Source organism: Salmo trutta, chromosome 1 (assembly GCF_901001165.1).
Source record: "Salmo trutta chromosome 1, fSalTru1.1, whole genome shotgun sequence".
Taxonomy (NCBI): Eukaryota; Metazoa; Chordata; class Actinopteri; order Salmoniformes; family Salmonidae; genus Salmo; species Salmo trutta.
In genome coordinates, this window is record NC_042957.1 from 33,680,541 (window position 1) to 33,824,719 (window position 144,179).

General features: G+C 42.3%; 3 protein-coding genes across 11 annotated transcripts; 2 read left to right on the forward strand and 1 right to left on the reverse strand.

Annotated features, from left to right (window-relative positions):
- The first annotated feature begins 12,116 nt into the window (after window positions 1-12,116).
- LOC115194490 (heterogeneous nuclear ribonucleoprotein Q) lies at window positions 12,117-24,955 on the forward strand. 4 transcript variants are annotated; one of them, XM_029754229.1, is made up of 12 exons: window positions 12,118-12,259; window positions 15,393-15,570; window positions 16,388-16,506; window positions 16,590-16,697; window positions 16,992-17,105; window positions 17,383-17,559; window positions 17,704-17,839; window positions 17,974-18,179; window positions 18,952-19,101; window positions 19,207-19,328; window positions 20,840-21,167; window positions 22,762-24,955. In XM_029754229.1, the coding sequence occupies exons 1-12, from the start codon at window positions 12,257-12,259 to the stop codon at window positions 22,801-22,803; spliced, it is 1,683 nt and encodes a 560-aa protein (XP_029610089.1). In that variant the 5' UTR covers window positions 12,118-12,256; the 3' UTR covers window positions 22,804-24,955. The 4 variants fall into 4 exon arrangements, with proteins under 4 accessions (XP_029610077.1, XP_029610089.1, XP_029610097.1 ...); XM_029754237.1 differs by having other exon boundaries at window positions 22,765-24,955; XM_029754217.1 differs by lacking the exon at window positions 22,762-24,955 and having other exon boundaries at window positions 12,117-12,259; window positions 20,840-21,930.
- A 942-nt stretch (window positions 24,956-25,897) lies between these two features.
- snx14 (sorting nexin 14) lies at window positions 25,898-56,391 on the forward strand. 6 transcript variants are annotated; one of them, XM_029754249.1, is made up of 30 exons: window positions 25,898-26,125; window positions 26,276-26,425; window positions 26,660-26,780; window positions 26,950-27,026; window positions 33,416-33,494; window positions 33,575-33,618; window positions 33,720-33,807; window positions 34,007-34,091; window positions 34,189-34,345; window positions 34,589-34,664; window positions 34,806-34,850; window positions 34,939-35,019; window positions 35,279-35,393; window positions 39,335-39,490; window positions 39,897-40,021; window positions 40,200-40,258; window positions 40,658-40,684; window positions 41,622-41,751; window positions 43,583-43,757; window positions 47,898-47,993; window positions 48,151-48,251; window positions 48,481-48,592; window positions 48,888-48,928; window positions 49,135-49,254; window positions 52,058-52,181; window positions 54,599-54,763; window positions 55,040-55,135; window positions 55,823-55,914; window positions 56,036-56,092; window positions 56,242-56,391. In XM_029754249.1, the coding sequence occupies exons 2-30, from the start codon at window positions 26,289-26,291 to the stop codon at window positions 56,284-56,286; spliced, it is 2,826 nt and encodes a 941-aa protein (XP_029610109.1). In that variant the 5' UTR covers window positions 25,898-26,125; window positions 26,276-26,288; the 3' UTR covers window positions 56,287-56,391. The 6 variants fall into 6 exon arrangements, with proteins under 6 accessions (XP_029610109.1, XP_029610125.1, XP_029610132.1 ...); XM_029754265.1 differs by having other exon boundaries at window positions 56,245-56,391; XM_029754272.1 differs by having other exon boundaries at window positions 47,910-47,993.
- Window positions 56,392-58,333: 1,942 nt separating this feature from the next.
- On the reverse strand, window positions 58,334-83,377 carry LOC115194538 (5'-nucleotidase). Its single transcript, XM_029754296.1, has 9 exons — window positions 81,198-83,377; window positions 71,548-71,770; window positions 70,873-71,061; window positions 69,514-69,711; window positions 64,453-64,607; window positions 64,253-64,361; window positions 63,889-64,038; window positions 59,239-59,439; window positions 58,334-58,812 (listed from the first exon to the last, which is right to left on the reverse strand). Exons 1-9 carry the CDS (start codon window positions 81,528-81,530, stop codon window positions 58,646-58,648), a joined length of 1,725 nt encoding a protein of 574 aa, XP_029610156.1. The 5' UTR covers window positions 81,531-83,377; the 3' UTR covers window positions 58,334-58,645.
- Between the last annotated feature and the right edge of the window lie 60,802 nt (window positions 83,378-144,179).

A 144,179-nucleotide genomic window follows, 5' to 3' on the forward strand; every position in this document is an offset into this window, starting at 1 on the left:
TGTAATATGTAACTTTTTGGGAGACTGACCAAATTCACATAGAAATGTGAGTTATAGATATATCTCTCATTGAAAGCAAGTCAAAGAAGCGGTAGAACTGTTCCATGTCAGCTATTTCTATGCATCCAGTTCTTACGTTTCATTTTTGCGTCTTTTACTTTCGGTTTTGTACACCAGCTTCAAACAGCTAAAAATACAATATTTCTGGTTATTGAAAATATATTTCACATTAGTTTATATGGTACAATGATTCTCTACACTATACATTGCTTGTTTTGTCATATAAATTGAAATTAGGCGAACTATTAGAATTTCACTTGGCGTCCTACCTTGTTGACCAGGGTGCCGGCGTTGGAACTCAGCGATGAGGCCTGGGTCCAGGATGTCCCTAGCAGGGATCCAGCACCTCTCCTCCGGGCCATAACCCTCCCAGTCAAGACACATGAAAAGTGGGATGTATACGGAGGGTACGGGGCAACAGAAGACGAACAGCAGAGGGGCTAATGATCTTGGAGATGGGGAAAGGGCCGATAAATGGGGGGAAAGTTTGCGGGACTCCACCCGGAGGGGCAGATCTCGGATGGACAGCCATACCCTCTGCCCGAGACGATACCGGGTAGCCAGGGTCCAGTGGCAGTCCACTTGTCGCTGATACCTGGAGGTAGTCTTGAGAAGAGCCGACTGGACTCTCATCCAGGTACGGCGACGGACAAACATCTGGGCCGAGGGTATGCCGACTGCTTCCTCTTGCTCCGGAAAGAGTGGGGGCTAATAGCCCAGGTAACCCTCGAAAAAATGAGAGCCCGGTGGCAGAGCAGGGGAGGGTGTTGCGGGCGTTTTCAAGCCTCACGAGTTGCTGGCTCCAGGTGGTGGGATTGGCAGAGACCAGGTAGCAAAGAGTCGTCTCCAGATCTTGATTGGCTCGCTCCGACCAGCTGTTGGACCGAGGGTGGAACCCGGAGGACAGGCTGGCCGACAACCCAATGAGTGTGCAGAACGCCTTCCAGAACTGGGACGAGAACTGAGGATCCCGGTTCCGACCATGAAGGAATGTGTCGAACAGGGATTCAAGGTTCCAGGCACTCTCGGCAGCCAATGTGTGGAAATCAACCACATAGTCCGCCACACTGTGGGAGTCTTGGCAAAGCTGGAGTAATTTACAGGCAGCCTCTCTCCCGGACAACAGAGAATCTAAAGCCTTTTTCACCTCAGCCACGAACTTCTCCAGGCTGAAACACACGGCAGATTGTTGTTCTCACACCACTGTAGCCCAGGCAAGAGCCCTCCCAGACATTAACGTTATGAGACACGCCATCTTCGAGCGGTCCGAGGGGAAGGACGAGGGCTGCAGCTCGAAGATAAGGGAACACTGGGAGAGAAATACCCAACAGGTTCCTGACTAGGGTTGCAAAGGGTCGGAAACTTTCCGGTAAATTTCCAGAATTTTTCCAAAAAATGTCCATGGGAAGTTCAGCCTGGGAATTTTGCTTAAATTCATAAAAAAAGTGAACTTTTAACAGTTAACCTTTGTGGGATACACAAGGCAATTCTAGGTCTTGTGGCATATTTTGGTTAAACTATCCCCAATTCAATGGAATCGCAACCCTCTGCATGCACAGTGCATTCTTCCATCACATGTACAGCTGATTCTCAAGATCTTGCACCCTAATGAGATGCTATTGAGCCCACACGGTTTCCATAAATGTTTTAAAATGAAACATGTATCTTACAAAGGAGTTGTTTAATCTAACTGATTAACTATTTATCTGTACATGGAATTGTATTTGTTTTTTTAAATCTATTTTTTCTAATCTTTAAAGGAAAATGCCACGGGCACTATCTGATGTGTGGAAACGTTTCACTGCAGCTAATATAGAAGGAGAAGCTGTGTACATTTGCAAATACTGTGCCAAATCATATGTGAAGAACATAAGACACAGAATCTGGCAAAGTGCATATAAAGTTCCCTCAGAGCTCACAACCTCTGACAAAAGTCCCTCTACTTCTAGTCGAGGTGAAAATGATGAATCAGACACCTTATCGATAGCAACAGCTCATGGTCCTCCTGGAATCAGACGTATTTGACTCAATGGAGGAACGTAGTCAGACAAATGCCGACGAATGTCTTGCTCGAGCTGTGTATGCAACTGGTTCACTTCTGGAGTCCTACCCTCATATCACACCCATTGGCTGTGCTGCTCATGCATTGAATTTACTCCAAGGACATGGCACTGAAAACAATGGATACACTCTACAAGAGAGCTAAGGAAATGGTTAGGTATGTGAAAGGTCATCAAGTTATAACAGCAATCTACCTCACCAAGCAAAGTGAGAAGAATAAGAGCACCACATTGAAACTGCCCATCAACACCTGTTGGGATGGCGTTGTCATCATGTTTGACAGTCTCCTGGAGGGGAAGGAGTCTCTCCAAGAAATGGCCATATCACAGTCTGCCAATATGGACAGCCCCATCAAGAGGATTCTCCTGGAGGATGTATTTTGGAAGAGAGTGGTAAGCAGCCTGAAACCTATAGCAGTAGCCATTGCACAAATTGAGGGAGACAATGCCATCCTGTCTGATGTTCAGACTCTGCTTGCAGATGTAAGAAAATAAATCTGTACTGCCCTGCCCACTTTACTGTTGCTCCAATCAGAGGAAACTGCAGTTCTGAAATACATTTTTAAAAAAGCGTGAAGACTTCTGCCTAAAGCCCATACGCAGCATACATATTGGACCCCAAGTATTCTGGCAAGAGCATCCTGTCTGGTGCAAAGATCAACAAGGCCTATGGTGTCATCACTACTGGGTCTCGCCACATTGGCCTGGACGAGGGCAAGGTTCTTGGTAGTCTGGTGAAGTACACTTCCAAGCAAGGGCTTTGGGATGGAGATGCAATATGGCAGTCGTGCCAACACATCTCATCAGCCACCTGGTGGAAGGGACTTTGTGGATCTGAGGCTCTTTCCCCTGTTGCCTCCATCATCCTCCAAATCCAACCAACATCAGCCGCCTCAGAGCGCAACTGATCCTTGTTTGGGAACACACACACCCCAAAGCACGCAACAGGCTGACCAGTACAAGGGTTGAAAAATTGGTGGCCAGTCGGGCAAATTTGAGGCGTTTTGAGCCTGACAACAAGCCATCCTCAACAAGGTTGGAAAGTGACAGTGTAGATAAGGCCTCAGAGTCTGATGTTCAAGAGGTGGTCCAGGGAGAAGACATGGAAGCCTGAGAGGAAGACAACTAAAGCCTTAGTTTCTAGACTGTCATTTTACAGATGTATGTTGAATAAGGTTTTTGGGAGATGCGATGGATCGTTGGGGATCATTCAATAGTCCCTTTCTTTTGTTGTTCAGTGAAATCTTCCCATGTGAAGAGTCAACTAATTTAATTAAAATTAAATTCGTAACTATTTTTTTTAATTTCTATTGGAAGGATTTAATCATTTGCAATTATGTATACTTATGATAAACATTTTACCTCATGTTTCTGTCTCCATATGATATGGTAAATATATCCAATGCAAAAAAACATCTTAATTTAAATGGTATTTATTTGCATATATTTCAGTTAATTCCCATATATTCCCGTTAATTCCCACAGAAAGTTTCCACCTCTGAATATTCCCCAAAAGGTGCAACCCTAATCCTGACCCTCCAGCGAAGCGTTCCGGAGGTGGTAAGAAGGTTCTCGGGAAGCAAGGGTGTCCTGGAGAGTCGCACTGCTGACAGCGGTGTTACTGGGGGGCTGATAGGTTACTGTGATGGCCGGCTGTCTCATAGGTAATTCGCGGAATTGCTCCAGCAATGTATTCAAGGCACAGTCATGGTGTTCTGCCAAGGTCTGGAATCCGTCCAGAAGACCTCAAAGTAACTCCTCGTCTCTCCCAATGGTGGCTCCTTGGGAAGAGATGGCTTGGCGGAGCTGGTCCGAGTCTGCAGGGTCAGTCATGGCCAGTTCGTACTTTCAGACCACAGGATAAGACCCAGATAGTTTGAAGTAACTCAAGTTTATTACAAAAACGGGGCAGGCAAATGACAGGTCAAGGGCAGACAGAGGTCAGTAATCCAGAGCAGAGTCCGAAAGGTACAGAACGACAGGCAGGCAGAGGCCAGTAACCCAGGGTAGTGTCACAAGGTACAGAACGGCAGGCAGGGTCAGGGCAGGCAGAGGAGTATGGGAAAACCACTGGTAGGCTTGATGAGACGAATTAGCAACAGACAAACAGAGAACACAGTTATAAATACACAGGGATAATGGGGAAATGGGCGACACCTGGAGGAGGGTGGAAACAAGCACAAAAACAGGAGAAACTGATCAGGGTGTGAGTAATGGAATGAAGAAATATAGAAATATTAGGATGAGCAATGTCAGAGTCCGGAGTATATATATATATATATATATATATATACCATATTTACATAAGTATTCAAACCATTTGCTATGAGACCCGATATTGAGCTCAGGTGTGTCCTGTTTCTATTTATCATCCTTGAGACGTATCTATAACTTGATTGGAGTCCACCTGTGGTAAATTCAATTGATTGGACATGATTTGGATAGGCACATACCTGTCTATATAAGGTCCCTCAGATGACAGTCTATGTCAGAGCAAAAACCAAGCCATGAGGTTGAAGGAATTGTGCGTAGAGCTCTGAGACAGGATTGTTGAGGCACAGATCTGGGGAAAGGTACCAAAACATTTCTGCAGTATTGAAGGTCCCCAAGAACACAGTGGCTCCATCATTCTTAAATGGAAGAAGTTGGAAACCACCAAGACTCTTTCTAGAGCTGGCCGCCCGGCTAAACTGAGCAATCGGGGGATCAGGGAGGTGACCAAGAACCCTATGGTCACTCTGAAAGAGCTCCAGAGTTCCTCTGTTGGGATGGTTGTCCTTCTGGAAGGTTTTCCCATCTCTGCAACACTCCACCAATCCGGCCTTTATGGTGGAGTGGCCAGATGGAAGCCACTGTTCAGTAAAAGGCACATGACAGCTCGCTTGGAGTTTACCAAAAGGCACCTAAAGAACTCTGACCATGAAAAACAAGATTCTCTGCTCTGATGAAACCAAGTTGAACTCTTTGGCCTGAATGCCAAGCGTCATGTCTGGAGGAAACCGGGCACCATTCCTACGGTGAAGCATGGTGGTGGCAGCATCTTGCTGTGGGGATGTTTTTCAGCGGCAGGGACTGGGAGACTAGTCAGGATCGAGGCAAAGATGAACAGAGCAAAGCACAGAGATCCTTAATGAAAACCAGCTCCAGAGTGCTCAGGACCTCAGACTTGGGCAAAGGTTCACCTTCCAACAGGACAACAACCTTAAGCACACAGCCAAATGAATGCAGGAGTGGCTTCGGGATAAGTCTCTGAATGTCCTTGAGTGGCCCAGCCAGAGCCCGGACTTGAACCCGATCGACCATCTCTGGAGAGACCTGAAAATGGTGGTGCAGCGACGCTCCCCATTCAACCTGACAGAGCTTGAGAGGATCTGCAGAGAAGATTGTGAGAAACTCCCCAAATACAAGTGTGCCAAGCTTGTAGCGTCATACCCAAGAAGACTGCCAAAGGTGCTTCAACAAAATACAGAGTTAAGGGTCAGAATTGTAATATTTTTTTAGTAATAAATTCGCAAACATTTCTAAATCTGTTTTTGCTGCTTTGTCATTATGGGGTATTCTGTTTTGGGGAAAACAATTGAATCAATTTTAGAATAAGGCTGCAACAAAATGTGGAAAAAGTCAATGGGCCTGAATACTTTCCGACTGCACTGTATGTATTAGTGATGGGCTGTCTAGACATTATGGATAGAATATATAGTGTATAGCTAAAGAATACATGGATAGAATAGTATATGTACATTAATAGTTGAATATGATGGCCTTGACTAGAATACAGTACATATGAAATGGGTAAAACAATATGTAAACCTAAAAGTGACCAGTGTTCCATGTCTATGTACAGGGATGAGGGATGAGTAACCGGGTGGTTGCCAGGTAGTGACAGTGATTAAGTTCAGGGCAGGGTACTGGGTGTAGGCCGGCTAGTGATGGCATTTGGGTTGACCACACCACCCTCTAGAGAGCCCTGCGGTTGCAGACGATGCAGTTGCCATACAAGGCAGTGTGATACAGGATGCTCTCAATGGTGCATCTGTAAAAGTTTGAGGGTATTAGGGGGCAAGCCAAATTTCTTCAGCCTCCTGTTATTGAAGAGGCGCTGTTTGTCCTTCTTTACTACACGGTCGGTGTGGGTGGACCATTTCAGATTGTCAGTGACGTGTACGACAACGAACTTCAAGCTTTGCACCTTCTCCACTGCGGCCCCGTTAATGTGGATAGGAGCGTGTTCCCTCTGCTGTCTCCTGAAGTCCAGGATCAGCTCCTTCGTTTTGTTGACATTGAGGGAGAGGTTATTTAACTGGCACCATGTAGCTAGGCCTGCCAGGCCTACTGGTTGTATGAATTTGGGATCTATCATCCCACAACTGTCCCAGAGTCTGTTTGTGCTATTTCTTTCTCTACAAGTTGACCAATAGAATAGGTCAACTTTTCTACTATGGGGGACTAACAAGTCAATTTAATTAAATGCCGAAATTGTATTTATTTTATTTAACTAGGCAAGTCAGTTAAGAACAAATTCTTATTTACAATGATGGCCTACCAAAAGGCATCCTATGGGGGCTGGGAATAAAATTTTAAAATTTAAAAAATATAGGACAAAACACACATCACGACAAGAGACACACCACTACATAAAGAGACCTAAGACAACATAGCATGGCAGCAACACAACATGACAACATGGTAGCAGCACAACATGGCAGCAGCACAAAACATGGTACAAACATTATTGGGCAAAGACATCAGCACAAAGGGCAAGAAGGTAGAGACTGTCCATGACTGAAGCTTTGAATGAAGATGGAGAAAAAAAAACTGTTCAGTGTGAGTGTTTTTTTGCAGCTCGTTCCAGTCGCTAGCTGCAGCGAACTGAAAAGAGGAGCGACCCAGGGATGTGTGTGCTTTGGAGACCTTTAACAGAACGTGACTGGCAGTATGTGTGTTGTGTGTGGAAGATGAGGGCTGCAGTAGGTATCTCAGGGGGGAGTGTGGTCTAAGAGGGTTTAAAATAAATAAGCATCAACCAGTGGGTCTTGCGAAGAGGTATAGCGAGATGACCAGTTTACAGAGGAGTAGGCTCATATAGCCTAATGAGCCTACTCCTGTCTATACAGAAATAAATAAGTCAACAGGGACTGAGTTGAAACAAAATCAACTTTATTATTTTCTTTTATTGACTATTTTCTTTGTGACTTTCAGGTTCTGATAATCAAAGGTTGATTATCTACAAGGTCATGGGTTGGATGACTGTTTGGATATTTCACCAACGAGGTAGTGGCAAACTATTTTGGTATTGGTTATTAAGGGTTACTAAGTGTGAGAAATACTTTGTTACCCCTTGTTGAATACTGTAAGTGGTTTTGAGAAACTTTCTTTTTGTGTTTCATGCTGATAGTTGGAGAAATCAGTCCACTGCTCTTTATTATTTCCATTGAGGGTTATCAGTCTAAAGCTACAGTATATCAGTGTTTGATTGTATACGCTGACTATTGAGGCACCATACTGGTGCTTTTGTTTTGGTGTGTTGACTATCAAGACTCTCGACTCTATACCACTGCTCCTAGTGGATGAACATTGTTTATGTGAAACATTCTATAATTCTAAAGGAAGAATAGAAGAGACTGATACACTTCATATGAATAGGTGGAATTAAACCAAAGAGTTCTAAACGTTTATCTGGACTCACTGCGTGGATTGATTAATGGAGGACATGCTATTGCACTCTTATTACACTCTTACTCTTAGATTGTTATGAGTTTACAGGATGTACACTGAGTATACAAAACATTAAGAACACCTGCTCTTTCCATGACAGACTAACCAGGTGAAAGCTATGATGCCTTATTGATGTTACTTGTTAAATCCACTTCAATCAGTGTAGATGAATGGGAGGAAGTGAGTTAAAGAAGGATTTTTAAGCCTTGAGACAATTGAGACATGGATTGTGTATGTGTGCCATTCAGAGGGTGAATGGGAAAGACAAAATATTTAATTGCCTTTGAACGGGTAATGGTAGTAGGTGCCAGGCGCACCAGTTTGTGTCAAGAACTGCAACGCTGCTGGGTTTTTCATGCTCAACAGTTTCCCGTGTGTATCAAGAATTGTCCACCACCCAAAGGTCATCTAGCCAACTTGACACAACTGCTGGAAGGATTGGTCAACATGGGCCAGCATCCCTGTGGAACGCTTTCGACACCTTGTATAGTCCATCCCCTGATGAATTGAGAATGTTCTGAGGGCAAAAGCAGGGGGGGGGGCTGAAACTCAATTTGAGGAAGGTGTTCCTAATGTTTGGTGTACTCAGTGTGTAACGACCATGACATTCTGGCAACTTTGAGAAAAACTATTTTATAGCGGAGTTGTGCCTGTTGTTCACACGTGCATCTGCCCTCTCATTTGCTAGAATATTCCCACATGATCTCGCCTCCTCCCACCTGCTTTTCCATCTTCTTTCATACTGGACGCAGAGACATAAAAATAGTATCCACGTGTTCATCTGACACTGGGGAAGTACAGTACCAGTCAAAGGTTTGGACACACTGACTCATTCAAGGGTTTTTCTTTATTATGGCTATTTTCTACATTGTAGAATAATAGTGAAGACATCAACACTTTGAAATAACACATCGAATCATGTTATTCACTCAGCTTCCCTTTATCTAATATTAGGTTTTAGTTGAAAAAAGTGTACAAAATGTGGGAGCCAGAAAGGGGCAAATACTTTTTTCACGGCAATGTACATTGTAGCAATAGGTTTCACATACAAACTTTATAGCCTGTCAGAACTCAGAATCAAATAGGCTTTGCAACAAAAAAAACATGGTCGCTGTGATAGAATGTTTATTTTGGTTGACGATTTTTCTGCATTTATTTAAGTTCCATGGCATCAGGTAGACTGATTTTAGATGTGTCCATGTAAACAGGATTATTAGGGAAATTGATCTTCTTGCAAAGCATGTAAATGTTTTAACTATTATATTATTCTGACTATCCACAATAATCGTATTATTGTGTGCATGTAACCATACTCATTGTGATCTGTATCAGAAACTGGGCTGACCATCACTGGCAATGTGGAGACTACAGCTTTGCTTTATTTTAATTTACAAAGCTAAAGGACTAAATTAGCGCTGAGTTTTTTCCTATTGACTGTAGTGTTTTGTGGATTAACTTTTCTTTTAATAAAGATAATTTAGCCAAGTGCATTCTGTCTTGAGTTTTTGTTTCACTGCTTCGGCGTTTGTCGCCTAAGCATCATTCTCCTTCGGCTGAGAACGATGGCTTGTGGAATCTAATGACCTCACCATGTCTGATCTTATAATGACAAAATGTGTCATTGTTTCAATTCTATAGAGCTAAGTCCTCTAAAGAATCATTATTGGGGATATGTAATTCCTAAGGAACACGCCATGTTCAATTTCATAGTGGTATGACACAGCTCTAATGAATTTGGCATAAGTGCCTCAAGGTGAGGGAGCAATTGTCATGAGAGAATGGAGAAAGACTATTCTGTAGAGGTAAGGTTTGACAACTGATATTTAAAATGCTTTGCACATGGCTTTCTCAACATGGACCTTATCAATCAAAACATGTTTCAAGGGTGAAAGTTTTCCACAGCATTGCTTATTATCCACAACGTGGAGATCTACAAGATATTAGACTAATAGTTCCAGTTGTAATGAGTACATTTGTCCTGTCCCCTCCCCCCTACCAAGGACCTTACCATAGACTTTAGAGGAGATGGTGTTGCACTTGGAGCAAGTCGTAATGACATGCATGAACCACGTGATGTTGGGTTTGAAGAGTCGCCCTGGCCCATGGAGCCAGAGGAGAGATGTAAGAAGGAAGGTAGTACCTTTGACAATTCATACTTCCTCAATTCTCCCCATCCTTCTCAAAAGCCATTGGAAAAGGTCATAGGGGAGGGCCTCCATCACTTTGCAATAATATACCTATGTTTTTCATTTTACTGTAGCAGCACAACTGAAGCAATGCAAATTGTGTTCCCTCCCCAGGTAGCTGTGGTCAGGCCCAAAAACTGAACAGTGGCAGGTGGAGAGCATGGGACTATAGTCCCCCAGAGGTCGCAAGTCCTCAGGCAGAACCTATCCAGGAACATCCTCCTGTTGACTTAATTCTCTGTTTTTAACCACAGCTACAAATTTAAAGTACATACATTTGAGCTTTATTTTATTTCAAGGGACAGTTTCCTGGACTATAATGCACTTTCAATGAAGATTCTGTGTCTGGGAAACCACCCCTAAAAATGTTTCTTAAATTGTGTACTTTAGGTGCTAGTAAAATGCAATAGATGACCTGAAGGGGTGAAAGTGGGGTACTGGTAATTTACCAGGTATCACTCTTGAAAGACAGGTGCCAGTTAATGAGCTGAACAGTACAGACCAAATTGTAGAGGAGGATGCACCTGAACATGCTTCCAGAACTGCTCTGGCTGAGTCAGAAGCCTCGAGCACCATAAGCCAACCAGTCAAGCAGAAGACAGTCCCCATCAAGGATCAGGATCTTTATCTGAGACAGTCCGAAAGCGATTCAGATATTAAATTGGATGCATCATCTGACTCTGACTTAATCTGAATGCAAGTCATCTGACCCCGAGACATAAACCTGAATGAGATTAAATTAGCTCTAAGGATCAGTACTGGCACTGCATAATGTAATATGAAGTGATGGTTGTCTTGTCCAGAATAATTTACATTTCTTTATGAAATTATGTGAAGCCTTGAAAAAATAATGCTTTTGAAATGCTTATTTGTCTGGCTGTTCTGAAGATTACATAACTTGGGTCCACCTACAGTGCCTTCAAAAAGTATTCACACCCCTTGACTTTTCCCACATTTTGTTGTATTACAAATTAATTGCAATTCTTGTTAATGATCTACACAAAATACTCTGTCAAAGTGGAAGATAAATTCCACTTTTATACAGTATATTGATTAGATAAGTATTCAGCCCCCTGAGTCAATACATGTTAGTATCACCTTGGCAGCAATTACAGCTATTTGCCTTTCTGGGTAAATCTGAAGAGCATTCCAAACCTGGATTGTACAACATTTGGCCAATATTCTTTAATCAAGCTCTGTTAAATTGGTTGTTGATCATTGCTAGACAACCATTTTCAGGTCTTGCCTAGATTGTCAGGCAGATTTAAGTCAAAACTAACTTGGTAAGCAACTCCAGTTTAGATTTGGCCTTCTGTTTTAGGTTATTGTCCTGTTGAAAGGTGAATTAATCTCCCAGTGTCTGGTGGAAAGCAGACTGTACTAGGTTAACCTTTAGGATTTTGCCTGGGGGGTGGTTACACCTAAATGTATTTAGGCTTGCCATAACAAAGGGGTTGAATATTGGATTTGAAACATCCCAGCGTTTAATTTAAGCAATGTCAAAAAAACGAATTCCACTTTGACTTCTTGGGGTAGTGTATAGGTCAGTAACAAAAAAATGTTGATCTAAATTTAATCAATTCAAAATTCAGGCTGTAGAACAAAACGTGGAAAAAGTCAAGGGGTGTGAATACTTTCTAAATGAATTGTACACTTTCATTTGGGTCCATATGTCCGATACCTTTTCTTGTGAGAAAAACTAATTCATGGGACATGAAGAGTGATGAAGATAGCTATGATGCCTTAAATATTTAACACATTTGTCTCCGTTTGTTCTGGACAAATAAAGTTACTATGCCATTGCTTCTGTTCTGTGCCAAAAGGTGCATGCTCCCACCCAAACTCTCAGTCCCGCGAAAATACACCAGCCCGTGGTTAGCAGTTGCTGAAACCCCATATATGTTGAAGCACTCGCAGGGCACGTCATTAGTTACCACAGCTACAAAGTCAGAAACCCCGCCTATTTATACTAAATCTGTTTTTAAAATCTGACTTTAAATCTAACCACACTGCTAACCGTAATCTTATTAAGATCAAAAAACTCATTTTTGTTTTCATTATTTATATTCAATTTTGACTCTGTGGCAACACTCACGGCGTCAGTCAACTAGCCGCCATTTCACATTATCCGGACAGGAGCATGACCTAACCTTATGCCGGGAATCGTAGTTTTTATTTTTTTAAACACCCTGAAATCAGACAAAATCAGCAACGTGCACCTTCGTGAACGCTCGAATGGTAAGTATTTACATGTGTTAACTGGTGAATTTACGCGGATAGGGGACTTGTTCTGGCTGCGTTTTTAAAAACGTGGAATGTAGTTAGCTAGCTAAGTAACGTTACTCCTAAGAGTCCTACTCGACATTTTGAAAGTGAATTCCAGAGTTAGCTAGTTACTTTGCGCCTGGAGACCAGGCCGGCGCCAATGGAGTAGTCCCAATAACGTTGCGGAAGTGGTGTGACATTTCAGACGTGATACGCATGACAAAGGTTAATTAACGTTAGCTAGCTAACTTGTTATTCGCTTTAGTTAGCAACCGGTTACGTAGAACTAACTATGGCTACGCGGCGTGGATGTCTCGAGTATGGGCTGGTTAACGGGAGTGCAAACATTTTAGTCTTGAAACATTGTTAGCTAAGTCGTTAACATTCAAGCATTTCTTGGCTAGTTAATTGTTTCCAAGTACGTTACAGTAACGTTTAACGTCGTTAAGCTGCACTGGCTGGCTTGTTTAGCAATGCATTGGAAGCTAATTATAAGTAGCAGACCGTAAGAGCTTCGCCAGAAAAAAATACCGGTGTGCACAAAAGCACGTGCAACGTTAACTACGGTAAGTAACTAGCTGGTTCTGCTCGAATTGGTAGTCAAACAACAAACCAAATGCTAGCTAACTGAATGTAGTTAACGGTTAGCCAATGACTACCAATTCAGTTAAGTAGAAATATGTTCAGTATATGCCTGGTGTCCTGACAAATTGTTCAGGCACTATAGTAGCTAGCTAAAACAAGACCATCGACGTAACATAACTGATGGCTTTTATCATGACGTTAGCTATGTCTTCATTGTAGTTTCGTGATTAGCATCAGCGGGTTGATTTGTCACCTGTGTACTAAACTTGCCAGGACAATTTAAATGCTTATTTGTATGCAATGTTGCCTGGAAACCCGACGTTGAATTACATTGAATTCCAAGTCGGACAGATTCTTTTGAATCAGACCCGAATGTTGAATAAAATTATATTTTAATATACTTTACCGGTTGGTCTTTTTGGCATTAGGAATGTATAATTACATCAACTTTTCAGCGCGCTGGTCATGCATTCAGATGCTAGAGGCGAAAGAACGCACACCTATTTATGCGAGGTGCTGGCTAGGGGAGTGGAACACTTAAAAAAATAAAGGAGAGCCGCACAATCTAGGCGCTCAGATGCAAAAATATTTATGTCCAATGTTTCGACATACAAGCTGTCTTCATCAGGGTATAATGACAAACACTGCGGGATGACTCATTTATATAGTGTCAAACGACACACAGGTGTCTAATCATGCCGGGTGTGGCCTGATATCATTGGTTAATTCTCATATTAAAATAGCATTAAAAAAAAAAAAAATGGATAGCGTACGATCATAGATACAATTTGGCTACATAAGCCTACAAACATTTACAGTAGCACAATCACAAGAATGGCTTCAGATCAAAGTCTACGTTGAGACCGAAGGGAGCAAGGGTCTTTAAATTAAAGAAAGAGCAGCCTCTCGTTTTAACAATAAATTGTCGAGTTCACCCCCGTTCCTAGGGAGGGTGACATGTTCAATGCCAATATAACGTAGAGACGAAATCAAGTGGTTTTCTTCCAAAAAGTGAGCCGCAACTGGGTAAGTCGAGTTTTTGCGCCTAATTGTGCTACGATGCTCCAAGATACGTACTTTTAATTCGCGCTTTGTTTTACCCACATATTTTTTTTATCACAAGGACAAGTTATAAGATAAATAACTGCCTTAGTGGAGCACGTGATAACACCTTAGATTGGGATCTGTTTCCCTGTTTGGGGGTGTTTGAAGGATCTACGTTTATAAGTGCCATTACATTGAGCACAGCCGTTATTACACTTGTAGTTTCCATCCAGTAGGGGAGCAAATACACGTTGTGCGGGGATATCTTGGGGTGGTAAATCAGAGTTTACCAGTTGATCTCTGAGGTTTCTGCCCCGCGAGAATACGACCAAGGGAAGGTCCGAAAACACATTACCGATACTATCGGATCTTAGAATGTGCCAATGTTTGTGAAAGATTCCGTTAATTTGTTCAAAGCACTTTGAATAGCGGGTAGTTAGAACGCAAGAATGCTTATTTTTGCAAGACTGACCTTGAAAAAGGTCATGTCTCGTTTTGTTTTGAATTTTCTCAATGGCAGTATTAATCTGACCATTTTTGTACCCCCTCCCCTTGAATTTTCTTTGGTCTCAGCCAATAACAGATAGTTTTTTACAAATTCTTTTGATTTGACAGAATTGGCTGTAGGGCAAACTGTTTTTCAAGGGAAGTGGGTGACAACTATCATCCCTCAACAAACTGTTACGATCAGTAGGTTTCCTGTAAAGATCAGTGTATAGAACATTATCTTCACACAAGATCAGTAGATCAAGAAAACTGATTTGACGTGTATCAGATTGCATTGTAAATCTCAGATGCTCAGAACAGGAGTTAAGAAAAGCATGGAACACCTGGAGCTGTTTTGCATCACCCCTCCACAGAACAAAAATATCATCAATATACCGTTTCCAAATACTGATGTTAGGCAAGAGAACATTTTTGAGAGAATTGAAAATAGACTGTTTCTCCATGTAACCCACATACAAATGAGCATAGTTAGGAACCATGGGGGATCCCATAGCAATACCATTCGTCTGAAATAAAGAAATCATTCACCTGAAGCATGCTCACAATATAAAAAATATATGCAGGAGATGCATGCATACTTGTCGAGCTCGTTTACATGCTTCTGTGCATGCTTCAGAGATCTGAACGCTACAAGCACTTTACAGAGTTGATGTAATTGTACTTTCCTGTGAATATATTGTCTCACATTGCTGCCGCCAAAAGGACCAACTGCACAGACAAACAGTAAAGTACGTTAAAATATAATTTTATTAAACACTCTGGCTTGTAGAGGGAGGAAACCTTCCTGATTCAAACACTCATTTCTGCCCAACATAGTATTCAATGCAATTCAACTTCGGATTTCCAGGCAAGCAATGATGATATGCCTGAAAGTTATGTTTTGCTTATTCGAATTGGCTAAGTGCAGTAGGTGCTTAACTGTTATTGGAACAGTCATTCAAATAATTTTACTCATCATTGCATTAAACAGATGGCGACCGATCAGATGACCGATCATGTAAATGGGAATGGTACAGAGGAACCAATAGGCATAACTGAAGTGGACACAGCTACAGCTGAAGTTATCCATTCAGACAATTTCCAGACTTTATTAGATGCTGGTTTACCACAGAAAGTTGCAGAAAAACTAGATGCAATTTACATAGCAGGTAAGTGCATGTTATGTATAACCTAACTGTTTTTTTGTTATTGTCATGTTCTTCCTTTTTAGTTTGTATTTCTATTAGAAACTTGTATTTATTTACCTAAGCAACTTTGTGTGATATATTTACAAACAAAGCTATCCCCACCATAACAAAGAACTGTGAATTTGAATGCATTGTTTCTGGGTGGAGTTGACAAGCTTTGCTATGGCTAACACTAATTCTGCTAATAGGTTATGCACGTATAAACTACACATTGACACATCCAGCCCAAAGCAGGAGCTTTAAAGTATTTAAAGCCAAAAGTAATTGCCAACCAAAGTTCCGGAGCATGTTTTTATTTAAGGATGGAACTCTGCAACGCTTGGGGGGGGGGTTGTGTTGTTGTCTTGATATGGTCTCCGGGGGAGCAAAAGAAAAGCGTAGTGGGGGTGTTCAGATGTCTGAATTGATTTGTGCATGTACAGCTGGCCTGGTTCATGCAGTAGGATTGATGCTTTTGGTTGTGGGTGCAGTTAGCGAGATACTTTTTCCCTCCTTTGATGAGCTTGTTCGTGTGCATTTCCTTGGTTTCTGTAAGCATAAATCATTATTCTTCATATTTTATAATGTACAACTAGCCTGGCTGGTTACTATTTCTAGCAACGGTGACAATTTTAGGGGGTTTTGGTTGTCCACATGATGATCTCTATACTCAAATACTGGAGCAACTCAACGTTGCTGTGATGGTTTACCGCTAAGATCTGATTGGACTTAATCCCATGAGTTCTTTGTGATTTCATTGGCAAACAGTGGTTATATTTGAAATGTCACCCTTCTACAGGCCTGGTAGCGCACAGTGACCTAGATGAAAGGGCTATTGAAGCATTGAAAGAATTTAACGAAGAAGGTGCTCTACAAGTCCTGCTTGAATTTAAGGAAAGTGATCTGTCGCATGTGCAAGTAAGTGGCCGCTGCGTTACACTTAGTTGAGGATGATTTAATGAAACGCGGGGAGTACTAAAAGCTTCAACTTTCCTTTTCAGAACAAAAGTGCCTTCCTCTGTGGAGTAATGAAGACTTATAGACAGAGGGAGAAGCAAGGGACCAAAGTTTCAGATTCCACGAAAGGACCAGATGAGGCGAAAATAAAAGTATGTCAACACCAGGAAGGAAGTTTACACTTTGTAGAGATGAAGGCATGCCTCTTTTCCAATATCTTGGCATAGCCAATTGTAAGAGTCTTGCTCATTTGTTGGCAGACTTGATCTTGACTTAGCTCGTCAGAGTATTATACCAATGTTACAAAAGTCTGTCAGTTTAGGCTACGCGGTCACGTTTTTTGCATAGCTGATTTACTGTGGTGATTTATTGTGGTTGTGTGAAAATCAAGTGGTGTCTGTGTGTGGTTACAGCAACATTAAATATTTTTATTTTGATAATGACAGGCTCTGCTTGATAGAACCATCTATACACTTGATGTGACAACGGGTCAGCGGAAGTATGGAGGCCCCCCCCCAGAGTCTGTGTATTCAGGTGCTCAACCCACTATTGGAACAGAGGTAAGGTCTTTTTATCTTTCAGGGAACAAACACTTTTGAATAAGACCATCAAATGTCGACAAATCTCTGTTTGGCCTTATGATGACGTTTGTAATTCTGGAGTGACTCTTGTTACACTGAGAGCTTACCGCTAAGATCTGACTGGGCCAAATTAAATGTTTTTTTCCCGCTCTCGTCTCCTTGATTCCCATAAATATTTTACATTTCCAGAACTGACCACTTTCTTAGCTGCTCACAAATGTTTTTTAATGACTTGTTTCATGACCTCCCTTTGCAGATATTTGTTGGGAAAATTCCTCGAGACTTGTTTGAGGATGAGCTGGTGCCCCTCTTTGAGAAGGCGGGACCTATCTGGGATCTACGTCTAATGATGGACCCCCTGAGTGGCTTGAACAGGGGCTACGCCTTTGTCACCTTCTGCACTAAAGAGGCTGCCTCGGAGGCTGTAAACCTGGTCAGTGTCTCCCCATGCTTCCAGTTATGGGCTGTCTCTTCAGCCTATCAGTCAGTTTGGAAGTATGAACTTTGGGATAGTCTGTGCCATGGCTGTTTCATATTTATCCTTGTCACACTGGTTGATGAGTTCCTCTTTCCCTAGTGTAATAATAACGAAATACGCCCCGGCAAACACATTGGAGTGTGTATATCTGTTGCCAATAACCGGCTGTTCGTCGGCTCCATCCCCAAGAGTAAAACGAAAGAACAGATTGTGGAGGAGTTTGCTAAAGTCACAGGTAAGAAAGATCTTTGTTGATGGGTGAGATGGGCACTTTTCATTTGATTAAGTCAACGACATGTCTTGTAGTTGTAACTAAATACATGATCACATTTTGCTCAAACCTCGCTTAACTTTTACTATTTCTAACAGAGGGTCTTAATGATGTCATACTGTACCATCAGCCAGATGACAAAAAGAAGAACAGAGGTTTTTGCTTTTTGGAATACGAGGACCATAAAACTGCTGCTCAGGCCAGACGCAGGCTAATGAGTGGCAAGGTGAAAGTGTGGGGGAACGTGGTTACTGTGGAATGGGCAGATCCCATAGAGGACCCAGATCCAGAGGTTATGGCCAAGGTAAGTGATCTGCTGACTACAAAGTGATGAAACACTGGAGAAGCAAGGTGTTATGTCCCAAAGGGCACCCTATTCCCTATATAGTGCACTGCTTTTGACCAGGGCCCATTGGACCTGCTCAAAAGTAGTGCACTATATACAGTGCCTTCAGAAAGTATTCATACCCCTCGACTTATTCCACATTTTGTTACAGCCTGAATTCAAAATGGATTAAATAGATTTCTCACCCATCTGCACACAATACCCCATAATGATAAAGTGAAAACGCGTTTTTAGAAATGTTTGCAAATTTATTGAAAATGAAAGCCATTATCACATTTACATATGTAGTTGCACCCATGTTAGAATCACATGTTAGAATCACATTTGGAACCGATTTACAGCTGAGTCTTTCTGGGTAAGTGTCTAAGAGCTTTGCACACCTGGATTGTACAATATTTGCACATTATTCTTTTTAATATTCTTCAAGCTCTGTCAAGTTGGTTGTTGATCATTGCTGGACAGCCATTTTCAAGTCTTGCCATAGATTTTCAAGCTGGTTTTAAGTCAAAACTGTAACTGTAAGCAACACTGGAGATTTTCATTGTTATATTTCCAACCTGAAGTCTTGCTTTATAGGCTTGTGGGTGATGCTTGATCAACCTTGGATGTCTTTCATTTAACAAAATACAACCACTAGTCTTTAAGTGGGTGCAGATCACACTGATGCCTGTGTGTAACCCATGTAGTTGAAGTTCTTAACACATTTCCCATTGTGCATTTCAACCCACAGGTCAAAGTTTTGTTTGTCCGAAACCTTGCGAACAGCGTTACGGAAGAAATACTTGAAAAATCCTTCGGCCAGTTTGGTAAACTGGAGCGAGTGAAAAAGCTGAAAGATTACGCCTTCGTTCACTTTGATGAGAGGGACGCTGCAGTTAAGGTACTTTATATTGAGTGATAATATAATGAGAATACATTGCGGTAAGTAAATGACATTGAGGGTGTTTAATTGTATGATGACTGTAGTTTGCCACTATCTCCACAGGCATTGGCTCAAATGAATGGCAAAGTTCTGGAAGGAGAGCACATTGACATAGTCTTTGCAAAGCCCCCCGATCAGAAGAGGAAGGAACGCAAAGCTCAGAGACAAGCAGCCAAAACAAACATGTAAGACATGTCTTGTACAAAATATATTTTTTGCGCTCCACTTTTCAAGGCCCAATTTGAAATTGGTGCATGACTGATTCTAAGGCCTTGTTTACACTGCAGGCCCTAATGTTCAAATCCGTTTTGTTTTGCAAATCCGTTTTGGAGTACTGACTGTCAAAATGGCAAGGTACAAGTGACCAAATCAGATTTGTGGGTGTTCAGATGGCAGTTATTTGCTGACATGGCTATGCTAGTTGTCATAGTAATGATGGGTGTGTGTGCAGTGGTGTAGGCTGATTTGGTGGTGCTTGTGCCTTCTATCAATCAGAAGTTATGTAGCAAGCTAAGGTAACAACAATGTCTGCCATGGATGTTTCCCAGTTGCTTTGAAAGTTCAAAGAGTGTCATAGTGTAACAACACTTAAAGCCTTTTAAAATGAGTCCTTTTTGGCTAGCCACAGTAGTCAACTATCTAGCAAGGTAGCTGTTTGTCTTTCTAGCACATTCACTCATTTGTTTGTAAACAATTAACAAGGTAGTTACCTACAGTTTGTTCTTGTCAAACTGTCAACAGAGCAGCTAACAGACAACAAGATATGCCTAATAAAAGTCTAAAAAAAGACTGCGCAAATAGATCATATTTTACCATTCAGAAAAGTTGCATGGCTAGGAATCAGATTTGTATCTGATTTCAAACCACCTAAGAAGGTGGTTTCAAATCAACGTTTATTTGTCACGTGCGCCGAATACAACGGGTGTAGACCTTACAGTGAACTGCTTACTTACAGGCTCTAACCAACAGTGAAAAAAGGTATAAGGTGAACAATAGTTAAGTAAAGAAATAAAAACAACAGTAAAAAGACAGTGAAAAATAACAGTAGCGAGGCTATACACAGAAGCAAGGCTTTAACAGTAGCGAGGCTACATACAGACACCGGTTAGTCAGGCTGATTTGAGGTGGTATGTACATGTAGATATGGTTAAAGTGACTATGCATATATAATAAACAGAGAGTAGCAGTAGCGTAAAAGAGGGGTTGGCGTGTGGCGGGACACAATGCAGATAGCCCGGTTAGCCAATGTGTGGGGGCACTGGTTGGTCGGGCCAGTTGAGGTAGTATGTACATGAATGTATATGTGAAGGTTTGAAATGTGTGTTGAATTATCTGATTCCATGTGATTTTGGGCTGTTCAGACTGCAGGAAAAGTAACAGATTGTAATGGGATATGTATGAAAATTGGATTTGAGTCACTTTAAACTGCCAGTGTGAACAAGGCTTTAGTCATCAAATCAGAACAATGAGTCCATGTGTGGCTCAGTTGGTAGAGCATGGTGTTTGCAACGCCAGGGTTGTGGGTTTGATTCCCACGGGGGACCAGTACGGGGAAAAAATGGATGAAATGTATGCATTCACTACTGTAAGTCGCTCTGTACAAGAGCGTCTGCTAAATAACTAAAATGTAATGTAAATGTAATGTGTGTTCAGTGCCTTGAACGTTTTTGCCAGGTTCTGCTTGTTTCTTCCATAGGTATGATGATGATTATTATTACAACTACGGCCCCCCTCAGTTGGCCCCTCCCACAAGAGGCGGCCGGGGTAGGGGAGGTTATTCTTACCCACCCGACTATTATGGCTACGATGATTACTACGATTATTATGGTTATGATTACCCCAACTACCGCGGGGGATACGACTACGACTACTATGGCTATGAAGACTTTCAGGCTCCCGCTAGAGGAAGAGGGGGCAGAGGTGCACGGGGGGCATCCCCAGCCAGCGGCAGGCCAGGCGCTCCCAGGGGCAGAGGTGGTCCAGGATCAAGCAGAGGAGGTGTGCAACAGAGAGGCCGCGGCGGGGTACGTGGTGGGAGGGGTGACCGCGGTGGAAATGTAGGAGGAAAGCGCAAAGCTGATGAGTACAACCAGCCAGATTCCAAGCGGCGCCAAACCAATAATCAGAACTGGGGCTCTCAACCCATTGCTCAGCAACCGCTCCAAGGTGGTGATCATTCTGGTAACTATGGTTACAAATCTGACAACCAGGAGTTTTATCAGGATTATTTTGGGCAACAGTGGAAGTAGAACATTAGGGCTTTAATTCCAAATCCTTTTTTAGAGACTTGATCTGATTGGCTCTAAATCCATATGGTTGCCTCACTTTTTTTTCCAATTTGGTGACATCTGGCAAGATTTATCTTGTATATATTTTAATAATCCGCTTGGACTTGAACAGTAGTCACACTTCTAACTGTTTTTGGCTAACTGGTTTTTGTTTTTTCAAAGTTGATTAATGCGATTTCCATTATCAGGTTTAAACATTTAAAAATGTGCAATCATGTGATCCAGCTGTTTTATTTGGCTGTAGTTTTATGTATGTTTTTAGTGATTCCATGTTTTAAGTAGCTAACAGCAACTAAACGTATGTCTCCTAAACATGTACCTACTTAAAACAAATGAAACCACAATTTGTATTTTACAGAAGATAATGCTAGGAAATGGCGTGTCTTGTAAAAAAGAAAAAAGACTAGTCCTATTTATTGGGCTTTACATTTTGGCTTGTATTTTTTTGCTATTTGTCTGCTTTAATAAACATACACGCAGAAGTGTACAAAACCTAAAATTGTGTTTCAAATTCATGTTTCGGAAAATTCTCTCTTCAAATTGCCTTCAAATTTAAGGCTCCTTGTGGAAGAAAATAACTAAATGTTTGCCTATGTTTCCCACATGCTGCAACTTCACATTTGCATGGCATAAAAAATGTTATCACTTATTTCAGTAGTCGGCATATTCCACAATTCAAGTGTTACGTATGTGTAGAGACATACACCATTTGAGTTAAGTTTTTTAATTCGAGACCGTATCTCAAACATTCTCGATTTAGATTTCACAATTTCATAGCCCAAATGAAATGGATTCCCGTTTTAAAGAAATGCCATGAAAGTGGAGTCTTTCTCTGATGGCCAGTTCAAATATATCCCTTTGGCTATTAAGAAATTAGTCTGTGAAGATGTTCTTGTCCCCGAAGGCTCTACATAGTCATTGGTAACCTTAACACTGATCTTACATGTTTCTCAATCTCAAATTGAGTAACGATGGGAATAATTGGCATGCATGAACTGTCTGTACGTAGTGCTTGTAGTTTGGACATAACCCCCAATCTTTCCATATCCCAACCACTTGACTCTGGTCACCTTTAAAATAACACAGCATGGCCACAGTTCTGCTCTACCTTTTCCTGAAGGCATAGCCTTGTTGCATGTGAAGTTGAAGGGTGTAGAAGTCTTGGTGAATGACTAGAAACCCCTTTGCTTTTTCCTTACTCAAGTTCATTTGTTTGTCTTTAATGTGCATTGGACTGTGTTCTGTAGTTACTTGTAGGTAGCTAGCTGGATGTTATGTGGTCATCTGTTGTGATCTATCTTCTAATTGCGTCCTTTTGTTACCTGACTAGCAGGGAAAAGTGGTCGAGGCCGGTCCTGACCTGTCACTATGAAGACTGACCTGCTATGTGAGGTTATACTGGAAGCTGCCAATTGAAGTGATGGTAAGGTCAACTCAATGGTCCAATGATATTCCAACTTTACAGGAGCATATCTGCCAGATTAGAAGATAATCAAAAGGGCAAACTCAAGACACTTGTTGCTTGGACTTTTTAGACCGTTGCTGCAAATAGTTTACACACCTCTGAAAACCTTTCTCAAAGCTAAGGATCCGGATCATATTCTGCGCATGCGCATGTTATTTTACGCACACTAGCTGCTGCTCACACTCCCCTCAAGTTTCTCTTTTTACTCACCCTCTTCTGGACCATGCTGATGAAGCATATGTCTTTGGGGTTATTTCAGCCGTTAAGAAATTTGACAAAGTGATTTGATCTAACGTTCCCCCAACCATCGTCTGTAACAGATATTGCAGTTGCACAAGCAGGACGCAGCCCTTACACATTTATTCCATTGGAGAGAAAACAATCAGGTTTTTGTGTGAAGTAGGCTAATGCTTTATAGTCATATCGTAGCCACTAGCCAGAGTTCCTGGGGGAAAAAAGAACACTACTACTTTGACTGCCTGTCTGCCTCCTGCTTAGCCAATGCTTGTAATGATGAGAAAATAACATTAAATCGCTAATTAGACTGCGTCTCTGTGTCTTGCTTGTGTTTGATATGCTTCCTAAATAGCTGCATGGAACTCCCCACTTGAGTTTTGCATTGGGGCAAAAAATGATTAGCGGTTCAACCACACCCAGACCCTACTAACTACTATTTTGCTTTTCAATGAACATGCAAGTACCGCACGAGTAAGCGGCCTAGCTGTTCCAACTCTGGACAGGTGAGCATGCATTTTGACCCGTAACCAGTGTCTGACAATGGGCGAATGTGTTTTGCATCGCCCGGCGCGCTATTATTGCTTGCATCGTTATGTCAACTACTGCTTAGACTGCCTACTATTTGTCATAATCTTCATAGTATACTGCCATATCGTAGCGATGATTGCTGGAAAAATAACTAGCCAATGTTTGCGATGAGAAAATAACATTAAATCACTATTTTGACTGCCTGTGTGTCTTGCTCGTGTTTTGATATTCTTGCCTAAGTAACTGCATGTTAACTCAGCAGCTAAAAATAACAGACTCGCTAGACTGCTTATGTTTGCAACAGACAACTGTTACAACCGACAAAGTTTGTACGAACATCGATCATGTCGTGTGTGTGCAACATGATGGCTGCATGTAACACCCATCCTGAAAAAAAAACATTAAGTCACGCTTGAGGCATGGAAAGCATAGTTTGAACATGTTGACCATGTCTTAAGCATGGACTGTAAAAAACACATCTCTCTCTCTATATATATATGTAGGCTACAACATTTAAGTGGAAGGAGCACTGAGCAGACTACTGTGGGCAGCAGTTACGTAAAAACATAAATACTGCACATGTGTAGAAATCCCATTATCCACGGCAAGTGGGGTTCCAGAAAATCCAAAACCACAGCCACGCCGTTGTTTTTATACGCGTGCCACCTCCCCCATGTATCCAAAGAATATGCCATTTTAAAATGACTATTGAAGATGTTGAGTTCCCAGTGGACTGTTGATCCCGAAATGTAGTTATGCCTTTTGCACTTTGTCTAAGTTTGAAGTGGCTCAGAAGAGCTTGACGCTAATGTATATGTTGATGCATAATGCAGCTTTACGATGGAATAGACATATTTAATTCTATTTTTATTTTGATTGGCTTTAATATAATGTTTAGCAGGTTTTTAGGTTTAACCACCTGGCATAAATGGTCAGGCATTCCAGGAAAGTGGTTGTTTGTCTTTAAAGGGTTGGTTAACTACCTCAGTACAAAGGATACAACTGCCCTGTCTACTGTAAATTTGGAAACGTAATTGATGAAAGCAGGGCTTGTTCCACCCAGTACTGAGCACAAGGGCAACAGCAGAGCACCAGTAATTTGTTTATTATAGGTGCTGCATGCTGTTATTCTAACACTGCGAACAGTCAAATTGGGCATGTTAAATAATCTCATGTAATGAGCAAATTAAGGAACAAGCCCTGCTTTCATATGGTTTGAACTGAATTGGCTATGTGCTTATTCAGATAATGTAGTTTAGTTTAGGAAAATGGTACTTCTTGTAAAAGTTTGAAAGAAAGATATGCTTTTTTCAGAAGCATTGCAGTGTCCTTTTTCTTTCTGGGATAGTAAGTATGTTGTAAATGATCCATTCCTTTTGGTTTCCTGGAAACCCAATGTAGCATTATATGCAATTCAACATTGGGTTTTCAGGCAACCCATTTGGAAGGTTGCATACACACTTAAGTTTGAGAGCCATCAGTCTACTTTGTGTACAGAAATGTGCCTAATCATGATGTATAACATGAATGTTGATCAGACATCTATGAGCTGCCTTTTTGTCACATTTTAAGTATGTGACAAGTGTCTTGAATCTGCATCATGTTGAGCATGTAATTAGTAGCTGAGTTAGCTGTATATGACTTGGTTTATCCAGTTCAAATGGGATACTGCAGTTTAAAAAAAGAGAGAGATGTATTTCCTGGATCGCATAAAGGAGACAACAACTTGATCAGGTTTTGTACACAGTTGACTCCCTCTATCATCACAAAGAATTCTTTGAAAAGCTCTTACCAGTTTAAACAATTGTTGGTGGCTAACAATTGTTTTTGCATTTCTTGGAAATCAATTGTTTTATACTGTTAAGTGAGGCGCATGAAACTTATTTTTAAAATAAAGGTCTTGATTTTCATCACTGTCTTATATTTTATATTGTATTTGATCAATTTATGACTATTCGTCCAACATAGTTGTATACTTTTAAATGTAGATGTTATGGAATAACGCAATCAATTCAACATGCTGCTTTGTGCACCACACCTTGGTATGGAATTTACGGCAATGGTTAAATATGAATTTAATTTCTTCACTGAAGTTCGTGTTACTTTCAAACATACTATTTCGTTTAGGAAATGAAATAGTTTATGATTATGAATACCAAGCAACTACCAGCTGAGACTACAGTACTAAAGATTTTCCAGTAGCTTCGCCTATCCCTCCCTCTGGTCTGCTGGCACTTTCTGTGGTGAGGATTAGAACCGGAAGTGACGACCATCGGATTAAGGAAAAGCGATCTGTCAAGGAAATCACACAATACTTTCTGAAATGGGAAATAACAAAAATGCTAACCATAATTAAAAGGAAGACCTGTCGTTGAAGAAATTAGATAACAATGTGAAACCTGCACAAAATTATGACATGGTTCGTTGTTTGAAGTACTAGTTGATGGGATTATATTGTGTACTAGTAAGTAGCTAAAGTCGCGAGCCTTCCTTGTTAACTTTAGCATACGCTTCTAACGTTATTTAACTTTAGAGCTAGCGAGTACATTTTAGCTGGTGTTATGGGTCACATGTTTAGGGTATCCATCTAGCTTTTTAATGTTTACTTCAACAGACCCCATTGTAAAATGGAACGTATTCGAGTTTATCTGGAGAAGCTGAAGCAAGGACTGCAAATTGATGTCCTGAGGGAAGTTGGACGTCAATACCCTGTCATTTGCTTTCTTCTGGTGTTCATGCTTTCATCAACTATACTTCTTAATAGGTAGGTTTTGTGGACATACAGTGGATATTTGTTCATGTGGGATGTCAAATGTTTTGACTCAGTCATAATGTAATTTGAAGTACCTGTAGTTAAAGTTCTCTTGCTCATTCTGGAGTGTCAGGAAAAGTTAGTTCAGCATCCTGTCTAAAACTCATAATTTCACAATGTTTCTTTTTTAGTTTCGGTATTAACCAGACATCTAGCTATATGTGTCTGACCAGGTTTTTCTTCCAGGTATCTCCACATTCTGATGGTGTTTTGGTCCTTCCTGGCTGGAGTGATTACATTCTATTGCTCCCTTGGCACAGAATCCCTCCTGCCCAACATCCTCTTCACTATGAAGCCCAAGAACAAAGTAAGTTGAGTGTTAAAAACACAAATACCAATAGTTGGAGGGCAATGCAGTGTCACTCTGGTGGTGAAGTGACTCAGTTGCTTAACTTTCTAATAGGTCAGTTCCCATTTGTCAGTGGGATATCCAAAAGTAAGTTTTGTAGCTTTAGGATCTCCCTCTATTTCTACAGCAGCAGGAGCAACAGGAGCTGTTTCCGTTGGGACACAGCTGTGCAGTGTGTGGGAAAGTAAAGTGCAAACGTCACAGGTATGTCAGCACACTAGTGATGTTAGGGTTGACTCATAACCCCGCAGTCCCTGCGCCTGCGTGTTAAGGATCATTAAATATTGTGTAAGTAAAGGGCGGGTCGCGGCCAGGTTTTATAAAGAGAAAACAATGCATAAAAAATTCATAATGTATAATTATTGTACAATTCATCTCAATAGGCTACATTGAGGTTTGCTACATTGAGGTTTTTCTTAATTGTATTTTTTATTTGGTGTTAGGCCCTAAAGCTTAGGTTTATACGCACTTAGGCTTATAACTGTATGCACGCCAAATACACTCCAATTGCCAAATGCTTTTGGGAACTTGGGCAGAAAAGTTAACATTGATCCACTGAGGCAAAGAGGACTTTGTCACAGTTCAATTCAATAAGAAAAGCTGCGAAATGGAGAGTTAAAAATAAAGAGAAGGGTGGGTCAGAACAGTAGCCTAATGTTTTGGACAGTCACAAGACAGGGTCATCAAATATGCCACATGAAAGTAACTGTACTGTTCAGATGGGTTAAATATAATACTAACTGAAATATGGACATTGACTGTAGGTCTATAACCTCTCACGTAGCCAAATATAATATTAACCAAATGTACATTTTGACTCTGGAGAGAATAAATGCGTGTAACGGCTCTCATGTGGCACATCGACAAAGGACACAGTGCTGTTCTCTTTTAACGGTTTATTCTCCAAAGTTTAACAACTTTGCTGGATCTGCAAATACATACACAACACTGTGTAAACTTCAGAACAACTGCAAACCCACCTAGCAATCTCCATCAAAGTTGAACAACTCTGGCTGGATGCTGCGTGATCATGTGCATATATACAGTACCAGTCAAAATGTTGGACACACCTACTCATTCAAGAGTTTTTCTTTATATTGACTATTTTCTTCATTGTAGAATAATAGTGAAGACATCAAAACTAGGAATTAACACATATAGAATCATGTAGTAACCCAAAAAGGGTTAAAACAAATTAAAATATATTTGAGATTCTTCAAAGTAGCCACCCTTTGCCTTGATTTCAGCTTTGCACACTCTTGGCATTCTCTCAACCAGCTTCACCTGGAATGCTTTTACAACAGTCTTGAAGGAGTTCCCACATATGCTGAGCACTTCTTGGCAGCTTTTCCTTCACTCTGCGGTCCAACTCATCCCAAACCAGCTCAATTGGGTTGAGGTCGGGTGATTGTGGAGGCCAGGTCATCTGATGCAGCACTCCATCACTCTCCTTCTTGGTCAAATAGCCCTTACACAGCCAGGAGGTGTGTTTGGTCATTGTCCTGTTGAAAAACATAGTATAGTCCCACTAAGCGCAAACCAGATGGGATGGCGTATCACTGCAGAATGCTTTTACCATGCTGGTTAAGTGTGCCTTAAATTCAAAATAAATCACAGAGAGTGTCTCTAGCAAGCACCCTCACACCATTACACCACCTCCTCCATGCTTCACGGTGGGAACCACACACTACTAGGTCAGCCAGCTGACTCTTGCACTTCTCATACACATCACAGGGGCTGAGGTCCAAAGCACTCAACTCCAGCAGTCTTAGCTTCTCTTCCGTGGAACGTGTCTCATGTGGCCTGTCACATCGGCCTCAGACGTGTCTTGAGGACAGCTGACCAGGTGAACTACACTATTCTGGTTCGGTGTCTTGTATGTCCTCCATTGCTACACATGGGAAGACGTCTGCAAGCTTTACATTGCGCTTCAGCCACACTGGACGGCCAGACGTGTTGATCAGCTTCAGTGGGACCCATCTGTCTCCCCACACAGGCGTAACAATCCTTGCCAACATGATCCCCCATAGTGCTGAGCGAGACGGAGTAGGTTCTGTCATCACCGCGCTGCCAGGAGACGCAACAGTGGTTTTTGTTTAGCTTACCCCAAACCAGATACTCGTGACCACGGTCAAGGCAAATGGCTGAGTTACATCTCACTGTTCCTATCTCGTTAGAGATGTTGTCGTCTCTCCAGGGTTGATTCTAGCTAACATGGTGAGAAACTGCTCAGATTCCGTGTCATCTGTGATGCAGGGGGCTGAGACTGTTTTCCAATAATTGTCACATTGTTTTGATTCACGGAGGATGTGCTTGATCATTTTGGTTTCCAGTATTAGTTCATCATGTTGACCTTCTACTACCAAGGTTGGACCAACCATCTTGCATCCATAGACTTCAATGTTTATGTTGAATGCAGACTTAGGCCTCACAAGGCGTCCTCCACAGCCAACAAGTACGACATCTGAGTTAAACTGGCTTTTCACATCAACTACCCCAGCATCTATAAACTTCAGCTCAGCCATCTCACTCATTGTGCACGCCATTGACCCACTGTCAAGCTTAGTGCCGAGAGTCACTTTGTTACCAACAGGTGTGTAAAACAGGCTGTTGCTTCTTCCTACTATATGTGTGTTCTGGTACACAACATATCCAGTCATGTCATTAGAGTCTTTGGCTGACATGTATAGAGCTTCGGCATTGGGAGTATCTTCACCTGTACTGCCTCCCTCAAAACACAGGCTGGCTAGTTTTCCTCAGCCGGACTGGACTGTGACAAAAGCTTGGGGCATGCATCTCTCGTGTGACCAGGAGTGAAATAGAGGAAGCACATACGCTCTCCCATGCAATGAGACTGTTGAGTGCCTAGTATCATTACAGACCCTGCAGGCCTGGTCTCTGGTACGATGTTGAGACCTTGGGTTGTGTGCAGGGGGGTTGTGTTCACGGGAACCACTGTTTTGTTGCTGCACTTTTTCCATCATTAGTTCCAACATGTCCATCTCATCTGGCTGCTGCTGTGCGTTGAACCAAGGCAGGAGTTATGGAAGTACTGCAGGAGGATGGGGTAGATTAGATCTAGGTTCTGTTTAATGTCCAACGACTCTTCACTACATTCCTGGCTTTTCCCATTAACCTGCTCATGATCTCTTCTGCTTGATCAGGCACCTCACATCTTTGCTTTTTCAAATAGTCTGTTATATCAACCCACTCCTGAACGGTGTACCTGCACTCCTAACACAATCAGCTAATGACTGATATATCCCCACTCCCCGACCAGGAAACCCACCGGACATCGCATTGCTACCTGTATGCTTGCCAAACCAAACACCCCTCCCCTTGGCAATAGTAGGAGTAATAAAATCGTCAACTATTTCACTATCAGTTGAAGATTTGTGAGCCCTGACCCTGGCCTTAGATGAAACAAATTAAATGTCAAAGAAAAAGTAAAAGAAATTGACAGAGAAAGTAAAAACTGGAAAAACACTTAACACTGAAATCAGCAGCCCTATGGCATAAAACCAAAAATCTGACCAGAAGAGCACACTTGATCAACACTTCCCCCGGTGATATGCATCAGGCTGATCATGGGATCATCCGGGTCACGACACCAGTGTAACGGCTCTCGTATGGCTCATCGACAAAGGGCACAGTGCTGTTCTCTTTCACGGTTTATTCTCCATCAAATTTGAACTATTTGCTGGATCTGCAAATACATTCACAACACTGTGTAAACTTCAGAACAACTGCAAACCCACCAAGCAAAGTTGAACAACTCTGGCTGGATGCTGCGTGATCATGCGCACATATACAGTACCAGTCAAAAGTTTTGGGACACCTACTCATTCCAGGGTTTTTCTTTATTTTTACTATTTTATACATTGTAGAAAAATAGTGAAGACATCAAAACTATTAAATAACACATGGAATCATGTAGTAACCAAAAAAGTGTATTTTATATTTGAGATTCTTCAAAGTAGCCACCCTTTGACTAGATGACAGCTTTGAAAACTCTTGGCATTCCCAGCTTCATGATATAGTCACCTGGAATGCGTTTCAATTAAAGGGTGTGCCTTGTTAAAAGTTAATTTGTGCAATTTCTTTCCTCAATGCAGTTGAGCCAATCAGTTGTGTTGTGACAAGGTAGGGGTGGTATACAGAAGATAGCCCTATTTGGTAAAATACCAAGTCTATATTATGACAAGAACAGCTAAATTAAGCAAAGAGAAACGACAGTCCATCATTCGTTTAAGACATGAAGGTCAGTCAACGTGGAAAATTTCAAGAACTTCAAGTTCAGTTGCAAAAACCTTCAAGCGCTATGATGAATCTGGCTCTCATGAGGACCGCCACAGGAATGGAAGACCCAGAGAGGATAAGTTCATTAGTTACCAGCCTCAGAAATTGCAGCCCAAATAAATGCTTCACAGAGTTCAAGTAACAGACACATCTCAACATCAACTGTTCAGAGGAGACTGCGTGAATCAGGCCTTCAAGGTCGAAATGCTGCAAAGAAACCACTACTAAAGGACACCAATAAGAAGATGCTTGCTTGGGCCAAGAAACAAGAGCAATGGACATTCAACTGGTGGAAATCTGTCCTTTGGTTTGAGTCCAAATTTGAGATTTTTAGTTCCAACCGCCGTGTCTTCGCGAGACGCGGACTAGGTGAACAGATGATCTCCGCCTGTGTGGTTCCCACCGCGAAGCATGGAGGATGTGGTGTGGGGGTGCTTTGCTGGTGACATTGTCGGTGATTTATTTAGAATTCAAGGCACACTTAACCAGCGTGGCTACCACAGCATTCTGCAGTGATACGTCATCCCATCTGGTTTGGGCTTAGTGGGACTATCATTTGTTTTTCAACAGGACAATGACCCAACACACCTCCAGGCGGTGTAAGGGCTATTTGACCAAGAAGGATAGTGATGGAGTGCTGCATCAGATGACCTGGCCTCCACAATCCCCCGACCTCAACCCAATTGAGATGGTTTGGGATGAGTTGGACCGCAGAGTGAAGGAAAAGCAGCCAAAAAGTGCTCAGCATATGTGGGAAATCCTTCAAGACTGTTGTAAAAGCATTCCCTGTGAAGCTGGTTGAGAGAATGCCAATACTGTGCAAAGCTGTCATCAAGGCAAAGGGTAGCTACTTTGAAGAATCTCAAATATATTTTGATTTGTTTTAACACTTGTTTGGTTACTACATGATTCCGTATGTGTTTTTTCATAGTTTTGATGTCTTCACTAGTATTCTATAATGTAAAAAATACTAAAAATAAAGAAAAACCCTTGAATGAGTAGGTGTGTCCAAACTTTTGACTTGTACTGTAGGCCAATCTAAATTGGTCTTAAAAAAAGATAATCCCACACCGCTGTCAAAAAAATGTACCGACATCTCTTACTGTGCAGCACAATTTCAATATTTGTGGATTAGGGTTGGGAGCAGGGCTCATTTTCACTTTATCACATAGTCTGGCAGTTGCAGATGGGTTATTAGCAATTGTGCGGGGGTGAGCAAATGGCTGACACGCGCATCACTACAGCTCTCCACTCACGTTTACATTGTGAATGCTTAAGAATAAATCTTGTGTTGAGCAATGAACAGCAGTGGCATTGATGAGTAACATGTGGCTGAGTTGGTAGAGAATGGTGTGTGCAACGCCAGGGTTGTGGGTTCGATTCACACGGGGGGCCAGTACAAAAAAAAATGCATGAAATGAAATGTATGATATGTATGTATTCACTACTGTAAGTCGCTCTGGATAAGAGCGTCTGCTAAATGACTAAAATGTAACATGCCAAGAAGGATTTTTGCCCCATTGGTTAGAGGTGCATCTGGAGTTAATCTGCCATCTAGTGGACACAAGATTACGGTTACATTAACACTATGCGATTATTGTGAATTGTCAGATTAAATATAGCGTAATAGTTTGATTAAAACCTTTACATGCTTTGCAAGAAGAACGATTTCCCTAATAATCTTGTTTACATGGACACATCTGAAATCAGGCTATCTGATGGCAGAAAATCGCCAATCAAAATAAAAGTTCTACCACCGTGACCATGTTATTTTTGGGAAGCACTTCAGATTGAGTTCGGACATAGAAGTAGTTTTCACAAACAAACTTTATAAGACGCATGCATTCAGTTGTTCCAAACTCACTTCACTCACGCTAAAGAGGGAGGCTCGTTCAGCTGGTGGTTGCACTTGCGCAGATCAAATACACCGCTGGAACGCCGATTTTTAAGGTGTTTACATGTCCTAATAATTTGAAAGATTGCTCAGAAAACCAGGTGTTTTAATTATCGTATGCTTACTTTGATTTTGACCGTACGCCGATTTTAAGATGAGCAGAGTAAGGCGTTTACTTGATTTGTGTAATCTGCCTACTGCCATAATCAGTTTATTATTGAATTATTATTTTGCATGTAAACTTACTCTAAGTATGTGCTGCACAGGACCGACTGACACATTCACACATCACTATGCCATTAATTGCTTGTAAATGATTGTGTGGTAAATATATGACTGAATTGTCATTGAAATGTAAAAATATAATTAAAAAAAACTTGAAATATGGTGTCCTTCACAGACCAACATTACTCCTAGAAAACTATCAGCCATGGTTGGACTTGAAAGTCTACTCAAAAGTGGATTCTTCTATGTCAGAGGTACAGTAATGGGTCATTTCAAAGATCTAATTTTGAAAATCACAAATGCAATGAATAATTATTGATATTTGGCCCTTTAGTTGCTCGAGTTGGTTCTGGAGAATTTTGTATATCCCTGGTACAGGTGAGTAGTTTCTACCACAGTTTTGAACGATTTGACTTTGGTTTTCTGTCTGGATTTTGGAATGTGTGTTTCATTATGCTTTTTATTACTTTACTTTATAGGGACATCACTGATGATGAGGCATGCGTAGATGAACTGAGAATGACCTTTCGTTTCTTTGCATCTGTGTTAGTTCGACGCGCTCAGAAGGTGATATATAGTTCTGTCTATTCATCGCTTTCACCCACATTCTGTTCTTCGAATAGTAGTAACCTTTGTCAAGACACCTTAGCGTATATTAGAGTTTTGTATGTCATTTGAATCCACATATTGCTAATGGTTAATACTGCGTTGATGTGCTGTGGCTATTTTTCAGACTCTACACTAACTGTATAATTGTTTCACACAGGTTGATGTCCCTTCACTTATTTCTGGCAAAATGATGAAAGCTGCCATGAAGCACGTTGAAATCATTGCAAAGGCCAAACAAAAAGGTTTACAATAAGTATTCTGCACTGCAAGATGTTGGTCAATAAAGAAAACAAAATGTGTACTGGCTGTGCAAGGTTTAATACTCTGTGTGTGTTCTAGTGAAGAACACTGAAGGTTTGCAGCAGGCTGCTCTGGATGAGTATGGCCCTGACCTGCATGTTGCCCTGCGCAGTCGCAGAGAGGAGCTGCTTTATCTCAGGAAGATGACGGAGATGCTCTTTGCCTATCTCATGCCACCCAAAGCTACTGACTGCAGGTAGGCCCACCCAACCAGGCAGTCCATGCACCACTGTCAGTCACAATCGTATATATTTTATTATTCTTATCACTATCTTGTTATCAAAATGATTGACATTTAACTGTTTATCTTAACCACTAAATATACTGAGTGAACATTTTTTTCTGTCAGATCTTCCTCAAGGAAAAACGTAGAACACTACTGTTAAATACATTTGAAATAAGGCACTTTATCTGAATCCTATGTCTTCCTGATTGTCAGATCTTTAGCTCTGCTGATGCGAGAGGTCATGGTAGGGTCTGTGTTCCTCCCCACCTTGGACTTCGTGGCTGATCCTGTAAGTAGAATGTTGTGTGCTTAGTGATATAGGATATGGATATAAATGTGCAGAACATGTACTTCTGGAATGGTAGCAATTTAACTGAGCGGTGGTTGACATATTCCATCTTATTGATGCATTCCTCCTGTTGCTTTTCAGGATACTGTGAACCACATGGTTCTAATATTTGTTGATGACTCTCCAGTAAGTAAATTGGGCGTTTTACCAAACCTCATGTGGAAGCATCATGCTGTAATGCATTTGTGATTTATTCCTCAAATTGTTTCCCCAGCCTGAGCTGGCCATGGATCCACCATCTGCCCTGGTTCCATTCCTGCAGAAATACGCTGACCCTCGTACCAAGAAGACATCTGTAAGCACTTAGTCCCTTCGGCATTTGGAAGAGAAAGCCCTTGTTAGTTATGTATCCATTCCACTGACAATTAATAGCTGTACTACTGTACCCTCCTAGTTCTAACAAGCACAATTAGAAAGGTAGTCAGTGAACTAAAACAGAAGACATGACAAAATAATACAAATGAAGGCAATAGTTAAAGTATTGGTTTAGAGTTTTGCATGGACAAGCACAGTTTCTGAACTCTGCGGCTGTCCTCCCGCCTGTGGTTTCCCAGGTGCTGAAGCTGGAGCTGAAGGAGATCCGGGAGCAACAGGACCTGCTCTTCCGCTTTATGAACTTCCTGAAGCAGGAGGGGGCCGTGCAGGTTCTTCAGTTCTGCCTCACTGTGGGTAAGGACACCACTACTTTCAGAGATCCTCATACAAGGCTATAAAAGGCCTTTTGTTTGCCTCCTACCACATTCTCACCCCTTAAAATATTTTTTGAATTGAGTTGTTTGTCATGACAGAAATACATTTTTATTGCCATCTTTCCTGCATGCTACTCCCATATTGAGAGGCATGTATATTGAAGACCATAAGTCCATGATGACACAGAGTAACCATAGCCAGTGATGTCTAGAGAGTAACAACACTCAACCCCACTCCTCTTTCTTTGTTAGTGTGCTTGCTGAAGGCAAGACACTTTCTTATTCGACTTCTTCAGGCCCACTCTAGAGCTTAAAAGATGTAAGCTATTAACACGAAACCAGATTGCCCCAGTTTAGATTGTTTGAGAAAATATTTTTGATAGCATTTATACCTTTTTTTTTAACTACTGCAATATTTAAATGAGCTCCCCTCTAATTTCAATCGCAAAAAAACGGCCCATAGACTAAAATGGTTTAAAAAAAATATAATAATCTTGTGTTATCAACCCTTTTACTGTTTGTAATTAACTCCAAACCAACATTGAGATGTTCAGACTGACCCTACTTAGATTGCTTGTCAAAAACCTGTTGATACTATATATACTTTTTGAACTAGAACCATTTAAAATGGGTATAAATAATCATGGCTTTGAATGAGACCTATAGGAATACAGAGGTAGCAATTAAAAATGCGCCCCTCTGTATGTGTAGACCATCTATCTGATGATGTCTGGCCAAAAAGAGTATGATATTGTTGCCGCCTAGGGCTGTTGTGATGACTGTATTACCGCCACACCAGCGGTCATGAAGGCAGTCAAATTCCACGTGACCGTTTAGGCACGGTAATTAGGCTTCTCCAAGCTCTGATGCTGCTGCTGGTCATTAGTAGCCTACCAAACTTGCTAACTGCCTGGTACTCAGCGCTCTATTGTCCCTCTAATCACTCTGACATCAATGCAAATGTGTTTGAAAATCTAATCGAACACTTCAGGAGAGGCCATGAGCTCCCGTTCCACAACATTTCTATAGACTATGCAATTGCACGAGAGTGATGGCCTCTATTTTAAAAAGAGGAGGATCCCATCATCTTTCTATAGGCTAGGCGTACTATGTTTATTTCTCAACTTTCCTAATATTAAGCACATTGTTTATCTTTGCAACAGAGTATAGCCTACCTGGCTGGCATTTAAAATGAACCATGGGAAAAGCGCCCTCCATTCGCTACTTAAGTGCATAGAAGTGTATTTTTTACCGCTGCCCCTGTTTTGTGACAGGTGCATGATAATGGGCCATTTTAAATCAAAACACATTTTACACATATTATTTAGTACATGTAAAGACAATATTAAGTCAAGAATAGTCTGATGGGTGGCAATATTAGCCTATATATTATCACTTCTGAATGATGCCCAGCATAAGAAACTGCCTTCCCCATGACTTTTTCTAATCATAGTCGCACACATCCTGTAGCCTAGCCCGTAGGCCTATATGTTTGTTTAGGTTTGTATCACAACTAAAGTGGCCAAATAACTTCTAAAAATGAAGCACATTAATCTGCTTTACAAGGGGTTTAGAGCATACATAAGCAGCGCGTGAGTTTCAAGTTTGGGGAAGATAATTTTCACCATAATAATGCACCTTTATAATAAAAGCATTACATACATAATCGCATTTGTGGTCACTTTTGATAATGGTGTTTTCCCGCTAATGGAACATAAGCGCTTATAGCCTACTGCCATGTGCGCATTGCTGCGCTTATAATGTGAAGAAATAGCCTGATATTTCATAAAAATGTTAAGCTAAATGTTCTGATCTGTTGCATCAGCCACATTGCTAGTGGTTGTATTAATTTGTGATCTATTGCATTCCACAACTGTCCCAGACTATGTTTGGAATATTTATTTCTTGCACAGAATAGAATATGTCGACTTTTGTACTATGGGGGATAGTAGATTGACATAGGCTAGTGCTTTTGCTGTTCATTAGGCCTACTCATCTTGTTGGCTGACGAAAAGTAAATGTGGACAGTTCTTCCAATATCTTCAATATGCACCTCGAAATTGGATAAGGACGTGCGCAGTTGCGTCCCGGATGTGTCGGTCTTCACTTGTAGCCTGTGAGAAAGACCCAATCACGTGATGGAGAGCCATGTGAGTGAGCGGGGCTTAGGAGCGTACAGCACTCAGGGAGAAGGGTACAGCGTAGCACTCCGGGCCAAGGGCACAATGGCCACTGGCATGTATTTTTTAGGGTGCATTACGGACACAAAGGGGATGCCGCCGTGAAATTCGAGGCATTATCAAGTACTTGTCAAATTGTGAATGAGAGACTAATGAAGTGTGTACAGCTTGCGCAAAAAACAAAGCAGAGCTCATGCCTTTCAAGCGATTTTTTTTCAAATCATTAATTGCATCATGCAGCCTTACAATGTATTAAAAATCTAAACATATAGACCAACGTTTGTAGAACAACTAAAGTTACATTAACTCTAAATGAAGCATATAGGAGTACCTCATTTATGTTAACCGCTCAACACAATAGCCGCATGTGCGCACGCCCTTAAATCGGTTGGAGAAAAATATAGATATTTTATTCAGCTTTGTTCAATTGTATTCTTCATACTATAAAATAATGCCATGGAATTCTAAGCAAATCTTGTCTGCTAAATGAACTAGTGTAGCCCACAGCCATTTGGCATAGCCAGATCAGGACCTAACATAAGGACAACTCAGAGTATGCGATTCTGTTCTGAAATAGACTAGATGTTCATCAAACTAATGCTTCTTTAGACCTATATTACATGGATTTATTAGACTTTATAAGGCTATGTGTGGAAGCCAGGAGATGCTAAATGTGTATGTTAGTATACGGTCAATTACTGTGAGCCCGACAGTTATTTGCTTGACAATCACAGGCTGACAAAATTTTGTGACCGCCACAGCTCTGTTGCCGCCTGTAGCATTGAATGCAAGGGATGCCAGCTAGCATTTGTCCTCCCTCGATAAACAGTTATACAATAATAGGCAATCAGCTTTGAGCTAAACTGAGTGAGCTCAGCTGTGAATAGACCTGTCAAGGGAAGCCAGTTTGGATTTGGCTTCACACCAATCACATCAAGCCAAACGTAATTGACAGAAAGAAACTTGAGTTGTTGTGTTGTCCTCCGGTGGCTAGCTAGCTAGCTGAAAAACTAAGTGTGTACTATATGACAATCATAGACCGTTTCGGCAACATGAAAGAGAGGATGGCATTGGCGTTTTTCTACATGTAGGGTGAGTCGACATGTTTTTTTACGTACTTACTTACACATGCGCACACACATCAGTACCATGGGCAGCCACATATCTAGCTTATGTTGATTGGACTAAATTGTTTTTGAAATCTTTTAGTTGTCACTGTATTATACTAAGCATAGGTGATTTGATGATGTTGAAATGGTGCTGGAATAGTGGAGGCAGCTCCCTGTTTCTTTGCGACTTGTGTTAACCCTACGGTGTTCTAAATCAATAGTTGTTTAGTAGTCCGAAAAATGTGGGAAACATTAACTTGGCTGACAGTGCTGTAGATCATGTAACTGTTTGTCACATGCAATATGTTTTGTGGACTTCACCGGACAGATGTTGCTCTCCGGTTTTGTGTTGAAACAAAGGTGTGGTTGAATTTATTCTGCCACTGTGCCTTATTGTCTCGGCCTTTAAGCCTATATATCAGGGTCGCAAGGCATATGAACTAACAGGTTATAGAACAAACAATGCAAGTATCACAACACGTAGGTCGTAATATGGCTTTTTCCCCCTGGTTTGGCTTCCCCAGTGATTTTACCCACGCACCGCTACTGTGAACTTGGAAGTTTTATGAAACATTGATCAATCAAGTAGCACTGTAACAGCATTCATCTACTTCTCCTTCATGTCATTCCAGAGGAGTTCAATGATAAGATCCTGTGTCCGGAGCTGAGTGACTCTGAGCTGCAGCGTCTGCATGGAGAGGTGCAGCACCTCTATGAGACCTACTGCCTAGAAGAAAGCATCGACAAGATCAGCTTTGACCCCTTCATCATCGAGGAAATACGAAACAGTAAGCTCTGCTAGATTCTCAGTACACAATCATCGTTCAACATAGTGTGACGTGCGCAGCCTTTTTCAATAAGATATGTGCTATTTTCTCGAAGTCCACAAACCTTGACAAGCCAAGCCTTCCCTGTGGCTCAGTTGGTAGAGCATGGTGTTTGCAACGCTAGCATGGTGTGTGTGCAACGCCAGGGTTGTGGGTTCGATTCCCACGGGGGGGCCAGTACAAAAAAATACATTTTTTTTTTTTTAAATGCATGAAATGAAAATGAAATGTATGTATTCACTACTGTAAGTCGCTCTGGATAAGAGCGTCTGCTAAATGACTAAAATGTATGTAAATGTAAATATATGACTTGCTCCTTTTAATATTTTAAATTTATTTTACTGCGCTCTGTCATAATTGGCACTAGTTGCACAGGGGCCGTACGAGGGAGTGGTGAAGCTGCAGACCATGCACTGCCTGTTTGAGGCCTATGAGCATGTGCTGTCCCTGCTGGAGAGAGTCTTCACACCCATGTTTTGCCACAGCGATGAGGTGAGCCCAAGTACAGCGCTTACACTGTACTATACTATCGTCTGTGTTCTAAATTGCACATTGTGCAAACATACTATGACCGAGTCAAACGATATACAAAAGCAAGTTTCGGTATACAAAAGCAAGTTGACAAATGGATAATATTTTCCCACATTTATAGCTCTCTTTCTCTCTGCAGTATTTCAGACACCTTCTGAGGGGGGTGGAGTCTCCAAAAATGGACTCCAGAATGAACAGGTTTGTGCTCCTGATAGCAATGACTACATTGGAAAGAGGTCTAATATTACTCTAAGCTGCAGTGTTTAGTGTAGTTAGTTTTCTATATATTTTTTTGTTGTCATATAATATAGTCCACAAATGTTCCCATTACATCTAAATAGAGACTTAATTGGAGAGCTTTAATATTCTTCCAAACAGAAGTGTTAAGACTAGTTTCATTATGTCATTCATGTAATACACAGAATGACTCCAAGTCTAAATCAAGTTCACATCAACACTACATTAGGGTGGTGTATTCGTTTTTTGTTGTTGACGCCCACCACATCCCCACAAAGGGCACTGAGGCTAATTTGTACTATTTGTGGGCTGGTCCTCTTTATCCTGGCAGCCTGTAATTCATTGTGCCTATTATTCCAGGAATAGTCTGAGTTTGGATGATATGAGGTGAGTATGTGTTTTGAATGATGCAGGCCAAACTAATGTCCCTCGGCTGGCTGCTGTTGATTTAGCTGCATGCAAGGTATGCGACTTAATATGCCCAGAATGAAGTGAATGGAACCAAAATTTGCCTGAGAACAAAAGCATTGTGGGGCAATAAGCACTTGTCTTCAGTAGACTTTTGCAATCGGGTGTTTTGTATGTGTTTTTGTATTGACTTACTCTTTACTGTGTTGAATTGCTATAACTGAACAAGATTTGGGGTTATAGGCCTATGTTACATTTTGGATAGATGCATTGGTCTTTATTTTAGTTGCACTTTTGAATATACAAAGTCGCGAGTGCTTGAATGGAGGAAGAGGAGGACGATGGAGTTGCCCATAGCCCCATTACTGATTTCTTCTCATGCCGTTTCTCTCTTGGTCTATCTATCCATGTCTTGTGTGAGCGGCCATAGTTTTCTTGTGCGTAACAGCTGCCCGACCAAGTCCACCTTTTTGGGGCAGTGTTGAAGGGCCTCAATTTCACGCCATCTCTCTTCAACCCTCATTGGTTGTCCCCAATATTTGGTCTGTACTAACGTTCCCATCTAACATTTCTAACTTCTATTGACATATGGCTAGCTATGAGCCTCAGTCTGTAAGCATGGACTCCTGTAATACACAACTTCAAAGTGCCTCATCTGTTTTCGTCTGTCCGTTAGTTGAATGTGCAGCGTTTCATAATGTGTGCTCTCGTTGTGTGTTTTTTGGATTTGGAAATCAGCATGGCATTTTGACATGAGGCAAGGCTGCAATAACATCAGACGTTTGAATAAGCGGCCTCAACAACTGTTGACAGGAACACATGCAGTCGCACACAGCTCCCTTTCCGACTCTCCATTTCCTAGTTGGTGTGTTCACTTGTGTTGTTCACGCATATGTTTTTGTGTGTGCCTGTGAAGGAACATCTCAAAACGAGTGGAGTCCTTCGGGATAAGCAGGATCGGCAGCAAAATCAAAGGTGTCTTCAAAAGCACCGCCATGGAGGGGACTATGCTGCCGTACGCCATGGTCAACGCTGAAGATAAAGCGGTGAGCGCTTCCCCTCCAAATGGCACTCTATTCCCGATATAGTGCAATACTTAAAACTGACACCCAAAGAGAAACCAATTTCACTTCTTCATCTTCCACTATCTGTACAGTGAGGGGAAAAAAGTATTTGATCCCCTGCTGATTTTGTACGTTTGCCCACTGACAAAGAAATGATCAGTCTATAATTTCAATGGTAGGTTTATTTGAACATAATAACAACAACAAAAATCCAGAAAAACGCATGTCAAAAATGTTATAAAATGATTTGCATTTTAATGAGGGAAATAAGTATTTGACCCCCTCTCTATCAGAAAGATTTCTGGCTCCCAGGGGTCTTTTATACAGGAACGAGCTGAGATTAGGAGCACAGTCTTAAAGGGAGTGCTCCTAACCGCAGCTTGTTACCTGTATAAAAGACACCTGTCCACAGAAGCAATCAATCAATCAGATTCCAAACTCTCCACCATGGCCAAGACCAAAGAGCTCTCCAAGGATGTCAGGGACAAGATTGTAGACCTACACAAGGCTGGAATGGGCTACAAGACCATCGCCAAGCAGCTTGGTGAGAAGGTGACAACAGTTGGTGCGATTATTCGCAAATGGAAGAAACACAAAAGAACTGTCAATCTCCCTTGGCCTGGGGCTCCATGCAAGATCTCACTTCGTGGAGTTGCAATGATCATGAGAACGGTGAGGAATCAGCCCAGATCTACACGGGAGGATCTTGTCAATGATCTCAAGCCAGCTGGGACCATAGTCATCAAGAAAACAATTGGTAACACACTACACCGTAAAGGACTGAAATCCTGCAGCGCCCGCAAGGTCCCCCTGCTCAAGAAAGCACATATACATGTCCGTCTGAAGTTTGCCAATGAACATCTGAATGATTCAGAGGACAACTGGGTGAAAGTGTTGTGGTCAGATGAGACCAAAATGGAGCTCTTTGGCATCAGCTCAACTCGCCGTGTTTGGAGGAGGAATGCTGCCTGTAACCCCAAGAACACCATCCCCACCATCAAACATGGAGGTGGAAACATTATGCTTTGGGGGTGTTTTTCTGCTAAGGGGATAGGACAACTTCACCGCATCAAAGGGACGATGGACGGGGCCATGTACCGTCAAATCTTGGGTGAGAACCTCCTTCCCTCAGCCAGGGCATTGAAAATGGGTCGTGGATGGGTATTCCAGCATGACAATGACCCAAAACACACGGCCAAGGCAACAAAGGAGTGGCTCAAGAAGAAGCACATTAAGGTCCTGGAGTAGCCTAGCCAGTCTCCAGACCTTAATCCCATAGAAAATCTGTGGAGGGAGCTGAAGGCTCGAGTTGCCAAACGTCAGCCTCGAAACCTTAATGACTTGGAGAAGATCTGCAAAGAGGAGTGGGACAAAATCCCTCCTGAGATGTGGCCAACTACAAGAAACGTCTGACCTCTGTAATTGCCAACAAGGGTTTTGCCACCAAGTACTAAGTCATGTTTTGCAGAGGGGTCAAATACTTATTTCCCTCATTAAAATGCAAATCATTTTATAACATTTTTGACATGCTTTTTTCTGGATTTTTTTGTTGTTATTCTGTCTCTCACTGTTCAAATAAACCTACCATTAAAATTATAGACTGGTCATTTCTTTGTCAGTGGGCAAACGTACAAAATCAGCAGGGGACCACGATCAAATACTTTTTTCCCTCACTGTATATGAATAAGTGGTTTTCATGTTTATTATCACCAAAGGGTTTATTTTTTAGCTAAGTACAATTAAAGGGGCATTCTGCTATTGGTGCTTCATGAGCTTAGTTCAACTGTTGTCCCACACCTCCCATGTGTTGCAGATTGAGGAGGCCACTATGGTGGTGGAGGATAATACCCTAGTGGAGGCTTGCAGTACTCCAGGAGTCCTGAGGAACCTGTCAGCCTGGAGCATCACCATCCCATACGTTGATGAGGTCGATAGGGAGAGGGTCCCTGTGTTCTGTATCGAAGTGGAGCGCAACGACAGGAAGGAAGGTGAGGGCACAACCAGAGGTGTTTATGAGTTAGTCCCAAATGGCACCCTATTACCTACATAATGCACTACTTTTGATCAGAGAGTCCTGGTCAAAAGTAGGACACTATGTAGTAGGGCTAGGGGATATGGCCTAAAGATAGTTATGGGTGATTCAAGATATATTGGGGTAGTGTGGTATACTGGTATGAACGTGAATACCGGTATGATGTTGTGCCATGATGTGGATTTTGCCATATCATGGTAAATTAATAAATGTATGAAATAAGGCGTTTTTGTTTTAAAAATTTCAGTCGAGTGATATAGCCTAGTGGGCTAGTTCAAATTGTTTTATCTTTTACGTAGCTTTTTTTTTTTAGCAAAGAAAAAAGTAGGAGCATGGACGTTACACACAATCTGCCTGCCAATCAAAGTCAACAAACAAACATGCAAGCAAACATTTAGTGAAGTAAACTCCTTTCGTTAGCAAAGGTGTCCGGATGACTGAAGACGAGGAAAATAATGCTATTGAGGTTGATTTGCAGGACAACGAAGAATTGGTTCGAAAAAAGGGGGCCTCTGTCGTTTTGGAACTGGTTTGGCTTTAAGATATCGGACCTCAACCAACAAACAGTATTGTGTAAGTTGTGTAGACACATTGTGCTAGCCAAAGGTGGAAACACCAGCGATCTTTTTCACCATCTGAAAACCCTGCATGTGCGCGAATAGGAAGAATCTACCAGAATGCATGCAACAAACCCCCGGAGCAGCAGAGCAAGTCCCAAGACATCTTCAAGCCAGAACCACACTCAGCTATCACTCAAAGCATCAGTCATTAGTGGTAATCCATATGACAAGAAGTGGAATGAAATAACTAATGCAATTACGTATCACATAGCGAAAGACATGGAACCAAATCAAACTGTGGAGAAAGATGGTTTCAGAAAGTTGATTCGAACTCTAGACCCAAGAGACAAGATCCCGAGCCGTAAAAACTTCAGCAAAACATGTCTACCAGAACTCTACACAGAATGTTGGGGCAGAGTTGCCAACGAAATCCGTGACGCTGCATTCTTCTCTACCACAGCCGATTTATGGTCAAGTTGGACCAAAGAGCCATACATAGCCTCACGATTCATTACATTGACGACAACTGGATGCTGCAAAGCAAATGCCTTCAGACCTCTTATTTCCCAAACGACCACACCAGAGAAATAGTTGCAGCTGGGCTGAGGGGAGGCACTTTCAACCTGGGGCTTGAAAGAGTCGCGTCAAGTATGTATGACTACCGACAGCGGATCGAACATGGTCAAGGCATTGGAGCTGAACAAATGGACAAGACTAGGGTGTTTCGGACACAGGCTACACATTGCTATTGGTAAGTTTCAACATCCAAAACACACAGAGCTAGGTAGACAAATAACGTAACTTAAAAACAACAATTTAAAATAACTTATTGTATTCCTTATCTGTTTGAAGTTATACTAGACTGCCTGTTGCTTCTTATATGTTAAGCCGACTATATTATAGATTTGCATAGCTGTGTGTATATATATATATATATATATATATATATATATATATATATATATATATATATATATATATATATATATACACACATACACAGCTATGCAAATCTATAATATTTGTAAATGTGTGCAACATTGCTTTTATTTAATATTGATACGTTAGGCTATGGTTTCAGTATATTCATTTTTTTTCTCTCTTTCAATAATAAATAGCCTACTCAATAAATGATCCCATTTTCTAAAGCAACATAGCTCTCAATCACAACAGTTGTATGTAAATCTATAGATGGATTCAATTTGTAATTATGTCCAGTGTCCATGCTGTAAGTTGTTGTAATTACAGCAGATGCAATGTTATTTCTATTGAATAATTGTGATAAATATGTAAATCTTTTTCACCTTTTTATTTTTCAGAGAAGAGAGTCCAAAACGAACCTTGGGTTTCCCAGGCCACAGGAGTGTGCAAGAAAGTGGTCAGCATATTTTCCTACTTGTGGAAGAAGCAGAAGGCCCTGACAAGTACACAGGATAAACTGAGCCTGCCCCTCCACAAGCTCATCACGGAATCCCCGACTGTATCTCGACTGCAGATGATGGAAAGAGTCCTGGTGCAGGAAAAGGCCGTCGCACAAGTCCTGGCAACAGACAAAATACACGGCACCCTGCACCCTCCTGGCAAGACAGTGAGGTCTTTGAATCCATCACGGCAGCACCTCCAGGATTCCACAGGATTTTTAGAATGTTATTTATTTAACCTCTATTTAACTAGGTGAGTCAGTTAAGAACAAATTCTTATTTTACAATGACGCCCTACCCCGGGCAAACCCTCCGCTAACCCGGACAACGCTGGGCCAATTGTGTGCCGCCATGGGACTCCCGATCCCACACAGGATCGAACCAAGGTCTGTAGTGACGCCTCTAGCCCTGAGATGCAGTGCCTTAGACCGCTACACCACTTGGGAGCAAATGCCCTGTCAGGAGAGACATACGTGAGTGTGTCGTATCTGAAGCCGGTCCTCCATTTGTTCAAGACGGAGGTTCTGAAATCAAATGATGGCGATGACCGGTGTTATGCGGAAAAAAGACTGCACTTCTTATATTTGGCAGGAAAAAGTCAAACAAAACAAAAAAAAGTTCACATTTTCTTTAAATCCTGAGTGCATTAAATATTTGTATTTAATTCTACTGCATATTTATTTAACTCGTATAGCTTTTGTTTCATGTTTGCACAGGTTTACCACAGAAGTAAAAAAAATATATACAAAAATGTGCAATGCCCCCTTTGTTTTTATAAGGTTCAAAGCAATATTTTGTCATTTATTAACTTTGAAGGGCTCATGAAATGTTTTTTGTTTACAGTATATCGTTATCGTCCGGACAGTGGAAAATATTGTGATTTGAATTTTTGTTTGTATCGTCCACCCCTACAATAAATATCTTGATTCTTTTTTTTTTACGTTTGAATAAGCTTTGTTGCACAATTAAAGGTCAAATATGCTGCATTTCAAACAGTCAGCAATAATCGAATGAATTCAGGGCGTATAAAATTAGACCTAGGCTAAAATATAAGCCTTCTATTTGCTTGCTAATAAGGTAGAACAGTTGAACTAATATGAATACATTTATATTACATTTTAGTCATTTAGCAGACGCTCTTATCCAGAGCGACTTACAGTAGTGAATGCATACATTTCATGCATTTTTTTTTTTTGTACTGGCCCCCCCGTGGGAATCGAACCCACAACCCTGGCGTTGCACACACCATGCTGGCGTTGTAAACGCCATGCTCTACCAAATGAGCCACAGGGAAGACTGGGTGAATAGACCCTCCTGTCCGTCTCAACTGTTTGAACAGCATAGCCTGTTCACTTTGTTTAGTTGTTGAAATCAAGTGGCCTACCTCGATAAGAAGATGCTTATTTCTCAGAATGACAATGAGTTGCCAATTCCTTATATAAATTAATATTTTTATGCTCATTGCACATTTATAAAAAAAACCCAGACAAGACAGCTAGTATATAAGTCTGTGGCTAAAATGCTGCTAGCAGTAGCGCGTCAGAAACTGAGCATGAATTTTCCACAGTCATGTTTATTGACACTCCCGTTTTAGTAGGGTCTGCTCTGTTATGAATGTTGGGAGTTGCGACATATAAAAAGAGTATCGTTCTCCTCTATTACAGAAAAATAATGTCTTTAAGTATTTCGGTGTCCATATGACCGATTCTGTTGGCCCAAACCTCAAATGCAAATAGCAAGTTTAAACTGCTTCTTGTCAGAGAGCAAAAAGTTATCGTTTGTTGTTGTGAGTGGCATGGGGAGGGGCTTAGTGTCTGTGTGCGAGTGAGAAGGTGCACAGAAGGAGCGAAGGAGATGAGACCAAAAATACATAAACGCTCATAAAAACAGGGAAAAAATTTACTTTTTGATTCTTGCGATACAAGCGTTTGGAACATCGCGCTGAAGCATAAATTCAAATAAATCGAATTAATTCTATATATTGGCCTACCTACTATGTAGGTAATAAAGTGCCATTTGGGAAGCAGCCATACATTTGATGAATTATGACAGTGGGGATTGGGAAATATACAACTGCAATATTGATGTTGGTTTTCAATTCTGTTGACTCTTGAGCGGTTTTCTCAGTGGGGCATGAAACGGAGAACTGGTCCATCTTCAGAAGATACATGGAATTCTACGTTCTAGAAAATAAACTCACAGAGTTCCATGGTAAGATGTCACTTTTACTTTCTCACACATTTCAACAGAGGAAGTATACCTTTTTGGCTTTATTTCAGTCCTGTGGCTGGTGGATGCAGACAGAACTTTTTTCATTTTTGACACTGTAAATGTCACTAGTAAATTGACCTTGTTCGCTTTTGCACAGGCTCATTTGCAGATGCACAGCTTCCCTCGAAAAGAATTATTGGACCAAAGAACTCTGAGTTCTTGTCATCCAAAAGGGAAGAATTTGAGGAATATTTGCAGGTAATCATTCATAGGCCTGTTGCTCTGCATAATGTGCAGTAACTGTAGTGCATTCAAGGCTTTAAACAACAATCAATCAAATTACTCTATCTTCATCTCTCGCTTTTGGTGAGTCCTGTGCATGTGCGTATTTGTATTTTGTGTGTGTGTGTGTGTGTGTGTGTGTGTGCATCTGTGCCTGCATCTGTGCCTGCATCCATGCCTTTATCCGTGCGTGTGTTGGGAACAGAGACTGATGCAGCACCCAGAGCTAAGTAACAGTCAGTTGTTGGCAGACTTCCTATCGCCTCACAGCATGGAGTCTCAGTTCATGGACAAGATGTTGCCTGATGTAAACCTCGGTATGGAGCATTTTCTAACACATTCATACAGTACATCATTAACGTCTATGGAGCATTTTCTAACACATTCATACATTATAACACGAGGAGGGCTAAAGATGCCCTGGAGAAGTACATGTTCTGCGTCCCAAATGCCGCCCTATCCTCTATATAGTGCACTACTTTTGGCCATGCATTCATACAGAATTTATAGGACTAAAAATGCCATGGTGAAATACATGAGAAGTTCATCATTGATTAGCTATGTAGCTCCATGTGGATCTGTGTTGATTAATTGATTTTTATTCCTTCTCAGGTAAAATATTCAGGTCTGTCCCTGGAAAAATTATAAAAGAGGTAAGAGGCATTTTTCCAGTGTGTTTTAATAGTAGAATATCTCTTGGGCTTCCGGCCAATACCAATATATCAATGTTATAGTTCATCTCTGAGACTCAATTTAACTTGAAAAGGAAGTAGATATGATCAGACAATATTCCGGCTCAGTCGACTGATATTAATCGCAATGTTCTGTCTTTATTTTCCTCTGCATCGCTGCCTGCCAGAAAGGACAGAACCTGGAGCCCTTCATCCAGTCCTTCTTCAACTCCTGTGAATCTCCCAAAGCCAAACCTAGCAGACCAGAGATGACCATGCTCAGCCCTACTGCTGAGAAGAACAAGAAGGTGAGGCTAGGGTTGCACAATTACCCACAGTAATAAAAAAAAAAATCCTAAAGTAGGGTCACATTTTCCCCAAATTCCCTAGTTTTACCTTTACAATTACTGTGCGTGCCAACGGTGCAAAACTCCCCATTTGCCCTGGGACCACGTACACACTTCACAGTGAACACTAATTGTATACATCCCTCCCATCAAGCTCAGATATATCTAGGGATGTGTCCTGCTTCAGTGGCCAACCTTGACCAATGTTCCCTCTAAGGCTTGTTTTGAGATCAAAGCGAGAGCTGCATGTAGCCACATGTGCACATTTGTTCATATCCTTTGCTAGTTAGGGAGTTATTAGCCTAGTTATAGATAATTTGTAGTCAGCAATAGGGGAGTGATTGCTTCCTACAAGAGCATCTTTGAAAAGTGAGTCGGGTAAAAAGCTTTTTCTTGTCTTAAAGGGGAGGTGTTGTATTTTGAGACAAATCAAATCAAATGTATTTATATAGCCCTTCTTACATCAGCTGATATCTCAAAGTGCTGTACAGAAACCCAGCCTAAAACCCCAAACAGCAAGTAATGCAGGTGTAGAAGCACGGTGGCTAGGAAAAACTCCATAGAAAGGCCAAATCCTAGGAAGAAACCTAGAGAGGAACCAGGCTATGAGGGGTGGCCAGTCCTCTTCTGGCAGTGCCCGGGTGGAGATTATATCAGAACATGGCCAAGATGTTCAAATGTTCATAAATGACCAGCATGGTCAAATAATAATAATCACAGTAGTTGTCGAGGGTGCAGCAAGTCAGCACCTCAAGAGTAAATGTCAGTTGGCTTTTCATAGCCGATCATTGAGAGTATCTCTACCACTCCTGCTGTCTCTAGAGAGTTGAAAACAGCAGGTCTGGGACAGGTAGCACGTCCGGTGAACAGGTCAGGGTTCCATAGCCGCAGGCAGAACAGTTGAATCTGGAGCAGCAGCACGGCCCGGTGGACTGGTGACAGCAAGGAGTCATCATGCCAGGTAGTCCTGAGGCATGGTCCTAGGGCTCAGGTCCTCCTCCTCCTCCTCCGAGAGAATTAGAGAGAGCATACTTAAATTCACACAGGACACCGGATAAGACAGGAGAAATACTCCAGATATAACAGACTGACCCTAGCCCCCCGACACACAAACTATTGCAGCATAAATACTGGAGGCTGAGACAGGAGGGGTCAGAAGACACTGTGGCCCCATCCGATGATACCCCCAGACAGGGCCAAACAGGCAGGATATAACCCCACCCACTTTGCCAAAGCACAGCCCCCACACCACTAGAGGGATATCTTCAACCCCCAACTTACCATCCTGAGACAAGGCCGAGTATAGCCCACAAAGATCTCCGCCACGGCACAACCCAAGGGGGGGCGTCAACCCAGACAGGAAGACCACGTCAGTGACTCAACCCACTCAAGTGACGCACCCCTCCTAGGTACGGCATGGAAGAACACCAGTAAGCCAGTGACTCAGCCCCTGTAATAGGGTTAGAGGCAGAGAATCCCAGTGGAGAGAGGGGAACCGGCCAGGCAGAGACAGCAGGGGCGGTTCGTTGCTCCAGAGCCTTTCCGTTCACCTTCACACTCCTGGGCCAGACTACACTCAATCATAGGACCTACTGAAGAGATGAGTCTTCAGTAAAGACTTAAAGGTTGAGACTGAGTCTGTGTCTCTGACATGGATAGGCAGACCATTCCATAAAAATTGAGCTCTATAGGTGAAAGCCCTGCCTCCAGCTGTTTGGTTAGAAATTCTAGGGACATCTAGGGTTATCTTTGTTTCTTGGGACCTAGAACAAGCATCTCTGTTTTGTCCGAGTTTAAAGACAGGCTTGAATAAGCTAAGTAGCCAATAGGCAAAGTGTAGCATAATATTTCTGATTCTTTATAATAATGTAATGGGAACAAGAATACATTTTATTTTGTAAAGTGGTTTAATTTTCAGTCACCTTCCTTGTCTAAAGGACAACTGCATAAACAGGTTAATGTCAAGCCCTACATGTTTTTTTTCAGAAGTCTCCTGGAATGTGGGCCTACATTGAACACCAAACATTGCCTGTTACTGTAGGTTGAATGATAGAACAGCTATTTCTGTGTTAAAATGTTATGGGATGAATTTACTCCATTGTTTTTGATGGTAGGCCCTTCTGGTAGGCCTACATTATGATCAAATAGCCACAGTAGCCTACTTGACCTCTGTCTGAAACTAACTTAAAGTGGGTACAGCCTCAGTGTTCACAGTAAACGAGCGCTGGATTTGCACTGCATTTTCACAACGTACAAGCTTGTGCTCAGCAGACCTGAAATTTGCTCAGTGCCGAAAAACATTTTGAAGGAGCATTGGCCTTGACCCCAACTAATAAATTAAAACAATTTATTTTAACTCTCAGGCGCTTTTACAAATTACCCCACGATGAATGCTGGAACCAAATATTTTAGTGTCTTCCGTTTAAAAAAATATTTTTGTCACAGTGTCAAATACTTAGCTCTGCTCTTTGACAGGATGTGCTCATTTCAGTCACAATGATAAATATTTGCATGTTCCTTCCACTAACCATAATGAGAGAATGTTCCGGTCATTCCAGGGTTTAGCACTTTTGAAAGAACATATTCCATGGAAATGTTGCATGTAAAATCTCAGATTTAAATGATTAAGTAAGTGTGTCAGACTGTTAGTTAGAAACTGCTTTAACTGACTGGTTTGATTCACTCTGAACTTCCTTGAAAGACTGAGTTGTGTGTTTTGTAGTCTTTCATTTCTCGTCAATATAAAAGATTCCTATCTCCCTAGCTATTCACTGACCTGTACAAAAACAACGCTAACCTGCCCGAGGGCCTGGAGAAGAAACACAACCGGAACTGCTTTATGGAGGTGATCTCAGTGGAAGGGATGTATGACTACATGATGTTCATGGGTAAGTGACCAGGCACCAGGGAAGAAGTAGTCCCCTGTGACTGAACCATGATTTGAAATATGGTAGTCACACAAATAAAACAAACATCTTGAGCATAATACGGCTGTCATTAGAAGTGAATCTAGTGAAAGAATATGGAGGGTTTTAGTATTGCCAGTGATGGCCACTACAGTACATGTAATGATATGAAGGTTGTAGGTAGGCTTGTGACTGTAATTGAATAGCCGTGTAACTGACGGTAATGAATTAAGTCCAACATGAAAGTAAAATAACAGTCTAAACATTTTATTTAGGCCTACATTCATTTTAGTATTTACATTTTTTTTTTATGAACTTTATTTTCATGTTTATTTTTTTTTATTTAACCTTTATTTAACCAGGTAGGCTAGTTGAGAACAAGTTCTCATTTGCAAATGCAACCTGGCCAAGATAAAGCATAGCAATTCGACACATACAACAACACAGAGTTACACATGGAATAAACAAAACATACAGTCAATAATACAGTAGAACAAAAGAAAACAAAAAGTCTATATACAGTGAGTGCTTATGAGGTAAAATAAGGGAGTTAAGGCAATAAATAGGCCATGTTGGCGAAGTAATTACAATATAGCAATTAAACACTGGAATGGTAGACGTGCAGGAGATGAATGTGCAAGTAGAGATACTGGGGTGCAAAGGAGATGTAGATACACTTGACCTAATAGCGGGAGTGTTTACTAATGATTATAAGGAATTGTTTCTGTACCTTAGTATGTCTATTAAACGTTTTACATCTCCTATTTCCATCTGTCCTTTGATGCTACAGCAGCTAATCACTAGATGAGCAGGAGTGTACAGCATTATAGGCTATGACACTTGAGTAAACAAATTGCTTGATTTGTGGAATTTCTTGTTATACAATCCACGTTTTTGTTGTTTTCTAGTAAATAAATCGGGTCTTTTAAAAAAGGTTTGATGCGTTTGACTATTCATTAGTTATTCAACAGCAGTTGACAAGATTAATCTGGCTCTGAGGCCTAGAATGTGTTAATGTTGTGCAAAAAAATGGACAATGCGCCAATCCTCTCCAACCTGGTATGATATAATAAGAATCTTTATTTAATTTATAGACTAATCAACGCTGATCAGGCCCGGTCCTGGCTGATATGCCACCCTAAGCGAGACAACAAAAAAATGCTGCCATCCTATCCCTGCAAAGTAGAATAGTAGCCTAAGCTATACAGTTTCGTCCGCAATGCACTTTTATGAATGCCCATGTGGTAGCCAACCATTTGTAAAACCGCCAATTTACCATTAATCCCTGTCATTTGGTTACATTAATTTCTGTTAATACATGTATCAATTACAGTAATTTCAATCTCGGAGTGGAAACGTTGTTTGCGGAGTTCAGAACTTGCTACAGAATAAAGTTTTGGTTGACTTCCTGCCATTGTTTACGTGCACCATGTGAGCAATGAGCATTTGTCTGGTTTCTCTGTCCTGTTAATGTTGACGGAGCGTGGGCGCCTAAGCACGCATAGAAGTACCTAGCCTGCTTCTTGTAAATAAATAGGCTATGTTGCGTGTATTTATTATTGCAATTGTTTTTGTTATTTAAAAGATATAAAGACAGGTGGCAGGTGCTTTTAACAGGGGTGTGTGAGTTCGCTGATTCTCTCTATAGGCCTATATGCCCATTCAGAAGGTTTCCTAAAGTAGCCCATCTGGACTATCTCTTTTAATAAAAATCAAATACTCCTGTCATGATTTAATCTTGTAAAAGGCCTATTTGCTTTGATTGATGTGACTTTCTGCAGCTACATCATTTTTCTCATTACGGCATCCTCTCTTTGAAGAACATATGCCAATGCCATCTAATGACAGCAGCAGGTTTTGTGACGTTATGCGAATATTTCGGAAAAAGTGGGAGAAAATCCATCAGACTTTATTTGAATCGTTTTGTGCATCAAAATAGGATCTGTATATAAAAATAAATGGTATGCAGAAAAGCCAACACAAGGACAAAGTAGGCATATATATTTATTTTGTCTCCATTCATGTTGTCAATACGAAAATGCGACACACTCTCCAACCTGGCATTTCTTAATTTGTTGATTCATATTTATAAGTAACCTGAATAATAATAATAATAATAATAATAATAATGAAAGGGCATGATGATAATAACAAAGTGTAATGGCTTTTTAAAATGGCTTTTAATTAAGAACCATATTCATGCAAGCAAGTGTACCAACAGAATTGTGACCGTCACAGTGCTAGTTGTAGGAAGGTTTGCATGTCAGGACTGTCAGACCCACACCGGTTACCCAGCCATGATTCTTCTCATTGTGTTTGGTGCTGTGTTGAGAGACTGTGTTTGTGACAACTGCCCATGTAACAAAATACATTTGATGAAATTATTGTTTGACCGACAGGTCGAGTGGTGTTCCACATGCCAGACTGGTTGCACCACATCCTGTCAGGGGGACGGATCTTGTTCAAGAACACGCTGGAGGCCTACATGGATAACTACATCCAGCACAAACTGGACATGATCCTGCAGGAGCACCATGTCGTCTCTCTCGTCACCATGCTCAGAGGTACGGTGAATGTGTGCGTTTTGCTTCAGTAATGTTTCCTCCTTTTATAAACCTTTTGACTGTTTTTGATCCCCGACCCCTCCTATTTCCTTCTTAAGGCTCCACCAAAGGGTTTTAGGGAAATACACACAATCACTGTAGATGTGCTGTTCCACTTCAGTGCTTAGCCAATCTCACTATGTTGTTGTTGTGAATTCCTGTCCATTAAGTTCTGTAATTGCCTTGCCTTGATCCACTTCTCCCAGACTCATGATGATGTTTTCTGCCCAATCTTAGATGCTGTGTTCTGTGAGACCAGTGAGGAACTCGCTACAGGAGACAAGCAGAGAAGAGCCAAGAAGGCATTCGAAGAGATGATTAATTATTTGCCAGGTTAGACCCAAGCTTTTAGCCTGGTCATGGCATGACACACATGATATAAGAAAATATAAGCACCCACCAAATTGTTATTATACAAACAGATTGGAACTCAGGCTACCAAGCATTGGCTGACAACTGATATTTTCTCTAGTATTCTTTTGCCGTATTCATCTGCTTCCAACTGTTGCACAGATCCAGTATGCACTCTCTACACAAGATATCTAGCTCTCAGCATGATGGATTCATGTCTTAACCACAGTTCATTAGCCACCAAGCAAGTTCCTTTTTGTTACATTGTGTTGACAAATTACATCCAGACACAGAGAATAGTTTTCTCCAAGCTCAGATATTTTCAATTTCATCATTTCAATAAGTCCCATTGCCTGTGCATATGCCCCTATGGGCCCTGGTCAAAAGTAGTGCACTATAAAGGGAATTGGGTGCCATTTGGGACACAACCTGTGTCTGGTGAACACTCCCTGATTTTATTATCAGTTTCATTCTAATCTCTGGAAGCCTGGTCCTACTTTCGAAAGCATGTCCTGGCAGAAACGCTGCATGTTGAACAAGTGCAATGGCATCATCCATGGAAATAGTAATAATTTGATGGAATCACCTGCCAAAGGTATAGTTGTTTTTATGGATAAAGTGGGCCTCAGTTGTACTGTATTGATGTCTTTCTGTCTTTTCACCTCATAGACTTTGTGGAAAAGTGCATCGGACAGGAGGCCAAATACGAGGGCATCAGGCTTCTCTTTGATGGTTTTCAGCAGCCACTTCTTAACAAGCAGGTAAAGCTGAAAGCCAACCAATGAGACAATTTTCTCTGCAGCCAAGGTCTCATGGTGCATTATCTGTTTTCTCTCGTTTTGCATTATCTGTTTTCTCTCGTTTCTGTCCTCTGCCCCTCAGATGACTTACGTTCTGATGGATATTGCTGTCGAAGAACTGTTTCCAGAGCTCAGCAAGGTAAATTCCTAAGAATCGGATACACAGGCCAACCATGTATTTTCCAAATTATTTAGACATTTACGACACGCTTATTTATAAAGTAGGAAGGTACCAGGATGTAGTTTGTGTACCTTCCTGCGGATACCGTGATAATGTTGTCTATTCAGCAGGGACAGAGAGAGCCATCGGCCGATAATAGCCAGTGGATGTAGATAACAGCACGCTTCCCTGGAGCAAAAGTGCAATGAAAATTCCAATGTCTCTGGGATCATATCGACATTCCAATGTACAATAATAAAATATATTTATTGATTTTACTGGGTGGTCAAATGTCATTTTATCTGGCTTAAATAATTCCTTGCCGGCTGCACCCAGGTCCATCTTGATGTGTCAATGTAAGAGGACTGTTATCCAGACCGTATGGTAACTATGGTTTAATTTGTGTATTTTTACAGCAGAGATGCAGGCTGGAGCAATAAGCTGAGCTTAGACCTGTGGTTAGGGGCATGTTTAGTTTCTCACATCCTAGTTTAAAGTCAGCGTCTCAGTTTTCTAAATTGAGGTTGTGTCCTGCATCTGACCTAATACGAGTTCCATCTGCCCTCCCTTGGAGTCTTGTTTCTCCCACTGTGAAAAGGAGATACTTTCCGTGGTAATACCATGTGCATTCCCAGTCCACTGGTGCCAGCCAGACAGTTCTGATCAATGGTGAGAGCCACACCACTCACACAATTGAGTTACTGAGGGATTTCATATTGTTTCCTTTTTGAAACGCTACATTAGATGGAATGAGGCATTGTACTTTTTTTTGCATGAGAGCCAGTTCAAGATCAGCTTTTAAATCACATCAGAAATATCTGCTAGACAAACATTGACACATCTGTCTAAATGTACTGCTACCAAGCTTATTTCAACATCACAACTAAGCCACATATAAAACATGACATTTCACAGAGGCTATTTACAACTGAGAAAAACTCCATTTACATGACCTCTTTGTATTTCTCTAGAATTAGAGGGGGATTTGAAACAGGCTAACCAACTTTAGACCATCCTATAAAAAACGGTAGTATATCGTTCATGACCGTTGCTAATTTGCCCTGTAAAGAATTCTATAAATATTTACAAAAGGTTGATCACCAACTCGTTTATCTCCTTTCGAGATACCTCTCTGGTCCCAAAGAGCTTTAAAACAGAGCTCGTTGTTTGTATATCTTCTCCCATAAACTAATGCTGGTTAAGCAAGCATACTCTGCCCAGTGCTGTGACGGCCCTGAATTTTCCTGAACCGTCTGTGCTTCTCCTTCCAATAGGGCGCTTCCCTTTAATTCTTAATTAAATAGTGCTTCTCCTTCCAATAGGGCGCTTCCCTTTAATTCTTAATTAAATAGTGCTTCTCCTTCCAATAGGGCGCTTCCCCTTTAATTCCCAATTAAATAGCCAGCATCAGCTGCGCAAGAGAAACATGAATGATGATGTGTTCAACCCTCAGTTCTGAAGCTTCTCTCTTCCGTTTGTTGTGTTGCATTAAAAGTGTGCTTTGTGTAGCCTAATAGCAAGTTTTACCCAGGATCGGATCCACTCTTTGCGTCCGTGGACTACACCTTTCCGTTGGTTTTCGTGGCCTTTCTCCACTGGAGATCTGTCGGCGGATTGGCTTGTCTGACTGACCGACTGACTACGACCTTTTGTATACGGTATTTCATGTGTTTTGGTGTGATGTATACCGTGATGATTTATGTAGTTAGTTGTAGTTGAGGATTTACTAAGATGTGATACGCTTTATAGTTGTGTGGTAAAATATTTATTTTGATTGTATGATTGACACTGGGTTTATGAACGGACAAACATTGCGTCACTAAGGTCACTTGAGTTCCCTGAACTTGTTTACCGGGCTGGACTTTTTTTAGGCCCGAGGTACAGGACATTTCTGGAGGAACCAGAGCTGTTTAAAGCTCATTATTGTTATATTGTTGTGTGTGATCATTTATGTTGTTAATATAACCACGCAAAAGAATACAGTTGTTTTGTAAGTTCTTTCCAATGTTAAGGGTTTATGAAAAGTGTTTTTCCATCCTGACTTTTACATGAGTCCTTTGTATTGGTGTAGACTTGACCGACCAGATGGGACTCATTCCCTCCCAAACTTAAAAGAGAAACCAATATTTTCTCTGGTAGGCACAACCTACCTGGCACCCCTATAAATGATACCCTCAAGTCAAAACCGTTACAGTGCACACATTAAAACAGACAGTGGTCATCTGTTTCCACCTCTGTTAAAGTTTGCTTATGTTGGTACTATTATATAAACAATTTCTGAGCAAGAGCTTGACAGCAGTTACTGTACATGAGACTTGACAAAGCAAAACCTGTCTAGAGATGTCCAGTGTGTCATTTACAGTGCATATCAAGCTGCCATATTTATATAGAAATATCTAAGCGCATTGTTAATGGATATTTCACCAGTGTCCTTAAAATTTGTACTCTCACTAGACTAACTAGAGTTGAGCTCTTCCCTTGGATGCTGAGAAGAACACGTCCAATGGCGAGCTAGCGTTGCAGGCAGGGATCTCATAGGCTCCTAGACAGAGCCATCACCAGCCCTATCAGGATTAACAGAGTTGTGTGTCCAGATCCTCCTGAATTTGAGTTGGAAATCTTGATACGTCCTTCTACAGCTGGATGCACCTTCTTCCTCTCAGTAATGTAGCTGGCCACCACCGAAATGTCCATGTCACCTGTAAGAGAAACTATTTTCAATCCCCATGAACCAGTTAACAAACAATTTATCTGATAAGTAATAGTTGTGCAACAGAAAATGCTCAAGGGGTTCCTGTTCATAAGGAAGTAATGAGTCTGCAGAAAGGAGCTCAACCCTAGAGATACATTATCTGCGTCCCAAAAGGCACACTGGCCTATTCCTTATTTAATGCACTACTTTTGACCAGGGCTCTGGTCAAGACTAGTGGACTACAGGGTTGGGGTCAATTACATTTCAGATTGCAGACAATTCAGGAAGTACACTTAAATTATTTTAATGCTTTGAGGAAAATTTGGAATTTGGTTTACTTTCTGAATTGACCCCAATCCTGGTGCACTATACAGGGAATAGGGTGCCATTGGAGACAACCAGTGTTCTAATCTATTCAATTCTGTGAGCTCACCACTGTCATGTTTTAGCTTCTCCTCTTTGATCATGGAGAATCCGTCTCCTCCTTCCACCAGGTAGGAGGGCAGGACCACCTTGTATAGTCTGCTGTCGTCTAGTGGCTCATAGACAGGCACCCGGCAGTTCGTACAGAGCACACTGATACTCCTGGCACGCTCCCCTGGGGGCCTTGACATATCATACTCTACATGGAATCCTATTGAGATTATAGGAGTGAAATAAAGTCAGTCCAAAACACTTGTCCTCATTCCTCTCCATGTAGTTTGACTGAGAGGGAAAAGCAAAACGATAGTAAATTCAATGTTGATCCAAGATGGCGTAGCAGTCAATTGTCTTTGTCGTGTCCCTTGCATATCTTTTAAAAATATTTTCCTAAACCTCAACTTCTAAATACTTTCCTGCAACCCGCCTCACCCAATGTGGCGTGGATCTGTTTTTTTTTCTTTCTAAAGTATTTCTATTTCCTTCGGATCTGGAATCCCTCAACTGAAGCTAGCCAGCTAACTACCTACCAGCTATCAGTCAAACCACTGCTAGCGGTCATTAGCTAACCTTTAGCTTGGAGAGCTCTCGCCAGTTCCTACAACGCGACTCAAACCAGAGCATAACGGACGTATTTTTTTTTCTCTCCGTATCCCCGGATTCCTACCGCAAACTCGGAACATTTTCATCTGGATCTTCGCAACTAGCTAACCGCAATCCCGGGTGACTACTCCAATTTGTAAGTCGCTCTGGATAAGAGCGTCTGCTAAATGACTTAAATGTTAAATGTACTCCTGGCTCGCGTTTCCATCCCGGAGCAAGCACCAATTAGCCTGAAGCTAGCCCGGCTTGGGCTCCTGGGCTACCACCGAAGCCCACTCCTGGGCTACAATATCTGGACTCCTTCTACTGCCGGTACGGGGCACGGAACCCCGCTGATCCTCTACGACTGGAATACCGACATAATCTGCCCGAGGATTCCAACAGGCCCCTCAGGCGCGACATCAGCTGAAGGCCCATTCTGCTAACCGCGGCCTGCTAGCTACCTAGAGCTACTTGGAACCCTACTAATCCACGACTGGTCTATCGACGTCACCGCACAGAGGCAAAAACAGACTTACCTCCATCGCGATGTTTCCCAAAGGCTAATCTGCTAGCTTGCTTGCCCCGGTCTGCTAATCTGCTAGCCCCAGTCTGCTAATCTGCTAGCTTGCTAGCCCCGGTCTGCTAATCTGCTAGCTTGTTTGCACCGGCCTGCTAACTGTCTGAATCGCCGTGTCCCCAGCCAGCCCAACCACTCACTGGACTCATGTTCACTTGGCTACGCATGCCTCGTCCATTACTGTCCTGCTTAGTGATTACTGTCTTATTTCACTGTAGAGCCTCTAGCCCTGCTCAATATGCCTTAACCAACCATGTTCCACCTCCTTCATATGCAATGACATCACCTGGTTAACGTCTCTAGGGACTATATCTCTCTCATTACTCAATGCCTAGGTTTACCTCAAATGTACTCACATCCTACCTTTGCCTGTACACTATGCCTTGAATCTATGCTATCGTGCCCAGAAACCTGCTCCTTTTACTCTGTTCCGAACGTGCTAGACAGCCAGTTCGTTTAGCCGTACTCCCCACTCCCCAGGTGCTCTCATTTGTTGACTTCTGTAACCGTAAAAGCCTTGGTTTCATGCATGTTAACATTAGAAGCCTACTCCCGAAGTTTGTTTTACTTACTGCTTTAGCACACTCTGCCAACCCGGATGTCTTAGCCGTGTCTGAATCCTGGCTTAGGAAAACCACCAAAAACCCTGAAATCTCCATCCCTAACTATAACATTTTCCACCAAGATAGAATTGCCAAAGGGGGTGGTGTTGCAATCTACTGCAAAGAGCCTGCAGAGTTCTGTATTACTATCCAAGTCTGTACCCAAACAATTCGAGCTTCTACTTCTAAATATTCATCTTTCCAGAAACAAGTCTCACTCTTGCCGCTTGCTATAGACCTCCCTCTGCCCCCAGCTGCGCCCTCGACACCATATGTGAATTGATTGCCCACCCATCTATCTTCTGAGCTCGTGCTGCTAGGTGATCTAAACTTGGACATGCTTAACACCCCGGCCATCCTACAATCTAAGCTTGATGCCCTCAATCTCACACATTATCAATGAACCTACCAGGTACAACCCAAAATCTGTAAACACGGGCACCCTCATATCATCCTAACTAACTCGCCCTCTAAATACATCTCAGCGATCACTGCCTCATTGCCTGCATCCGTAATGGGTCTGCGACCAAACGACCACCTCATCACTGTCAAACGCTCCCAAAAACACTTCTGTGAGCAGGCCTTTCTAATCGACCTGGCCGGGGTATCCTGGAATGATATTGACGTCAGTAGAGGACGCCTGGTTATTCTTTAAAAGTGCCTTCCTCACCATCTTAAATAAGCATGCCCCATTAAAAAAAAATGTAGGACTAGGAATAGATATAGTCCTTGGTTCACTCCAGACCTGTCTGCCCTTGACCAGCACAAAAACATCCTGTGGCGTTCTGCATTAGCATCGAATAGCCCCCGTGATATGCAACTTTTCAGGGAAGTTAGGAACTAATATACACAGGCAGTTAGGAAAGCTAAGGCTAGCTTTTTCAAACAGGAATTTGCATCCTGTAGTACAAACTCAAAGTTCTGGGACACTGTAAAGTCCATGGAGAATAAGAGCACCTCCTTCCTCCCAGCTGCCCACTGCACTGAGGATAGGAAACTCTGTCACCACCGATAAATCCACTATAATTGAGAATTTCAAAAAGCATTTCTCTACGGCTGGCCATGCTTTCCACCTGGCTACCCCTACCCCGGTCAACTGCCCGCCACCCTCCACAGCAACCCGCCAAAGCCCCCACCATTTCTCCTTCACCCAAATCCAGATAGCTGATGTTCTGAAAGAGCTGCAAAATCTGGACCCCTACAAATCAGCTGGGCTAGACAATCTGGACCCTCTCAAATTCTGCCGAAATTGTTGCAACCCCTATTACTAGCCTGTTCAACCTCTTTCGTATCGTCTGAGATTCCCAAAGATTGGAAAGCTGCCGCAGTCATCCCCCTCTTCAAAGGGGGTGACACTCTAGACCCAAACTGCTACAGACCTATCTATCCTACCCTGTCTTTCTAAGGGTCTTCGAAAGCCAAGTGAAACAGATTACTGACCATTTCGAATCCCACCGTACCTTCTCCGCTATGCAATCTGGTTTCAGAGCTGGTCATGGGTGCACCTCAGCGCAAGGTCATGGGTGCACCTCAGCGCAAGGTCCAAAATGACATCATAACCGCCATTGATAAGAGACATTACTGTGCAGCCGTATTCATCGACCTGGCCAAGGCTTTCGAATCTGTCAATCACCACATTCTTATTGGCAGACTCAACAGCCTTGGTTGTTCAAATGATTGCCTCGCCTGGTTTACCAACTACTTCTCTGATAGAGTTCAGTGTGTCAAATCGGAGGGCCTGTTGTCCGGACCTCTGGCAGTCTCTATGGGGGTGCCACAGGGTTAAATTCTCGGGCCGACTCTCTTCTCTGTATACATCAATGATGTCGCTCTTGCTGCTGGTGATTCTCTGATCCACCTCTACGCAGACGACACCATTCTGTATACTTCTGGCCCCTCTTTGGACACTTAACTAACCTCCAGACGAGCTTCAATGCCATACAACTCTCCTTTCGTGGCCTCCAACAGCTCTTAAATGCAAGTAAAACTAAATGCATGCTATTCAATCGATCACTGCCCGCACCTGCATCACTACTCTGGACGGCTCTGACTTAGAATATGTGGACAACTGCAAATACCTAGGTGTCTGGTTAGACTGTAAACTCTCCTTTCAGACTCACATTAAGCATCTCCAATCCAAAATTAAATCTAGAATCGGCTTCCTATATCGCAACAAAGCATCCTTCACTCATGCTGCCAAACATGCCATCTTACCGATCCTCGACTTCGGCGATGTCATCTATAAAATGGCCTTCAACACTCTACTCAACAAATTGGATGCAGTCTCACAGTGCCATCCGTTTTGTCACCAAAGCCCCATACACTACCCACTGCAACCTGTATGCTCTCGTTGGTTGGCCCTCGCTTCATACTCGTCGCCAAACCCATTGGCTACAGGTTATTTACAAGTCTCTGCTAGGTAAAGCCCCGCCTTATCTCAGCTCACTGGTCACCATAGCAGCACCCACTCGTAGCACGCGCTCCAGCAGGTATATTTCACTGGTCACCCCCAAAGCCAATTCCTCCTTTGGTCGCATTTCCTCCCAGTTCTCTGCTGCCAATGACTGGAACGAACTGCAAAAATCACTGAAGCTGAAGACTCATATCTCCCTCACTAGCTTTAAGCACCAGCTGTCAGAGCAGCTCACAGATCACTGCACATAGCCCATCTATCTACCTCATCCCCATACTATATTTCATTTATCTTGCTCCTTTGCACCCCAGTATCTCTACTTGCACATTCATCTTCTGCACATCTATCAACTAGCCTACCTGGTTAAATAAAAAAAATGTAGGTGCACAGGTTCTTGGGGATAGATAGCTGGAGACAAGTACCTGATGTCAACTGGTTTAGGTCACATTTTGACCCTCTTTACCAATGAAAATGAAAGACTGATACCTGATACTTGAAGGAATTCCCCTGTGTTCCCTCCATATCTCCTGACAGAGTGCTCAAAAGCTTTCCTCAGAGTGGAGCCCTTCAGCTGCACCAGATCATAGGTGCCTCCAAATGGCAACACAGTAATCAGGTCTTCCATCGTGATGGAACCTAACAAAATACATTTCACTCAGTTTCCACATTGAGGGGAAAAAAAACCGGAACTGGCAAACACACAAGGCTAGTTTCTTGGACACAGATTAAGCCCAGTCCTGGACAACAAAAAACACAAGCTCAATGGAGAATCTCCATAGAATTTTCTGCTGTTGTCCAGGATTAATCTTAATCTGTATCCGGGAAACAGCCCCATAAAAGGCATACACACCATTTCGGCTGCGTTCATCTATGGATGACCGTATTGATCCCCCTTGGATGATGCAGGAGCTGACATGGTTCCACTGAAGCTCATCTGCATATTTAATGTTGTGGTGTACCTACAGCAAAATAACAGGATTTCATCAGTTGGCTTCTGACTGACCGAAAGGTACCAGGTTTGAGTAGCTGTCCTGGGTACTACTAACTCACCATAGCGTCGCAAATTAGGTTTCCCAGGTTGCATTCTCGGAACCTGCATTCTTCAAACGTTCCATTGAGATACACCAGGGTCTTCCCCACATACTGGGAGGAGTAATTTGCCAGGGCCTTTTTCCACTCATTTACGTCAGCAAGAATACTGGAGTCTGACAAGAGGAAATCATATGCAGTTACTGGGTTAATTCGGTGCCTTTTGAGAAGTGTAACTTGATTTCACCTCAATTTAACATTCGTTCATGATACATTTTTAAATGACATGTTTTCCCCATCTCAAGAGGTTAAATAAAATTACTATTGTAAGTGCCAATGATAAAGAAACTCGTGACACGGGGAATGGAAGCTTGTGTGCAACAGGGAGTGGCAATTGAATGCAAGCTTCACAAAACAGACAGATTTAAAACATTTCTAGCCTACGGGTACCCAGCTAGCAATGGATTTTTTTATATATATATAAAAATCTGCCCAAAACTAGACCTCTTCTGGGGGGCTGGAACTGATTGAGTCGGCCCAGAATTGGGTGTTGGACTTGGCCCGGAATCAAAATGAATGACTGCCCAGAATCGGCCCAAGTACATCGGGCCATTTCCATCTACTGGAATTCAGTCAACTTTGCCGGCATCTTACCAGAATTCCCCCAGAAGCGGCCTGATGCAAATTTAAATGAATGTATACAAAATTACCCAATTTAGTAATTTAAATTACTATTATACATTTTATCCACCCAAAAGAAAAAGTATGTCGGAGGAAACACCGTACACCTGGTGACCGTGTCAGCGTGCAAGCGCCTGGCCCGCCACAGGAGTCGCTACAGCATGATGGGACAAGGACATCCCGGCCGGCCAAACCCTCCCCTAACTCTGACGACTCTGGGCTAATTGTGCGTTGCCTCATGGGTCTCCCGGTCGTGGCCGGCACGGGTATCGAACTAGCATCTGTGGCAACGCAGTTTGCACTGCGATGCAGTGTCTTAGACCGCTCCCCCACTCGGGAGGCTCCAGCCACAAAGTTAATGCTTATCAATTGCCTTGCACAAAGTATCAAACTACTACTTAAACAGGACTCTTAAAGAAATTAATTTAAATGTTAATTGTATTTTTTGATCAAACATTGAGAATATTTATTTTTCTATTGAAATGTTATTTATATAAAGCAGCCCGTGTAATCATCTGCCAGAGAGTAGCCCCAATCGGCCCGAGACCCAAGTAATACAGTTGGGCCAGATAACTCACACTGTAATCGGCCCGAGTTCAAATCCCTGCATCCTAACCATAAGTAATACTGCCGAAGGCGGCCCAGACTCAGGCCGCAAGATATCGGCCGAGTCTGACTCTCAGCCGGAATCGGCCCAGATCCACTGTGCTAGCTGGGTAACTAGGTTGACGTGTTATGCTTGACCCGCTCAGTTTTCCACTAGAAAATGGCCAAAAAGAGAACTTGCTCACCTGCTTTTACTATGTGATTTGACTATTAGATGTTCAATGGAATAGTTACCTTTTTAAACGAGAGTTCAGATCACCTTAAAATAAGGGTCAGATGTAAATGAATCACTAATCACATGAAATAAATAGTAATCTTCAGAAGTGACTGTCGAAAAGAAATACCTAGGGCTTTACAATGATGGTGAAACTTGGAGACAGTGGATTAAAATCTTCCTAGAAGTGACAGGTTTGACGGATGCTGAATTTTGGCACTTTAGCAAGCCTTTTCAAATAAAAAATATTTATTGAGTTCTCCATGTGTCTAAAGTGCACTTCATTTAACAGAACAGGCTTTTAAAATTCAATATTGGTGCACAATTTCTACTTTAATAAAAGGTATTTTATTAGGATCCCCATTAGCTGTTGCAAATGCAGCAGCTACTCTTCCTAGGGTCCACACAAAACATAATACAGATCATGAGACAAGAACAGCTCATGGACAGAACTACATACATTTAAAAAAAAAAAGGCACATGTAGCCTACATATCAATGCATACACAAAATATCTAGGTCAAATAAGGGAGAGGCATTGGGCCGCGAGGTGTTGCTTTATCTTTTTTTTTTTTAAACCAGGTTTGCTGTTTATTTTGAGCAATATGAGATGGAAGGAAGTTCCATGGAATAAGGGCTCTATATAATACTGTACGTTTTTTAAAATTTGTTCTGGATTTGGGGACTGTGAAAAGACCCCTTGTGGCATGTCTGGTGGGATAAGTGTGTGTCAGAGCATTGTGTAAATTGACTATGCAAACAATTTGGGATTTTCAACACAATGTTTCTTATAAGAAGAGATGCAGTCAGTCTCTCCTCAACTCTTAGCCGAGAGAGACTGGCATGCATAGTATTAATATTAGCTCCTCAACAGCCACACCATGGATTACCAGATTCAGCTGAGGTCTAGCACTTAAGGAATGATTTGTACCAAATACAGTGCTCTTAGTTTTAGAGATGTTCAGGACCAGTTTATTACTGGCCACCCATTCCAAAACAGACTGCAACTCTAAGGGTTTCAGTAATTTCATTAGCTGTGGTTGCTGATGCATATGGTTGAATCATCAGCATGCATGGAGACACATGCTTTGTTTAATGCCAGTGGCAGGTCATTGGTAAAAATAGAAAAGCGTAGAGGGCCTAGAGAGCTGCCCTGCGGTACACCACACTTTACATGCTTGACATTAGAGACGCTTCCATTAAAGAAAACCCTTTGAGTTCCATTAGATATATTGCCATATTGTGGATTCAGAGCTGAGGTTGAAAAGCCATAGCACTTAAGTTCTCAACAGGTTATGGTCAATAATATCGAAGGCTGCACTGAAATCTAACAGTACAGCTCCCACAATCTTCTTAGCAATTTCTTTCAATCATCAGTCATTTGTGTCAGTGCAGTACATGTTGAGTGCCCTTCTCTATAAGCATGATGAAAGTCTGTTGTTAATTTGTTTACAGAGAAATAGCATTGTATTTGGTCAAACACTTTTTTTCCAACAGTTTGCTAAGAGCTGGCAGCAAGCCTATAGGTCTGCTGTTAGAACCGGTCAAGGCCGCTTTACCACTCTTGGGTTGCGGAATTACTTTGGCTTCCCTCCAGGCCTGAGGACAAATACTTTCCTCTAGGCTCAGATGAAAAATATGACAGATAGGAGTGGCTATAGAGTCAGCTACCATCCTCCGTAGCTTTCCATCTAAGTTGTCAATGCCAGGAGGTTTGTCATTATTGATCGTTAATTTTTCCACCTCTCCCACACTTGTACTGCTTTTCTTCCTTTTGTTTTTGTTATACATGAATATAATTGCTCACTGTTTGTCGTGGGCTTTTCCTGCCTAAGTTTGCCCACTTTGTCAATGAAATAATCATTAAAATAATTGCCAACATCAAATGGTTTTGTGATGAATAAGCCATCTGATTCAATGGAAGATGGAGTTGAATGTCTTTCTGCCCATAATTTCATTTAAAGTACTCAAGTTTTTTTTCCATCATTCATCTTGGCTTCATAATAGTTTCTTCTTTTTGTTGAGTTTAGTCATATCATTTCTCAATTTGCAGTAAGTAAGCCAGTCAGATGTACAGCCAGACTTATTAGCCACTCCTTTTGCCCCATCTCTTTCAACCATAGTTTTTCAATTCCTCATCAACCCACAGAGCCATCACAGTTCTACCAGTCAGTTTCTTAACAGGTGCATATTTATCAATAATTGGAAGTAATTTCATAAATTCATCAAGTGCAGCATCTGGATGCTCCTCATTAATCACATCAGACAAACAAATATTTCTAACATTATCCACATAAGAGTCACAGCAAAATCTTTTGTATGATCTCTTATACACCATTTTAGGCCCAGCTGTTGAAACTTTAGCTTTCCTGGATATAGCCACTATATTGTGATCACTGCATCCAATGGGTACGGATATAGCTTTAGAACAAAGTTCTACAGCATTAGTAAAAATGTGATCGATACATGTGGATGATCTTGTTCCTGTGGTGTTTGTAAACACCCTGGTAGGTTGATTAATAACCTGAACCAGATTACAGGCACTGGTTACAGTAAGAAGCCTCCTCTTGAGCGGACAGCTTGATGAAAACCAGTCAATATTCAGGTCCCCAAGAAAGTAGACGTCGCTGTTTACATACACTATCAAGCATTTCACACACATTATTTAGATACTGACTGTTAGCACTTGGTGGCCTATAGCAACACCCCAAAAGAAAAGGCTTTAGATGTGCCAAGTGAACCTGCAACCACAACACTTCAATAACACTTGACATAAGATCTTCTCTAAGCATTACAGGGATATGGCTCTGAATATATACAGCAACTCCTCCCCAGAAGCATTTCTGTCTTCTATAAATGTTATATCCTTGTTTTGCTACTGATGCATCAAATTAATTATCTAAGTGAGTCTCAGAAATGGCTAATATATGAATGTTATGACGTTAGCAAGTTATTGATTTCATGAACCTTATTTCTATGGCTACATATATTAATATGGGCTATTTTCAGTCTTTTCCTGGGTAGCTTATCGGAGATAGACATTAAAGGGACGCAAAAGGCACTAAATTCGTGGAACGACCCTACTATATAAAGTTGAATACTTCTATATATATGAATAAAAATGATACTGATAGTGGTACTGAAACTGACGTAGTATTCACGTTACAATTCTAATAAGTAGCAGATTGGTAACAGTGAACTCATGCTTCAGACACAGTGAAACGCATTCTCATTGAATTAGTAAATATGAAATAAAAGCATGAAGTAAAAGGTCAATGGTATGTATCCACAGTAATGTTCATAGAACAGTATCACCATGCTATACAGAGTCAAGAAAACCAAACTTGTTATTTTTACACTTACTTAACAAGTGATAAGATAACAGCAGCACTGTTGATGCAATCGGAAGTCCATTTCACTGTGTAGGTCCGAAACGGCACCCTATTTCCTATACTACTTTTGATAAGGGCCTATAGGGCTCTGTTCAAAAGTAGTGGACTATATACTGTAGAGAATAGGGTGCCATTTAAGACACACTTACTGGCAACTTCACCTCATGTTACTCAGTAGTACTGTACTCACCCTCTGGTACAGAGCTGTCCAGCAGGATGGGGTTGCCTGTAGACTGGACCACATTGCCAGCCTCATCAAATGTCACCTTGAGGTAACCCAGATATTTCCCAAAAGCAAAGGCCTGCACCACAGGGACGTCCCGCCCATCCTCTGATTTCACCATGACGGGGTAAGGACCTGCCGGAACCTCAGAGGAAGGTTTCTCTCCTATCGAAACAGTGAATGTAAACAATGGAATGAATGAATGATTTCTATATCAATCATCAGTTGCATTGTAATCATGCTTAAGAAAACAGCCTAGCAATTAAACAACACCTAAATAACTGTATTAATGCATTAAGATATAGACTGGGTTTCAATTAGCTGCTGTATAATGGAATGAATCTAGGCCATAGACTTCTTGGATTCTTATGTTCTTACTTTCCCACCACATCAGCCAAAACTACACTGACTTTACAGCCGGAATTACTAAACACAGGGCTTACTGTTTGTGGTTTAGTGAACTGTTCTAAAGTGTAGGCCTCACATCAAAGGGAATCCTTATAGCCATCAGAGTCCTCTCTTTTATAAAAAAAAAAGCAGCATAGGTACTGAACTTGCAAGCATGGGAACCAGCCAGTAGACTGATTCTAACCAATATGAATCATGGCTGCTGTTGTGGAAAAAGCTCAGCAGAGCACAAGCTAAACTGGGGCTACATCCCAAATGGCACCCTAATCTCTTTGTAGGGAGTGCCATTTGGGACGCACAAAAAACAAAAGGCCAGGATCGGCATCAGGTAAGACAGGTGGCAGATACTCATTGTTCCAGCTTTTTGATATTGCACTAATTAAGGATGTGGATGGCCTCAAATCACAGACCAAGAGCTGCTGAGGCATAAAGTAATATACTGCCTGTGTGGCAAAAACAGCATGGTGTGGTTGTTGGTTGAGCTATTAGTAAGCCTTCTTCCTTCAGGACTGAAGGCAGAATGTATGTGCTTTGGTTGGACATAAAACATGCTGTTGTTGTTGTTTTGGAGTTTCTTTGGTGCTGTGGTTAGAGTGAGACCGCTGATGCTTCCAATTATATTTCCAGTCTGTTTTTTGTTACTTGATTTCATGGTTGGATTGCTTGTAAGGAAGGAAAAATGAAGACAGCCAGGGACACAGGGACACATGCATGTTCAGTTCGGGAATCAACTGTAGGTTCCACAATTCCTTACAAAAACTTATGACAGTTAAAAATATGGTGTTCGGATGAAATACAATCTCTACTATGATTGTAACCTCGTCCCCAAGCTCAGAGAGAGCCCTGGCTGGCAGATGAAATTACTATGATTTTAAGTATTAAACAAAAGTAGTCTGTGGTAAACAACGCATACCGTACCTGTGTACAGAAATGTGTTGCTGTGTCCTCCAATGACCACATCCACACCCTTCACCCTTTTAGCTATTTCTTTGTCCGTAACGAAGCCAGAGTGACCGAGGGCGATGATCTTGTTGACCCCCAGGGTGATGAGTTTGTCGACCTGGGGCTGAAGGGCATCAATCTCATCCTCAAACACTAAGTTAGGTCCTGCAACAGAATGAGGAACAAAAATACATTTTATAATCAGGGAAATTATTCAAATGTTTCCCAAACTCAGTCCTCAGGACCCCAAGTGGTGCACATTTTGTTTTTTTGCCCTAACACTACACGGCTGATTCAAATGATCAAAGCTTGGCAATTAGTTCATTATTTGAATCAGCTGTGTAGTGCTATGGCAAAAAACTAAACGTGCACCACTTGCGGTCCCGACGACCGAGTCTGAGAAACCCTGATCTAGAGGAAGGCATTATTAAAATCAGTGTAAATATTGGAAGCAAACATGAAGTAACCTGGACAGAGCGATCAATATGGATTATTGTGACGAGAGTAGGAGAGGAGCGAATGCATGAATATGAAGCTGAATAGAGGGAGAATAAAAGGATTGAGGAGAGAAGGAAAATACATTAAGAGAGGGGGGGAGGAAGGAGGATGTAGAGAAGCTAAAACTTCAATCAAGTCAAAACATAATTGTACCGGTTTGTGACAGGGCAGGTGTTTCCTTTGAAGTGTATCCAACCACGCCCACTTTCTGAGAGCCGACATCAAATATCTTATATGGGAAATAAAGACCGCTGATGTGTGGGGCAAGTGTGTCATCTGCTTTGATGTTAGCACTGAGGACTGTGCAATTCACCTCCTGGAGAAATGGCTTGATAAGTCCCTCCACGTTATTGTCAAACTCATGATTCCCCAGAGCCTATAAAGTTACAAACAAAGGCAAAGGTAAACCACAATATTTCCCGATTAACAATGTTCAACCAACCATACTGTTCTGGTGTTATTGTGCTGCCAAGTCCATTTTAGATGAGTTTATCTAATGTTTTTCTTCATCTAATTGCTACGTAAGTGCATGTCCACAAACAACCGATGGAAAGAAAAAAAAAATCTATTTGTTTTATACATGACTAATTAGCGTCCTCCTGGGGTAGGCTTCCTGACCATATTATGAATATGGCTTCAATTATTCCCAGCCGGTGTCACACTGAGAATTGAAGACCTTTGTCTGGACTAGTCTTGTCCACTACGTTGACACCTTGCTCCAGGCTACTTGTCCCTTGTACGTCACAGATGAATACACCGGAGTACCCTATCCCTAAAGACCCAACGGAAAATATATCTCTACACACCAAGGTGCACCCCAAATGGCACCCTGTTCTTATTCTCTTTATAGTGTACTACTTTTAACAAAAAGGGCCCTGGTCAAACGTAGTGCACTGTATAGCGCAGGGTACTCAACTCTTACCCTATGAGGTCCGGAGCCTGCTGGTTTTCTGTTCTACCTGATAATTAAATCAAATCAAACTTTGTCACATGCGCCGAATACAACAAGTGTAGACATTACCGTGAAATGCCTACAGTTCAAGAAGAGTTAAGAAAATATTTACCAAATAAACTAAAGTAAAATAATACATTTTAAAAAGTAACAAAATAACAATAACAAGGCTATATATAGGCGGTACTGTAACCAAGTCAGTGTGCGGGGGTACAGGTTAGTTGAGGTAATTTGTACATGTAGATAGGGGTGAAGTGACTGTGCATAGATAATAAACTTTGAGTAGCAGCAATGTACAAAACAAATGGGGGGGGGGGGGGGGGGGGGGGTCAATATAAATAGTCTGGTGGCCATTTGATTAATTGTTCAACAGTCTTATGGCTTGGGGGTAAAAGCTGTTAAGGAGCCTTTTGGTCCTAGACTTGGCGCTCCGGTACCGCTTGCCGTGTGGTAGCAGAGAAAACAGTCTATGACTTGGGTGACTGGAGTCTTTGACAATTTTATGGGCTTTCCTCTGACACCGCCTATTATATAGGTCCTGGATGGCAGGAAGCTTGGCCCCAGTGATGTACTGGGCCGTACGCACTACCCTCTGTAGCGCCTTACGGTCAGATGCCTAGCAGTTGTCATTCCAGGCGGTGATGCAACCGGTCAGGATGCTCTCGATGGTGCAGCTGTAGAACTTTTTGAAGATCTGGGGTCCCATGCCAAGTCTTTTCAGTCTCCTGAGGTGAAAAAGGTTTTGTTGTGCCCTCTTCATGACTGTCTTGGTATGTTTGGACCATGATAAGTTCCTTGGTGTCCACATCACCAACGAACTGAAGCTCGCAACCTGCTCCACTACAGCCCCGTCAATGAGAATGTGGGCCTGTTCGGCTCGCCTTTTCCTGTAGTCCACGATCAGCTCCTTTTGTCTTGCTCACATTGAGGAAGAGGTTGTTGTCCTGGCAACACACTGCCAGTTCTCTGACCTCCTCCCTATAGGCTGTCTCATCGTTATCGGTGATCAGGCCTACCACTGTTGTGTCGTCAGCAAACTTAATGATGGTGTTGGAGTCGTGCTTGGCCACGCAGTCGTGGGTGAACAGGGAGTACAGGAGGGGCCCCAGTACTGAGGATCAGCGTGGCAGACGTGTTGTTGCCTACCCTTATCACCTGTGGGCGGCCCGTCAGGAAGTCCCGGATCCAGTTGAAGAGGGAGGTGTTTAGTCCCAGGGTCCTTGCTTAGTGATGAGCTTTGTGGCCACTATGGTGTTGACCGCTGAGCTGTAGTCAATGAACAGCATTCTCACATAGGTGTTCCTTTTGTCCAGGTGGGAGAGTGTGGAGTGCGATTGAGATTGTGTCATCTGTTGGGGCGGTATGCGAATTGGAGTGGTTCTAGGGTATCCGGGAGGATGCTGTTGATGTGAGCCATGACCAACCTTTCAAAGCACTTCAAGGCTACCGACATGAGTGCTACGGGGTGGTAATCATTTAGGCAGGTTACCTTAGCTTCCTTCGGCACAGGAACTATGGTGGTCTGCTTGAAACATGTAGATATTACAGACTCTGTCAGGGAGAGGTTGAAAATGTCAATGAAGACACTTGCCAGTTGGTCCGCGCATGCTTTGAGTACACGTCCTGGTAATGCTTTTGGCCCCGCAGCTTTGTGAATGTTGACCTGTTTGAAGCTCTTGCTCACATCGGCTACCGAGAGTCTTATGACACAGTCGTCCGGAACAGCTGGTGCTCTCATGCATGCGTCAGTGTTGCTTGCCTCGAAGCGAGCATAAAAGGCATTTAGCTCGTCTGATAGGTTTGTGTCACTGGGCAGCTCGCATCTGGATTTCCCTTTGTAGTCCTTAATAGTTTTCAAGCCCTGCCACATCCGACAAGCGTCAGAGCCGGTGTAGTAAGATTCAATCTTAATCCTGTATTGACGCTTTGCCTGTTTGATGGTTCATCTGAGGGCGTAGTGGGATTTCTTATAATTGTCCGGATTAGTGTCCCGCTCCTTGAAAGTGGCAGCTATAGCCTTTAGCTCGATGCGGATGTTTCCTGTAATCCATGGCTTCTAGTTGGGTTATGTACGTACAGTCACTGTGGGGACAACGCACTTGTTGATTCCCGGGACCACCCATGTGTAGAATTTATGCAAAACAGTCCTGTAGTGTAGCATCCACATCATCTGACCACTTCCGTATTGAGTGAGTCACTGGTACTTCCTGCTTTAGTTTTTGCTTGTAAACAGGAATCAGGATAGAATTATGGTCATATTTCCAAATGGAGGGCGGGAGAGAGCTTTTTATGCATCTCTGTGTGTGGAGTAAAGGTGGTCTAGAGTTTTTTTTCCTCTGGGTGCACATGTGACATGCTGGTAAAACTGATTTAAGTTTCCCTGCATTAAAGTCACACCCATCCCACCCGCGTTAGAAGTTCAAAATGAGAACGTGTAGGCCAGGGCTCTTCAACCCTGTTCCTGGAAAACTAACGTCCTATAGGGCTGTGGTCCAAACACTTAAGACACACCCACTTACCCTCGCCTTATGCCCTTGGGGGAATCTCCATCGCCATCTTGGAGGGTGGTCCAAATGATTAGCCAAGCAAGGGAAGTTTGCAACGTAAGCCCCTCAGCCCTCGTTTTCAGTCGGCTTTGCGAGTGTACAATTATGTTCACTCCGGGCCTGAAACGTCCCATAATTCAATTCGCGACAATTGTATATCCGCTAAGAAATGTCTGCGAAAACTTAAAAACAACATCAATGGAGAAGTCAACATGCAAGTGTAAGTAAAAACGAATGCCAATAAGTTAGAAATGTTGCTACTATGTAATAAGTTTGTTTGTTTATCTTTTGGAAGGTGTAGAAATAAAACAATTTTCCTTCTTCAGAAGTTCCAACTGGGCAGGCTAAAATCAGTTAGCTAATTAATTTGCTAGTTATCATAGATATTAATAATTATATATTTAATATAAGTAGACATGCACTCATAATTGACTGTTGCGCAAGTTACCAGTGGCTGAAAACACAATCAGAGGGATGAACGAGTGACGAATTTCCGGCCAAGGGTGGTCCATTTAAAAATAATTCCTTCCTTCCTCGCCACTTGCGAGCGGTGTATACTCTTCAAACGTCATGAAACGTCATCAGAAGTGTCCACTTAATTTGAGGGCTGAGGGGATAGGGGGTGTCTTTTAAATGTTTGGAAAGAAACCTAGGTTTTTACTCCAACCCTAATTAAGCACACCTGATACTAATAATTAGCTGGTTGATAAACTCAACTGGGGTTGGAGCAAAAAACCTACAGGAGGGAAGCTCTGCAGGTTGGGAATCCCTGGTGTAGGCTATATAAACTCAGCAAAAAAAGTAACGTCCTCTCACTGTCAACTGTGTTTACTTTCAGCAAACTTAACATGTGTAAATATTTGTATCAACATAACAAGATTCAACAACTGAGACAAACTGAACAAGTTCACAGACATGTGCCCAACAGAAATGGAATAATGTGTCCCTGAACAAAGGGGGGGTCAAAATCAAAAGTAACAGTCAGTATCTGGTGTGGCCACCAGCTGCATTAAGTACTGCAGTGCATCTCCTCCTTGTCGACTGCACCAGATTTGCCAGTTCTTGCTGTGAGATGTATCGCCACTCTTCCACCCAGGCACCTGCAAGTTCCCGGACATTTCTGGGGGGAATGGCCCTAGCCCTCACCCTACGATCCAACAGGTCCCAGACGTGCTCAATGGGATTGAGATCCGGGCTCTTCGCTGGCCATGGCAGAATACTGACATTCCTGTCTTGCAGGAAATCACGCACAGAACGAGCAGTATGGCTGGTGGCATTGTCATGCTGGAGGGTCATGTCAGGATGAGCCTGCAGGAAGGGTACCACGTGAGGGAAGAGGATGTCTTCCCTGTAACGCACAGCGTTGAGATTGCCTACAATGACAACTAGCTCAGTCCGATGATGCTGTGACACACCACCCCAGACCATGACAGACCCTCCACCTCCAAATCGATCCCGCTCCAGAGTACAGGCCTCGGTGTAACGCTCATTCAGATAAAACCGCGACTCATCAGTGAAGAGCACTTTTTGCCAGTCCTGTCTGGTCCATCGATGGTGGGTTTGTGCCCATAGGCGACGTTGTTGCGGGTGATGTCTGGTGAGGACCTGCCTTACACCAGGCCTACAAGCACTGAGTCCAGCCTCTCAGCATATTGCGGAAAGTCTGAGAACTGATGGAGGGATTGTGCGTTCCTGGTGTAACTTGGGCAGTTGTTGTTGCCATCCTGTATCTGTCCCGCAGGTGTGACGTTTGGATGTACCGATCCTGTGCAGGTGTTGTTACATGTGGTCTGCCACTGCGAGGACGATGTCCGTCCTGTCTCCCTGTAGCGCTGTCTTAGGCGTCTCACAGTACGGACATTGCAATTTATTGCCCTGGCCACATCTGCAGTCCTCATGCCTCCTTGCAGCATCCTAAGGCACATTCACGCAGATGAGCAGGGACCCTGGGCATCTTTCTTTTTCAGAGTCAGTAGAAAGGCCTCTTTAGTGTCCTAAGTTTTCATAACTGTGACCTTAATTGCCTACCGTCTGTGAGCTGTTAGTGTCTTAACTACCATTCCACAGGTGCATGTTCATTAATTGTTTATGGTTCGTTGAACAAGCATGGGAAACAGTGTTTAAACCCTTTACAATGAAGATCTGTGAAGTTATTTGGATTTTTAAGAATTTCAGGGTCCTGAAAAAGGACGTTTCTTTTTTTGCTGAGTTTAGAAATAATGATGCTCAAATTTAAAATCATGACAAAAAGGTCCAATGCAGCTGTTTTTATGTCATTATAAAATCATTTCTGGGTAACAATTAAGTACCTTACAGTGATTGTTTTCAATTAAAATGGTCTAAAATAAACAAAAATAGCTTCTTAGCAAAGGGCAATTTCTCAAGCAAGAATTTTGCTAGGACTGTCTGGCAGTGGTCTGAGTGGGTAGGGAAAAACTGAAAATTAGCTTTTATTGTCAGGGGTTTATAACTCTTTTTTATTGGTCTATTAACTGATTTACCGCAGGGTGATGTCACCATGGATGGCCAAAACTCCATCCCACCAAAACTGGCAGAAATGTCAGGCAGCCTTTTCAAACAGCTCTTACACTGAAAGGGGATTACCATCATTTTCACAATATTATTCCAACCTCATAGTGTGGAAATATGTGTAAAACACATCACAGTTGACTGCACTGGGCCTAAGAGTTTAGTTGGTTAAAAGTGCTAATTGATCTCCACTAGTAAACTGTCTTAGATATAGTATGATTGGAAAAAAACATGAAAATATATCCAAGCCTAACCATCATGCAATATTGTATGGGAAAAATATGTTTACAATGTTTTAAAGGTCTAATATTATAAAAAGCGTGTAAAGCTCAAAGACCAGCACCACGGGTGACCACTTCTCTCGGCTTGTGTAAGACATTCCCGCATTTTGGCCCTTTGTCCCGCATCCCACAATCAAACATTTTATCAACAAATTGAATTCCACAAAAAATAATGAATACAAAATATAAAAACATATTACAGCATGTGAATCGCAAATCATTTCCCAAGTGATTCCTGAACAATTCATCAACGTTCTGAGACCAAAATGGCAGCCGTCATTTAACAGTCCTGTCAAATTGTATTTTCCTCAGTACAAACATGAAACTTGGACTGAGTAGGCCAACAGCAGATAAATTCAGAGGGCTGTATAATTAGCTATTTAGAAATGTACACTCACAAAAAGAATGATAAAATCAACTCAGTTTTTCAAAACAAGTGTTTCCTTAAATTACTACTAATGCAAGTTTGTTGAGCAAGAAAAAACAATTGAGAAGAGGTCAATTTGCCCCGTATTTCATTCAACATTCCAACCCATCTCTTGCAGTCACATTGCGCTTAGAATTTTTTTTAGAAACTGGGTTGTTCCAGCGCTGAATGCTGATTGACTGACAGCTGTGGCATAACAGACCATATACCACTGGTATGACAAAACATGTATTTTTACTGCTCTAATTACATTAGTAACCCGTTTATAATAGCAATAAGGCACCTTGGGGGTTTGTGGTATATGGCTAAGGGCTGTATCCAGGCACTGTCGTGTTTGAGAACAGCCCTTAGCCATGGTATATTTGCCATATACCACATATTGTATATTGGCCGTATATTGCTTAAATATATCATAAGGATGTGGTACTGGTCATGTTGAGAACCCTGAATGACATAGGTATGTGGAGCCAAACAGGACCAGAACATCTAGTGCGTTCTCAGTTAGGCAGGAGACAGCTTCCCCTGCTGTAGAACAACCCAGAACTGTGTGCTTGCCTCAAAGTATCTTGCTTCAATCAGTTTATTCCAGTTCAGAATAAAAATGACTTGTATTTTGACAGCAACGTTTCCAACCTAGACTTGTTTTCAACAATAATTTCTACAGCAAGATGTACAGTAGGCCCGATCATTTTTCATCTTCATCTGTACTGTTACTTAAGGTTGAACTATCAGTAGCTAGCTTGCTTTGCCTAACGTTTAGCTATTAGCTGTGTACAAGGCCAGAGGATTGTTTGAAAGAGAAACTCACATATACTACTGAGATAGTACTCCCTTATTTCTGCTTATCATCACCTTTTATAAAATGACAATAATGCCTTGCTAGCTGACTTACTTTTCCACTGTCGAAACACTGTTTCCTGAAGCATTCTGCCCTGTTCTGAAAGAATTCCCTAGGTATACCGCCATACTGTGGATGTTTGGTCTGGACGTGTCGTGATAGGAATTTGTTCCATTATGATTGACTAATTAAGTTACTAAGCACTTCCCCGCACAAATCACATTGAGGGAGCTCCTCCTTAATTCTCAGTTTGTATGAGAGAGAAACTCATCGGTGTATTGGCTTTTCATGACGATTGAGCTCAGTCAGAACTTGTTACTAGCGTGAGTCCATTTGGCGAGTGGGAATGATAAGTCAGTGCAGTGTTGCCAACTCATTTTCAGGGTAAATTGCTAGAGGCAGGATGATTTGTTGCTAAAAGTTGCAAAATGGCGTTGTGATGTCATTGCGTGATAACGTAAAACTGCGTCATTTTGTAGTTACACAATAACGTTACTCAACTTGACTGGCCATCTCCGCAAATAATATGTTTTGACGTTTGTTCAGGTACAGACTCCCACTCTTTTCTGTACAATTTTGATTGAGACCTGTTGATTGATGTTGTAAGTTCTGTTCAAGATCAAACATTCGTGACTAACTATATTCATTGGGTTTGGCTCGTCGAACCCCTACAACTGCTGCTGCAGTCAGCCAACAATGATTTGCAATTTACTGAAATTGCTGCTGGCCTGCTGTAGACGTCACTCACAATGCACTTTTGCAGCCAGGCACGTGTGTCGTGACAGAGAAAATCGTTTTTGTCATTTAGATGGAAAATGCGTGCATTTTAGCGTTTGAGTCACTTTTCAAAAGTTGCAAAAACTTCCAAATACATTTTTAAAAGTAGCTACATTTGTTCCTAGGTGCTGTTTGGAAAAAAAAAAAAAAAAAAGTTTCCAGGGTAGTCTGAAAAGTTGCTAAATTGGCATCACTGAGTCAGTGGCTGACAGCGCATCATCTGCTGTTGAACGACAGCGCTGAGTGATCTTCAAGAAAACTCCAGGAAAAAATATCTGGTAAACCGAGAAGCACACCCGCAGCTGCCAAACTGAGCAGAGACCGCTGCTAAGCAGTGAGCGCACTACACTGAGCAAATTCCTCAGTTGCACTTGACTAAATAATTATACATGTACTCTGACACGTCGCGACCCACCATTAACAGGTCCGCGACCCATACTCTAAGAAAGGCTGCGTTAGAGACTTTTCCAATCGTTGTTGAGATCTGATATTCTGCGGCTAAACTATACGCTTGGAGATGACAGTTAGGCCTAACAATAATACAAAACGCGTGCTTGTGACGAAGAGCTACCGAAGTAAGTAACTGAAAGATAGTGTACAAGGTAATTTCTTCAAACTTGTGAGGGTAGAGGGTAGCTAATTAGTTGATCATTCAACATATTTTCCGCTACTTCACTCAATCCCGTTTTAAAAAGGATCATTTCCTAATTGTTTTACATTCCCTTACACCAACCAGAAAATGTTTCCTTGGCCACATATTTCTAGATTTTCATAAAACAGCCACACATGTGGTCAAGATTCTGCGTCACCAAATGTTGCCCGAGGTATTTGAGTAGGCTTGTCTTGGTGCGCTTCAATTAGCTCGTTCAAAACAGCTGAGCAGGGGTAGCGTCGCTCCGCCACTTCTCACAATAGTGGTCCTTTAGTAAAGTTTGATCAAAGCTGAATCAATGTCTTGGAATATCATAATGATTCATTAGTATTCTACATATCGGATACAAACATAACAGCATAGTATAACGTTACTGTTACACCAAAAACACCACCTCATTTGTTATGAAATTTTAGGATGCTTAGCTAGATAGCTGAATAGTAAAATATATATATGGCCAAAACTTAACAGCGCGCGTCACTGAGCAGAATGTGCTTTTATTGAAATAAAATACTGGAAGTTTAAAACCATCTGCTCTAATTTGCTCACAAATTCTAAATGCAGATATTCCCATGCAGATGCAGTTTGGACGTTTCACCGTAAAACGTGAAAAATTATCATTCACGATTGACAGTGATGATGGCCTATTTTGAAATAGTGGTACAGAGAAATGTCGTGCCTAATCATCCTGTTGTTCCGCATTTGGGTATTTGAAATGTGATCACCCAGAGAGCATCCTCCGTCATGAAATGATACAGTCGCCCACATTAATATTCTACTGGAATGATGTAAACTGCTTACCATCGCATCGTAGCCAAGTTTATTCATAAAATATGCAGCCTCGGCTCCCTTATATACATTAAACCAAACGGTTCCCTGAAATTGGTCGCCTGCGTCCAGCAGCATCACGTTCTTCTCTCGGCTCCGGATCTCCTGTATTTTCGTAAACCTCCTTGCCACACCGGCAAAACACGGAGGCTTGGTGCATTTGCCGTAACTGTTGCTCGTCTCCTCAACCCTTGCGTGGACGTCGTTGGTATGAAGCAGGGTGAGTTCCCACGCGTCTACAGTAGAAAACAGACTACAGATGCAGAGGTAGAATAAAAGACACTTCATAGACTCACTCACTCCCATCTTGTCGTTGACAGCGCACTGTATTAGAACACAGACGTTCACCCGTACATTGACTGCACCAGAAGGCGTGGACACAAGAAGGGGTGTTCTTCTCCAATCGTATCATATCATTTACATGGGTTGGTTTAGGTGTTTACACTGTGTAGTAACTTGACAAGGAATGCCCACACGCAATTCAAAATGACTTTCAACCTAATAAATAAAAGGTGTACAGCCATGTACAAACACAGCAAAGTGATACAGCCCACTCAACCATGCATTGAACAGTTACAACTCTGGGTGATGACATCAAATGGGAAAGGTCAAGGCCAATGCCAATAATAACCATGAACACATGAATAGTCGTCATACTATATTGCAGGTAAATACAATAACATATTCAATGTAATTATTTATATAGTGTCCACACTATAACACTTCTCCCCCCTTAATTTCAATCCCCCTGTGAGAAAAGAACATGATTAACAAGTAAACCCCATCAGTGTTTTCTTTTCAACATTTTAGAACTTCTGTTAGTGTTACTGTAAATGTAAACAAACAAAAATTGACAGTCCTTATTTCTTTTCAATTAAGTCTGCTGTTCCAAACAAACACTAACACCACAAGCGTCTTCGTCTCAACTACAGCGTTAGTCTTTCAGGAGGCTCGTGACCACGCTGTGATCTGCGCAGTACTCCTGGTGTGCAACGAGACACAGGTAAGGCGTGTCCCAGTGGAGCTGGGTCTGAGGGCACAGGAGCGGGTTGGGTGTTTGTTAGAGGAAGTCCATCACCCTCTGCAAGAACCACTGAATTCCCCTGTTCCTCATGAACTGTTTCCTGTGGGGTTTCCACTTGTATACTACCACCCGCAGCTGTTCCGTCTGAAAACATGGCATTCTCTTTGTCATAGCGCAGGCGAATGTGGTCCTGGTGTCTGCGCATGAGTCAACCATCAGTCATTTTGACCACAAAGGAGACTGGGCCACTCTGACTCAGAATGGTACTTGGCAACCAACGTCGGCTGCTTGTGAAGTTGCGGATGTAGACCGTGTCATTGGGTTTTAACTGTCTCTCCCTCACGAGGTGGTCATGTCTCTTTTTTTGTTTCTCCTGCTTCCATTCCACTTGTGCTTTGATGTCCGGACATAGTAGATCCAGGTGAGCTTTTGGCTTTCTGCCCATCAATATCTCAGCTGGAGCCTGTCCTGTTGTTGTTTGTGGTATGACATGGTACTGGAACAAGAACTGAGAGAGCTTAGTTGTAATGGTTCCCTCAGTCATCTTTTTGAGCCCCTCTTTCAGTGTCTGCACCGCCTGCTCCTCTAAGCTGCTCGAGGCCGGATGAAACGGCGCGCTGTGGACATGGCGAATCCCGTTTTTCCGCATGAATTCTTGGAACAAATCACAGGTAAAGGTGGCGTTGTCGGACACGAGAGTCAAGCAGACCATGGGTTACAAACACCTGCCGAAGCTTTTCGATGGTTGTGGTCGCTGTGATGTTGCTCATAATGTGAGCCTCCAGCCACTTGGAGTGCGCATCCACCATGACAAGGAACATGTGGCCCACAAAAGGGCCTGCAAAGTCTATGTGCAGCTTGGACCATGGGCGATCAGGCCACTCACACAGATGTTGATCTGGCACTCAGAACATGATTTCACTTTGTTTTCTATTTCCTGATCCATGTTAGGCCACCAGATGTAAAATCTGGCTAAACTTTTAATCCGGGAGGCATCCGGGTGAGCCTCATGGACCTCATCCATGACTTGTGAATGGCCAGGGGGTGGAACAACCACTCTGGACCCCCAGAGTATGCAGTCATCCTGCACATTTAGCTCAGTTTTGCACTTGGCATAAGGTCTCAGTCCATAATCCTCTATTACAGGAGGCCAGCCTTGCATAAGGAATCTTTGCACTTGGGCCTGGATAGGATCCCGGTCTGTCCATTGTTTGATCTGTTTGAAATTTACAGGTGAGTTTGACAATCTCTCCATTAGGAAAATTGTCTCGGGAGGCACCACAGTATCTCTGGCAGCGTGAGACGGCTGAACGCATCTGCATTTGCATTGTCCTTCCCCACTCTGTACACGATAGTGTGCTGGTAAGCTGACAGTATGATGGCCCAGCACTGTATCCTTGCTGAAGCCATGGGAGGAATGCATCTTGATTCACTGAAAAGGCTCATCAGTGGTTGGTGGTCAGTGCATATGGTGAAATGACGACCGTAGAGGTACTGATAGAAACATTTCACAGCAAAAACTATGGCCAGACCTTCCTTGTCTAACTGTGAATAACCCTTCTCAGCACTCGTCAGCGTGCGTGTGACGAATCCAATGGGTTTCTCTGACCAATCCTCCATCTGATGAGAGAGTACTGCCCCGACGCCATAGGGCGAGGTGTCACATGACAGAATGATCTCTTTGTCTTGGTCAAAATGAACCAGCAGTTGGGCTGATTGTAGTAGTGCTTTCACTTCCTTTAAAGCTTTCTCTTGAGCTGGCACCCACTTTCATTTACAGTCTTTGTGGAGCAGCTGATAAAGTGGAGTCAACACTGTTGACCGCTCCGGGAGGAACTTACCATAATAGTTCACCATGCCCAGGAACGACCTGAGCTTAGACACGTTCTTGGGATTTGGAGCATCCTTGATTGCCCTGACTTTGTCCTCCACAGGACACAGACCCTGCACTGTGATAGTGTGACCTAGGGATGTCACTCTGTGCTTGGAATGTGCACTTACTACGCTTCAGGTGCAGCCCTGCCTTGGAGAATCTCTCTAACACCTGATCCAGATGGTGGAGGTGCTCCTCCTCTGTAACCAGGATGTTGTCCAGGTACACTGCTACATGAGGGATCCCCTGCAGCAGATTGTCCATTGTCCTCTGGAAAATGGCTGGACTGGATGCCAATCCGAAAACCAAGCGGTTGTAGCTGAACAAGCCTTTGTGCGTGTTGACTGTGACTTCGTTGCTGTGAACTTGCCTTGCCCAGCCTGCCCACCTTCTGGCTTGCTCCTAGGTCCCTGTATTTTTTTGCTTAATGTCCCTCTTTGTTGCAATTGTGACAGACAGTATGCTTGAACTTAAAGTTGTTTGCATAATATGTTCCCCCACATCTGAAACATTCCACTGCTTTTCCTCTTTTTCCTGCCACCTCTTTTGTCACCTGATGCACTGCACAACTTACACTGTTGGTCTTTTGAATATTTTTCACATTACTAGTGGCCATCTCCATCCCTTGATCCATCCAATGCTCTCTTGAAAGTCAGTGTGGCTTTCCCCAGCAAACGGCACTGTATGCTGTCCTCATTAATGCCACAGACTAATCTGTCACGGAGCATGTCCTCTAACATAGCCCCAAACTCACAATGTTCAGAGATCTCACATAATCCAGCAACAAAGTTAGCAACAGACTGACCTGTTTTCTGAAAATGGCAGTTAAATTTGAACCTCTGGACAATCACTGAAGGCTTTGGATTATGGTGAGTCGAATTAGATCTACTAGATCCACAAAAAGGAATTTCTCCCGGTCTCTGTGGTATAGCCAAATTCCTCATTAGCTTGTAGGTTTGAGCCCCACACACACTCAAGAGAATCTGTAATTCCATTTGCCAAAAAGTGTCCAAACCTTTCCACATATTCCGTCAAGTCCCCATTGTCGTTCACAAACTCAGTGATAGTCCCAATGTTGCCATTATAACGCCAACTTGTCTATGATCCTCATCAGCGATTTCCATGTGCTGCTGGTTGTCACCGTCGGCGTTGCCCTCCAGCGGCGGCTGCTCTCCGTCGCTCATTAAGCTTGCTAGCGAACTGACTACCCCCACTGTTTCTTAGTTAGCTAGCACATCGCCCTGTACATGCTGATCCAGTTTTATCCTCGTCGCCAAAAAGATGTAGTAACTTGACAAGGAATGATCACACGCAATTCAACATTACTTTCCTTTTACTTTCAACCGAATAAATAAAATGTGTACAGCCATGAACAAACGGTACAAACACAGCAAAGTGATACAGCCCACTCAACCACACTATAACAAGAACAAACTGTTGCCTCTTACCATAGCCAGCTATCTAAGATGGCTAGCTACATATTAGCCGTCATGTTGCTAGCTTTTGTTTCAGCACCTTGCTTGCCCGATCTGTCTCCCCTTTTACAGAGAACTGCTCGCACACGCCTGTTAATTTTAGCAACAGTAACTAATGCGGTGGAGTTGTGGGAGAGAAGCAGCAAATCAACATCCAAAAGTTTTTTGGAGACGCAGATCGGTGCGACTGTCAGTCAGATGTTCGCAGTCAGATCTGGCATCAACACCGGTTCAAACCCTGTTGTGTCATACATACACACCTAGTAAGACATACATTATGTAAAGGCAATTAGCTCGACAAGTAGTCGGAAATTTGTCAAATTCAATCACTTATCAAGAGAACACGTGGTCATCCCTACTGCCTCTGTCCTGGTGGACTCACTAAACACAAATGCATTGTTTGTAAATAATGTCTGAGTGTTGGAGTGTGCCCCTGGCTATCCATACATAAAAAATAAATTAAAAATGGTGCTGTCTGCTTTGCTTAATATAAGGAATTTACTTTTGATACTAAAGTATATTTTAGCAATTACATTTACTTTTGATACTTAAGTACATTTAAAACCAAATACTTTCAGACTTTTACTCAAGTAGTATTTTACTAGCTGACTTTTACTTTTACTTGAGTAACTTGCTATTAAAGTTGTATGTATGACAATTGAGTACTTTTTCCGTCACTGCTTGATTATAATGACCTTTGGGTAGGTGTTTGTGGGTGGTAGATCGAGTGCATGTAGCCAAAGCCATGTTGAGCCCCTTTCAACCAGGTGGATGGAATTTAACTATGGTTTTCACAATAGTCCAATAATACTAATCATCTCAGTAATTTCAGAGGAAATTAAAAACTTTCGGGCAACTACAATAAAGTTAAGTGATAAAGGTCAAAGGTTGTAATTCCCCTTCACTATCACTCAGTCTGGGGTTGGTGTTGTGAAGTTGAGATTTTATATGAATTTTATGAATATGCATGATTTGAGACTGATGCATTTGTTTACTGTGTTCTATTGGTTTTAGATGCACGGTTGAGAGCGCGTGCGGAGAATGAATGAGACCTTTGGAGAGGAGTTCATGTGGACCTGATGACCTATGAAGAGGATGGCCTGCAAAACGGCAAACCAGTATGGCTCGTTAAGCCTCCTTACTTCCGGAATGATGTGCTCATTGCCCTTAGTCAAGAACTACACATGGTGAGTTTTCATCAAGGCAACCTATATCCCACGGACCCCTCATCTCTCAACACTATAGCACCCCAAATGGAGGTTCGCCCTGGGCCAAGCTGGATGAGTCCTGTCAGTACAGTGCTTGATTCTTTTGAAAACACTTTTGTTGATCTTTGAATAGGCTCGTTCATATTCCGCCGTGTGAGGTATACCCCTCAGCCCCTTTAACCCATGTAGGCAGGTAAGCACCACATTCAAAATTCAAAGATGAATGAGTTTTCAAAAGACTTGCACAAAATACTGGCAGGAATCATCCAGCTTGGCCCAGAGCTAGCCTCCATGGGGGTTACTTTAGTTTCAGGCCCTGCTTAGCCTAAATGCAGATGCTATTACCCGCTTTCTCCTGCTCTACTTAAATGAATTGTCATCCTTCAAGAGGTATACAGTGCCTTCGGAAAGTATTCAGACCTCTTGACTTTTTTTTCTCACATTTTGTTACATTACAGCCTTATTCTAAAATTGATAAAATCTTTTTTCTCCCTCATCAATCTACACACAATACCCCATAATGACAAATCAAAAACAGGTTTTTAGAAATGTGTGCTAAAAAACCCGGAAATATCACATTTATGTTAGGATTCAGGCCCTTTACTCAGTACTTTGTTGAAGCATCTTTGGCAGCGATTACAGTATCGATTCTTCTTGGGTATGATGCTACAAGCTTGGCACAGATGTGAAGCTTGGCATTCAGGCTAAAGAGTTCAATCTTGGTTTCATCAGACCAGAGAATCTTGTTTCTCATGGTCTGAGAGTCTTTGTGCCTTTTGGCGAACTGTTTGGCGAAGTGGGCTGTCATGTGCCTTTCATTGAGGAGTGGCTTCTGGCCACTCTACCATAAAGGCCCGATTGGTGGAGTGCTGCAGAGATGGTTGTTCTTCTGGACGGTTCCTGTCTCGGAGCTCTACGGACAATTCCTTCGATCTCATGGCTTGGTTTTTCTCTGACATACACTGTGAACTGTGGGACCTTATATAGACAGGTGTGCCTTCAAAATCATGTCCAATCAATTGCATTAACCACAGGTCGACTCCAATTAAGTTGTAGAACCATCAAGGATGATCAATGGAAACAGGATGCACCTGAGCTCAATTTCGAATTTCTTAGCAAAGGGGCTGATTACTTATGTAAATAAGGTATTTCTGTTTTTTATTTTAAATACATTTTCAAAAATGTCTGGGGTATTGTGTGTAGATTGCTGAGGATTTGTTTTTATTTAGTCCATTTTCGAATAAGGCTCTAACGTAACAAAATGTGGAAAAAGTCAAGGGGTCTGAATACTTTTCAAAGGCACTCTGTGTTTTTACCCCCTTTTTCTCCCCAATTTCGTGATTACGATCTTTTCTCATCACTGCAACTCCCCAACGGGCTCGGGAGAGGCAAAGGTCAAGTCACGCATCCTCCGAAACATGTCCTGCCAAGCCGTGCTTCCCAAGCCATGCACCCACTTGCTTAACCTGGAAGCCAGCTGCACCAATGAGTCGGAGGAAACACATTTGGTTGTGACACAGCCTGGGATCGAACCCCAGGCTGTAGTGACGCCGCAACACTGCAATACAGTACCTTAGACCGCTGCGCCACTCAGGAGGCTCTAAGAGTTGTTTTAGTATAGCGATGTCATGGGGTGCTGGAAAAGCCTTGATACTGGTGCTTGAATTTTATTTCTAAAAAAGTGTAGGAACCCTGATGTGTGATAATAATTCAAAGTTATTTATTAATTCCTTTCTAATTTACTAAAATGTATTCATTAATTTAATAATTAATTGTGATTTTAATTTATTAGTTACAGCCACTAAGGCAAGCTAGCAATGACTAGCATTAGCATTCAGCGGTGCGAATAAGCATTCGCAACATTGAGCAAATGCACGGCCATTTACTGACATTTATTGGAGAGACGTGGGCAGACGTAAAAGGAGTGCACTGGAATTTCAAGATGTGTCCTGGTTAGTGGGTGTGCGCTTGTGGTCGTTTCTGGGGATTAACTGAAATGTTTCTGGACACATACACATCCGTGCACAGGGCCGAACCCTGCTGGACACGTGCCTGCAAATTTCCAGAAACTGTACGTTTTCAGACTTGTGCACTAATATTCATTTTCAAGGTGATGATTGCAGTTTTCTTCCCAACACAATACTACAATAAATGTGAGTCCACATTTCAAATATTTTTTGGTGCCCCATGCAGGATTCAAATTCTGCCCGCACTGCAACGGGCAATAGATGTCAGGAACTCAGGGACTTACTACTGTGAGCTAACTATCTGGAGCCATGCACATAATTTTATTATCAGAGCGTGCCAGTGGACTTCTGGTAAGTATGCTTTAGTGAGAAAGTGTTGCGATCAGGTACAACTACAGTACGTTTACCCACCCCCCAAAATGAATATTTATGAGCAATTCCCCCCACCCACAACTGAATGCATTTCATTTTTTTATTTGAAGGGTTTGGGCAAAACCCTTTAATGCCTTATTTACTCAAATAAGCTAGTAGTGTTATTAAAAGTCTCATTGAAACATTCAGTGAATTAAGGAAGTTATTCAAAAACCTCCAAATAACCTATCATTTATTTTCTTAAAGCCTTAATAAAACCTCAGAAAAACTTTCAAGGAACCAAAGTAAAACATTTTCAAAACCTCCCTGCAACCTAAAAAGAAACGTTCCCAAAAACAGGCACATTTTTCATATCTATTCTCAGAACATTTAAAAAAATATATATTTTACAGGTCAGGAAACGATGGCTTCGCTCCCACAACCAATATGAAATGAAATACATACGTTCCCACAACTTAAACGAAATGTGCTAGCTAGCACGCACGTGCGTGTGTGAAAACAAAACCTTCCCAGAAATCTCTTATGCCTGCACCTCATGTAAACTCCTCTCTCTAAACAATCCACATACAGTATAGACGGGTGACTGCCTTTCCAAATCATGTCCAATCAATTGAATTTACCACAGGTGGACTCCAATCAAGTTGTAGATACAGTGGGAAGAAAACGTGTGTGAACCCTTTAGAATTACCTGGCTTTATGCATAAATTGGTCATAAAATGTTATCTGATCTTCTTCTAAGTCACAACAATAGACAAACACAGTCTGCTTAAACTAATAACACACAAACAATTATAATTTGTCATGTCTTTATTGAACACACCCTGTAAACATTCACAGTGCAGGGTGGGAAAAGTATGTGAACTTGAATAACTGGTTGACCCTCTTTTGGCAGCAACAACCTCAACCAAACGTTTTCTGTAGTTGTGGATCAGACCTGCACAACGGTCAGGAGGAATTTTGGACCATTCCTCTTTACAAAACTGTTTCAGTTCCACAATATTAATGGGATGTCTGGTGTGAACCGCTCTCTTGAGGTCATGCCACAGCATCTCAATCGGGTTGAGGTCAGGACTGACTGGGCCACTCCAGAAGGCATTTTTTCTTCTGTTGTTGGTTTCCTTCTGTATTTTGGGTTGTTGTCTTGTTGCATCACCTAACTTCTGTTGAGCTTTAATTGGTGGAAAGATAGTTTGCAAGAGAATGTAAGGCTGTCTTGATAAACCTGGGAATTCAGTTTTCAGTCGATGATAGCGAGCTGTCCAGGCCCTGAGGCAGCACAGCAGCCCCACACCATGATACTCCCTCCACTATAGTTTACAGTTGGGATGTTAGGTCTTTTGAGATCTTTTTAGTTCGAGGCATAGTTCACATCAATCAGTGCTTCAGAGATGGTTGCCTCATCTCGCGTTCTTAGGAAACTATGCAGTATTTTATTTTTTTTATGTATTATTTCTTACATTGTTACCCTGGGAAATCTTAAGTCTTATTACATACAGCTGGGAAGAACGATTGGATATAAGAGCCACGTCAACTTACCAACATTACGACCAGGAATATGGCTTTCCCGAAGCGGGTCCTCTGTTCGGACCACTACCCAGGACACTACCCAGTAGGCGACCCAAATCAAGGGGCAGACGGAGCGGCCTTCTGGTCAGGCTCCGTAGACGTGCACATCGCTCCTGAGTGTACTACTCGCCAATGTCCGGTCTCTTGACAACAAGGTAGACAAAATTCGAGCAAGGGTTGCCTTCAGAGGTTGTAACTTTCTCTGTTTCACGGAAACATGGCTCTCTTGGGTTATATTGTCGGAATCAGTTCAGGCACTGGGCTTCTCCATGCATCGCTCCAACAGCTATAAACACCTCTCTGGGAAGAGGAAGGGCAGGAGTGAATGCTTTATGATTAACGACTCATGGTGTAACCATAACAATATACAGGAACTAAAGTCCTTCTGCTCACCTGACCTAGAATTCCTTACAATCAAATGCCAGCCATTTTACCTACCAGGAGAATTCTCATCAGTTATAGTCACAGCTGTGTACATTCCCCCTCAAGCGAACACCAAGATGGCCCTCAATGAACTTCACTGGACTCTATGTAAACTGGAAACCATATAACCCGGAGGCTGCATTTATTGTAGCTGGGGATTTTAACAAAGCTCATTTGAGAACAAGGCTACCTAAATTCTATCAGTGTATTGATTGCACGACTCACAGGGCTAATACTCTCTACTAATCACTGCTACTCTAACTTCCGTGATGCATACAAAGCCCTCCCCTGCGCTCCCTTTGGCAAATCCGACCACGACGCCATCTTGCTCATTCCGTCTTATAGGCAGAAACTCAAAACAGGATTTACCAGTGACGAGAACCATTCAACGCTGGTCGGACCAATCGGAAGCTGGTGTGTTTACGGACATATTTAAATCTCTCCCTATCCCAGTCTGTTGTCCCCACATGCTTCAAGATAGCTACCATTGTTCCTGTACCCAAGAAGGCAAAGAAAACTGAACTAAATGACTACCGCCCCGTAGCACTTACTTCTGTCATCATGAAGTGCTTTGAGAGGCTAGATAAGGATCAAATCACCACCACCTTACCGGACACCCTAGACCCACTTCAGTTTGCATACTGCTCCAACAGGTCCACAGATGATGCAATCGCCATCACACTGCACACTGCCCTATCCCATCTGGACAAAAATAATACCTATGTAAGAATGCTGTTCATTGACTACAGCTCAGCATTCAACACCATAGTACCTTCCAAGCTCATCGTCAAGCTGGAGCCCCTGGGTCTCAACCCAGCCCTGTGCAACTGGGTCCTGGACTTTCTCAGGTGGTGAAGGTAGGAAAAAACATCTCCACTTTGCTGATTCTCAACACTGGGGCCCATCAAGGGTGTGTGCTCAGCCCTCTCCTGTACTCCCTGTTCACCCACGAATGCGTGGCCATGCACGCCTCCAACTCAATCATCAAGTTTGCAGACGACACAACAGTAGTGGGCCTGGTCACCAACAACGACATCACCTCCTCCCTGTAGGCTAGGGCACTCGGAGTGTGGTGTCTGGAAAACAACCTCTCACTCAATGTCAACTAAACAAAGGAGATGATCGTGGACTTCAGGAAACAGCAGAGGGAGCACCCCCTTATACACATCGAAGGGACAGCAGTAGAGAAGGTGGAAAATTTTAAGTTCCTGGGCGTACACATCACAGACAAACTGAAATGGTCCACCCACACAGACAGTGTGGTGAAGAAGGCAGAACAGCGCCTCTTCAACCTCAGGAGGCTGAAGAAATTTGGCTTGTCACCCAAAACCATGACAAACTTTTACAGATGCACAATCGAGAGTATCCTGTCGGGCTGTATCACAGCCTGGTACGGCAACTGCACCACCCTCAACCGCAAGGCTCTCCAGAGGGTGGTGTGGTCTGCACAACAACTGCCCTCCATGACACCTACAGCACCGGATGTCACAGGAAGGCCAAAAAGATAATCAAAGACAATAACCACCCGAGCCACTGCCTGTTAACCCCGCTATCATCCAAAAGTCGAGGTCAGTACAGGTGCATCAAAGCTGGGACTGAGAGATTGAAAAACAGCTTCTATCTCAAGGCCATCAGACTGCTAAACAGCATTCACTATCTCAGAGAGGCTGCTGCCTACATTGAGACCCAATCACTGGACACTTTAATAAATGGATCACTAGTCACTTTAAACAATGGCACTTTAAATAATGACACTTTAATATTGTTTACATTTCTTACATTACTCATATCACATGTACATACTGTATTTTATACCATCTACTGCACCTTGCCTATGCCGATCGGCCATCGCTCAGCCATATACTTATGTACATATTCTCATTCAACCCTTTAGATGTGTGTGTATTATGTAGTTGTTGGGGAACTGTTAGATTACTTGTTAGATATTACTGCACTGTCAGAACTAGAAGGACAAGCATTTTGCTACACTTGCATTAACATCTGCTAGCCATGTGTATGTGACCAATACAATTTGATTTAATTTGAATAGCAAACAAACATTTTGTGATGTTTTTTATGGGGCAGGGCAGCTCTAACCAATGATTTGTGTGTTATTAGTTTAAGCACACTGTTTGTCTATTGTTGTGGCTTAGATGAAGATCAGATCAAATTTTGTCAGATTTAGGCAGAAATCCAGGTAATTACAAAGGGTTCACATATTTCTTCTTACAATGTGGAATAATAGTAAAAATAAAGAAAAACACTGAATGAGTAGGTGTGTCCAAACTTTTGACTGGTACTGTAAACACACACACACACACACACACACACACACACACACACACACACACACACACACACATACACAGTGCATTCGGAAAGTATTCAAACCTCTTGACTTTTTCCATTACACATTTATACAATGGATTAAAAATGTTTTTCTTCATCAATCTACACATAGTACCCTAAAGCAAAAATAGGTTTTCAGATTTTTTTTGCAAATTGTTAAAACAAAATAACTGGGATACCTGATTAGTAGTCAGACCCTTTTTGTGTACGTTTTACCCACACTTTCATGATAGCCAATTGCTAGTTACAGTCAACAGAAGGTTGAGAGCCATGCGTCCTCCGAAACACAACCCTGCCAAGCCACTCTATTTCTTGATACTGCTCGCTTAACCTGGAAGCCAGCCACACCAATGTGTCGGAGGAAACACCGTATAACTGGCGACCGAAGTCAGCGTGCATGTGCCCGGCCCGCCACAAGGAGTCGCTGGAGCGCGATGGGACAAGGACATCTTGGCCGGCCAAATCCTCCCGTAACCCGGACGACGCTGGGCCAATTGTCCACCGCCTCATGGGTCTCCCAGTCGCAGCCGGTTGCAACACAATCTGGGATCGAACCCGGATCTGTAGTGATGCCTCAAGCACTGCGATGCATTCCCTTAGACCGCTGTGCCACTCGGGATGCCTCAGACCCTTTGTTACTCGAAATTGAGCTCGGGTGCATCCTGTTTCCATTGATCATCCTTGAGATGTTTCTACAACTTGTAAATTCAATCGATTTGAACATGATTTGTAAAGACGCACACCTGTCTATATAAGGACCCACAGTTGACAGTGTATGTCAGAGCAAAACCCAAGCCATGAGGTCGAAGGTATTACCCGTAGAGCTCCAAGACAGGATTGTGTCGAGGCACAGATCTGGAGAAGGGTACCAAAAAAATTTTGCAGCATCGATGTTCCCTAAGAACACAGTGGCCTCCATTATTCTTAAATGGATGAAGTTTGGAACCACCAAGACTCTTCCTAGAGCTGGCCATCCGGCCAAACTGCGCAATCGGGGAAGAAGGGCCCTGGTCAGGGATGTGACCAAGAACACGATGATCACTCTGACAGAGTGCCTCTGTGGAGATGGGAGAACCAGAAGGACATCCATCTCTGCAGCACTCCACCAATCAGGCCATACGGAAGCCACTCCTCCGTAAAACGCACATGACAGCCTGCTTGGAGTTTGCCAAAAGGCACCTGAAGGACTCTCAGACCATGAGAAACTGGTCTCTGGTCTAATGAAACCAAGATTGAACTGTTTGGCCTGAATGCCAAGCGCCACGTCTGGAGGAAACCATCCCCATGGTGAAGCATGTTGATGGCAGGGATGTTTTTCAGCAGCAGGGACTAGGAGACTAGTCAGGATAGAGGGAAAGATGAACGGAGCAAAGTATATAGTGATCCTTGATGAAAACCTTCTCCAGAGCACTCAGGACCTCAGACTGGGGTGAAGGTTTACCTTCCGACAGGACAACGACCCTAAGCACACAGCCAAAACAACACAGGAGTGGGTTCGGGACAAGTCTCTGAATGTCCTTGAGTGGCCCAGCCAGATCCTGGACTTGAACCCGATCTAACATCTCTAGAGAGAAATGAAAATATCTGTGCATTGAAGCTCCCCATCCAACCTGACTGAGCTTGAGAGGATCTGCAGAAAAGAATGGGAGAAACTGGCCAAATACAGGTGTGCCAAGCTTGTAGCATCAAACCCAAGAACACTCGAGGCTGTAATCACTGCCTAAGGTGCTTCAACAAAGTACTGAGTAAAGGGTCTGAATTCATATGTAAATGTCTGTTAAATTTCTCAAATGTCTTGTAAATTGAAATGCTGTGGTCAAATGTCCAGTGCCACATTTTCACAACGGAAATCCTCGTCCGGCGTCATATACACTCAACGGCCAGTTTTTTTAGGTACACCTGTATAGTACCGGGTTGGCCCCTTTTTGCCTCCAGAACAGCCTGAATTCTTAGGGGCAGCTATTCTACAAGGTGTCGGAAACGTTTATTGCTCAATCGGTACTAAGGGACATAACGTGTGCCAGAAAAACATTCCCCACACCAGTACACCATCGCCACCAGCCTGTACTAGGCAGGATGGGTCCATGGACTCATTGTGTTTACGCCAAATCCTGACACTGTCATCAGCATGACGCAACAGGAACCGGGATTTGTCAGACCAGGCGATGTTTTCCCACTCTCAATTGTTCAGTGTTGGTGATTGCAGGCCCACTGAAGGCACTTCTTCTTGTTTTTAGCTGATAGGAGTGAAACCCGGTGTGGTCGTCTGCTGCAATAGCCCATCCGTGACAAAGATTGACGAGTTGTGCGTTCTGAGGTGCCGTTCTGCACACCACTGTTGTACTGCACTGTTATTTGTCTGTTTGTTCCCCGTCTGTTAGCTTGCACGATTCTTGCCATTCTCTTTCGACCTCTCTCATCAACAAGCTGTTTTCGCCCACAGGACTGCCGCTGACTGGATGCTTTTTGTGTCGCACCATTCTCGGTAAACCCTAGACACTGCAGTACGTGAAAAGCCCAGGAGGGTGACCAGTTTCAGAGATACTGGAACAGGCACACCTGGCACTGATGATCATACCACGCTCAAAGTCACTTAAGTCACTCGTTTTGCTCATTCTAACATTCAATCGAACAGTAACTGAATGTTTCCATGCCTGTCTGTCTGCCTGCTTTTTATTGTAAGCCACGTGACTCACTGTCTTTAGGAGAGATCCATTTTTGTGAACGGGGTGGTGTACCTAATTAACTAGGCTATACAGTGCATTCGGAAAGTATTTAGAGCCCTTCACTTCCACATTTTGTTACGTTGCAGCCTTATTCTAAAATTGATTGAATACACACTTTTCCTTATCAATCTACACACAATACCCCATAATGACAAAGCGAAAAACATTTTTTTTTAATATTTTGCAAATGTATAACAAAAAAAAAGAGATACCTTTACATAAGTATTCAGACCCTTTGCTCTGAGACTCAAAATTAATTGTGGCCTATTGCATTTGGAATTGTTGAACACTGATTGGACTTATAAAAGAGCTGTCTGGCAGATTTTCAGCTCAAAAGGTTTGTACTTTATCTGTATGCTGTGCGTGTGTGATAAGATGCATAGCAAATATATATACACACACACACCAATTTAATTCCACAAAATTATGCAAATGAACCCATAGACTGATAAGCATGATCGGTCAAATATATTTACAGTGCATTCGGAAAATATGCAGACCCCTTGATTAATAAATAGGCCTACAATAATGATAAGGATCAAACTAATTATCCTTATAATTAAAACAACATACATTACATAGAATGTATGAAATGTGTTTATAGAAGGCAAAACAAATTCCACACCCAGCTAAAAAGAAATCCCCATGTATGGAAAACAAAATTATTCGTAAAAGCACATAGATGTGTATGAAACGATAAGCAAAAACGTTGAATTTGGTCATATGAGGAAATGTGCCTTTTACTGCCTTTTGAATTTTGTGTAGTCTAGTCAAGGAAGCATCATGCAAAATATATTGGCACACTCCACTTACCAAGACCATTGCCAAATAAGGTGCACTGTCACCTGCTTTTATAGTAAGCCTTGAGGTGTTACCTCACAGCACATCTAGAAGGGAGTGTATTTCATACCGAACTCCTCCCTTGAGATGACGTAGAGGCTGCATCACAATTTCAATGGTAGAGTTGAACCGCTACGGGCAAAAAGAGCTAGATTTACTAATAAAATACCAAAATATATCACTTTTGCAACAAACTGTCAAAATGAAGACCAGAATTGACTTGTTTCACTATAACTAAGCTTAAAACATCTGGTTTTCATAAAAAGAAAAGAAAAATCTTACTCTTTAATCACGCAAACACCTTTATTTTGTATTATGACACAGCATCAGTGAGATTCAAATGTATAATCTTTTGTTTTCTATCCTTGGAATTAGTCCACTGCGCCACCAGGATGGAGCTAGCATGGCATGTTTTTTGACGTTGTTCATTTTAGTCTATTCAAACGGACCCCATTTCAAAGGAAACACGCACTCGTTAAGATCAGGTGTGGCCAATTAGTGAACACGACCAACACACCTGAACACACTTAAGATAGAGGATAGAGAGCTTTTTTGTTGATGCTGAGAACAGAATGTATATGTTTTTAAATAACATTTTTAGATTTCTTGTGTTTTTTTAATGTTTTCTTGTGCGTTTTCTTTTTTTCTTCATGTGAAGTTTTCTTTACGTTCTAGGAACAATTTGAGAACATTATTTTAAATGGAACCATGAGGAAACCTGTAGGAAATGTTATGCTGAAGTACTGAAATTCCCACAGACAAAAGTTGTCTTAATATTCTCTGAACTATTTTAGAACATTCCCAATGTCAAACCAGTTGGAGAACATTACCAAAATTGTTTGAACTTTAGGAAACGTTTTGTTAAAGTAATGAAATACAAAGATTTTTTTGTTGTCAATTTCCTTAATTAAATCTGCAGAGAATGTTCCAAAGCCAAGCAACTATCCTGCACCATTTTCAGAAAGTTGTCTGCAAAATAACCACAGGACAACCATGCTCTCACCAAGCTCTAAGAAACATAATGTGCTGAGAGAGAGAATTTCTCCCTATTGCTGAATTTAGTCACCGCCCACTGGATTATAGCAAAGTACACTGAGGGGAATTTGTCAATCCACTCTCTCCCTAACCTATCTGTGTGGGCTGCTACTGGTATCCTCATTTCGAATGAAAGATGACCGTTTGGAACACGTTGTACAGGGAGAATAAGAGAGCTTTTCACTTTGTTTTATTTATTTACATCTCCCAATAAATATGTATGTTTCACACAAACACAAAATACCAGATACGCTGTGCCATGTCTGCTGTGTTAAAATTGTCTGACAATTTTGACATCCGTTTTGAACCAAAAGATAGTTTGCCAATAATTTGAAGGAAAGGGGAGGTTTTTCCCTGACTTACACTAAGTGGGAAGAAAACTACAAAGTCTGCCAAATCATCACCACAAAGGGAGGAGGCTTCCTAGTCTCCCTGCCACTGAAAAACATCCCCACAGCATGTTTCCTCCAAATGTGACGCTTGGCACTCAGGCCAAAGAGTTCAATATTGCTTTCATCAGACCAGAGAATCTTGTTTCTCATGGTCTGAGATTCTTCTAGCTGCCTTTTTGGCAAACTCCAAGCGGGCTGTCGTGTGCCTTTTACTGAGGAGTGGCTTCCGTCTGGCCACTCTACCATAAAGGCCAGATTGGTGGAGTGCTGCAGAGATGTTGTCCTGCTGGAAGGCTCTCCAATCTCCACAGAGCTCTGGAGCTCTGTCAGAATGACCATAGTGTTCTTGTTCACCTCCCTGACCAAGGCCCTTCTCCTCTGCTTGCTTAGTTTGGCCGGGAGGCCAGCTCTAGGAAGAGTCTTAGTGGTTCCAAACTTCTTGCACTGAAGAATGATGAAGGCCGCTGTGTTCTTGGGGACCTTCAATGCTCCAAAATGTGGAAAAATGGAAGTGGTCTGAATACTTTCCGAATGCACTGTATATTCTGCCGTAAGCCTGTTCCACAACGTAAGAGATAAAGACTACAGTTATGGCTCACAAACATAATTTCACTCTCATGTCTGCTGGCAGTGTGTACACTGTACAGGGACCAGAACGTCCAGTAATGGGCTAGAGGTGATAACAGCATAGCTGTCTACAGAATACTTGCACAGTATTATGTGACCATTTGGGACTTAGTATTTGTAGCTTCACATTAAAAGCTTTATGTAATGGGTGTTGCCCGTTCATTCATCCATTCTTTTCTAGGTACCGTACAAGTTTTCCAGAACAACTGAGAACAGCGAGACATTTAGTAGTTTCCGAGGAAAGGCTCTTTTTTTCAAGGAAGATTTGTCCTCAGGGCCCGATGTGGTAGACATTTATGGCCAGTTTCCTTGACAATTTCAATGGAGATTCTTATTAGACTAGGACTAAGCTTAATCTCTGTCCGAGGATCCGGCCCTTAGGGTCCATTAAAGTGTGTGGTTATGAAATGCTGAACAAATTAAACATTGTACTCATAATCATGTAATATGAAGGAGAATTTCCCATGAATTAACTGTCAATTCACAATTTTGCTCCCATAACAATCCTGTGTTAAAATATTATTTTTATCCTTCCACAAAGTCCACTGAATTCCCATGAACTCTGAGCAGTGATACATGTATTTATACCTCTTCCTTGGTTGTTCATTACACATTTACTAAGCCTTTATTTGGTATGTTTCAATGCTTAATAAAATTGGAGTGAAAAGTTCTCATTAGTTACATGCTGCAGAGACACCTTAGATGCACAAGGTGGCAGTACACATTAAATAATGGCGATATGTAGCCATACCCAGAGAGGAGGTAGGCAAGCTGCATGTGGCAGTATTTTGTAGTAATATAATACTCAGTTCTAGTAATACATCTGTTGTATCATCAGCACCTCTCCAACCATAAGACATGGTAATAGTTGAAATAATAAGAACTACTACTTCACTGATTATTTGAAATAAAAGCCAGGCCTGAGGTTGGATGAAAAATGAAATAGATGAAACCTTTCGCAGAACGTCTGAGAGCTTCTCAAGAGAAGTCCTCTGTTTTTAAATGACAGCTGCTCACAAAATGAATGAGGATATCTGTGTTTATGTGGGCTTGAACTGGGGAAAGCACACTGACAATCTCTCTCACCTTTCCACTTCACGTTCAACACAAAATGACAAATGTCCGCAACATATCGTAGACCTGCATGAGTGAGTTTCATTTTAGGCTGAACGAGAGAGTGGAGGCACTACATGTGGAGAGGGAGGCCTTCCATTAGAAGCAACTCCCTTCTATTTCATGTCTGATGGCCATTGGCCAACCTTCTCATACACCAGGCTTAATATGATGATACCTATGATGATATTGTTGGTGATAAGGGTCTGAAGGATCCAATCTGACAGACATGACTGATCATGGCCTTTTGTGCAAGGCCCCTGTAGCCACCCTGTATCCACTCATGACTGGCCTTATCAAGTCAAGAGCAGGCTTCTCATCCTCGCATGCCCGTCGCATGTCCTCAGTCACGGACGAGACCCATGTAGTTGACATGGGGTATATCCCAAATGGCACCCTATTCCCTATATAGAGTACTACTTTTGACCAGGACCCATAGGGCTCTGTTTAGACGAAGTGCACTATATAGGGAATAGGATGTCAGTTGGAACGCAGCCCATGGACCCATTGACATGACGAGGCTCAATCACAGATGCTCTCTGAATAACACCTTGTTTTGAATAGGTGAGGAAGTGGACCTGCTCGAAATGAATGGGGATTGATGAGGCCAAAGGATGAGTAGCTCTGGGTGGGAAATTACATTTTCGCTGGGCTCCTAGGGAACTGTGGGTCGAAATAGAGTGATAAAATGACCTGCTGTGCCAGTACTGCGTGTTCTTGTCCTCCATCCAGACCTAAATGTAAAGGGGGTTGGAGGAATTGATAGAATGATGAGGTTCTGAGACTGTCAGAAATGAAGCTAGAGGGGACCGAGGTGTGAGATTGAGACAGGAGGAGTTGAAAAGGAACAGGATGCCGTCAAAGGGAAAACACAAATCTATTATTATAGAATTTGTTCTGAGAGGCACATTCATAATTTCAAGAGAGAAGTCATTTGTGTTGCCTTTTTGTGTTTTTTCCCCCATAAAGACTGAGAATTCTTTATGCAAACCTTTGGCACAATAGCTTTATCAAAATATTATATTTACCTCTCAATTAAGTGTAAACATGATGCCAGGTTGCTATCTGGCATAGCAACCTTTTCTAGACTGATTTTCTTCTCGAGATGGATTGAAATGGAGGGAATTTAGTGCCTATTCTTCAAGAAAGGCGTTTGAAAATATGTTTTCAACATGCCAGCTGTGACTTCATGACACTTCATTACAGCTTTCCATTGGAAGAACTTATGTTTTGTTTGATTCCTTGTGAGTTAATGAACACAACAAGTAGGTAGCCTTGTTTTTTGCAATGTGGAGAAGTTATGTGATAACAGTTCCTGTTTTAATTTGAAATGGTCACAACAGTATATATGGGTGGTATAATTGTATACAGTATTAGCAAATCCATAAGCGTTGCATGATTTTGGACCTTTCAAATCATTACTGAGTTGAGACTTTTAGTGTTTGACTGAAGGTTGAGAAAGTAAGCAGTGACTTTGGCATCATCACAACAACAGAACATGGGGATGGTGGTGTGGGAAACCAGCCCTCTTGCCTTGCCCGATCCTCCTGCCAAGTTTTAAGCCACAAGCACCCTTGTGGGTAGCAGCATGGATCAGTGAGACTCTGGTACACAGATCCAAGCTTGTACATAATGTTATGAAAACCATCCCACTGGGAACAGATGTCAGTTCAACGTCTAGTTTTGATTTACATTTGTGTGGTCAACTAATATGAATTCAACAAATCATTTCACCATGTCATTGGATTTAGGTTAAAAGTTGGGATTAAAAAAAGACGAAATGCCCTTACGTTGATGAATTGTTGGTAATCCAATTAGTTTCCCACGTTGATTCAACGTTATCACAAAGGTATTTTGGGTTGAAATGATGTGGAAATCACACTGCCCAGTGGGATATGTTTCTTAGAGCTTGGTCAGAGCGTGGTTGTCCTATGGTTATTTTGCATACAACCATCCCCCAACTTTCTGGGAATGGTGCAGGATAGTTGCTTGGCTTTGGAACATTCTCAGCACGTTTAAGGAACTTGCCAAAAAAACTTTATTTTTTTGGTATTTCATTACTCTAACAGACTGTTTCCTAAACTCAAACAGGGTTACATTTAATTTACATTTATTTTGGTAATGTTCTAGGAACCTTCTCCAACTGGTTTGACATTGCAAATGTTCTCAAATAGTTAACTAATAGATCACTGTGTGTGTTTTATTTTATATATATAACTTCAAAATATATGTTTCATAATTTATTTCCCTGAGCCTCCTTGGGCCACTGAAATGCTCAGCCTGATCGTGTGGGCATTAGGAAACAAAATTGAATATGAAATTAGATATTTACATAGACAGCCTGATTGGCTGATCGTAAACAAGGTTATAATGATGGCATGTAATTATATTTTCAAGTTCTTGTTTTACAGCTGAAGCTCTTGAAGGTACAGTATACAGTGCATTCGGGAAGTATTCAGACGCCTTGACTTTTTCAAAATGTTGTTACATTACAGCCTTATTCTAAAATTGATGAAATCGTTTTTTTCTTCATCAATCTACACACAATGCCCCATAATGACAAAGCAAAAACAGTTGATATAAGTTTGGTAATTTATTACAAAGAAAAACTTAAATATCACATTTACGTAAGTATTCAGACCCCTTTACTCAGTACTTTGTTGAAGCACCTTTGGCAGCGATTATAGCCTCGAGTCTTCTTGGGTATGACGCTACAACTTGGCACACCTGTATTTGGTGAGTTTCTCCCATTCTTCTCTGCAGATCCTCTCAAGCTCTGTCAGGTTGTCCTCCTGGAAGATTCTCCCATCTCCACAGAGGAACTCTGGAGCTCTGTCAGAGTGACCATCGGGTTCTTGGTCACCTCCCTGACCATGAACCTTCTCCCCCGATGGCTCAGTTTGGCCGGGCAGCCAGCTCTAAGAAGAGTCTTGGTGGTTCCGAACTTCTTCCATTTACGAATGATGGAGGACACTGTGTTCTTGGGGACCTTCAATGCTGGCAAAAAAAATGTTGGTACCCTTCCCTAGATCTGTGAATCGACACAATCCTGTCTCAGAGCTCTACGGACAATACCTTCGACCTCATGGCTTGGTTTTTGCTCTGACATGCACTGTCAACTCTGGGACCTTATATAGACAGGTGTGTGCCTTTTCCAAGTTATGTCCAATCAATTGAATTTACCACAGGTGGACTCCAATCAAGTTGTAGAAACATCTCAAGGATGATCAATGCAAACAGCATGCACCTGAGCTCATAGCAAAGAGTCTGAATACTTATGTAAATATTATTATATTTCTGTTTTTATTTTTTATAAATTTTGCTTTATCATTATGGGGTATTGTGTGTAGATTGAGTGATTTTTATATCATTTTATCCATATTAGAATAAGGCTGTAACGTAACAACATATGGAAAAAGGGAAGGGGTTATGAATACTTTCCGAATGCACCGTATGTATAGCCAAGCCAACTGCTATAGTAACATGGCATGACAACTATCATACATAAGGAGTTAGCAAGACAGAATAAACAGATCAGGCTATAGCATTTCTACAACCTGCACCACCAGCTTGGTATGTACAGCAGCCACCACCAGGATCAGCCTAGGAGGGTTAGGGGGAACCAGTTCAGCTGCTTCTCTGCCAGTCGATGTTCACCTGTGTGTGTGTGTGTGTGTGTGTGTGTGTGTGTCTCATACTCTTCATCCTAGTCTTCACCAAGTAGCTCCTCATCAAAAGCATTTTCCTCCAAGAAGTTCATGACTTCATTATCCTCCTCATCCTGCAGGCCTTCCTCAGCGATGACTCCTTTAGCACATCAGAAAGGGGATCATGAATGAATGGAAGGGAATTGTGTAGTTACAAGTTATCAACCTGTTGGCAAGGTGACAAAGTTACATTTTATAATCCTAAGGTTGTCACTCACATTTGAGAAAACGTAACAATTTCATATCTGATAGTCCATAACTGAAATAATTTGACATTGTATGCCTGTAGCAAAGTCAAACCAGCTAGACCTCCAGCCTGAGCTTTCATAAGTCATATGATCTATCATAAGGGTTATACATTCATTCTTGCATTCAACAGCCAGAAGGCTAACTATTTTGGAAGAATCATATCACAGATAAACATACACCTAATGATATATCTAGCTAGGCAATAATAATAATAATAGCTTTCTTCTGGCTGGCAGGCAAGTAGCTACAAATCCAATCACAAGAAAGCACAAACATATAAAAGACAAGACACAAGATAAATCATGGTCCGTTTTGGGTGACTGACTGACTGACTGCAGCTTGAACAACAGTCAACAGGCTAGCTACCATAAGTTATCTCAGACTTTGGTAGCTAGCAGTATAGCTAACATTATCTGAGGAGACACTATAATGGCTTGGAGATGCGCAAAATAAAGATGTTTTATTGTCACATAATGACATTGCTAAAGTAGACAAGTAATTAGCAGGAAAGAACTTTGCCATCATTATCATGTCGTCAAATTTAGTTCAGAGAGATGGCAATTGCCATCGCGAGAAAAGTTAGTCTAAAATAGCTAGCTAGCTATGCTAAAGTTGTATTTTTGATTTTATTTAACCTAGGCCAGTCAGTTAAGAACAAATTCGTATTTACAATGACGGCCTACCAAAAGGCACAAGGCCTCCTGCGGGGAAAGGTGCTGGGATAAAAAATTACAATTAAAATATAGGACAAAACACACATTGCAATTTTTGTTTATTTAACTAGGCAAGTCATTTGAGAACAAATTATTTACAATAACGGCCTAGGAACAATGGGTTAACTGCCTTATTCAGCAGCAGAACGACAGATTTTTACCTTGTCAGCTGGGGATTCAATCTAACAACCTTTCGGTTACTGGCCCAATGCTCTAATCACTAGGCTACCTGCATCCCCGGCTACATAAGAGAGACCTAAGACAACAACAAACTCAGCAAAAAAGAAACGTCCTCTCACTGTCAACTGCATTTATTTTCAGCAAACTTAACATGTGTAAGTATTTGTATGAACATAACAAGATTCAACAACTGAGACATAAACTGAACAAGTTCCACAGACATGTGACTAACAGAAATTGAATAATGTGTCCCTGAACAAAGGGGGGGGGTCAAAATCAAAAGTAACAGTCAGTATCTGGTGTGGCCACCAGCTGCATTAAGTACTGCAGTGCATCTCCTCCTCCTGGACTGCACCAGATTTGCCAGTTCTTGCTGTGAGATGTATCGCCACTCTTCCACCCAGGCACCTGCAAGTTCCCGGACATTTCTCGGGGGAATGGCCCTAGCCCTCACCCTTCAATCCAACAGGTCCCAGACGTGCTCAATGGGATTGAGATCCGGGCTCTTTGCTGGGCATGGCAGAACACTGACATTCCTGTCTTGCAGGAAATCACGCACAGAACGAGCAGTATGTCTGGTGGCATTGTCATGCTGGAGGGTCATGTCAGGATGAGCCTGCAGGAAGGGTACCACATGAGGGAGGAGGATGTCTTCCCTGTAACGCACAGCGTTGAGATTGCCTGCAATGACAACAAGCTCAGTCCGATGATGCTGTGACCCACCACCCCAGACCATGACAGACCCTCCACCTCCAAATCGATCCCGCTCCAGAGTACAGGTAACGCTCATTCCTTTGACGATAAACGCAAATCCGACCATCACCCCTGGTGAGACAAAACCGCAACTCGTCAGTGAAGATTGTGCGTTCCTGGTGTAACTCGGGCAGTTGTTGATGCCATCCTGTACCTGTCCCGCAGGTGTGATGTTCGGATGTACCGATCCTGTGCAGGTGTTACACGTGGTCTGCCACTGCGAAGACGAACAGCTGTCCGTCCTGTCTCACTGTAGCGCTGTCTTAGGTGTCTCACAGTACGGACATTGCAATTTATTGCCCTGGCCACATCAGCAGTCCTCATGCCTCCTTGCAACATGCCAGCAGCACAAAACATGGTACAAACATTATTGGACGCAGACAACAGTACACAGGGCAAGAAGGTAGAGACAATAATACATCATGCGAAGCAGCCACAACGGTCAGTAAGAGTGTCCATGATTGAGTGTTTGAAATAAGAGATGGAGATAAATTAGCTAGCTAAATTCCGGTCCTGCCCCTCAATCTTAGCTAGCTAGCTAAAGTTTACTCCATCTAAGGTCAATCTGGCGACATCACAGTGATGACAAAAGGTTTTCCTACTAATGATTTGCCGCCTTAAGAAATGTCATTGTTTTCTCATCCTTTAGAAAAGTCACTATAATGCACATTAGACAAAATCTTCATCACCAAATGGTGGCTCAGAGAATGCCATTGAGTAGCTAGGAGAACATCCATTCTGTTATTGGTCCTCGAGAACGGTCAAAGTAATATTGTGACAAAGCATGCAACCCATGAATAGCATGTCCTTTACTTATAACAGAAAAATAACTGTCTAGACATTTACTTCATGAATGGATGCTGCTGCTGCTGCCGATTTCAAGATCTATGCGGTACTTGATGGAGCTGCTGGGAAATCCACATGTACCTAGCCTGATTTACAATGTAGTCTGATTCAAAGTGTGCTGTACAGGAGGTTCGACTGAACTTCTCTGACAGTTGATTATGAAAAATAATTCACAGCCAAATCAGATAAACTGATTGTTCGAATGGAATACAGTGCAAAGGCAGCCATATTGAACAATCTCTCTTGCTTTTGAGCTGGACCTGCACCAAAACAGAGGGAATATGTAAATAGACAATGAATGTTAAATTGGTCTATTATAATCAGATCGCCGGGTGACATTAAGCGGTGGGCCAAATCCCACACAAACAGGTGAAAATTCCAGGCGTTTCTTTTTCAAACAGCTCTTACACAAAAGGGCATTATCATCATTTTCACAATTTCAGTGTTACTTCGACCTCATAGTGTGGAAATATACAAAAATGACAGTAAAAACATGTTTTATTAACTGCAAACAATGTTCTTATGTGGGACTTTCAGTACTTCAGCATAACGTTTCCTCATGGTTTTATTTAAAGTCATGTTCTCAAATTGTTCCAAGATCATTAAGAAAAATGTCCATAAAAACCACAAGAAATCTTAAGTGACGTTCAGAGAACGTTCTAAGAATGATATTTAAAACCATATCCATTTTGTTCTCAGCATCAACAAAACTCTCTGTCCTCTATCTTGTTAAGTGTGTTCAGGTGTGTTGGCCACGCCCACTAGTGCTTATTTCCTTTGAAATGGGGTCTGTCTGAATAGACTAAAATGATCAGCTTTGTATTCGTGAGAAAACCTAGAATGCTATCTCCATCCTGGTGAAGCAGTGGACTAATTCCATGACTAGTGAACAAAGATTATAGGTTCAAATCTCACTGATACTGTGTCACAATAAAAAAGAAATGTGTTTGCATGATTTATGCCTAAGGAAATGAATTTCCATGTGTGCTTGGGGGTCAAAAAAGTTAACCCATAAAGCTATTAAAAGTCTTATTGAAACATTCAGTGAACGCCTTAAGGAAGTTATCCAAATAACCTATAATCTCTGCTCTCAAAGCGTTAATAAAACCTCCCAGGATAACTTTCAAGGAACCAGAGTAAAATGCTATCAGAAACCTAAAAATAAAAGAGCTGCATTTCTGTGATTGAAAAGGATTCAGAACTCCAGTGGAACATCCTCATATTTTTTATTGTAATCTGAATTAAATGCGAGACATTGTCATAAAAACTTTAAAACAATTCATAGCATAAATCCTTACACATGAGGATTGAGACAGTCATATTACAATGTTGATTCAAATTCATTTCTAAGCAAACATAAAATAGAGTATGATATTGGTATCTTCTCTCATCTACTCAAAAAGTGAATTTGAACTTGGAGGGTATTATTTAGTTTCATGCTGACTAAAATAGTATCAGATAAATAGCCTTACCTTATTTCCTGAAAGAGAATTTCTCTCTTGCTCTATGCATCTCTTCATCGGGGTTGGGAGTTCTAAGTTACAGTATATTCATTCCAGTTCTGTGGTTCTATCCACCTATTTACCATGGTGATGGTGGTGTCTTTTGTTTTTTCTGACCCCTATGTCGCTCACCGTGAGAGCTTAAGGGCTCGATTCAATCTGTACCGCTTCATTTACCGTGATTCAAGACTGTATGCATGGTGGATTGACTAGAAATACATGAGATAATTGATTTAGGGTAGAACGCAGATCTTCCCTGACAGTGCATTTCCACATAAGACGATGGGGGCGATGAAACAACTGAGGCCATTCATTTTCAATGGAGGGAAGCGAAGTGGGCGGGGGGACTGTTGGGTGATGCAAGCATAGGCGAGAGAGCGTGAACAAGGCGGGACCATATTTGGAGAAAGCTGAACTTTATGCAAATACTCTGCGCTATAGCGACACTATTGACCAATTGAAGCTCACTAGTGATGCGCAGGTTGACTCATAACCCACAGTCCCGCGGTTATATCTGCGGGGCGGACGTGTTTAGGGTCATTAAATAGTGGGTGGCAGATGGGTTGAATAAAGAGAAACAATACCTTTAAAAAATCCATAAATGTATCATTATTGTGCAATTTATATAGGCTACATTGTCGTTATTTCAGGTTATCTGGTATTACTGCATAAGCCTAAACTTTACAGCTCTCTGGTCTTGGCCATTGTGGAGAGGTTGGAGTCTGTTTGATTGAGTGTGTGTGGACAGGTGTCTTTTATACAGGTAACGAGTTCAAACAGGTGCAGTTAATACAGGTAATGAGTGGAGAACAGGAGGGCTTCTTAAAGAAAAACTAACAGGTCTGTGAGAGACGGAATTCTTACTGGTTGGTAGGTGATCAAATACTTATGTCATGCAATAAAATGCAAATGAATTACTTAAAAATCATACAATGTGATTTTCTGGATTTTTGTTTTAGATTCCGTCTCTCACAGTTGAAGTGTACCTATGATAAAAATTACAGACCTCTACATGCTTTGTAAGTAGGAAAACCTGCAAAATCGGCAGTGTATCAAATACTTGTTCTCCCCACTGTAGTTGGGCGGTTGCGGATGGGTCATTAGGAATTGCTGGCAGGCGCAGGTGACCCGCACTCCACTAAAGCTTACTATAGCTTGCAGCATCTACTGTATTGGCTGTTGATACCTAGCACTACCTAGCCTGCTTGCTAGCACCCACATGAGGGTGAAATTAGCGTGGCTTTCCAAATGATCGTGTTATGTGGAAATGCACTGTGACAGTGCCTCTTCACTGAAGATAATGTGGCTGGTGAAACTACAGAAAGCCATAATATTTAGATATTTTAATTGGGAGCGGTCGAAACGTAAACAATTGTTTCCCGGAGGAAAATGGGAGTCATGCTTATTCAATTTCAGTTAGAGTTTAGTATTTTTTTATTTAGTCCACGGGAGGGTCATGTCATTTCTAATAAATTAAATGTCATATTGCTCAGTGTTTGAGAGTTAGTTGCTTATTATATCTTGATGTGTGCTCGATGCTGCTCCTCATTCCTGATTCTCTACTGGGTGCGCAATATCAAGTGGTCTCAATCAAATAGCATGCTCAGAGAAGAGAAGCACAGGGCAAAGTTATATTTCTAATAAATTGTACTTCCTTCCCGAGATTGGGATGGTGTATTTAAAACTAGGCTACAGAGAATTACACACTGCAATGGATAGGCTATCCCAAACATGGCCTGCCCTACTCTTGCTGATGTAAACCCTTTTGTGCTACCTAACTAATGGCTGTTCGGTGTACGGTGGCACTTCAGGAGGCGAATCAAAGGCTTCTTCCAAAAATATGTTTTTATCTGTAAAAAAATAAATATATATACCTGTGCGAACAGACTAGGCCTACTGATGTCCTGTTCAGTTTGAGAGAGAGAGTGCGAGATGAGAAGGAGGACCGGAGGTAAGCTTGACAAAGCGAAAACAGATTTTTTTGACATTTTCGCAAATTTATAAAAAAATAAACAGGATTGTATCGAGGCACAGATCTGGGGAAAGTTACCAAAAAATGTTGGCAGCATTGAAGGTCCCCAATAGCACAGTGTCCTCCATCATTCTTAAATGGAAGACGTTTGGAACCACCAAGACTCTTCCTAGATCTGGCTGCCCGGCCAAACTGAGCAATCGGGGGAGAAGGGCCTTGGTCAGGGAGGTGAACAGGAACCCGGTGGTCACTCTGACAGAGCTCCAGAGTTCCTCTGTGGAGATGGGAGAATCTTCCAGAAGGACAACCATCTCTGCAGCACTCCATCAATAAGGCCTTTATGGTAGAGTGGCCAGACGGAAGCCACTCCTCAGTATAAGGCACATGACAGTCTGCAAGCAGTTAGCCAAAAGACACCTAAAGGACTCTCAGACCAGAAACAAGATTCTCAAGTCTGATGAAACCAAGATTGAACTCTTTCGTCTGAAAGTCAAGCGTCATGCCTGGAGGAAACCAGGCACCATCCCTACTGTGAAACATGGTGGTGGCAGCATCATACCGTGGGGAGGTTTTTCAGCGGCCTGGGACTGGAAGACTAGTCTGTATCGAGGGAAAGATGAACGGAGAAAAGTACAGAGAGATCCTTGATGAAAACCTGCTCCAGAGCACTCAGGACCTCAGATTGTGGCGAAGGTTCACCATCCAACAGGACAACAACCTTAAGCACACATCCAAGTCAACGCAGGAGTGGCTTTGGGACAAGTCTCTAAATGTCCTTGAGTGGCCCAGCCGGAGCCTGGACTTGAACCCAATCGAACATCTCTGGAGAGATCTGAAAATAGCTGTGCAGCAACACTTCCCATCCAACCTGACAGAGCTTGAGGGGTATCTGCAGAGAAGAATGAGAGAAACTCCCCAAATACAGGTGTGCCAAGCTTGTAGTTGGTGTGCCAAGCTTGTAGAAGGTTGGCACACCTGTATAATACGTTATCAAGAAGACTCGAGGCTGAAATCGCTGCCATGTGTTTCAACAAAGTACTGAGTAAAGGGTCTGAATTGTTATGTAAATGTGATTTCTGAGTCAGTATATGTTAGAATCACATTTGGCAGCGATTACAGAAGTAAAGTCTTCCTGGGTAAGTCTAAGAGCTTTGCACACTCATACATACAATACTTTTTTTTCTTCAAGTTCTGTCAAGTTGGTTGTTGATCATTGCTAGACAGCCATTTAAGTCTTGCCATAGATTTTCAAGCCGATTTAAATCAAAACTGTAACTAGGCCACTCAGGAACATTCAATGTCGTCTTGGTAAGCAACTCCAGCACAGGAGCTTGGTGGCACATTAATTGGGGAGAATGGGCTCATGTACATCAAACGTGGTTTCCAGGTGCTTGATGCCATTCCATATGCCTCATTCTGGACATTATTATGAGCCATTCTCCCCTCAGCAGCCTCCTGTGTTCTCCAGTGTATATTTGGCCTTGTGTTTTAGGTTATTGTCCTGCTGAAAGGTGAATTTGTCTCCCTGTGTCTGTTGGAAAGCAGACTTAACCAGGTTTTCCTCTAGGATTTTGCTCGTGCTTTAGCTCTGTTTCGTTTATTTTTATCCCCAAAAACTCCCTACACCATGCCAACGACAAGCTTACCGATAACATGATGCAGCCACCACCATGCTTGAAAATATGAAGAGGGTACCTAGTGATGTGTTGAATTTGCCCCAACCATAACGCGTTGTATTCAGGACATAAAGTACATTTCTTTGCACATTTGTTTTGCAATATTACTTCAGTGCATCTTTTAGAATATTTTTATTATATACAGGCTTCCTTCTTTTCACTCTGTCATGTAGGTTAGTGTTGTGGAGTAACTATAATGTAGTTCGCCTTTCACATCCATTAAACTCTGTAACTGTTTTAAAGTCACTACAGGCCTCATGGGGAAATCCCTGAGCATTTTCCTTTCTTCCCAGCAACAGAGTTTGTAATGACGCCTGTATCTTTGTAGTGACTGGGTGTATTTTTTGTGGTAGGTTCCTTGTTCCTTGTCAATCATTGGCTTATTGGTGAAATCAGCAATCAGACAATATCTTCTTTAAGTAAATCAATCAAACCTTTATTAATGCAATTGCAGACAGAAGTTGACAACGGAAACACAGCACGTATGTTTCAGAGTAAGTTCTGCAAAATAAAAAAGGTCAAAGTTGCTTTAATATACTTGCAGTCAACCCCTAGTGATGTAACTGCCTACGTCAACCCGTTCTACTCATGAGACCAAGCCCATGCATATACAGTTATACGAACTTGCAGGAGAAAACAATAGTTGAGTGTTTTCTAAGGGCTCAGCAGTAATTTTCCATTCACGTGTGGCTTACAGTGGTATGTCTGACTTGTCTCTTATCTATTTACTCCCCTGCAGGGGTCTGTGTCTATGTATCTCTTTTAGCCTTGAGGCGGTTTCTCACAGACCCCCTGTTTTGACTGCAAGGGCTCACACATCTGCTCAGACTGTTTCTTATTAGAGGCAGAGACTATAAAATAACTGTGGAACAGTATTAAACCTTATAATGCATATATTGCTAGTCTGTGGTCCAGGACCCTATAAATGTAGGGGGGAGGGTCTTATAGCTCTTCCTCGTCTATTAATACAACATATAATCACCCCAAGGTGACCCCCATCATTCCCCCCCTTTGAGACTAATTAGTCTCACAGTTTCAATCATAATATTCTCTGAATTCAAACAGATTTGGCAAATCCCCCGGATCCATTTGATCCCAGGGATGGCCTGCTAAAGGGAGAAACAACTCCTGAGGTTCCTGGAATGCTGGTGGGGTGGGATGAGTCTGTCTATAATCCCATTCCTCCTGACTCCTGGGAAGAACCTCATGAGTTGGATAGACAATGGGATTAAGAGAAACCAGAAATGCACCAGTCTCACCTTCAGCACGATTTGTATCAGCTTCCACCAACACCCTCACTCCAGCATGTTCAAGAGTAGTTACATTCATTTTCTTACAAATATAAACAGTAGCCAAAATCACCAAACCTCCTACAAGTATAGGAGGAATCAATGAAAACAAAGTTAACATAACTTTCCTCATTACATTTCCAAATTTACCATTAACCTCTCTTGGGTAGGGGGCAGTATTTTCACGTCCGGATTAAAAGCGTGCCCAAAGTAAACTGCCTGTTACTCAGGCCCAGAAGCTAGGATATGCATATATGTATATGTAGATTTGGATAGAAAACACTCTAAAGTTTCTAAAACTGTTAAAATTATGTCTGTGAGTATAACAGAACTGATATGGCAGGCGAAACCCCGAGGACAAACCATTCCCCCAAAAAGAAATTTCAGCCTACCACTGTTTTCAATTGCTGTCACTTTTATTATAAGGCCGAAATCCTCCCAGATTGCAGTTCCTAGGGCTTCCACTAGATGTCAACAGTCTCTAGAAAGAGTTTCATGCTGGGTTTTGGAAAAATTAGCCAGAAATTGTAGTTTTTCTAGGTGGCTCCCATTTTGGCTGTAGTGTTTCCAAGCGCGTGGAAGAGAGCGCGTTCTTTGGTATTTTTCTCCGGTAAAGACAATAACGATTCTCCGTCTTAAATGTTATTGTTTATTTACGTATTAGGGTACCTAAGGTTTGATTATAAATGTTGTTTGACTTGTTTGGAAAAGTTTATTAGTAACGTTTGGGATTCATTTTGTATGCATTTTGATGGAGGGAAACTGGGTGGATTATTGACTGAAGCGTGCCAGCTAAACTGAGTTTTTATGGATATAAAGAAGGACATTATCGAACAAAAGGACCATTTGTGATGTATCTGCGACCTTTTGGAGTCCCAACAGAACAAGATCATCAAAGGTAAGGCATTTATTATATTGCTATTTCTGACTTTCGTGGCACACCTGCCTGGTTGAAATATGTTTTTCATGCTTTTGTATGCGGAGCGCTGTCCTCAGATAATCGCATGGTGTCCTTTCGCCGTAAAGCCTTTTTGAAATCTGACACAGAGGCTGGATTAACAAGAAGTTAAGCTTTATTTTGATGCATTACACTTGTGATTTTATGAAAGTTAAATATTTATAATTCTGTAGTTTGAATTTCACGCTATGCAATTTCACTGGATGTTGGCCAGGTGGGACGCTACCGTCCATAAGAAGTTAAACCAGTCACCAATTTTGTCAAAGACAGATTTTCAGATTTTGAGAGAGTTTTACAAAGATCAGCAATCTTATCAATTATCGCAGTCATATTCTCAGAAGAGTCAGGGAGGAGCATAACACAATTGTCAGGATCAACAATACCTAGTACATTACAGTGTCCTCCTTCCTTCTCCAAAAGATAATCTAAAGCCAACTCATGGCGGCCGACGACTGCTTTCAGATTTTGGACATCTAGTGAGAGTTGTCTTAATCCTCAGATCGTTAAATTCATATGGGCCTGTAAAGAGTAGGTTAAATTGTTTACTCACTTTCCCAGGACAGCCACACCACAGGAGGGTATGACTGACAAACCAAAAATCTCACCCGGGTGTAGGACATGACCATAGACTTCCTGATTGTCTGGGATGAGTCATTTTGCGCTCTTCAGTTCCCCAGAGTTGGTTTGACCTGTCTCATTGAAAAGGTCGGTGACCGGAATTCTTAACATGTACATTTTTGTTCTCCCCAAATAACAACACCCCCCCCCCCCCTTCCCCCCAGGAGGTAAAGTGACATACCCCTTGTCACTGCATACCCACATCCATCCAAAAGGTGCTCCCATGCCTTCCTCTACCCTGGAGATGTTTACTTCTGTCACCTGTTGCTGTAAGTCTAACACACTAAAATCCCCTTTACCATAGGAGAAACTATCACTATACTCTTCTCTCAGTTGACCCATATATACACGGCAAGCTCTAGTATCTCCTATATTTTCCTTCCCATCATTACAAAAACACATGGCAGGGGTTGATTTCGGGCTTAGGGAGGTCAGTAGGGGATTTATGCTCAAGCTTACATTTCCTAAGAATTCTATCCATGGGTTCCTGCTGGGATAATTACACCATACAGAATGGATAGGTATTACCGTGAAGACTGACTCACCTCTCCTAGGCCATAGAGGGATCTGCCTGCTTCCTTCTACCACATTAGGTAAGTTTTCTCCCTTCTTGTGACCACCCCAACATACATGTGTCCCATGATCCCCGGCTAACCTCTTCAGTTCTTCTCCCAAAAAACTGTCCTGTGGTCTCCCTTCGCCTAGTAGGTTGTTTCTCATTACCTCTCTGCATAAAGTATAAAAACCCAATCTTCTCATAGGCTCAACCTGACTCCCGAACAGCTCAGTGGTTGATGTAGGCTTTCTAAATAGTAAAATCTGGGTTCCTGGCCTCTTAGTCTGATTTCCAATTTTTCTCACCATTTGTATCCATTTGTTGTTTTCCTCAGATCCCCCAAGGGGTCCTGTGACTGCGCCAACAAGGAGACCCATGGAAAGAATGATGGGGAAAACAAACAACCAGACCCGGTGTAGTCTCTGTGTCCTAGTTACCTGGGTGTGAGTGTGAAATGATGTCTCCTTCTTCTGCTCGTTGGCTACATCCTTCTTCTTCATATTTCTTTCCGGCCTTTTGGTCCCTCTGCTTCTGTCCTTTGGCTCGGACATTCTTCTCCCTTCAGATGTTCTCGGGGCCCTGCTCTCCCTCCCTCCAGTCGCTCATCCATGGCTTCCACTCTGGGAGGTGCTTGCAGTGAGAGAGATGATGCCAGCCGGACCTCTCCGCCACTCACAGGGCTGTTGGTGTTACCATGGTTACCTGGAACGGACCCATCTACCGTGGTTGGTTCCATTTTCGCTTGTAGACTCTGAGTTTCACCCAGTCTCCAACGTTTATGGGAAGCTCATTAGGGTCTTCACCTGGGGAAACCTCGTTTGCTTTCCTGTGGGCAGAGTGGAGACCTGACAATAGAGGTTAGTTCTTTCATGTACTCAATGTCATCACACTGTGCCTCAGTTATGTCTATCTGTCAGTCAGTCATAGGTCGAACACCTGGTGTGTTCATGGGTCGTCCTGTTAACATCTAGTAAGGTGTACACCCAATACCTTTAAGGCTGCTGTGCATTTTCATGAAGACAAGGGGCAAGCATTCCACCCGGCTAATTTTTGTGGAATGGCAGGCTTTTGCAAGCCCCCCTTTGATCGTTTGATTAGCCCTCTCTGTAATCCCGTTACTCCACAGGTGATAGATGGACAGAAACCTCTGGTCAACACCCACCATTTTGGCCACTTGGGCAACCACATCTCCTATGAGATGGGTACCATTGTCTGCAGACAAAACCTCAGGCACACCGAACCTGGGTATATTTTCCCTGACTAGCAATTTTGCAACTGTTCGCGCATCGCAGTTGGTGGTGGGAAATGCTTCCACCCACCTGGTGAACCTGTCAATTATCACCAGGCAGCATCTCTTTCTTTCTTTTCGCTCTACCATGTCTATGAAATCCATAGCAAGGTAGACAAAAGGTCCTTTTGGAGTGAGGAACTTCCCTGGTTGCAGTGGAGTTCCCTTGTCTATGTTATATAACAAACATGTCGCACAACGGTAAATTGACTTTTTTCCCTGCTGCGTCAAATTCGGGCAAAACCATTGGGCCGAAATCTTCTCTACCATATCCCCCTTGACGAATGACTCACTCCATGAGCCAATCAGCAAACAGTAGAGATCATGGTTGATGGTAAACAGGGCATGCCAGACAAAAGATATAGCCATAAGCCAGACCTAGGACAGAGAGCACACCCTCTCTCCCTCCACACTTGGTGATTGAGAATATCAGCCTGCTGCTGTTTCTCAAGATCAGTAGTTTCAGATGACACAAACGACTAAAAATAGAATGCATGTGTGTGACAAGGGAAGCAGCCAATTTGGCCGCCTCATCAGCTATGCTGTTACCAATACTATTATAATCACTTCTACCCGTGTGTGCCTTAACAATAGCCAATTTGTTAGGTTTTCGCATAGTTTCAATCAACTGTTCAACATAAGGTATGTTTTTAATAGGTGTGCCTGTGGTATTAGTAAACCCTCTTACTCTCCAAACCCCACACCACGACAAACAAACTCCAATAGCATATGCTGAGTCTGAGTAGACAGTAAGGGCCTTCCCTTCCCCCAATTGACAAGCTGTTTTCAGAGCTAATAATTCTGCCTGTTGCGCTGATAAATGTTCTGGTAGGGGCTGTATAACCTCAATATCACCTTCCACATCTACTACAGCAAATCCTACATGTTTTTTGTTGTTGTTTTTTTTTACCTGTACTTTGATCTATATAAGCAGAACCATCAACGAACAGCACCTTGTCAGAGTCAAACAGAGGTTCATCAAACAAGTCTTTGTCCAGTACACATTCCTGGGCTGTCCCGATGCCCCTGTTATTGTTACTGATGATTTGCTCAGGGAAGCCCCAACAACTTGTCCAGGTTTGCCTAAACAGGAACAGTGAGCTCCAGTGTTTATTAGAAATGGTAAGTCATGTCCATTAACATTAAGAGTAACCATTGGCAAACTTCTTTTGCATATATTCAACAGGCGTGACAGGCTTCATTGCTCTTATCTCCTCATTCTCGTTTGACTGTGCCATGGTGCTCTGGCTTTTTATTTAGATAGTCTGCGTGTAATGTGTTTTCTAATTTCTATAGGCTTATCCTAAAGTGGGTGTAATATGTATGAATATGCCTATATAAATTCTTCTCTATCTCCTTTCCGTGTGTTAAACAACAGTGGGTGATACTGTAATTCTAATTCTACTCTCACTTAATCCAGGCTATAGTAAATGGCTCTACTAAATGTAAATATATTTAACACATGGGCCTCACAGAGACCACCGCATGTGTCACGAATCCCACTGAAGGCGGCTCCCCTGCCTGCTCGGGCGGTGCTCGGTGGTCGTCGTCGCCGACCTACTAGCCGCCACTGATCCCTTTTTCCTTTTCTGTTGGTATGTCTTATTGGTTGCACCTGTTCTTTTTGTGTGTCTTGATTTTTGGTTATTTAAGCTTGTTTAGCCCGCCCAGGTTTGTGCGGGATTATTTTATTGTCAGTTTGCTATTTGGATGTGCTGGCGATCCTATTGGATTTATTTTCTTTCCGGACTGTGTGCCCGTTGGTTATTGGGTTGGTCGTTTTGTTTCACACGCCTGTTGTGTTGGCGTGGACCGTGTTACTGGAGAAAATAAATCTCATTTTGTTACCTACCTCTGCTCTCTCTGCGCCTGACTCCTACCACCACTCCTAGCACTCGTGACAGAATCTCGCACCCCGCTATGGAGTCAGCAGGAGCAGCCGCACCTCCTCTCCCATCGATGGAGGAAAGGGTCCTCCATCATACCAGCCTTCTCCACCGGATCGGTGGAGCTATGGATCAGATGATGGAGAGGATGGACCGATGGGAGAGGAGTGGCCTCCCTACCTCGTCCTCAGCTCCTCTTCCCCCTCCACCTACTACCCCTCCTCCGGCGTCCGGACTGGGGCCCTGCGCTTGGCTCTCCCCAGGGAGTACGATGGAGCGGCTACTGGGTGCCAGGGGTTCCTGCTGCAGCTGGAGTTGTACCTGGCTGCCGTCTGTCCAACTCCCTCGGGAGAGGAGAGTGTGAGCGTCCTTGTTTCCTGCCTAACGGGTCGTGCCCTGGAGTGGGCCAACGCAGTGTGGATTGGCCCAGACTCGGCACGGGATCACTACCCCGGAACGGCTGTTCCACCTGCGGCAGGAGAAGAGGAGCGCACAGGACTTTGCTCTGGAGTTCCGGACTTTGGCTGCTGGAGCGGGGTGGAACGACAGGGCCCTGATGGACCACTATCGTTGCAGCCTCCGTGAGGACGTCCGCCGGGAGCTAGCATGTCGGGACACTACCCTCTCCCTGGATGAACTTATTGACATGTCCATTCGTCTCGACAACCTGCTGGCTGCCCGCGGGCGTCCAGACCGGGCCCTGTTGTTACCACCTCCAGGTCCTCCAGCTCCCATTCCTATGGAGCTAGGGGGGGCCGCATCGAGGGGAACCGGAGGAGGAGGCTCCTCCTGTACCCGGTGTGGTCGGAGAGGACACACTGCCGACCGGTGCTGGAGGAGCTCCTCTGGGAATCGGGATGGCAGGCAGAGCACTCCTCGTCCACCCCAGGTGAGTAAGCACCAACCTCACCCAGAGCTCCCTGTCGGTCATATGTTTGTACTTATAACTTTCCCTGAGTTTTCTCCCTCTTTCCAGCATAAGGCGCTAGTCGATTCAGGCGCAGCTGGAAACTTTATGGATCGCGGGCTCGCATTAAGGCTAGGGATTCCCCTGGTGTCGTTGGACCAACCTTTCCCCGTGCACTCCTTAGATAGCCGACCATTAGGGTCAGGGCTGGTCAGGGAGGCCACGGTGCCACTGGACATGGTAACGCAGGGGGATAATGGGGAACGAATTAGTCTCTTCCTCATTGAGTCACCTGCGTTTCCGGTGGTGCTGGGGATTCCCTGGTTGGCCAATCACAATCCTGATATTTCATGGAGACAGGGGGCTCTCAGAGGGTGGTCAGAGAAGTGTCCAGCAGGTGTTCAGTACGTGCCGCTTGGTGTCCGTGATCGATTGATTCGATGGGCCCATAATCTCCCCTCTTCGGGTCACCCTGGGATCGAGAGGACAGTGCGGAACCTGAGGGGAAAGTACTGGTGGCCCACATTGGCTAAGGACGTGAGGTTTTATGTCTCCTCCTGCTCGGTGTGCGCTCAGAGCAAGGCTCCTCGACACCTGCCTAGAGGGAAATTACAGCCCCTCCCCGTTCCACAGCGGCCGTGTCGCACTTGTCAGTGGACTTCCTCACCGACCTTCCCTTATCTCAGGGGAACAACACTATCCTGGTCGTTGTGGATCGGTTTTCGAAGTCCTGCCGTCTCATCCCGTTGCCCGGTCTCCCTACGGCTCTGCAGACTGCGGAGGCCCTGTTTACCCATGTCTTCCGGCACTACGGGGTGCCCGAGGACATCGTTTCTGATCGGGGTCCCCAGTTCACGTCCAGAGTTTGGAAGGCGTTCATGGAACGGTTGGGGGTCTCGGTCAGCCTGACCTCGGGTTTCCACCCCGAAAGTAATGGGCAGGTGGAGAGAGTGAACCAAGAGGTGGGTAGGTTTCTAAGGACGTATTGCCGGGACCGGCCCAGGGAGTGGGCGAGATACGTTCCATGGGCAGAGGTAGCCCAAAACTCCCTCCGTCACTCAAGCACCAATATGTCACCGTTTCAGTGCGTGTTGGGCTACCAGCCGGTCCTGGCTCCATGGCACCAGAGCCAGACCGAGGCTCCTGCGGTGGAGGAGTGGGTGCAGCGCTCGAAGGACACTTGGAGAGCCGTCCAAGACGCACTCACTAAGGCAAGTGGACGGCAGAAGAAGACCACTGACCAGCACCGCAATGAGACCCCTGTGTTTGCACCAGGGGATCGAGTCTGGCTCTCGGCTCGAAACCTGCCCCTCCGCTTGCCCTGCCGGAAGCTGGGCCCGCAGTGTGTAGGGCCGTTTAAAGTCCTGAGGAGGATAAACGAGGTGTGTTACCGGTTAGAACTTCCATCTTACTACCGTATTAACCTCTCTGGTGCATGTGGGACGAACTCGTCCCACCTACGTAACAGCCACTGAAATCCAGTGGCGCGATTTTTGAATCGTTAGAAATACTATTACTTCAATTTCTCAAACATATGACTATTTTACAGCTATTTAAAGACAAGAATCTCGTTAATCTAACCCCACGGTCCGATTTCAAAAAGGCTTTACAACGAAAGCAAAACATTAGATTATGTCAGCAGAGTGCCCAGCCAGAAATAATCAGACACCCATTTTTCAAGCTAGCATATCATGTCACATAAACCCAAACCACAGCTAAATGCAGCACTAACCTTTTATGATCTTCATCAGATGACACACCTAGGATATTGTGTTATACAATACATGCATGTCTGTTCAATCAAGTTCATATTTATATCAAAAAGCTTTTTACATTAGCATGTGACGTTCAGAAAAAGCATAACCCCCGCAAACTTCCGGGGAATTTACTAACAGTTTGCTAAATTACTCACGATAAACGTTCACAAAAAGCATAACAATTATTTTAAGAATTATAGATACATTACTCCTCTATGCACTCGATATGTCCGATTTTAAAATAGCTTTTCGGATGAAGCACATTTTGCAATAATCTAAGTACATAGCCCGGCATCACAGGGCTAGCTATTTAGACACCCACCCAGGTCAGCCTCCACCAAAATCACATTTCCTATAAGAAAAATGTTCTTACCTTGCTTGTTCTTCGTCAGAATACACTGCCAGGACTTCTACTTCAATAACAAATGTTGGTTTGGTCCCAAATAATCCATCGTTATATCCAAACAGCGACGTTTTGTTCGTGAGTTCTAGACACTATCAGAATGCTTCATCACGGTCTCGAGCATGGCGCATTGGCGTGACAAAAAATGTCTAAATATTCCATTACCGTACTTCGAAGCATGTCAACCGCTGTTTAAAACCAATTTTTATGCCATTTATCTCGTAGAAAAGTGTTAATATTCCGACCGGGAATATGCATTGAGCCTAAACAGCCGAATTAAATTTCTCCTCAGGAGCGAATCGTGCACGCGCCTCATTCAAAGGTCCTCTGAGCCGCCACTTACCAAAGCCGATAATGTGTTTCAGCCTGAGGCTGCCTCGTCAACCTTCAGTTATTTCCCGGGTTCTGAGAGCCTATCGGAGCCCTGGGAATTGTCACGTTACAGCTAAGATCCTTACTTTTCAATAAACAGATGCAAGACGCACGACTCCTTGTCAGACAGGGTACTTCCTGCTTGAAACCTTGTCAGGTTTTTGCCTGCCATAGGAGTTCTGTTATACTCAGACACCATTCAAACAGTTTTAGAAAATTCAGAGTGTTTTCTATCCAAACCTGAACAATAATATGCATATTCTAGCTTCTGAGTTGGTGTAGGAGGCAGTTAAAAATGGGCACATATTTTTTCCAAAATTCTCAATACTGCCCCCTAGCCCAAACAGGTTAACCCCTTTTTTCATGTGTCTCTCCTCAGGCCGGTGGTGGCTGGTCCCCTGCAGGAAGGTGAGGTGCCGGAGGTCCCTCCGCCCCCCCTGGACATTGGGGGGTCCCCGGCGTATACGATACGCGCCATTCTGGACTCCAGACGTCGGGTGGGGGGCCTACAGTACCTCATCGACTGGGAGGGGTACGGCGCGGAGGAGAGGTGCTGGGTACCTAGGAAGGACATTTTGGACCCCTCACTACTGAGGGATTTCCACCGCCTTCATGGGGATCGCCCTGCGCCTCGTCCTCCGGGTCGCCCTCGAGGTCGGTGGCGGCGCGCTGCGGGAGCCGCGCGTCAGACGGGGGGTACTGTCACGAATCCCACCGAAGGCGGCTCCCCTGCCTGCTCGGACGATGCTCGGCGGTCGTCGTCGCCGACCTACTAGCCGCCGCTGATCCCTTTTTCCTTTTCTGTTGGTATGTCTTATTGGTTGCACCTGTTCTTTTTGTGTGTCTTGATTTTTGGTTATTTAAGCCTGTTTACCCCGCCCAGGTTTGTGCGGGATTATTTTATCATCAGTTTGCTATTTGGATGTGCTGGCGATCCTATTGGATTTATTTTCTTTCCGGACTGTGTGCCCGTTGGTTATTGGGTTGGTCGTTTTGTTTCACACGCCTGTTGTGTTGGCGTGGACCGTGTTACTGGAGAAAATACATCTCTTTTTGTTACCTACCTCTGCTCTCTCTGCGCCTGACTCCTACCACCACTCCTAGCACTCGTGACAGCATGATAGACTTCAATTCCTAATATTATATCTTAAGGGTGTAACAGTAATATTTTATTCACCAGCGCCCCTGGTGATAGCGTCACAAAGTAATTTTCTATGAAAATCTCTACAGAACTTCCTTACTGGTATAGTAAGGGTTGTACATTTCCTATACTGTCCTACGGTAGGAAAGTGTTACTAACAAATATGTTCAACCTTTTATTCAAATAACTTCTTTCCTACTCCTAACTTTTTATTCCACCATTTGGCCATTATCCAATAAAACCGCCATGATCCACAGACAAACAAACAATTAAAACATACAACACAATATTCATAAACAATTCAACTCATTATTAGGTAATTATCGCATAATTATCTCTCCAAAACAAAATAACTAGTTTTCAGGTAATTGTCGCTGAATTACCTCCCAAAATTAAATAGATGATTATCGCTGAATCACCTCTGCAAAATAACTAGTAACTCATAACCGGACACCCCCGTAGGATAGGGCAGCCTCATCAAGCCACCTCTGCAAAATAACTCTTATTCAAATAAAACCGGCCACCCCCGTAGGATAGGGCATCCTCAGGCAGCCTCGTCAAGCCACCTCTACAAAATCATCCTACCACTCCGGAGTACAAAATGTGTTCATCAATTATTCATTCCATTCATCATATATTGACATCATGCATTTCACCAATAGCCAGTTATGTAATATCTCCAATCTAGAATTCGACTATGTCATATTCAAAGTTTATGTATATATTTGGGTTGAGTGAGGTGCCACTTACTCGTTAGATGGAAACCACACCAGTGAATGCCAATTAATTATAGACTTAGATTAAACAGGTGTCTGCTTACCTTGTTCAATTTTGAGCTCTGGCACCATGGTGTAGAATCTCCTCCAACCGGGGTGGACACTCACTCCTGGCAAGCTCACCAAATGTTGGGCTAGGTTCCTTGTTCCTTGTCAATCATTGGCTTATTGGTGAAATCAGCAATCAGACAATATCTTCTTTAAGTAAATCAATCAAACCTTTATTAATGCAATTGCAGACAGAAGTTGACAACGGAAACACAGCACATATGTTTCAGAGTAAGTTCTGCAAAATAAAAAAGGTCAAAGTTGCTTTAATATACTTGCAGTCAACCCCTAGTGATGTAACTGCCTACGTCAACCCCTTCTACTCAAGAGACCAAGCCCATGCATATACAGTTACACGAACTTGCAGGAGAAAACAATAGTCAAGTGTTTTCTAAGGGCTCAGCAGTAATTTTCCATTCACATGTGGCTTACAGTGGTATGTCTGACTTGCCTCTTATCTATTTACTCCCCTGCAGGGGTCTGTGTCTATGTATCTCTTTTAGCCTTGAGGCGCTTTCTCACAGACACCCTGTTTTAACTGCAATGGCTCACACATCTGCTCAGACCATTTCTTATAAGAGGCAGAGACTCTAAAATAACTGTGGAACAGTATTAAACCTTATAATTCATATATTGCTAATCTGTGGTCCAGGACCCTATAAATGTAGTGGTGGGAGGGTCTTATAGCTCTTCCCCTTCTATTAATACAACATAAGCATAATCAATTATTATAATACATCAATCATTTGGTGCAGCCCCTATCATGACCCCAAGGTGACCCCCATCATATTGATACACCATCAAAAATGTAATTATTAACTTAACCAATCCATGTAACTTATTATGTGACTTGTTAAGCACATTTTTGCTCCTGAACTTATTTAGGCTTGCCATAACAAAGGGGTTGAATACTTATTGACTCAAGACATTTCAGCTTTTCATTTTTCATTCATTTGTAAATTTATTTTTTTATAATAATCTAAAAACATAATTCCACTTTGACAATATGGGTATTATGCATTGGCCAGTGACACAAAATCTCACTTTAATACATTTTAATTTCAGACTGTAACACAACAAAATGTGTAAAAAGTCAAGGGGTGTGAATACTTTCTGAAGGCACTGCATTTATCAGACCTTTTGACCTCACAATAAGCTATATTATTCCTTCGGTCACCATGCACTCCTTTAATATCTCAGTGTGAGTGAAGGGCTTGGTGCATGTGCTAAGTTAAAACCAGGGCTCGAATTGAGGGGGTATGTGAGGGTATCTTGGCTTTGGTTAAGGAAAATGGCTATAAGCATAGGGCTACCCCTATGCTTATAGCCATTTAGCTTAAGACAGCTTAGCTTAAGACAATTATGTACCTGATTATATACAGTCATTTAGGTTAGTGAATTTACATTTAGAAACACGAGTTTAGCCAGTCTTTGGTTTAGGATCCCGTGATGAGCTATGCATGCCTAGTTTGTTAATTTAGCTTAGCAGATCATCTTCTATTCCTGTGCCCTAATCACAGTCAACACAAATCTACACTCAGTGTTCATAACATTAGGAACATCTGCTCTTTCCATGACATAGAATGACCAGGTGAATCCAGGTAAAGCTATGATCTCATATTGATGTCACCTGTTAAATCCACTTCAATCAGTGTAGATGAAGTGGAGGAGACAGGTTAAAGAAGGATTTTTAGGCCTTGAGACAATTGAGACATGGATTATGTATGTGTGCCATCCAGAGAGTGAATAGGCAATAACAAATATTTAAGTGCCTTTGAACGGGGTATGTTAGTAGGCCCCAGGCGCACCGGTTCGACTGTGTCAAGAACTGCAATGCAGCTGTGTTTCCCGTGTGTATCAAGAATGGTCCACCACCCAAAGGACATCCAGCCAATTTGACACAACTGTGGGAAGCATTAGAGTCAACATTGGCCAGAATTCCTGTGTAACACTTTCAACACCTTGTAGAGTCCATGCCCCAACAAATTGAGGCTGTTCTGAGGGCAAAGGGGGTGCAATTCAATATTAGGAAGGTGTTCCTAATGTTTTGTACACTCAGTGTAAGTCCGAACATCGATTTAGCTTTAAAACATGAACCGGTGACTAGAAACTCTCAGTATGTCACGTCCTGACCATAGAAAGATGTTATTTTCTATGTTAGAGTAGGTCAGCTAGTTTAGTTTTCTATGTTGTCATGTTCTAGTTTTGTATTTCTATGTTGGTTTTGTTTGGGATGATGTCAAATTAGAGGCAGCTGGTCCTCGTTGTCTCTAATTGGAGATCATACTTAAGTAGGTTTTTTTTCTACCTGGGTTTGTGGGAGATTATCTTTGAGTCAGTGTATGTTTCACCTCTGCGTCACGGTTTGTTGTTTTTGTCATTCAGATTATTTATGTATTGCATAGTTTCACAGTGTAAATAAAATGTGGAACGACACACACGCTGCACTTTGGTCCGCTCCTCCTTTCGACAGCCGTGACACAGTATGTGGAAAAACACCAACACTTGATTGTAACTCCTTGGGTGCCTGGTATGTATTCAGACCCCGTACAAGCCACACAAACAGGATGTCCTTATCAACCCCCCCCTTCCCCTCCCAGTCCTGAGTGATGGAAGAGCCTCTTCTCCAACTGCTGCTCTTGCTCACCTACTGATTATTATTAAGACGACTGTTGTGGACAGAGCATGGCAATCAAACACTCCCCGTCTGTTCCAGCCAGGCCTGAGCTGTCCAGATAGCCGTTCCTCTCAAAACACCACTGCATAATTCACCAAGGCACTGCCTATTATTTGCTCTAATGTTGGCTATGGGTCGCCCATTCAATTATAAACAGGGATGCACAGCAGAAGGATTGTATGTTGTTTCTCACTGGAGAAGTGGGTGTACATCAACACTGCTTCAAACAAATAGTCTTTATGCAAATGTTTCTTCATGTTTCGCAAACACTGCTGCTTCAATCATCCCCCTGAGGTATAATACGTTATTTATTTGGCTGGAAGCATTAAGAGTACATAATTGCAACTGATAAACACAAAATAAATACAATAAGAAACAGTACATGGGATTAATAGGAACATTTATTTATTTTAAAAATGAGCATATTACCACAGTTGGAACTACATGATAATGTCCCTTTAAAGATTTCCAGGACGACACTGTGCATAACAGAGGAACGATCCTAAGAGAAGTGGAACATTACAGAACTCCTCAAAGTCAAGGTCAGAAGGAAGACATACAGGGCCTTCAGAAATGATTCACACGTCTTGACTTTTTCCACATTTTGTTATGTTACAGCCTGAATTTAAAATGAACTACATTTCGAGGGCCTATACACAATCCCACATAATGTCAAAGTGGAATTATGTTTTTCAAATGAATAAAAAATGATAAGATGAAATGCCTTGAGTCAATAAGTATTCAACCGCTTTGTTATGTCAAGCCTAAATAATTTCAGGAGTAAAAATGTGCTTAACGAAACACAAAATACGTTGCATGGACCTGGCCATTTTGCCACCCTAGGGAGACCCAAAAATTGCACAACTAATAGAATAGTCCCAGTAAGCTAAATTATGTTTAAATTAGGTTTCATTTAGATACTGAATGAAAGGTGAAAATATGTATTTTCCAGATGCTGGTCATTTTCCATGCTGGTCATTTATGAACATTTTAACATCTTGACCATGTTCTGTTATAATATCCACCCGGCACAGCCAGAAGAGGACTGGCCACCCCTCATAGCCTGGTTCCTCTCTAGGTTTCTTCCTAGGCTTTTGGCCTTTCTAGGGAGTTTTTCCTAGGGAGTTTTTCCTAGCCACCGTGCTTCTTTCACATGCATTGCTTGCTGTTTGGGGTTTTAGGCTGGGTTTCTGTACAGCACTTTGAGATTTCAGCTGATGTACGAAGGGCTATATAAATACATTTGATTTGATTTGATGTTGAAATCAGGTACATTTTTGGTTCTGAATGAAAGTTGAACATACATATTTTCCGAACATTGAAAATACGTATTTTCAGGACGTTAAAATCAGGTTCATTTCCAGTTCTGAAAGTTGAAAAGACGTCATTTATAGACGTCTATGTTTGAGACAAATCAAGGCTTGTCCAGACCGAACAAAATCTGAACTAAACATAGACGTCTATCACTGGTTCACATTTGGTCCGTCCAAGTTGGTCCGTGCTTACCGGGGTGTAGACTACCATGTCAGCCACAATGGAATTTTATGAATGCCCATCGATGTAGTAGGGCCACCATCTGTAAAACAGGCCATTGCATTGGCTTTATTAGTCCTGATTCCTGTGACTAATCAATGTAGCTATTTAAGCTCTGAATATCAGCTATCCAACTTCATCAGTAGGAGTAGCAATGTGTTTACACAGCGGGAAGTGCAGAAGTATTTTCTTTTTCGCTATGATCAGCTTTTAAAAAATTTACGTAAACAAACTTCAAACTACTCATCATGACAACTTCGTCCGTGGGATGAAACTCCTGGACTTCAGTTGTGAGTAGCCTGATTGTTAATTTCATACTGTCCATTTTACTTTGACCTGTCCTGTTTTTAGGATATGTTGTTTGTTACCATGTCAGTACATTTTTTATTTGATTGGACTCCATTTAGGTTAGGCTATTTGATTGGATGTAAAAAGTTTCCGTCTTATTACATTGTCATACATTTTATCTCCAGCCTGTAGGCTACAGAAAAGGCCACATATTCTTTCTACCATAAGCTATATCTGCTTCATGTTAGATAATTGTTTTGACGGAATGTTGGTGGAGCACCGCAGCGATGTGAATCTCCAACAGCACCTTGGAGAGGCGCTGGGAATGGACAAGATAAATACGTGGGCACTGCTTATCCCAGGGTGGCATCAGCACTCACCTAAAAAGCCCATATGCCACTGGTTGAGAGAAATAGTTTTCGGGCAGAATTATGTGAAGTTTTATGTGTTGTTGGAGGTGCGTCTTGGTCAGTTTAGCTCAGAAAACGCCGCCCTCGTCAATCTGCCGCCAATCCTGCCTGATGAGAGGCCGGCCCAGCTCTGTGTGCAATAGTGTTTAACATGATTTTAGAATGACTACCTCATCTCTGTACCCCACACATACAATTATCTGTAAGGTCCCTCAGCAGTGAATTTCAAACACAGATTCAACCACAAAGACCAGGGAGGTTTTCCAATGCCTCACAAAGAAAGGCACCAATAAGTAGATGGGTAAAAAAATGCAGACATTGAATAACCCTTTGAGCATGGTAAAGTTATTAATTACACTTTTGATGGCGTATCAATGCACCCAGTCACTACAAAGATACAGGCGTCCTTCCTAACTCAGTTGCCAAAGAGAAAGGAAACCACTCTGGGATTTCACCATGGGGCCAGTGGTGATTTTAAACACTTACAGAGTTTAATGGCTGTGATAGGAGAAAACTGAGGATGGATCAAGAATATTGTACGAACCTAATTGAATGAAAAGAAGGAAGCCTGTACATAATACAAATATTCCAAAACATGCATCCTGTTTGCAACAAGGCACTAAAGTAATACTGCAAAAAATGTGGCAAAGCAATGAACTTTTTGTCCTGAATACAGTGTTATGCTTGGTGCAAATCCAATACAACACATTACTGAGTACCACTCTCCAAATTGTCATGCATATTGCTGGCTGCATCATGTTCTGGGGATGCATGTAATCATTAAGGACTGGGAGTTTTTCAGGATAAAAAAGAAATGGAATAGAGCTAAGCACAGACAAAATCCTAGAGGAAAACCTGGTTCAGTCTGCTCCTCACCAGACACTGGCAGATGAATTCCCCTTCCAGCAGGACAATAACCTAAAACACAAGGCCAAATCTACACTGGAGTTGCTTACCAAGAAGACAGTGAATGTTCCTGCGTGGCTGAGTTACAGTTTTGACTTAAGTCTACTTGAAAATGTATGGCAAGGCCTGAAAATAGCAATGATCAAAAACACATTTTACAGAGCTTGAAGAATTTTGAAAATAATAATGGACAAATGTCGCACAATCCAGGTGTGGAAAGCTCTTAGAGACTTACCCATAAAGACACACAGCTGTAATCGCTGACAAAGGTGCTTCTACAAAGTATTGACTCAGGGGTGTGAATACTTACATAAATTAGATATTTCTGTATTTTATTTTCTAAAAACGTATTTTCACTTTGTTGTTATGGAGTATTGTGTGTAGGTGGGTGAGATTTAAAAACATATTTAATCAATTTTGAATTCAGGCTGTAACACAACAAAATGTGGAATAAATCAAGGGGTATGAATACTTCCTAAAGGCACTGTAGCTCTGGAGAAACACAAAGACCTGTCTCAAACCATCAAATTGTTTCCTCTCAGCTGCTGAAAGCAGCATCCTAATCGTTTCTATTTCAGAGAAAACGGTCGGTGGGCTTCAAAAAGTGTTTCCCTCACACTCGTTGTCACCGCAACCATCCCATCCCCTGGTCATCGACTGACCTGTGTGGAGGCCAGGAGATTTAGCCCAGATTTGAGTTCAGACGAGGGCTGAGCTCATCAGAGGAGCTTGCTGCCCTCATATGGGTGGGTGCAGACGCTGGCGCTGCCTTCTCTCCTCTGGCTGGATGTGGCAGGAATACTAAGAGTCTGTTTCAATAGAGACGGACACCAGCATCTTGATTGCCCCTCTGAACCCGTCTCCTTTCTTCCCTCATGAATCTTTGAAGCGCTGCGATAGCCAAGGTAAATTCTACACAAGACACATCAATCTCCCCATGGCAGCAATTGCACTGATTAATCAAGGATGTCATTCTTCTTCTGTTGGATGTTGGCTAGAGTGGAGGAGTGACAACACCCCACACACACTGCGTTCTTAAAATGCATATAGAATAGTATGGTAGTAAACTTATGTCGACTTAACTGCAAGATGAAAGATCTGCTGATGTCAAAATAACGTTCAAAAGATAAATTGTTCAGCAACAAAATAAATAGAATGGTTTGACCTTGGTTTTATTGCGGACCGTTGATATAAGAGCAGCTCAGATCTCAAACTTGTCATGAAATTGAAACATGTTTACTTCCATGACTCGGAACATCAGTCAGCATAAATGTACTTCTCCAGCCATATGACGCAGGCTTTTGTGAGAGAATGGTTGATAAAAAAATGCCTTGTCATAAAAAAGTATGCCTCATGAGGACAGCAGAGTTTGGAACGCTGTAAATTCTGCTTCGAAAAACAATCAATAAAACTATATCTCTGTATCATGCTCCAACTGTTGTTCTGCGGTTATTTTGCCATTGGTATGTGTGGAGTCCAATGTATTAGCACTACTTGACTTACTTTCTCCAAGCACACATCCTGGGGTTCAATAGAGAGAATGGAATGGAATGGAGACTTTCTTCATCTTTGAAGGAATCATCCACTTCCAAATGATATTAGCCCTATCTGATTGAAAACAGTACCACATCAAACAACTCACATGAAAAAATACTATAGCATACTATGGTCTAAATACTGTAGTATTACTATATTTATATACTATAGTATTCACTGTAGTGTTTTTGTGAACTTTACTGTATATACTATAGTATTCACTGTAGGGTTTTTGAGGACATTACTTTAGTGTACTATAGTATTCACTGTAGTGCTTTTGTGGACTTTACTGTAGCGTTTTTGCGGACATGACTGTAGTATACTATAGTATTCACTGTAGTATTTTTGAAGACATGACTGTAGTATACTATAGTATTCACTAGTGTTTTTGCAGACATGACTGTAGTATACTATAGTATGCATTGTAGTGTTTTTGCGGACTTTACTGTCGTTTTCACTGTAGTGTTTTGCGGACATAACTGTAGAATACTATGGTATTCAATGTAGTGTTTGTGGACATTACTGTAGTATAATGTAGTATTTACTGTAGTGTTTTCGTGTACATGACTGTAGTATATTGTTGTAACACCTGCCGACTAGGGTTAGCTAAAATGGCACAACTACCAGACTATGCTAGTTACTGTTCAATGAATGGAACACCTCACCCAGAGCATATTTATTTGTATCCCCATTAGCTTTTGCAGAGGCAGCAGCTATACTTCCTGGGGTCCACAAAAAAACTAAAAGCATGGTAAGTAACAAAACATTGATGTACTGATAGACAACCACAAACACAAACTTAAAAACAACAATACAAAATATATATACAGTTGAAGTCGGAAATTTACATACACCTTAGCCAAATACATTTAAACTCAGTTTTTCACAATTCCTGACTGTCACGGTTGTCGTTGGGAAAGGAGGACCAAAATGCAGCAGAAATAAGTGTACTCATCCTCTTTAAATAAAGAAGGAAAACTGAAAACAACAAACACCACCCCGAACCAGATAAAACAAATACCCTCTTCCACGTCCTGACCAAACTACAATAACAATTAACCCTTATACTGGCCAGGACGTGACAGTACCCCCCCTAAAGGTGCTAACCCCGGAAGCACCTCAAGAATAACGAAAACCCCAAACAACAACAAAAAATCCCCCTAAACTAAAGGGAGGGAAGAGAGGGTGGCTGCCGTCACCGACGGCACTTGTGCTACACCCCCCCTCTCCAACCCACCTATGCAGGTGGTGGTTCAGGCTCCGGCCTATTGTCCTCCAGAGTGCCGACCGACCCGATCAGCCTCGGACCGTAGGCAGACTCCCCCTGCTCCGGATCATGGGCAGACCTCCTCTCCACCTTGTATGCAGACTCATCAATTATACAGTTAATCAAAATTCCTTTTAAATTGTCAGGCTTACTCAGTTCAGGGTTGCTGCTAAACTCCCTTGGTTTTGGGTCATCGGCAGACTCTGGGCAGATGGGCTGCTCTGGCTGATCCTTGCCAGTCGGGCCGCTCTGGCGTCTCCGGGCAGTCGGGCCGCTCTGGCGTCTCCGGGCAGTCGGGCCGCTCTGGCGACTCCTGACTGACGGGCCGCTCTGGCGACTCCTGACTGACGGGCAGCTCTGGCGACTCCTGACTGACGGGCAGCTCTGGCGACTCCTGACTGACGGGCAGCTCTGGCGACTCCTGACTGACGGGCAGCTCTGGCGACTCCTGACTGACGGGCAGCTCTGGCGACTCCTGACTGAGCCGACTCACTGGAAGCCTGGTGCGTGGTGCTGGTAATGGGGTTATCAGCCTGGGAACACGCACCTCCAGGCTAGTGCGGGGAGCGGGAACAGGACGAGTCGGACTGGGCTGACGCACTTGAAGCCTGGTGCGTGGTGGTGGTACTGGACGTGCCAGACTGGGAACACGCACCTCCAGGCTAGTGCGGGGAGCGGGAACAGGACGAGTCGGACTGGGCTGACGCACTTCCGGGTCCGCACGAGAGACAGGAACTGGAAACCCAGGGCTATGGAGGCGCACAGGCGGTCTTGATCTTGCCTCCTGCACAACCCGTCCTGACTGGAACTAGTAGCCCTGTACGAGCGGGGTTTTAGTACAGGGCGAACTGGGCTGTGCAGGGGCCTGATGGTTGCCGTGCGTAGAGCGGGAGTAGGGTAGCCTGGTCCTAGGAGGCGTACCGGCGACCAGACGCGCTGCGCAGGCATCCTCCCACCAGGCTGGATGCCCACTCTAGCACGGCATCTGCGAGGGGCTGGAATAACTTGCACCGGACTGTGCGTGCGTATGGGCGAGATTGTGCGCTCTTCAACAAAACATGGTGCCCTCCACTCCATACGCTCCTCCATATAATCACGGGTAGCTGGCTTCTGGCTCTTCCTTGGCCTAGCCAAACTACCCGTGTGCCCCCCCCAAAAAAAAGAATCGGGGTGCCTCTCGTGCTTCTCCCTCAGCGCGTACAAGGCCTCGTACCTCCGCCTCTCTGCCTTGGCTGCCTCGATTTCCTCCCGTGGGCGACGGTACTCCCCAGCCTGGTGCCAAGGTCCAGCCCCATCCAGAACTTCCTCCCAGGTCCATTTCTCCCGCCAGTCCAACTCGAATTCCCTCTGCTCCTTACAGTCCACCTGTTGCTCCTTCCTCTGCTGCTTGGTCCTTTTGCGGTGGGAGATTCTGTCACGGTTGTCGTTGGGAAAGGAGGACCAAAATGCAGCAGAAATAAGTGTACTCATCCTCTTTATTAAATAAAGAAGGAAAACTGAAAATAACGTACACTGAAACACTATGACAAAATAACAGTCTGGCAAGGCACACGGCTAAACACAGAACAATCTCCCACAAAATACAAACACAAACACACCCTAATATATGGGACTCTCAATCAAAGGCAAATAGACCACACCTGCCTTCAATTGAGAGTCTCCACCCCAATTACCTAAACATAGAACCAGACTCACTAGACTAAACATAGAATTACATGAATATCAAACAGTGCCCAAAAACCCCGGAATACATAAATCAAATGCCCTTCTAGAAAAACACCACCCCGAACCAGATAAAACAAATACCCTCTTCCACGTCCTGACCAAACTACAATAACAATTAACCCTTATACTGGCCAGGACGTGACAGTGACATTTAATCCTAATAAAAAAATCCCTGTCTTAGGTCAGTTAGGATCACCACTTCATTTTAAGAATGTGAAATGTCAGAATAATAGTAGAGAATGATTTATTTCAGCTTTTATTACTTTCATCACATTCCCAGTGGGTCAGAAGTTTACATACACTCAATTAGTATTTGGTAGCATGGCCTTTAAATTGTTTAACTTGGGTCAAACATTTCAAGTAGCCTTCCACAAGCTTCCCACAATAAGTTGGATGAATTTTGGCCCATTCCTCCTGACAGAGCTGGTGTAACTGAGTCAGTTTGCTGGCACACACTTTTTCAGTTCTGCCTACAAATTTTCTATAGGATTGAGGTCAGGGCTTTGTGATGTCCACTCCACTACTTTGACTTTGTCCTTAAGCCATTTTGCCACAACTTTGGAAGTATGCTTGGAGTCATTGTCCATTTGGAAGACCCATTTGCGACCATGCTTTAACTTCCTGACTGATGTCTTGAGATGTTGCTTCAATATATCCACATAATTTTCCTACCTCATGATGCCATCTATTTTGTGAAGTGCACCTGTCCCTCCTGCAGCAAAGCACCCCCACAAAATGATGCTGCCACCCCCGTGCTTCATGGTTTGGATGGAGTTCTTTGGCATGCAAGCCTCCCCCTTTTTCCTCCAAACATAACGATGGTCATTATGGCCAAACAGTTCTATTTTTGTTTCATCAGACTAGAGGACATTTCTCCAAAAAGTGCGATCTTTGTCTCCATGTGCAGTTGCAAACCGTAGTCTGTCTTTTTATGGTGGTTTTGGAGCAGTGGCTTCTTCCTTGCTGAGCGGCCTTTCAGGTTATGTTGATATAGGACTTGTTTTACTGTGGATATAGATACTTTGTACCTGTTTCCTCCAGCATCTTCACAAGGTCCTTTGCTGTTGTTCTGGGATTGATTTGCACTTTTCACACCAAAGTACGTTCATCTCTAGGAGACAGAACACGTCTCCTTCCTGAGTGGTATGACGGCTGCGTGGTCCCGTGGTGTTTATACTTGCGTACTATTGTTTGTACAGATGCACGTGGTACCTTCAGGCATTTGGAAATTGCTCCCAAGGGTGAACCAGACTTGTGGAGGTCTACACATTTTCTTCTGAGGTCTTGGCTGATTTCTTTTGATTTTCCCATGATGTCAAGCAAAGAGGCACTGAGTTTGAAGGTAGGCCTTGAAATACATCCACAGGTACACCTCCAATTGACTCAAATGATGTCAATTAGCCCATCAGAAGCTTCTAAAGCCATGACATTATTTTCTGGAATTTTCCAAGCTGTTTAAAGGCACAGTCAACTTAGTGTATGTAAACTTCTGACCCACTGGAATTGTGATACAGTGAATTATAAGTGAAATAATCTGTCTGTAAACAATTGTTGGAAAAATTACTTGTGTCATGCACAAAGTAGATGTCCTAACCGACTTGCCAAAACTATAGTTTGTTAATAACAAGAAATTTGTGGAGTGGTTAAAAAATGAGTTTTAATGACTCCAACCTAAGTGTATGTAAACTTCCGACTTCAACTGTATATATATATATATATATATATGTGTGTGTCTGTGTGTGCGTGTGTTTACATGTGTTCCCTCGCAGTCCCTGCCGTGAGATGTTGTTTAATTTTTTTTTAAAGGTAAGGGAGCTCTGTATATTACTGTGAATTAATATACTGTGTTGCCGTGAATTATTTTGGACTTGGGGACTGTGAAGAGAACCCTGGTGACATGTCTTGTGGGGTATGTATGGGTGTCTGAACTGAATGTTATTTGATTATGCAGACAATCTGGAATTTTCATTACAGTAATACTTCTTATAAAAACTAGAAAATAAGTAGTTAATCTCTCGTCAACCCTCAACCAGGAAAGACTGGCATGCATGTTGTTGATGTTAGTTGTGTATGTGCAGGTAAGGGCAATGCATGCCTCTCTGTTTAGAGCCAACTGCAGCTTGCTAGGTCAATCTTTGCTGCATTTGATCATATTAACTATCAGTAATCAAGATGGGACAAGACCAGAGCCTGAACAACTAGTACAGTTGATTTTTGTGTGAAAAACGCAGAACGTACCCCTCCCCGTCTTCACAACAACTTTGTTAATATGACTTGACCATGATAATTGTCCATCCAATGTTATACAGTGGGGGGAAAAGATATTTGATCCCCTGCTGATTTTGTACGTTTGCCCACTGACAAAGAAATGATCAGTCTATAATTTTAATGGTAGGTTTATTTGAACAGTGAGAGACAGAATAACAACAAAAAAATCCAGAAAAACGCATATCAAAAATGTTATAAATTGATTTGCATTTTAATGAGGGAAATAAGTATTTGACCCCTCTCAATCAGAAAGATTTCTGGCTCCCAGGTGTCTTTTATACAGGTAACGAGCTGAGATTAGGAGCACACTCTTAAAGGGAGTGCTCCTAACCGCAGCTTGTTACCTATAAAAAAGACACCTGTCCACAGAAGCAATCAATCAATCAGATTCCAAACTCTCCACCATGGCCAAGACCAAAGAGGTCTCCAAGGATGTCAGGGACAAGATTGTAGACCTACACAAGGCTGGAATGGGCTAGAAGACCATCGCCAAGCAGCTTGGTGAGAAGGTGACAACATTTGGTGCGATTATTCGCAGATGGAAGAAACACAAAAGAACTGTCAATATCCCTCGGCCTGGGGCTCCATGCAAGATCTCACCTCGTGGAGTTGCAATGATCATGAGAATGGTGAGGAATCGGCCCAGAACTACACGGGAGGATCTTGTCAATGATCTCAAGCCAGCTGGGACCATAGTCACCAAGGGAAACAATTGGTAACACACTATGCCGTGAAGAACTGAAATCCTGCAGCGCCCGCAAGGTCCCCCTGCTCAAGAAAGCACATATACATGTCCGTCTGAAGTTTGCCAATGAACATCTGAATGATTCAGAGGACAACTGGTGAAAGTGTTTTGGTTAGATGAGACCAAAATGGAGCTCTTTGGCATCAACTCAACTTGCCGTGTTTGGAGGAGGAGGAATGCTGCCTATGACCCCAAGAACACCATCTCCACCGTCAAACATGGAGGTGGAAACATTATGCTTTGGGGGTGTTTTTCTGCTAAGGGGACAGGACAACTTCACCGCATCAAAGGGACGATGGATGGGGCCATGTACCGTCAAATCTTGGGTGAGAACCTCCTTCCCTCAGCCAGGGCATTAAAAATGGGTCGTGGATGGGCATTCCAGCATGACAATGACCCAAAACACATGGCCAAGGCAACAAAGGAGTGGCTCAAGAAGAAGCACATTAAGGTCCTGGAGTGGCCTAGCCAGTCTCCAGACCTTAATCCCATAGAAAATCTGTGGAGTGAGCTGAAGGTTCGAGTTGCCAAACGTCAGCCTCGAAACCATAATGACTTGGAGAAGATCGGCAAAGAGGAGTGGGACAAAATCTCTCCTGAGATGTGTGCAAACCTGGTGGCCAACTACAAGAAACGTCTGACCTCTGTGATTGCCAACAAGGGTTTTGCCACCAAGTACTAAATCATGTTTTGCAGAGGGGTCAAATACTTATTTCCCTTATTAAAATGCAAATAATTTTATAACATTTTTGACATGCGTTTTTCTGGATTTTTTTGTTGTTATTCTGTCTCTCACTGTTCAAATAAACCTACCATTAAAATTATAGACTGATAATTTCTTTGTAAGTGGGCAAACGTACAAAATCAGCAGGGGATCAAACACTTTTTCCCCCCACTGTACCTCGGAGTTTAGCTTCGTCAACTTGCTCAATGGTCACATCCTTTATACACAACTACAGTTGAGAATTAGGTCTTAGAGAATGTTTTGAACCGAATACAATGGTTTTAGTTGTGGATGTATTTAAGACCAGTTTATTATTAAATCACCCATTCTGATACTGTCTGTAACTCCTGATTTTGAATGTCAGTGAGCTCACTGGCTTTGGGTGCTGACATGTAGAGTGTGGAATCATCCGCATACATAGTCATTCTAGCTTTGTGTAAGACCAGTGGCAAATCACTTGTACAAATAGAGAAGAGTAATGGCCCAAGGCAACTGCCCTAAGCGACACCGCACTGTACATATCTGTTATTAAAGAAGCTTCCCTTGAAGAACACTCTCTGGATTCTATTGGTCCCGTGTGGCTCAGTTGGTAGAGCATGGTGTTTGCAACGCCAGGGTTGTGGGTTCGATTCCCACGGGGGACCAGTATGGGAAAAAAATGTATGAAATGTATGCATTCACTACTGTAAGTTGCTCTGGATAAGAGCATCTGCTAAAAATGACTAAAATTTAATTTTAAAAAACAAAAAAAGTTACTCTCCAACCATGTGATGGCAGGTAATGTAAAGCCTTAGCAAGTGAGTTTCTTCAATAACAATTTATGATCAATAACATCAAACGGCTGCACTGAAATCTAGCAATACAGCTCCAACTATAATCTTGTTATCCATTTATTTTAACCAGTCATCTGTCATCTGAGTCAGTGTAGTACAGGTTGAGTGCCCTTCTCTATATGCATGCTGAAAGTCTCACAGTAATTGTAATTCACGTAAACACGCTTAGCATCTCCAGGCCTCCATTCATACAAGCTGCTGATGCACGCCTTTGGAACATCTACATTTAAAAAAAGTCATATAAATCAAATAATATACACCATCACAATAAATCCATTATTTATTTTAGGCAGGTCTAAAGAAACATTATGATATGAAGGAAATGTATTTCAGAAGAACAGAATATGAGTTGGCCTCATATAGGCTTGTTCATTTAGCAGACAAGATATGTGTATAAGTCCTGTGCCGTTACTTTATATTACATGATTTTGCAGTAAGAATGTAATTTAACTGAGATGAATCCAATAGAAAGGATATTTTTTTTGCATTCCAGTGCAAGGTCACGCGTATGAAGTGGCTATGTTGAGCATAAAAAGTGGTCATTTGAAACTAGTCCTAAGCTAGATTTAGAGTTGTTTGGCAACTTTAGTTGTGAATGATACAAACCTTAGAATGCCTTAGAAATCAAAAGATATATGGGCTGCATGATGCGACTTTAGGCTCTTGATGATTTGAGAATGCTCAGGCTGCACACGCTGTTTTTTTTTCTCTCATGAAGTGATCATATTTTCACCCAATTGAATCTTGTCTTTACCAATATGTGAAAATAGTTTTCTTTCAGAATATCAAATGGGCAGGAACCGGGGCAGGGGGCAAAAAAGACATGTCATCATGGAGGGCACTTTCCCACAGGTAGGGTGACCACATTTAAAATACCAAAACAGCATGATTTTGCGGGACAGTGCAGCCGACATGCATTTTTCTGGGGCAGCCCACATGGAAATGCATTTAGAACTTCTTGCAATTGAATAACTGTTTTGTGAGCAAATTAGGGCAGATGGAACTATTTAGCCTTCCTGTATTTTGTTTCAATCAAAGCACATTCTGCCTAGTAGCCTACATTTGGGCGCGGTTGAGTTTTTGCCGCATGAGATTTTGTTGTTGTTGGACTATTCATCTAACCATCCTAAATCTCAAAATAAATTAGGTAGTGTTTTTGGTGTAACAGTAACACTATACTATGCTATTATATTTGTTTCTGTTGTATAGAATACTAATGAATACATTTCTGATCTTCCAAGACATTGATTTAGCTAACTTTGGGCTATTAGATGAGTGAGAAGTGGCGGAGTGACACTCAGGTGCGCTCTGGCAGCACTGCAAACCTGCACTGAACAAGCTAATTTAAGTGCACCAGCAGCACCTAGCCTATTCTTTTTACTCTAGTATAATTTGGTGACCTCGAAAGGAGAGACCACAAGTGTGGCTGTTTTTATGAAAATCTGGAAATATGTGGCCAAGGAAACACTTCTGGTTGGTCTCAGGGAATATAAAACAGTTAGGATGAGAGACATTTTAAACAGGATTGAGTAAAGTAGCAGCAAATATGTTGAAGGAGCAACTAATGAGCGTTGAGAGCCTCACAAGTTTGACGAAATGACCTTTACATATTTCAGTCTAATACAGCTATTTACTTACTTTTGTAGATTTTGGAGTATAGGCTAGACCAATTATGTACCAAAGAGATCTTAAATCAGTTTTGTTTGATGTTTTTCTGTCGTGCGTAATATACTGTAGGCTATGTATTGTATAATGGCACAATCATTATTTTAATTCAGGTTTTCTGTGGGGCTTGGGCTCATATATAGACCTATGCATATGGGTGTTTTTCATTATTCATCACCATAGAAAGCGCTGTTCATTTTGTTGTGTTAGGCTTTGAAACAACACCCACAAACACAATGTTTTCCACTCAGTTTCAACCTTTCTTCAAATGTATCAATCACAGTGAGGTGAGTTTTAAAAGCACATTTTGTTTTGATGCAATTTTTGAGGTGATTTTCCATTGATGTCAGAGTGGTTAGAGGGACAATAGAGCCCTGAGTACCAGACCATTAGGACCTGATGGAGGGACAACAGAGCCCTGAGTACCAGGCCGTTAGCGACTGGTACTATCAATGCAAGACCAGAGTGCATAAGAGGAAATGATGATGACTCAATGGTCACATGGAATTTTACCGAGGTCATGACTGATGACTGCCGGTGTGGCGGTAATATGGTCACCGCAACAGCCCTAGTGGCAATACAGTCTGCTACCATTCTCAATAGTTTCCCGTCATGGTTGTCTATACAGTACCTAGCGGCTTAGCATTATTTATGGTTAAACAACAGCTTTTCCACCTCTCCCACACGAACTTGACCAAATTTCAAAACAGCAATCCTTCTCTTTCATTATTAGATACCTTATACACAAATATGATGGTTCAATGTTACAATATCACTTCGGAGCTTTTCCACTTTACTAGTGAAATAGTAATTGAAATGATTGGTAATATCAAAACAATTTGTTACAAATGAACCATCAACTTCAATGAACAATGTAGATTCATTGGGTTTTCTGCTCTTGATATTTAAGGTACTCCAAAGTCTTTTTCCATTGTGTTTTATGTAATTTATCTTTTTTTGGTAGTATCATTTCTTATTTTTTTGTTAAGTTTAGCCACAAAATGTCTCAATTTACACTATGTCAACCAATCAGCTGAGCAGCCTGACTTGTTTGCCACCTCTGTTGCATACTTTCTTTGAACCACAATTGTTCAATTCATCATCAAACCAGAGAGCTGTAACAGTTTTCACAGTTCATTTCTTAACAGGAGCATGCTTGTTAACAATTGACATTAATCATTTTACAAATACTTCCAGTGCTGCGTCTGGATTCACTTCCTCATACACATCAGACCAACATCATTTGTTTTACATCTTCATCAAAAGAGTCCTGAGAAATCATTTTGTATGATCAATACAAATGGATGTCACAGATTCAACACTATTGGTATGCACTCTAGTTGGTTGAGTGATAACCTGGGTCATATTACAGGAATTAGTCACAGTTAGAAGCTTTCTCTTGAGAAGACAGCTAGTTGCAAACCAGTCAATGTTCAGGTCACCCAGAAAACAGACCTCCGTTAACATCACACACACTATCAAGCATTATACTTTCATAAAGTAACTTTAATAACGCTACCTACATGTACATATTACCTCAATTACCTTGACTAACCGGTACCCCCGCACATTGACTCCGTACCGGTACCCCCCTGTATATAGCCTCGCTATTGTTATTTTACTGCTGCTCTTAAATTATGTGTTACTTTCATTGTAATTTAAAAAAATAATAATCTTAATTGCATTGTTGGTTAAGGGCTTGTAAGTAAGCATTTCACTGTAAGGTGTTGTATTCGGCGCATGTGACAAATCCAATTTGATTTGATTTTGATTTGATTATAGACATATTATCCAAATGCTGACTGTTAGCCCTTGGTGGCCTACAGCAGCACCCCATAATAAGTTTAGATGAGGCAGGTGAACCACAATGCTTTAACAACATTTGACATGAGATCCTCTCTAAGCTTTACAGGAATATAACTCTGAACATGTACTGCAACACCTCCCCCACCCATAGGCATTCCTGTCTTTTCTGTAGATGTTATATCCTTGTATTGCTACTGCTGTATCATCAAATAATTATCTAAGGACATTTCAGAGATGGCCAGTATATTAATTTTATTTGATGTTAGCAAGTTACATACACTGAGTATACCAAACATTAGGAATACCCCCCCCCCCCCCCCTTGACCTCAGAACAGCCTTAATTCGTCGGATGGACAATGCAAGGGGTCGAAAGCTTTTCACCGGGATGCTGGCCCACAGTTGTGTCAAGCTGGCTGGATGTCCTTTGGTGGTGGACCATTCTTGATACACACAGGAAACTGTTAAGCGTAAAAAACACAGTAGCATTACAGTTCTTGACACAAACCGGTGCGCCTGGCATCTACTACCATACCCTGTTCAAAGGCACTTAAATATTTTGTCTTGCCTATTCACCCTCTGAGTGGCACACATACACAATCCATGTCTCAATTTTCTCAAGGCTTATCGAAGATAAGACATAATATGGAGGAAAAAAGTACTCCACGCAATTCCAGCCCAGCACAGCTCGCAGGGCCAATGGGAACCGATGGCAACAAAAAGCAGAGATTTAAACAAACATAAGCCCGGGACTATCATGCCACAAGGGCTAACCACGTCACGGACTGTGTTCAAACTACCCAGGACACCTGGCTAGCTAGCAAACCAAGTCTCAAATCAAGACATGTCTTATGTCAACTGTAAATCATTCCCTGCCATGTATCATCTCCATTACCTGAATCTATAAAGACTCTTAAACTGAACTGTATCTCTGCCTCCGCCTGCTCTTTAACCCGAGTCCCACAGTAGATGGGCATCACCATAACACTCTTCTGAACCTAATTCAGTTACAATCTTGTAACTGAAGAATATTGTGACAGGCTAGGAACCAAAGTTTTTGTCAGTGTTTCCCTGGGCACCATTATTAGGGGAGGACATGCAGGAAATGTATAAAAGCACCCCTTGCTCATGTTCAGGTGAGAGATTTAAAAAAAAACTTAAAAAAAAAAAAATGTATATTTAGTTGAATTATTTTTCATTTTTTTAATATATATTTTAAATTATTACTTATTTATTTACCTGGAAGGTAATTTGTAAGTATAGGCTGTATGGTGTTGATGTGGTTGGTTTATTTATGTGAGCAACCCTTTCGTGACCATGCTGTCTTGAAGAAATGTTTGGGGTGTAGTTGATTGTTTTGAATGGTATGTTTTGAGTTTGACCATCAGTAAGTTATTCATGTGTGACAATATTAAAGATTTGCATTAGGTAAAACCACTGCATTTATTTTCAGTTGGTTTGTTTGGAGAGACTTTTCTGGTTTTAGATCCAGGCAGTTTATTGGTAGCACCCTCCAATAAGGTGACTGTCTTTAAGTAAAATAATGTATTTCTAAAATATATGTTGTTTGTAAATGCAGTTCACTGTTTCTTTTCTACTATCAAAGGTACAGTATTGTTCGTCACTGTTTTTGGTGAACATCTTGTGAACTTGGTCAGCTGAATCTCTGAAAGCACTGTTTCAGAAAGCTATCTATTGGAAGTCAGATCTAAGAAGTTGTTTTGGTGTACTCTTGTTAATGTGTTATTTTAAAGTAAACCTAATACTCTACGCTTTAATCAACTTTCCTTGTTCTTTATCTGTATCCACTGCTTCCCTTTAATGGGCCCAGAACCTTTCTAACGTTTAGATGTTACAATTGTAATAAAACATGTATATTTCTATTAAGATGTTGTGTAGTCAGTTGCATCGACTACCACAGTATGAGTCATAATACCCATAAAACGTAGTGGTCAAACAGGGAAATGGTTCCAATGGTTTTTCCACCA

What these genes read in the sequence shown, in the direction of transcription:
- LOC115194490 (XM_029754217.1), top strand. An exon ending in AACCCACTATTGGAACAGAG is followed by an intron (nt 17,106 to 17,382) that starts GTAAGGTCTTTT and finishes CTCCCTTTGCAG; the next exon opens with ATATTTGTTGGGAAAATTCC. An exon ending in AGAGGGACGCTGCAGTTAAG is followed by an intron (nt 19,102 to 19,206) that starts GTACTTTATATT and finishes CTATCTCCACAG; the next exon opens with GCATTGGCTCAAATGAATGG.
- snx14 (XM_029754249.1), top strand. Translation starts at nt 26,289, where the DNA reads ATGGAACGTATTCGAGTTTATCTGGAGAAGCTGAAGCAAGGACTGCAA. An exon ending in CTGAGTTTGGATGATATGAG is followed by an intron (nt 40,685 to 41,621) that starts GTGAGTATGTGT and finishes GTGCCTGTGAAG; the next exon opens with GAACATCTCAAAACGAGTGG. An exon ending in CTGGAAAAATTATAAAAGAG is followed by an intron (nt 48,929 to 49,134) that starts GTAAGAGGCATT and finishes GCTGCCTGCCAG; the next exon opens with AAAGGACAGAACCTGGAGCC.
- LOC115194538 (XM_029754296.1), bottom strand. Translation starts at nt 81,530, where the DNA reads ATGGGAGTGAGTGAGTCTATGAAGTGTCTTTTATTCTACCTCTGCATC. An exon ending in ACCTGCCCTGTCACAAACCG is followed by an intron (nt 71,062 to 71,547) that starts GTACAATTATGT and finishes ATTCTGTTGCAG; the next exon opens with GACCTAACTTAGTGTTTGAG. An exon ending in ACCTAATTTGCGACGCTATG is followed by an intron (nt 64,362 to 64,452) that starts GTGAGTTAGTAG and finishes ATTTTGCTGTAG; the next exon opens with GTACACCACAACATTAAATA.